The following is a 104,279-nucleotide window of genomic DNA, read 5'->3' as shown; positions in this document are numbered from 1 at the left end:
TAACATTTATTACATAACATGGGAGCATAGGAGTGGGAGAACTGCGGTTCGCCACAAGGGCAGCGCCCCTTATTTAGATGAGAAATGGGATAACAACAATGGGTAAGAAGAAGAGGTAAAAAAAAAAGGCAAAAACCAAACTAGGCCCTTGTAGAGAGGGGCAGAGTTTGGGATCATGAAAAAACTCTTCAGCAACATTGCAACAGAAACCCACAAACACAAGATTCAATTCAATACAACAGCACGTTAGCACAGGAGATGGGTCTTTAGGATGGGTAGTTCGCAGGTCAGCCACAGTGTGGCGCTGCCCTCATGGTGTGCCTCCTACTGCCCAACCGCTGGGAAGGAGGAGAGTTAGAGCCAGAGGAGATGCTGACAAAGACAGGATATGTAGTGATGTAAGAAGAGTGAAAGTGTTCGTTGAGATAAGCCTGTTTAATCAGACTCTGCTGCAGACTCTAAGAGTTCGTTGGCAAAGCTGGGTCCAGGTGTACATGAAAAGGGAGGGAAAGGTCAGAGCGTCGTATGAACATTCCATCCTTGGAGAGTTTGGAGAGAAGAAAATAGACCACAGGCTTAACATATCTGCCGGACCTACTGTTCTGTTCCTGGTCAGTTCGATAAGTAATCCAATAGTGTGGCCATTTCCACAGCGGCTTCCAATAGTGCTGCCAACATAATCCAATTTTGCGATAAATCAGAAAAATGCCAGATCCAATCAGCAGAAGACCTGATACCATAAATTCCAATCTGGTGGTGGACGTCTTCCACGTCCTCAGGACTTGTGAAATTTCCCATTGCCTGTCTTTCTCGTAGAGAGATTTGACCAAAAGAGAAGTAAGACCAGATAATCAATTTCATGATTAGATTCAGGATCGGGATGCTGATAGAGGCTCCTGTTAGATTAAAACAAGAAAAAACAAAACAAAAGAGCAGCAAGCAGGGAAATGAGGGAGAGGGAAAATAGTGTCTTTCTCCCCTGAGAGCAAGAAGGCAAAAAAAAATCCTCTATCTTGTAAACACTTAATTCCTCTTAAAGTTTATCCCGGTCGTTCTGCGCATGTGTGACTTGCTCGATGACACACCGGAGACGACATAATCCAAGATGGCGGCCCGGACTAGAGCTGAAACTATTTATTCATTAAGAGCCTTAAAAGATATAGATATAATGAAAAGAGTGAATGGACGGAGGCATAAACATGCGGACTTATTACACACTGACATCAGCAAACAAAACAGGCTTCACCGGACGAGTGATACTAAGACCGGAGATGGAATAAATGTGTCCCCTTACTGCTGCACAGGCTGTAATATCACCAAGTTTATCACTGTACTGATTGTTAGAGCTACTATCTTTACCAGGGAGAACTATTTATTCCTGGTTATTGTTTTCCGAAATTTTCCTTTGATTTATTTACCACTGATTAGTTCCCATCTCCCTTCTGCTCTGTGGACCAAAGTGTGTTAGTGTCAAGCTGCTGCTTCAAAACTACAATCAAAATAAAGGTAAAGACAGTTCTCCTGTGTGGTCTTCTGTGTTACAGCTAGGGATGGGAATCAAAATCTGGTTCTTTCTGAGAATTGTTTCGCAGTGATCCAATTCCTAGGAATCGTTTGTTTACTTGTATTTCAATTCCGCTTATCGATTCCTCTTATGTCGCAAATACGTAACGATAAACTCCTCCAGGTCTTGTATAATGTGTTTATGCTAGCACCAAGTTAAGCTCCTTCCACCATATAGTTGTTTGCTGTCCATCGCGGAGAATCCACCTCCTCCACCCGCAGCTCTGCTGTCCTCCGTGTTCTAGTAATTTTCGGGTTCTGTACACTTGCGCTAAAGTTTGTGTCCTCATAACAAGTAATCAGACACGGGAGACGGACTGGTACTGATTGTTGTCTTTAGTTTGGTCTTTCACACGTTCACACATGTACACACACACACACACACACACACACACACACACACACACACACACACACGGCTGATGACGTCACATGTAACTACGGGGACGGTGTCTCTGAAGGTCCATTTATAGAAATGCAAACTAAAGCTTTACCGTTAAATACATAACAAGTGCAGCTGTACTTTTGGTTAATATGTTCTTTTTTTACAGAAGAATTATTTGTTTTATGTCTGAATTAGTTTTGTATTAAGTTGTTCAGGTTCAAAAAGAGCACTGTAAATATTCTCAAATGTTTGTAGCCAAAATGTGCCATATGTTGTAATAATAATAATAATAATTCATCAATTTTATATAGCACTTTGTATATATTATTATCCAGTGAAAACAATCTTTACCTGGTGGATTAAAAGAGAGCTGATATCCCTTAAAGAGACAAACAAAATATAATAAAGAGTTAAAGCAAACAAATCCATTTGTATTATTTAATTGCCTCACCCAATGAGAATCGATAGAATCGATAAGGAATTGAATCGATAAGCAGTATCAATAATGGCATCGGAATCGCTAAATTCTTATCAATTCCTATCCCTAGTTACAGCCGACAATAAAAAGTTTGTTGTGTTTTTTCCCAATAGACATGAAACAGTACGTCACGTTCGCCCCCTGTCCAATCCAAGCCTTCCCAACCCCCAGACCTAAAGCGGAATTAAAAAATGCCGAATAAACCTGTTTTCCATGTAAACCTCAATTCGGATATTCTATTACCATGTAAACACGAAGCAGAACACTTTAATTCCGAATTACTTGATTGGGGAATAACTAATTCTGAATTAAAAAACATCATGTAACCGTGACTAATGATGAAGAAGCTCAGGAGCGAAACAGGCGTCAGATTAAGAAGAAAAAGAAACATAAGAAGAAAAGTAAATAACATGCAGATAAGCTCCCACCATTGATAGTGACACATAGTGTGTGATCCAGGGCAGCAGTGCTATTAATGAGAAGTGGACCACAGTGGACCCAGCAGCACCTGACCCTGTAGATTGAATAAAATGATGGAGTAATTCATCATCAGAAAAAGTAATCACCAAAAAGGGATTGGTAAAAATACCATTTCAAGTATTGATTTTCACAGAACTACATTGTTAAAGCACAGACATAAACAGGAATCATGATTTCAAAGCACCAGTATTTTAAATGTGTTAACTACACCTGTTTATGTTGCTTTTAATTTGTATTCTTCCATGTTTTATTCAACATATGTTAACAGCTAATTGTGTGTTTTATTGGTATATATTTGATTAGGTAGAGCAGAAGATTTTCCTTTAAGTTTCTGAGACATTAAATTCTGTTTAATGGCTGTAACAAATCCTAAAGCTCAAGGAGAGCATGCAACTATATATGTGGGAACATACTGTACAGATAAAGATATTGTGCAGCACTTAAATATCAAAGAGAAGTGATATAAAACTCCGAGGCAAAGAAGCATGTTAAGAAACTTTATATAATGACTATAAAATGTCATCATTGCATTGTTCTTTGTTGCTTTGAAATTCAAAATGTCCACACTGTGAGATGAAAAGAGATATCTTAGAAAAAAGGTAAATGCTATGCAAATCAAAGACGTAAAACAACAAATCTAACTTCAGATAAACAAACCGAATTAAAAATAAACAGGTATACAAAAATACTAATTTACTTGTGCAAACATTGCAAAACATTTACGCATCTTAACTACAACTGTTAAATAGTTGTGCAACTTTCGCTTACAGTTCATGTTTTCTTGAAGTCATTTATGACACGAGTTTGTACTTTTTTGTCACTTTGTGTATTTTTTAGAGTCATTTTGTGTATTTTCTTTGGGGGGCCGCACAACATTGCATCGAGGGTCGCATGTTGCCCATTGACAAATAATAGATGAAAGTCAATAATAACAATAACTAGGCAAGACCTGTATTCGCAAGACGAATACTTAATTGGCAATTTGAAAAAAAATGGCAAAGATGACAACCTGTATCTGGATTTGTTGACCAGTTAAATAATGCAGGAAAAACAGAAGACTGACCATGACCTTAAATATGACCTTGAGCAAAGGTCAAGGTCACACAATGAAAAGAAATGTTGTTCAATGATACCAGTCTGAACACTGCATCTCACTTTGTGGCCAAGTTATAGAGAAAAATGTGTTGTTTTTTTCGACGTCATGAACTTTGACCCCTACCAATCTTTTTACTGGTAGGTCGTACAGCTTCGGTCACGTTAAATACAATACTCCACTGGAGATGAGCTTTTCATAAATGTAAGCATCGAACTTGTACTATAAATATTCGTAGAAATATGGAAAATTTAGTTTTTTGACACTTGACACAACCTTGACCTTTTGGCTTGAAAAAAGGTCAACTGCACATCCTTGACATTGCCCCTATGAGATGACACATTAGTGCTGCATTAATTGCCTAGGAGGAGGTCCAGGACAAAGGAGTTACGAAAGAAAAACAAGAAGAATCTCCAATGAGAACAATGTCTTTGGCAATTGAAATTGAAAATAATAAATCAGTTTTATACAGCGCTTTTCAAATAAATAAATAAAAAAAACAAAGACGCTTTACAGGAAGCTGAAGGAAATGAGTTAGTTGAATGCTTGTGTGAACATAAGTTTTTGTTTTTTTTTAACTATGTTTTAATAGAATGTGGTGAGTTTGGGGCAATATAATATCTGTTGAGAAATATACATGGACCGTTCGTACCATTTGTTAAAATATTGCTTTTATTTTTGTAACTCATTTACATGCGTTGTTTTGGCTCTAGGGCTGGTTTTATTTTGGAGGGCCTTAGCGGAAGTGGCTGTGTCTGTGGTGGGAGTGGAAAGTTGTGTGAGTGGAATCAGGAAGTTAAGAATCTGTGTTTGCGCAGCAGCGACTAGAGCCTCCAGTGTGTGTGTGGTGATGTCCTGTGAACCTGTAGCCTTTCGGTGAGCTCTCTCTTTCTCTCTCTCTCACACACACACACACATATATACGATACACACACTTACTTGTGTCCCACTTAGAGCTGCTGTAAAGCAGAGACAACAGACTGTTTTCTTTTTCTTCTTCTTCTACGGGTTTATTTTGGCAGCTTGTACGGACTACCGCCACCTTGTGGAATGTAGCTGTCACAACGCCCGAGTTTCATATTCTTTTTTTTTAATCTGCTCTCTGGGTCTTTTTTAATTTTTTTTTTTTTTTTTTTTTTTGATCGAACATTTTTAAAAATGAAAACTCAATGAGATAATAAACTGAACTTCTAACTTCAGCAGCAAAGGAAAAAAAAAAGAAAAAGGTACAATAAAGGAAAACAAAAGACAAAATATTTCATCAAAGTGTTCTTAGTAGAGCCAGGCCTACGGTTTAAACCTGGTTTAGCTAAGTCGTCCGTGACCATGCTGGATTTTCCCATTCCATCAAACTCTTCTTGCTCCCCAGCTGAGCCGAGCCAGCTGACAGTGTTTATCATAGAAAACAACAGAAGCATGTGATCACACACTGATCATGTGAGTTTTAATTAACACCTGTCAGCATTTAATAAAAGATGATGCAGTAATCACAATTAAATAATATGTTATTTATGAGACTTGTCAGTGTTTGATAAACAGTTTGAAGAACTCAGCACTAAACATTATTCAAATGAACAGCGGGAGCAGCTCAGCGGTGCTGGGTGCGCCGTTGGATGTCACGTCCAACACTGCAGATCCCGCTGGCAGGTGCATTCACTGCGTATACCTCCCAAAAAGCAATAGTATATTTTTGTCATTGGGGAGCCTTAGTGCTCTGCCCTGTGACTGTCCCTGAACCTCTCTGTATCCACAGATTTCTCATTAATAATCTATTATTATTATTATTATTATTATTATTATTATTATTATTATTATTATTATCATCTTATCTTGTTATTTTATTTAGTCTAACTACTGTTTATATTTATGTTTATATATATATATATATATATTTTTTTTTTTTCTATTGTTATTGTTATTATTTATTTAATGTTTACACTATTAGAGAGAGCACAGTTCACCAAGTCAAATTCCTCGTGTGTATAACATACATTACATGGCCATTAAAGTTGATTCTGATTCTGATCAATGAATGGACACATTTATATCATGCAGTCAACAGAGGCGATGGATACACACGTATCCTTATAGACATTATTATTGATGGTTTAAACACATGGAGACTGTGATCATCTTACTAAAAAGTATGGGACACATTAAACACGTAATAAGATCATGATTCTATTGTCATTTGTATCGATTTAAAATCATGTTTAATTATTTACTTTATTTATTGATAAATATCTACAAAAGGAAAAACGAGTCAAAAAGACTTCTGTTATCCTTTTTTTTCATTCATTTTTTCCATTAGACTCATTACATGTTTAATGTGTACCGTATTTTTAATGAGGTATCACAGTTTTTAAACCATCAGTAATAATATATAAGGGTACGTGTGTATCCATCGCCTCCGTTTACCACACGATATAAATGTGTTTATTCATTGATCAGTGATTAATAATGAGAAAGCTGTGGATATACAGAGAGGGAGGGGCTTCAGGGACAGTCACAGGGCAGAGCACTAAGGCTCCCAATGACAAAGATAATTTTAACTGTATATAAATTAATATAATGTATTGTCTTCATTGAGAATATATTTTTTTGGCTCCAGGACTTTAATCCAGGTGAGATGAGGTTAAATGGTTCCTTGTAGAGTAAAGGTTGCAGACCCCTGACCAGGGGAAGAGGGTTAGGAGACCCCATTATAAGAACTGGACCCTCTGAATTTAATTCCATGGGGTGAAGCAATGCAGATGCTAAGTTGGTTATGCTACTGTTAAGTTAATTCAAGTACGGCATTTCTGGTTATGCTGTACACTCTCCCCACCCCCCCTCGAAAAAAAGGTGCGACCAAATTCTGTGCTGGTGCGACCACTGCCACCACTGAGAAAGTTAGTGTAGAGCCCTGTCCAAAGATTCACATCCCTATTGAGTAGCATATATCAGTACTCTTTACACCTCTGGTATTTACAGTGACAGGAGGTGTCATTGTCCTGGAGGTGGAGTAATAATTGGTTTCTGATTTCTTTGTGTTTTAATGCAGGCTGATAACTGGTCCCTGCTCTCCTCTCTTTGCTTATCCTGACCACTGACACCTGCAGAAATGTCTTACTGGTCCGTCGGCCTTCCGTTGGAGTCTGGAGAAACCAGCAGCAACATGGAGCAACAACACAGTGAGTGATCGGACTTGATGGCGCTCATGAATGCTTGGTTTCCTGGTTGCAGGTGTTCAGAGGTAGAAGTGTGAGCAGCGACTAAGTGTTTATTTAGAACAGAGAACTGAAACTGGACTAGTTTGAAAAAGTTTGTCTGTTTCTGTTTTGTTATATGAATAAAATGTGCTGTCTCAGCAAGTTTAAGGACTGAGCTGTTCAATCATTGTAAAGAAAAGATTTATTAGAAATATACAAGTTTTCTTATCTGAAGTAAAAAAAAACAAAACTGATATTGATTCACACCGATCATGGAGGTAAGCTGTATCTGTAGCCTCTGCAGTCTGGACTTTCCTCACTGAACATTCAGGTAATAAATAGATACTGCTAACTTCTTTTTCTCTTAATTTTTCTACGATAATTATATATATACAGTATTCAATTCTTTTTAATCATTCAAATGATTTGTCAGTTATTTTATTTATTTTGTAGCATTAGCATTAGCATCATACAGGCTTCTCCAAAAACATTTTTGGAGAAGTTTGCGTTCTCATCAATTGGTTCTGCATGGAATGTTTTTAGAGGCTTTTTACGGTTTTTTTTAACTCTCCTATTATCCTTAGGGTCAATTTGACCCCATTAAGGACTGTATGCTCCCACGCACGTAGGTAAAAAAAGCCACGCAGCAGCGCTGTTTCTGGCTCTGCGCTATTCTCCCCCTGTACTTAAGTCAGTCGCTGCGCGCCTTCGTCCCAGTTACACACTGTGGGTGGAGCAGCCCTGAAATGTGGGTGTTCCCATTCAAATCTGGCCTTATGCGTATTCTCCTCTCTGCTTGATTTCTTTTCCTCTAACGAGCTTCTGAACCTGGAATATGTGCAGCTAGAAATATGCACTAGAAATATGAACTTAGTTACAATTTAAGCCACACAGACTCATAATACTGCAGAAGAGACTCCCAGAAATAATTTATCCAAAGTAACACTGTAACCCTGTCACTGGCGTGGGAGGGGGGTCTCACACAAGCACGCCAAAGGATTGACCCTCAGCATTACTAATACCGTAATTTCCGTGCTATAAAGTGCACTGTTGTATTGGCTGCATTACAATAATTTATCAATTTTATCAATCAATATTGTTTGTGATTTCCTCTATAAGTTCTTATCACTGTTAGTACGTGTGATCTGTTTTTTTCTAAATCTATGTTCAAATTTGTCAAGTCTATCTGTATAAAATTTTCCTAATATTTTAGAGAATTGAGATAAATTGAAAATATCGGATAGTGGTTTTGCAATTACTTCAGTGACTTGTTTGATTATAATTATGTCCAGCTCATCGCTAACAATCAAGCCGTGTTTTTTATGCTGTTCTAACAATCATCAGCTTGGCGCTTCGGGATGATGCTGTTTGCTGGGGGCGGCACTAGCTGTTCCAGTGGTTGAGGTTGCTGTTGGCCGTCTGGTAGGTCTGTCCTGCTATCTGCAGGCCGGTGGGTGGGTCCGGGGTGCCCTTGGCTAGGGGCTGCTGTTCCACACCTGGTGTGTGCCGTTGAAGTTGCGCAAAACAAGAACACAAAAAAAGTAAACATACACAATGACAAATGACCAAAAAATACAAAAACCCTTCCCCCCCGTATTACGCTGATTATTCTAAATCCTGACATGAATGTTGATAATGTGGCCCTCGGATCAGAAACAATCCCATCCCTGTTCTATGGGGTTATTTATTATAGGCTCAGTATTTGTGATCCATTGAATTTGAACTTTATCAATTGAGAACGTAAATGTATTTGACTTTCAGGAGGAAAAGAATAATTGTAATTTTAATTGGAACAAATGGTCAGTCACCGTAATCATTACTGAGTTGTAATTGAACATGGACAATTAAAGACATAATTGTAATTGAAAAATGTAATTGACCCCAACACTGGTTTCAGATTTTCACTCGCAGTGTATTATTTTATGCATTGAGATTTGATGATGAGTCAGGAATTGTAAACGGGACAACAGGGACTCCCTCCTCCTCCTCCTCCTCCTCCTCCTCATGCTCCTCCCATCCTGCATCCATCCTTAGCCTGTCGGTGAGTAAAGGGAGATCATCCGTGCAGGACGGTAAGATGATGCTTGAGCTCTGAGCAGCTGAAGCACAGCCATGAAAAGCTCAGATTTACATGTGTTGGAGGAAGAGGAAGAGGAAGAGGATTTGCTTCTGTGAAATGAGGTTAGTAAGAGAGAGCATTTGATGGTCTGTTCTGTGATGGGATCTCACTTCACTCATTCACACATACATTGATTATGTAGCTGATTCTAGAAAATACTAAAACAGCAGCTGTTTGAAATGAACTAATGTTTGGGTGTAAATTCACAACAAAATTAACGACCATCTCATCTTACAGAGTCTGTGATAAATAATCATTGAATATAAACTCATTGATTTTACACACCTTACCCATGGGGTCAATCTGACCCCATGGGATAATTACCTCCAGAAAATTATTTTCAGAAAATTATTGACCAAGTTTTGTGTCAGGCGCTTTGTTTATTTGTTGAATACATAAATAACACCTTGATAATGAAACCGTGACATGTTCTACAGTGCCATCATCAGAACAAACTTTTAGATTAGAATGAATTTTCATCCAAATATTCTCAAAATTACTGGACATTAAACATTAAGGACCACAAGAGTGTGAACCCTATTGGTTGTGGTGATGATATGACATACACACACGCACGCACATGTAAGGTCACACATGGGTCACACACAGACAAGTTTTACACAGCTAAAACAGAGGAACACCAATGCGTGTAATATGTATCATCATGATCATTTTATGCTTAATCAATTGTACCCATCAAATCAGGAAAAAAAAGAGTTAACTATTATTTTTTGAATGGGGTCAAATTGACCCCAAGGAAAATAGGAGGGTTAAACTCATCCATTGGTCCTGGGTCATCATTAATAATATATACATTTAGTCACATTAGAGCTCAATGAAACACAACAACAAATACTCCTGGTGCACCAATATTCACATTAAAGATTTAGATAATATAGCAGTTAATATAAACATCAGCTATCTGCGTTAAAGGACTTAAAGTTCCCATGTCATGCTATTTTTCGCCATTTGTTCTAAGAACCCCAAAAACATAGTATTTGAGATTTATTTTTTCCAAACTCATCTGTTTTCCAGAGTTTTAGCCTCTGAAAAGTCACTTTCTGAGCAACTCTACACAAACAGGCTGATTTGCGGCGTACTTATGCATATTCATGAGTGGGCGTGTCTATAGACGGGACACTGACTTCCTCCTCCTCGCACGGTGACGTAAGTAAGTAAGTAAAATTTATTTATATAGCGCTTCTCACAGACCAGGGTCACAAAGTGCTTCACATTTTACAGTTTAAAACAATAACAATAACAGAGTACATATGTCAGTACAGTGCAGTGTCGGTAGAATGCGAGAAATAAAAGGGTACATACAAAGCCTACATTGGGCAGATACAAAAGTGTGGCTAGAAAGCCTCCCTAAAAAGTATGTCTTTAGTTGATTTGAGTCTAGCATGCGCAGAGTGTGTGGAAGTTCATTCCAGAAGCGAGGAGCTACCGCTTTAAACGATTGATCTCCTCGAGTTTTAAAGCGAGTGCGGGGGACCATCAGCAGATTCTGAGAAGAGGACGTCAAGTTCCTATTGGAAACATAGGGCTGGATCAGGCCTTCAATGTATCCACGCGCCTGACCATTGAGAGCCCTGAACGTCAGTACCAGGATTTTAAAATTAATCCTGTATATGACAGGGAGCCAATGTAGAGATTTTAAAATAGGAATAATATGGGCTGTCTTGTGGGTGCGGGTCAGGAGCCGCGCAGCAGAGTTTTGGACTACTTGTATGCGAGCCAAGTCCTTTTTACTAAGGCATGTAAACAGGCTGTTACAGTAGTCTAATCGTGAGGAAACAAACCCATGCACAATCATCTCAAGCTCATGACGAGAGACCATGTGTCTCAGCTTAGAGATGTTTCTCAAATGGAAAAAACACTTCCTAATAAGCTGTTTAGAATGCAGTTCTAGGGACATCCCTTCATCAAAAGTTACTCCAAGGTTCCTCAGACTACCTTTTACAGAGCTACTGTAAGGTAGTACTGAGGGCGCCAAGGTGCTGCTTAATAAGAGGCACAGGTACTGTCCGGAGCAACGACTAGGGAATCTGTTTTACAGGAATTAAGCTGGAGGCTATTTTCACTTAGCCATTGCTTTATTTTGGCCTGGCAGTTTGTGAGAAAAGCCAGTTTCTGAGGTTTCGGAGGACTTGAAAGAGCAGTACAGCTGGAGGTCATCAGCATACAGGTGATAGGAGACCTCACTAAACTGCTGGATCAGCTCGCCAAGAGGGAGTAAATAAATCAGGAACAAAAGCGGCCCAAGGACCGAACCCTGGGGTACATCCCACTTTAAGTCTGCAGTTTCTGACATCATATTGTTAGAGGACACAGAGAACGTTGTACCAGTCAGGTAAGATCTGAACCACTCTAACACAGGGCCTGACATGCTGACCACATCCTGCAGTCGCTTAAACAAGATTCCGTGATCTACCTTGTCGACGTTGGGCCAGAGGACGGCCCGCCCTCCTCCCACACACTCCATAGCTGAGCTCATGCTGCTTTATAAACATGGGACAGAGCGTGGGGGTGGGACGTTCGCCGGTACATACATAGACTGTAGAAAATACATATATAGCGCTCGGAGTGTGACGATATCTAGATACGCCGATATGTCGTGATATATTTTCTCAAGATCGATTAGCGATATGCTCTTGCTAAGTATCGATTTTTTTTTTTTTTTGTAAAAAACCTTTTCTGCTTTTTCCCAAAAATGTGCAGGTTGGTCTTCACAGAAATGTTGTCACTGTTTGTTGAAGGAGCCAATATATTGTTTACTGGAATATTGCACTATACTGGTGTTACAGAAAGCACTATTGAAGATAGTTATTTGTTTACATTGGTTTGTTGACACTTATTTACAGAAATGTTGCACTAAAATAGTGTCACTGTTCATAGGACACTTTTTCAGTTTATTGTCTTTCAGAGATATAAAATACAAATTGTATTTTTTCACATAACCTTTTTTTTTCTTGGTATGTCATAGATTTTCGTAGATTGATTTCTGACCAATATATCGATAATCTCAGTATCGTTATCGTGAGCTTTGTATCGCGAGGTACCCAGAGGTTCCTACCCCTACATAGCACTGCGCAATGGACGGTGAAATGCTCACCTTCGTGGGCATGTCTGTTTACATGTCATTCACGGCAGAGAGCTTCCTGGAGGTGTGGCTTCTCCAGCTCAGTGTCGCTTTAAATTCGGCATCAAAGTGGGAATGCGTCATTAAATTGGAGCGTGGTGTTGTGAAGTAACTAAGGAGCAAATCACCCTCTAACTAACGATTGAGGGATCAATGAAAAAAAAACACTAGGCTTGTGTATGAAGCCCTAATAGCACTTTATGATGTTTAAAACACAGAAAAGTTGATTTAGCTTAACATGGGCCCTTTAATAAGTTATACTGCATCAAGTTGCAGTAAAAAAAATGTTTTTATCTTTAATGAAGCCTGTCCCTCCAGGCTTCTCCGCACGTCGTGAATCATTTCTTGTGTTCCCTGCTTTATTCCCATATCCAAATAATGATCTTTATAATACGGATCAAGTACAGTCACGATAAAGTGCAGAGGATCTGATCATATCTCAGTGAAGCACAGGCTGACAGACTCTATTTAGTTAGTTTTAATTTGAACTTGTTTTCTTACTGTTTTATGTTAAACTGCTTGGAGAATGTCGTTCACTAGATTAGACATGTCTGTAACACTTAGAAATATGACTTAAATATAAATATGACTTGCAAACCAGAAAACATCTTTTTACTTCCATGACCTAATAGAAATACACAGTAATGCAAATATATATAAGTCTCATAATTCATTCATCTGCAGCGTTTTTTTGCCTTCTTTAACTGTTTGATTATGCTTCCATATTTGTCTACGTCTGTATGACATCTGACATCATTCAACAGAGCTTTCTCTGCATTGAGTTTTCTCATTTGTGTTTTGTGTTTCTGGAAATGTAGCCTCTTCTAGTTGTCCTTGTTTTGCTGCAGGAAGATAATGCTTCATTTTTGCTTCCGTAACCTCAGAATGTTCTCAGGTTCAAGATATTTCTTGCAATGGTTTTTAATTGGGCCCCATTGGGTGAATGGATGTGGTGAAGGAGGATATGTGTTTCTGATGGATAGAACTTTCTGTAGACAGAAGCTGAAAGAAGTGGTTTAAGGACACGTTTGGATGGGGAAGATATTGTTTGTCTCTTTTCACTGTCTTCTTTCTGCCTTTGCATACTGCTTGCACAACACTTTGTTTGACTGGTATTGATGGATGCTGGGAGCTCTGTGGGTCTAATGGTTTCACTCCCTCAGGCTTTCTCAAGTTCCCTCGGTTTCTGAATTAGACTTTGACTTTTTTCTCATTCATGAAAAGCCCAGTCGGCTTCATAAAGGTACATCAACACAGACAGTTGAAAATGTTCACCAACAGGCAGAAGATGCATTCAGTTACCCTTTAAACTGGCTGTGGTGGTCTGTTTGTTTAATTCTGGGGTCATTATTTATTTACATATATATTTTTATTTATTTAATAGGGGTGGGGCAATGCATTGAGTTTACAATATATATTATTAACCATAACGGGATTTTAATTTGACTTTAACCCTGGAAATACATACCTATTTTATGTATAACCTTTTTAAGTCAATAGGAGGATAAAAAATATTTAAAACTACAAGCAGTGATGATGGGCCCTCCCACCTACCACGCCCGTCAGGGCACGAGGCCACTCCTTTCTATCAGCCACGTTCAAAGTCAAACTTCATTCCGTACGGCACAAGGTCTGGTTGCAGAGTTGGGCGTCTGTCTCTCTTGAACGTCTGTGTGGTGCTTGTGAAAATGATTGTTTCATAAAATATCTTTAAGCTCTAGAACAGGGGTTTTCAAAGTGTGGCGCATGCCTCGGCTGGTAGTTGCCAGACTTGCGAGAAAAAAAAAAAACCCGAAGAAATTGTGGTAATCTAAAACAATAGAAATTAATCTAAATACTGTTTCATTCCACTTATTTAGAAAATGAAATTCTTTAAATTGTGTGTTAATACTCATTCATTCCATCTTATGCTCTCAAGTTATTTTTTCACAGAATTCTAAGCAAAATATTGTAGTCGGACAAAGGGGGCACTTGGATTCAAAAGTTAGAGAACGGGGGGTACTTGAGCCAGAAATGTTTGAGAACCAGTGGTGTAAATGGTGTGTATGTGGTGTGGTGGGTGTGTTACTGGGGTCAGAGGTCATGACTGTGTTTTTGTGGACAGCACCTGTTAAAGGAATGTGTTGATGGAATGCCTCTGAATGGCAAGGGTCCAGTGTGGGAGATGAGGCCACATCTTAACCACATCACCCGCATCCACCATTAATGGTGGTGGATTGTGTTTGAATGTAATGTTGTGTGTTCGATTATATAACTGATTTTTTTAGTTCCTATTTTTAGGTCCAGGGCTTTGTTTCTAGTGGTTAGATTTAAGCTTTTATACGATATACGCTTTAGTAAATAAGTAGGTTTTGAGTTTAGCCTTAAAGGTAGAGAGAGTAGCAGCCTCCCGTACTAAGACTGGGAGCTGGTTCTCAAGACGAGGGGCCTGGTAGCTGAACACTCTGCCTCCTGTTGTACTTCTAGACACGTTTGGAACTTCCATCAGGCCCCCACAATTTTACTGGTTCCCTCGATGACACGTGACGTTTTAATATCTTGATATGTTGTTGTACGATACTGTATATCGTCCCACTTTTAGTATTTAAGATGCACTCAGAACCTTTATTGTTAAACAAATAATGCTTCATCATCCTGTTTCATGATGCCTTTTTTTACTGCTCAAATCAAATATGACATGGAATATTGAACTACATGTGTATTTATTGGATTCAGTGTGTTTCAAATCTTTCCATTTATTTTTTTGATCCAGCGCAGCAGCAACTTTCAGTTCCTAAATTCCCTGAATGTAAAACTGCTTTCTCTGTCCACTTTTTAAAAATGATATGTTAATACTATTGTTGTCTGTTACTCGTTTTAAAGTTAAGACTTCCCTAATTTTGTGTTTCATTAACATGTTGTTCTGGTACTTAAGATAAACAAAGCTAAGCTAAGCTAATCTATCCCAATGCACAGCCTTTGCCAGATTTGTGTGAGCAGGGACTTGAATCACATTTTTGTTATTACACACATTATTAAAATGATGAGTTATTGAGGTAATGATGCATTGATGTGTTGAGCTCCAATTTTTTACATTTTATTAAAAAAAAAACCCCACATTATTTAATGTAACTATCAATGCAATGAAACCTTAACTCACAGTTGGACACCCTTTTACTTTGGATTTGAACGTGCCATGTTAATCCTTATCTCACTTTTCATAATAAACATTTTAAACCCATTATCACATTAAGTGCTGCACACCTACCAGCAGCATTACTTGTTTGCTATGTGCACTAATCCAGTTTGCTGCGTGCCATGAGAGGATTCCCTAATAAGATGACCTAAATCTGAGTGAATGCAAACAAGGCAACAGTGAATGTTTTCAAACTGCAGCTATTGCCACAATATGTTTAGCTGCAGTGCTGTTCATGCTATTCGTTAGCAGAATGCTTCTTCACACTTCTCATCTGACACTTTTCCCTCTTCGTCCTCTCTGCTCTCGTAGGTTCTGAGGAGGAAATGGGGGCCAAATTCTCGTTGGTGGTTGCTCCTTCTCCCACTTTGGAGAACATCCAGGAGGCTTATGTGAAGGGGGAGCAGGAGGCTGCAAGGGAGCTGATCCACCAAGCCTGCAGCTGGGAGAGCGGCTCAGGGACGCCGCACATCGACGGGGTGAGTCTGAGGTTACAGTGCAACAACAGTCCATCATCAGCAAAATGGTCCATGGTCTAAACCTAGATCAGGTTCCCTACAATAATAGATAATGAATCATCAAAAACAGTCCCTGACCAGCGAGCACTACTTCATGTAACCGGAGGGTCTTGGGCCATCATTGTGGGACGTTGAGCAAGTCCCTTAACCTTAACTGGCCAACAAGCAGGGTTGGGGTCAATTACATTTTTCAATTACAATTACATCTTCAATTATCGATGTTCAATTGCAACTCAATTTTGATTAAGGTGACCTTCATTTTTTCCAATTACAATTAAAGTTACAATTATTATTTAGCCATGACAGTCAACTACATCTATTTTCTCAATTACAATTAATACTGAATACTAAACTTTTAAAATAAAAATTCTTCCTCTTTTGTTAGCTTTCTGTTAGCATCTCTTATGATAACTGTAAATTAGCTGTAAAATACACTAAAAAATATTATTTATCATGTAATTTCTTTTCTGTCTACCTTGTTAGACTTCATATTCAATGAAAATATAGGTTTTAATATTTTTGGTGTGTGCCTCAGTATACTCCTAGATTTAAATGTATTCATTTTTAGTGGGAAAACTTGATATGAAACATATTTTAATGGTTGTTAACTACATATGTGTAGAACTGTTACATGGTTCCCCAGTTTAGCGTTAAATTATGATTGACAATTTTTATAGAATTTTCATGGCAATTACAATTACAAAGTCAATTATCTAAACATATTTAAAATGTATTTACAATTACAACAAAAACAGATTTTTAGAATTACAGTTATAAACAGACCGTTGCGACTGTGGACATTCTCCCGCTCTCTTTTGTGGTTTTCCTCTGAATACCCTGATGTTTCCTATTAATACACATGAGGAACATTGGTCATAGTAGCTCAGATGTACTGATGGGTGCTACAGCACAGGATGGACACCAGTGTCAGCTGCTCAGAACTGACTAGAACCAGTGGATCTAAGTAGACTTTTCTGTTTGGACAAACCTGGTTGGAGGTGGTCTTCTTCACAGAGTTGCAGCCAAAAATGAAAACACATAACGTAGAAATAACACAAGCCTTTATAATGTATCCGGTCATTGGATCGATAGTTTAAAGATGCTCTGGACTAATGAGGGAACTTTTTCTAAAGGGCTGGTCAATAATGAGTGTTTAGGCTGCAGTGAATCGTCGTACATGTTTTCTTCCTTTGGTTACTTATAAAATCAATAAAAACAGCTGCAGCAGAACTTTGAAGTCTATTTTAAGGCTGACTGGAAGCCTATGTAAAGACTTGGAAACTGGAAGAATGTGCTCTGACCTCTTTGTTCTGAACCAGCTGTAGATGTTTGATGAAGACCATTACAATAGTCCAGTCTGCTGGAGATAAAAGCATGGAGCAGCTTCTCCTGATCTTTCTGAGTCATGAAACCCGTCACTCTGGAGATGTTCTTTATGTGGTAGAAGATGTTTTTGTGATAGATTTGATCTGACTGCTGAATGTCAGATCTGAGTCAATCAGAACACCAAGGTTTGGGACTTGGTCTTTAGCTTTTGAAGATGGAGACTAAAGGTCCTCCCTGACAGCAGTCCTCTTTTCCCTGTAACCAAAGACAATCACCTCCATCAACCTTACAGGGTTCTCACCACTGCTGTTGAGCGTAGGGGCCCCTGACATTGTAACTTTACTCTAATGTTTATAATGTCTAATCTCACCAAACTTGCTGCAGTTGATGTCCATACGTTAGTTCAATTAGTTTTACAGCATTCCCTACGGAGAATTGGCTTTATATATTAATTCTTTTGGGGGCGGACTACAGATTTCTATATTTATAACATGATTTGTTGTGACTCAGTATCATATATTTCTAACATTTGATATCATCTGTTACCACTATGGGTCCTACTTCAATCTGAAAAAAAAACAATATCCATGTAGGTTATGTAGAAAATTAGAAAACCATTATTTGTTAGAGGTATGTGGTTTTCAGAGAAAATTGGCTGGGGCTTAAGAGGTTAATCGCTTCATAGGAGATTCAGGTGGTCCTTAAATTTATTTTGTAGTTTAAAGAGGAACACGATCTCCTGTCAGTGATTCTTTGGCCATCATCGCCTTTATCACTATCATGCAGTTAGAAGATACAGAAGATCAGTGGACTTTTCTCTGAGCTGCTATAGTCATATATTCTTTCTGCTTTGAGGTTCAGGACTTCACTCACTGTGTGTTGTTTTAAGGTACGTCTCCTGTGTGTGGCCGCTCAGCACGATGACGTTCAGAGTGTGCGTTACATCCTCAACGAAGCTCATGTCAAACTTCCTCATGAGCCTTCAAACAGCAACCCAGCTATCGTGGCAGCTTACTACGGCCAGAGCGCCGTGGCCAAAGAGCTGCTGGATTCTATACATGGTAGGAAACAAACAAACTACTGTATACTTACATAATAAAATGTTAACCCTCACAGCATCTTTGTGACCAAAAGTAACATTTTGGGTGTTTTCATTTCTTTGCCTCTCAATATTCCGGTCATTTTTAAGGCTAGTTGCATGAAATTTGGCCACTATTGTTTTTTCATTTTTGTTTGCTTAATTCCAAAAGTCATGTGTATTGGAAGTGAATAGAAAAGGAGATACATTATGCATCATACTGACACTTGGTAACCTCATGATCAAATTTGCCCCATTAACTCCCATTGTAACCACATATTTTTCATATACTGTAATCATGACATATCATAATAAGTTTTTAATTAATACCTAATAGATCAAAGCCTCTACCTTCAAAATAAAAGGAAAACAGGTTTTAGGTGTAATGACCTCCTACCAACCAAAGACCATTGCATAAAGATTTAGGGAAATTTCAGTGAAGGTCTGGATTTATTATCTTGCAAAATATACAAGGTGTACAAGTGTATTTTTTTCTTTAAAACTTACCTTGTCTGGTCTATTTATGCATGGTGGGTGAGTCAGGAGTCTGGATGGGAGAATATGCGTTATGCTGCGTTCATAGCGGACGCGACGCACTTTTTATATAGTTTCCATCTGCTTAAATGTCCTGTACGACATACCAAAGATAAACACTAAACAAATATCTGGTCCGTGACAGGTCCATGTCTGAGGAGGGACTTGTTAAACTGGATGTTGGCCACATCGTGCCAGCGAGGTCATTTGAATGTGGTTCGTCTGCTGGTCTGTAACTACAACGCTGACGTCAAGGACTGTTCCATCCACACGGATGAGTTCGCCGTCATCTCTGGGATGCCGCTCTACGCTGCTGCTCAAGCCGGTAAGTCCTCCTCTGTGGTCGCCACAGCGTAGAGCAGTGGTTCTCAACCTCACGGATTTCTGGTGACCCCAGATACATTAGTTTTTGATCATGTTTGTTATACATGATTAGTGACAATTTGCACCAGCTCAGATATTCTTATATTATTGACAAATGTTCATTATTTCTAAAATAATTAATATTTGAGAAAGTAAAAGTATAGATTGCATATGTTTGAGATTGTGTGGTAAAGAACAATAATTAAATAATGATAATAATTTAATAAATAGAAAATATATGAATATATTATTGTAGTCAGTATGTTTTTTTTTTTATCAATTATCAGACATTTCAGGCTCATTGCATTTCCAGGCGACCCCGCATGGGGTCATGACCACAAGGTTGAAAAACACTGGCATAGAGTGTCAACTGAATGTGTATAGTAGTTCTAATACAACAGTTCTGTGTAGAAGTGATGTGATGCAGTTCCAGATATGATGTTTTTTATACTTTTAATAACAATAACAATGTTTTGCACAATGCACTGATGGTTTATTCAGTCCTAAAGATCCACTGAACAACAGTGTCTCCTTTATTCAGCACAATGCAATGTGAAGACAACAACGTGTACAACAATTAAATCAAGATTGTCTTTTAAACCCAAGCACTGATCTGGTTCTTTATCTTTCTCAGAATTTTGTTGAAATGATGATGTAAAATTTACTGGAAGAAGAAAGGCTTCTCAGAAGAATTCATCACTTCCACATTGTTACACTGACAGCTTGAATCACACATTGGCAGCTAGCGGCCAATATAACTTTGTGTGGCAGCTAAAGTACATGCTCAAAGGCACTCCAAAAACACACAAAATAGCAACGTAAATATAAAAAGATCACTCCAAAATCACATAAAAGAAATTGTAAAAACACACGACAACAAAAATACACACAAAGACTGTTAGAACACACAATAACAACAAAAATACACACAAAGACTGTTAGGACACAAAACAACAAAAATACACAAAAACAGCAACAACAAAAAAATACATAGAAAACGCAGAAGGAAAGGAAAATACTCAAAAGAACAACGAAAATAAAAAATTTGTCCAAAAACACACAAACAAAAAAATAAAAAACAGACTAAGCCTTTTCTTCTTGGCTGTATTAATGCTCATTATTGTAAACGCTGGCATGAATACTGATAACGTGGCCCTCAGATCAAACTGTCACACTTAAACAGTTGCTTATCTTTGGTTTGAATAAACGTTTCGAAACACAAAAGTAATTGAAATTCTCCCGTGAAGGTGTGAAAACATTTTAATGACGTAAAATTTGAGGCCAAGACAATCATTCCAGAACATTCCTATAGTCTACCATAGACTTTATTCTGTACGAGTGGAGAAAAACATTAAATAATTCATAATAACATCTGGAAGTGACGGGGGTAAATCACCTGTTATGGTCACTTGTGTGTGTTGTGTTGCAGGTAATGAGGAGATAGCTTCCTTCCTGATGCAAAATGGAGCTGGATTTTCCTCCTACACGCTGGTGGACCATCCAGCCTTCAGCAAACATCTGCTCAGGCTCAAAGTCCAGGAAACATCTGATGTGGACAGAGACGAGGTCTCTGTTGTTCAACCTTTGAAGGGCTTCAATAGTTGGACCGAAGCTCATAGTCGCTTTGTGATACATTTCCTTAGTGTAGCCGCACACACTGGTTACTTATCACTTATCTTTAGACTTATCCCACCAAGTCTGAAAAGCTACTTTTACCAGTTTAATAGTTACTCTTCAAAGTTCATTAAGTTGGCATGAAAAGACCTAGGATACCACTTCATTATTCTATTGTCTTATTACAAATTATACATTGGTTTTTAGGCATATTTTTGTATTAGTGACAGAATTAATCAATGCATTTATAACTCAATCAATGGACGTAAGAAATTAGATGTTTACTAGCACTTGAAAGTGTAACAATATGAAGATAGGGGAAAAATATGTTGTAAATAAATAAATAAGTCTTGACGTTAACATACTTCAAAATGAAAAGAAAAAAAGTCAGCACTACTGCGTGGTTAGCTCCCAATTTTAATTTAACTTACACCAAAATGTTGGCCTTTTTGATCCAGCACACTGCTTTCAAAGGCATGTGTGTGTTTTTTTTATTGTGCATTTAACATATTTCAAAATGCCATAGTTACCCTCAGAATGGGAATATCAACACCAAACTGGAAGCTTAGATTCTATTCTTTCCACTTGATACTTGCTGGAAATCTTTAGAAATTATCATGAACCACCAAAAAAACATCACTTAAACCAGTAAAACTCTTCACATATTACATATTGAGAATTATGATCTTGATTTGGTTTTGAATAACCTTTCTTTTGGTCTATCAAATGTCAAATTATGTCAAACATTGTGTATTCTATGACTTGAAATTTTTGACATGAATTTTACAAACTTTGCAATTGAAAATTTGTTTTTTTAGGTCAACAAAAAAATGGTCGGTTTTATATAGAGCATCCCAAGTCTTTTACTGGTACCAGTTGATTTCATACTTTAGAGATCCAAGGCTTTAGAGTTCTGGGGGGGGGACCTCCACTCCCCAATCTGAAAAGTTCAGATTTTTCAACTTTGAGCGACTAGGTTGCACAGGACCTTTTGAAGTCTTGTCATTTACATTGATTTTGAATGTAATCTCAGTCACTTCAGTTGCGTTCGGTGTGAATGCACTTTTAGTGTGTGCCACCCCATGGAAAACAGGGGCTGGGAAGGGGGGGGTCTATGCAAATCCAGGGACACACACCCCAAAACAGAGCGCTATCACAGAATTTGTTTTTACAGGGTTTTAAACCTCTTCTGATGCTTAATTCATGTTATGTTTTGACCAAACACCAGCACAGATATGTCATTAGACCACAGGGAACGGTTTTAAAAGCTAGAAATATTGTATAATATCTCCCCTTTAACTGATTTCAATGACATTTACAAGTGTGAAGAAAACTCAATATTGCATGATTTCCAGACAGACAAAACAATGGCAAAGTCCGTCTCTTTTGTAAATGAATCATATCAGTCCGCCGTCATTCGCAGTGTGTTATGCATGTTGGGTCTACTTTAGGCGTGGTGGGCGTGTCAGGAGTGTGGATGGGAGAGTATGCGTAAGAAAAAAATGTGTGTAACTCCACCTGTGTAAAAAATGCTTGATTTTGATTACAATCAATGTTTTTCAGTGGTCTCTTTTCTCGTGTGTGTGTGTTTGTATGTGCGCGTGTGCGTGTGTGGACAGGCGGTCAGCTTGTGTTGGAGTGGCCTGCAGCTGCCGTGGCTGGACCTGGACTGGTTCATAGACATCTCCTCACGTGTCGTTGACCTGGATCTGTCCTCCAACAGCCTGGTTGCTCTGCCCTCGGTGGTGCCCTGGGGTCTCATCCACCTGAAGACCCTGAATCTGTCCCACAATGAGCTGAGGGACCTGCCTTCAGTCCCCAGCTCTCAGGAGGTCATCTGCACCAGGTACACAGGGTCAGAAATACAAACATCATTATTTAATATACATTCTCTATTCGTTCAAGCTTTTTTTACACTCTTTGTTCAGATTACAACAGATTAATCTGTCACACAACCAGCTCATCAGTTTACCTTCTGCACTTCTTCATTTGACCAACATTAAGAAGATCAGTGCCTCCAAGAACCAACTCAAAGTCCTGTTTGACATCCCCACAGGTTTCTTACACCACTTTACTTTACACTATTAAAAACCTTTCCTAATTATGGAGATGACTCTTCAGTGTATGCACTATTAAATTAGAATGATGAACTTTGTCCTATATTACTGACTTATTGTTTAATTGTGTATTGGGATCCCCATTAGCTTCCACCATAGTGGTTGCTAGTCTTCCTGGGGTCCGTAATTAAAAGCAAAAATACCTGTATATTTACAATAAATATACAATAGCAAAAACAGAATAAAATACAGTTACATACAATTACAAATACAATAAGAAAAATGGCAACAGAACAATGCATGTCTCAATCTCACATGTGTAACAGGGTTTTTAGTGTTTTTTTACATACATGCAAATTTGTTTAGTTTCTCACTTTTTAGGCAGTTTTTTTCATAGTTGAGATGATGTAAATAGGACAGATTTTTATAGTAAATTAGTTCATGGTCGATTAATGACTAAATCATAACTAGAAGCACGCCTTGTATAATGTGAGTGTGTTTGGTTTACATACACGTATCTAATATTTTCAAACAATGAAGCTGGTTTACTGGTCAAGCTATTCAAACTGTTGGTAACCAAACTAATACTGACCACATGTAACATTTTAAAGGGTGCCCGTTGTGTGTTTCAGTTTCAGTATCATATATGAGCGATGGGTTATTTTAAAAGTCCATTTAGAGCAGCCAGGAGTTAATGAAATCTGGTGATTCCAATGGTTGAAGTTTGCATTTACTTGTAAACTTCAGCCACCTTTTGTTGTCCACCATCAGCCACTGAAGCTGACAGTTTTATTTTTGTTGTAGTTTTTTTTTCACTTAGTCTCCACATGCTGTCAAAGGTCAACACTACAATCTTTTAAAGACAGCAATGCATCTTTTGTTATTGCAATTACTGTAAAAAAAATGAATTCATTTTATTGCATAATTATGACCATCACCAGCCCTCCCTGAAGAAGGTAAGAAACACTTTATTAAAGGTAGGATATAGGGCAGTGTGAGGGGGAAGGGAAGAGGGAAGATGGAGTCAGGGTAGGACAATGGAAGCGGTAAGGAAGAGTTGACTGTTTTAAGGTGAGAGTGAAATGTGATGTTATAGTTGTGCATATTGGGGTCTATTCTCCCATTCATGTGAATCAGAAAAGCCGTGCAGTGGTGCTGTTTCTTGCTGTGCGCTATTCTCCCCCTGTACTTAAATCAGACGCTTTGTGAAATGTAGGCGTTCCTATTCAAATCTGGCCTCACGCATATTCTCCAGTCTGCTTAAGTTCTTTTCCTCTTACGCACTTCTGAACCTGGAATAAATGCAGCGCCCCAATAAGGTGAAACATTATATGACATTAGAAATATGGACTCAGTTACAGTTTAAGCCTCACAGACTCATAATATTGCATAAAAGACTCCCAGAATGAATCTATCCAAACTGATGCTGTCACGGGGTTCATTATGTTCACATTGAACAGTTCTAGACGGGACAAAATGTGTTACATTTTATTACATTTTATCCACGTTGTGGAGCTGATAGCTGTGGACACCCGAGTTGCGCCTCGGCTGTTGCTGCTGCTGCTCGATAAATGAAACTCTGACAGACGTCAGACTTCTGTCCACGTTGGTCATAGTGATGACCAACTATTTTCACTATGTCCAACGTAAGGCCACAGTTTGATCCACTACAAAGTAAATAATAAGTGAAGCGGTCATATGTGGAGGTTGGTCAAATGCAAAAGAGAGGATGGACCAGAAACTGTTCTCACTCATAATTAAATGATGCTCAGCTTCAGTTCTGACTCTTTCACATCAGCTCCACAAGATATTAAACAATTAATATTCAAAACTGTGTATTATGTAAGAAGCCAATGGTTGTGTTTCACTGCAAACACCTCTGGATTAAAGCAGGACGCTCTGCGGGATTATTTCCTCAAACCTGCAGCGCCTCACACTAGGTCACGTTTAGAGCTACAGTATAGGTACCGTATTGATGATGATGATGATGATGATGATACGCTGATCATTTCTGATGCAGGAATGGAAGAAGTTAATAAAATCAGGCTTTCCACACAAACAAACGTGAATCTGTTGTTAATATGTGGGGATAAAAGAGAGATTTAAACTGTGACTCGGACAGAAGAATGCGGCCTCACACTGCAGTAATCTGATCAATAATCTGATCAAATCAACCTGTGATATTGTTTATCACCAAAGGCGTTTCAAATTAAAAGTGCGCTTTGTCATTTTCACAAATTTCAATGACATTTACAAGCGTTGGGAAAACTCCATGTTCCGTGATTTCTAGACATCATGGCTCAGTCCGCCTCCTTTGCTCCAGACCGCCTTCATTCACAGACAACACACTTTTGGTCAATTTACGTGCAGGGGGCATGTCAGGAGCCTGGACCGGAGAATACGCTCAGGAGAGAGGCGTGTAACTGCAGGCGCGTAAAAAAGAGCTTTAGTTTAGACCGTAGATTAGGGCCTAATGTGTTTACTGTGCTGTGTTACTGAAGCTGACCGTTGATGGTGGCTCCACGAAAGTGTCACAACTCCTACAACACGGCGGTGAACATGTCTGACGAAATGCCTGGTTTCATTAACTACTGGCTGCTCTGAAACTTGTTTAAACAAAGATAACCCAAAATAACCTAGAGTATTATATACAGTATGTTGATCTTTTTAAAGAGTTTGTAATTGAAACTCATGACAGCTAACCTGTAATTTATTATACAGACACATGATCCGTTCAAAGCAAGGAAAAAGACCACAGACTGTGGAGCAATATACAGGATGCTTAATGTAAACTAACTTATAACTGACATTTATTTATTTATTATCCTTATACCAGCTCTCTCATTTTAAATAATCTTTCTTTCAAAAAAATACAATGAATAGGGGCCACTGGCTTTCTCTACGTTTTACTGCATTTGTTCCCATTGCATGTCAGTAAATGCTGAAGCTCAAACTGCCAAAGCACTGCAAGCAGCCTCATACTACCAGGTTTAGCAGCTGATTGAAAGTGATTGTGATGGGAAGCATTTCTCTGAGTTACTGATGTTTACATTCTGTCGTCAGACACAAACTGGATTGGTCTTCGTAAACTGGAGGAACTGGACGTGTCTGAGAACTGTTTGAGCGCTCTGCCCACGGCTGTGACGCACTGCCTCAAATCTCTGAGCGTGCTCAATGTGAGCAGGAACCAGCTCAGCACCTTCCCTGACCCATGGGCCTGTCCCCTGGTGAGAATTCAACCTGTCACTAGCTTTCAATAGCTTTCTGCTCCCCTTTCCTGATTGGTCCATCAGTTATTATCTTCTAAATGGATGAATGGTTGGTTTGCTTTATGTCGGAGCTGATATATCCTACTCAAGTAGAACTACTGTTACTTGATTGAAATTGTACTCAACTATAAATACAAGTAAGTCATACATAAAATACTCCAGTACAAATAAAAAGTAGATCAATTTATTAGCACTCAAAGTAAAAAATGACTCGTAACTTTTGCCCCCCGTGTATATTGTTCTCTATTTATATCACTGGATCAAACCTTTTCCAGCATTCCTCTCTTCAAAATAAGCAATAAACGTATGTTTGAATAATGCTGATATATCAGAGTATTATTGGTATGAGGCACCACACAAGGGTGAGATATTGGTTTTGTACTGGAAGTGAAAAACTTGTGTTGTGACACCACTAAGGTCATACAAGCTTTTAGCTTTATATATGATTTCTAAAATGAGTCGACATGCTGGTCAAAAATGTTTACTGTTTGCAGTTAAATGTTTAATTATTTTCCCATTGTTAATATCCAATTATATCGAATTTAACAGGGAAAAATAAAGTTTCACATTAGGACACAATTAGTGAGCCAGTAAGAGTAAAATAACCGTCTGCAGAGATGTAAAGAGTAGTGATATATATTACGCAAGTAGAAGTACTGTTACTTGATAGAAATTGTACTCCCAATACAAGTACAAGTAAGTCATACATTAAATAATCAAGTAAAAGTACAAAGTAGCTGAATTAAATAGTACTCAAAGTAACTTTCACCCCTCTCGTTTATTTTTGGTAATAAATCTTGCCACGGTTCCCTTACATACAGTAAACATCTCATGTATTAACGTGAGATGTTGACATCTCTTTGTCAAAATATACGATTATTTTTTAAATGAAATGACACCAATTCATTCAATTCAAAATGTAAACAATTCCCAGGCTCTAAGTATAGCTACTTTATGAACTGTAAAACAATGGTAAATGTACCATGAGGATAACAACATAATAGGTAGAAACCACAACCAGAACCCTAGAAAATGGCACGACTAAGAACATACAGTATGGATTATGTTCAATGTCCGTGAAACGGAAATAAAAAAAATTATCACCAAAAATTATAATTTACTCGTTAACGGTTGGGTGTAGAGCTGTAACAAATTACTTTACTTCTTTTAAAATATACTTAAGTACAAGTAAAATCACTGATTTAGAAATAAACTCAAAGAAGTAAAAGTACTCATAAAAGCAACTCAATTACAGTAACGTGAGTACTTGTAATCCATTACTTTCACCTCTGGGTTTCTTGTAATAACACAATGATGATATTTTCTTGCTTCCATCCCAGAGGCAGTTAAAAGCTTCCTCCAACATGATCGAAAGTCTTCCAAACACCATCTCCATCTTCTGGAAATCTCAGCTGCAGGAGGTGGACTTCTCAGAGAACAGCCTGAAGGAGCTGCCCTCGTATATCTTTGAATTAGAGGTAGGAGACATCACATTGATCCTTTACTACCAGTGAAATACTGGGAAACAATCATGCAGTTTGATCTCAAGTGGGCCACAGGTCGTATGTTGGGGAAAATAAATAATTGTGCCCTAGTTTGCACTTCTACGTGTACATAAAATACAAAATATGTAAGAAACCAACAATATCCAAGCAGTAAGTGACAAATATCAGTTCCAACTGGATATTCACTCTAAATATTCTAGATTTTTTGACAAATTTGTATTTACTGTAAATAAAGGGAAATATTATGTAATAATTTGAGGAAAAATTGAATAATTTTGTTTGAATTTTGAGTCAATATTCAAAGGTTTATTAGCATGTGCACAGTAAGGAAACTGTACAAAGAAAAACAAACACATTTGAAACAAAGAACAAAAACAAAATAAAGAAAAGAAAAGTATAATAACAATAGTAAAAAGTAAAATAACAATAATAATAATAATTTAAAAAGTAATAAAGGTATTACTGTACAACTGTTTAACAATAAAAATGACTGCAATCATGCAATATAAGCACTGGGAAAAGTGAAAAGTGAGTTTCATTCTTGTTTTCTCTGTCATTTTTATTTTCTCCTGCGGGCCGATTTGGATGCTCCAAAGGGCCGGATTTGGCCCCTGGGCCATGAGTTTGACTCATGCGTCTTAGAGAATGCTCCTCTAAATCAGTGTACCCCGTTTCTCTAACTTTTGAATCCAAGTATGTCCAAGTATGTCTGACTATAACATTTTGCTCAGAATACTGTGAAAAAACAACTATAATAACACACATTTTAAAGAATCTCATTTTGTAAATAATAGGAATAAAACAGTATTTAATAGATTTATTTCTATAGTGTTTATCATTTCCAGTCATCTTCCTCCTGATGTGGGACCAAGACTGACCTTTGTGTTTTCAGTTCATTTTCTAATCAAGATCATTTCTACCATCATTTTGTGTGTTTTTGTGTCATTTTGTGTATTTTGTTGTTTGTCTGTTCTTTTTATTTTACAGTACATTTGTCTCTTATTTTGTTTGTTTTTGTTGTGTTGTTGTCGGTAACAGGACATATTTTTAGTGTGTGTGTGTTTCTGGTGTCATTTTGTGTAATTTGTCGTTGTTTGTTTGTTCTTTTTATTATTCAGGATATTTTTCTCTTATTTTGTGTGTTTTTGTTGTTGTTTTGTGAGTTGCTGGTATTATTCAGTGTAATTATCATTTTTAACTAAAAGTGTGCCATCATGTAGCCTAGGGGTACACATACCCCCATTTGAGAAACACTGTTCTAAAGTGCGTGCGTGCGTTTGCCGCTGAGGAGCCACCAAGTGGCAGCGCTGCGTTTTTTATCCACTGTCTGCAGCTGAGACTAAATAATCAATGAATATTAGACTCTGCAGTTCAGTCTACACTAAATCAATCATTATGCCCACACAGAGAAATCAATTATCGACTTTAACACAAAGGAGTAATTCTAGAGTTAGAAGGAGTCACGTGCACAGATGATGCTATGAAGGACCCTCACACTGAAATGTTAAGATGTGGGACAAAAACTGACCAAATTGGATATTTATTAAAGCGTGGGTTTATTATTTAGTTTCAGAGAGTTCTGGTGCTGCATCAAATATTTTCATTTTAGAGATTCAACACTGTTCATTTGACAGCAAAAGTTTATTTAGTTTTAGTCGTGGTCTTTTGATGAAAATGCAACTCAGGTTTAGAAAAGTTTTGATGATGACTATTTCATTTAGTTTTAGTCAAATAACATTTCATAGTTGCCTCACATACACCGTACAAGAGTTTATGCATTTTAAAAAGTTTTATTAGCATTGATCAACCTGATATTGGATAGTTTGAATGTTTGTAACCACACACAAACAGATTAGATGTGATCAATATGTAAGACCACATGAGTTCTGACATGTGACAATATCATTAGTTCACAAAAATATTAATATATTTTTCAAATCAAATCAAACTTTGTTTATGTTGCGCATTTCATATATAGAATATAATTCAAAGTGCTTTACATTAATAAAACCTTACAGTGATTTAAAAAAAAAGCCCATGCAAACTATCCACAAGAAACCCCAACATCACACCAACCTACAGACACATACAGTATAGGAGGTTAAATTAATATGATCACTGTTGATATCACTGAGTGGTTAAAAGACTGTGTGATTTGCCTGTTCTCTCTCTCTCTCTCTCTCTCTCTCATCAGACACTGGTGTCGTTGAGGTTGTGTGGTAATCACATTGCAACCCTCCCAGCTCCCAATAAGTGGAGGTGCTCTCATCTCAGGACCCTCGATCTCTCCAGGAATCATCTGGGCAAGTATGTCCACACTGTGTGTCGTCTAAACTCTGCCTGTGAAGAAAGTGGTCGACTTTGAATGTTAAAATCTATTTGATAGATATAACTCAGCTTTTCTGCTCATTATTTATACCTAATTTAGAACAAATAACTCGTTTTACTCAAGGTCAAAGTTTACAGTATCTACAAAATAAAAATACATTTTAAAAACTCGAAAAAATGGTTTGTAACAATGTTAACAATAACTTTCTGTTTAAATAACTACACCAATTATTAGTTGTTGAGTATTAACGAACAAATTATACAGATTGGTGAATTCAAATCTTGTCTTTTCTTATAATTTCTATTTGTGTTGTACACTACCCATCTGAAATTAGTTAACATGTTTTAATGTATGTGAATGGTTCATATGGAGATACTGGACCACAGTCTGTACTTTATGTCACTGCAGAGAAAAAGTATTTATCTGCATGATGTGGGTTCTCTGTTCAGCTTGTTTGGTCTGAATATTCATTTTTATTTTATTTATTTATTTTATTTATTCAGTTTATTTCCGACATGGTTGCATTCACAGAAGTTTTTTTTCTGTACATGCCGAAAAAGGAGACGAGAGAAGCAGTTTGCTTATCCAAGTCCCGTCCCCTGTTTTGAACACAGTCAAACAGGTCAAACAGTCTTAGGTTGTTCTGAACACAATTTCATTTTTTTTTTTTTTGTCCTTTTTTATGTAGGATTTATTCTCATCTGTAGTCAGTGTTGTCTTTTTTCATTTCTCCTCCTCTCCATCGTTGTTCGTGTCGGCCTTGTTCCCTGCAGATTTCATTCCCAGACGTTGTTTGCGTTCCTCCAGTTCAAAATAGAAGTTCATCTTCTTTCGAAGTTCCTTGTTATCTTCAGCATACGAAGGATTAGAAAGGCACATACCCCCATCATTAGCAGGCCAATGATCACGACCCCTAACAGGTAGAGGTCCTCCACATCTTCCACTGAGAGGATTGAGAGGCACAGCATTTAGGTTTTTCCCTTTCCATCCATGACGTAACCACCTGGGAATGTCTCTTTTGGACACACCGGTTCGTGTTGTGATCTTCTGTTCGTCATTCAAAATAGATTAAGATTAATCCATGTACTGTTCGTTCTTTGGTTATTCCGTTTTTAAACCAAATTAAAATAACAAATAAATGGTGTGGTTATTTTGTTTGACTGACTTAAAACCAAAACAGAAACACAGAAACAACAAAACCAGAAAAGCAGCGTTTTTCTGTTTCAAAATCTTGTTTTTTGTGAGAAATCGGGATATTTACAGGGAAATTATAGTCATATTCTGTCAGATCAAACTCAACATTAACTGAAGTCCGCTGCACCTGGTTTCGCTCCCCAGATCCAGGACCAGGTCTCCTCACACAATAGGACTGTTTAGGATTTATTTCACCTGGGGGGTATTTCATCAAAGTGTTCTCAGTAGAGCCAGGCTTATGGTTAAAGAAGATGTTATTTAGTCAATTTATCATAGAAAACAACTGATCATGTGATCACACACTGATCGCGTGCGTTTGATACGTTTTTTAACACCTGTCAGCATTTAATAAAAGAGATGATGTAACTCACGATTAAATAATATGTAATTTATGAGACTAGTGAGTGTTTGATGAATAGTTTGTTGAACTCAGCACTAGTTTAGTATATTTTTGTCTTTGGGAGCCTTAGTGCTCTGCCCTGTGACTGTCCCTGAAGCCCCTCCCTCTCTGTATATCCACAGCTTTCTCATTAATAATCTCTGATCAATGAATGAACACATTTATATCGTGTGGTAAACGGAGGCGATGGATACACACGTGTCCTTATATATTATTACTGATGGTTTAAACACTGTGATACCTCATTAAAAATACGATACACATTAAACATGTAATAAGATCATGATTCTATCATCGTTTGCATGGATTTAAAATCATATTAAAACATTTACCGTGATATTCTGTTTAATTTCCTTTTAAAATACCGTATTAAAGTGGTATTTGAAAAAAAAAAAGGATTACAAAAGTCTTTCTGACTTCTTTTTCCTTTTGTGGATCTTTATTGAGTGTTTTAAAGCATCACTAAATGACTTCTTTAATAATGATGGTTTCATTAGAGTGAGTCTGCAGCGTAAGCCAAGCCTGCTGCTTAAACCTGGTCAGGAGCAGGTTTGACCCAAGACTTAATGAAGTAAAACAGAAAAAGGCTGCTTGTCTGGTTTTTGATATTTCTGTTTTGGTTTTAAGTCAGTAAAACAAAATAACCACACTGTTTATTTATTTCATTTTTTTTTATTTGGTTTTAAAACAGAATAACCAAAGAACAAACGGTACACAGATTTAAATGAAATGCTATTAAATATGTCATTATCATCATTTTTAAAATGAATGTGACGGATAAAAAAGTTGAAAAAAAGATAACGGACAACATTAAAGTCTGTTGCGACCTGTGGCTCGGACCAATGTAGTAATTTTGTCACCAACTGTCTGTTCTCTTCTTAGTTAAACTCCTCCCTTTATTTCATATTCTCCAATAGAACAGAAGAGGGTCCCAAATCCAGGAGACTGTTGTTTTTAACCACATGGAACAAGAGGGACCCAGACCCAGGTATGTAAACCATTGGAACTGTGACACATGAGTTTTAGGCAAACTAATAGTACGTGGTTCTGCATATGTTTTTTTTTTGGTTTTTTTTGCGCTGATATATACCGTCCCAAGCATCCTCCTGACTGTATTTTCTGTCTAATGGTTTGCACTGGAAGTTTTTATTTCTTACTCTAATCCTGTGGTTGTTGGCTTGTTGTGAGGATTCTGTATAATTGTTTTGTTTTTTAGTAGAAATCCTACAAATCATTGATTCTAATTCAAATAGAATGTAACTAATTGTGATGCAATCAACCGATCTAACGTTTCAACTATGCTTGTGTGAGATGTAGTGGGTGAAAGGTCACACAAAACACAAAATAAAAGACACACTCTTCAGTGTTGTGTTGACTTTGTGACAAAAGCTTTTTTTAGTCCTTAAAACACCCTAAATAACTGTGCCCAACGCACATTGGCCCTCATTTATTTACCTTGCGTCGAAATGGGTGAAAATCTAAGTTTGCATTTGGTCGTACGACCGGACCAACGTGTGATCAGTGGAACCCTCGAATTTGACCAATCCCAGTTTACAAATAATCAGGTGTTGATAAATGTGATACGCGCTTAAATCTTCCTGGTTTGGAGACCCCGCCCACTGAGATAAAACAAACAGATCTTCACATCTGAGGTGGAGCAAAACAAATATGTGCTTTTTGACAGTGTGAAAACTGGACTTAAAGGTACAGTTTTTCAGCATTCCTGTGTTTGCCACGTTTTGCTGTTTGCTGAGCATTTGTCCCTGTCAGCCACCGTATAATGGCCCTCAGAAAAGCAGGTAACGTCTGCCCCCCTGTGTGCGCTACGTATACCTTCATAACAGAGATCCTGGAGAGACACACGGAAATATGACATTTATATCGCTCTTACACTTTAGGCAATAAATAACACGTTAAAATAAATAACCAGTGACGTGCCGTGACCACTAGGATTGGGGAGGCAGGGTGTAGCAAATCGAGACCACCACCAATGACAATTTCATATGTTTCTGCTGGCAAGTGTTAATTCAATTCAATTCAACTTTATTTGTATAGTGCAATTTACAACAAAGTTATCTCAATGCGCTTATCAAAATATAAAATTCATAATAAGAAAGAAAAAACCCAACAAGATCCTCATGAACAAGCATTTAGCCATCTAACAAAATCAACATCATAAACACCATTAAAGAAACATAAACAATTATTTAATATAGCCTCCATACTCTCCCAACAAGATATATCTCATGACACGGCAGTACATCTGTTGTTTGTGTTGGAAACACAGAAACACAGAGAAAATGACAACAACAACAACTCAGAACAGCCTCAGTGAGGAGCATCTACAAAGTCAATCCTTCCTATTCACTGTAGAAAATATGAAACATGTTCTGACCTTTCCTTTGCTGAAGGTCTGGTAGCTCAAGTGTTGGTCTCCCATCTTTTAAAAGCTGTCGTTTTTCCTCAAAAAAAAGTTTCTCTAGCGCTGTCATCCTGACTGTAGTGTTATCCCACCCACTAGCTAGAGAACATAGCAGCAGCGGTCACGTGATATCAATTCACTAATGCACTGTGAACTTATGACAGCTGAGGCTTGTTTAATACTTTATTTTTAGTCATATATTCAGATTTTGCTGTGCTGCAGCACAAATCCACACACAGACATGGGATCTGATCGTAGCGTACGATCACGTCAGAATTGATAAATACTGAAACTTGCCTGAAGTAGGTCGAAGGCATGTTGACTCAGATCTGAGCGTACGGACGGTTGATAAATGAAGGCCATTGTTCCCTTACGGACGACAGAAAGCGTAATTCTGCTCTTGGAAACAAGAGAAATGCTATGTTGTACACAGCTGTAATAACGATACTTATGAGATACATCAGTGATCCATCCTGAAAAATGTTAAATGTGGCCATAAAAGGTAAATGCATGTATGATGATGTGATGTGTACTAGGCAGAGACTCTGTGTACATGACTCCACCCCTTACCTGCTCAACACTCTGCTACAGATGGATCTGTTATTAGACTTAACAACTGTTTATGTTCCACCATAGCAGAGTTTGTTTGATATTGACATTCAACAGATATTCAGATAAAAACCAAAGTTATTCAAACACTTTTAATACTCTTTTGTTAGGGGTTTAACGATTCATTTTAACAACGATTCAGTTGGAATCACGATTTGTTGTTGCCGATTCGATTCATGGATGATATTGGTTCATTTAGAACTATTCGAGCTGAATCGATTCAGTAACTTTTTATTTAAAATAATATTTCAACCAGTGTGACTGAAATGAATCCCTGAATACTGGACAGTACACGTGAGCTTTCATAGATTCCGGATGTTTCTTGTAAGGTAATCATCTATAAATTAATTATGGACATAAATAGACACGTAAATAACATTTAATGGCAAATACTTCAATTCTTTTTCTATAAAAATACATATTAATATTTCCTGACTCTTCTACTTGGTTTTCAAAAGACCAACAACACCTGTTCATGTTCAATGAGTCGTCATTGAAACATATAAAGTCTGATGTTGATTAAAGCAATTAAAGCATTATTTCTTTGTATCGATACAATCGATTGATTCATTTTAAACAATTTTAGATCGATTAATGTCATCTGGAAGGACAGATTGATGTAGTTGGATCGTTTATACCCTTATCTTTTGTGGAATTAGACTGTTAAAAAACATTTAAACCACTTTGGTCAAAAATATGGAAGCCATTAAGCATTTTCAGCTGAATCTCTGTGGAGTAGTCCCAATATCAACCTAACTTCAGCACGGTTCAGTTTCCATGTCGGTGCGTTGCTTTCACCCTTTGGTGTTGATCTACATTTATCATTTCTACCACGCAAGAGGAACGGGAAGTTTTAGGTCTAAAACCAGGAAGTTGTTTGTTTCCTTTTTTAGCAGCTAACATCTGCTCTTACGTTGAAGGAACAATCAACGTTGGCAGCACAACGAAGTGCTGAGATTTCATCCTTTCGCCATTCAGTAACTAACATCAACCAACCCTCGTTCTTTACACATTTCTTTTAACTGCTGCGCTTTTAAGTGTTAAAAATCATCCACATTCCGTATATTTCTAGTGTTGATCCATGTGCCAATCCATACTGTATATGGGTGGTTGTCCTTTCCACAGTGCAGCTGAGATGTCTGATTGTTCTATTGATTGTTGTATTGTTATGTTGTTGAAATGCATTGTTGCTAATGAGCTTTATAGATGTCTGATGGTAAAAAGGCAGCCAGCGGACAGGAGCAGTAAATAGGGATGATGATGATGATGATGATGAAATCCAGCTCAGTTACTGTAGATGTATAACAATGTGGGCTGAGGCTGAACCCACACTGTAAATTATCTTCTGCATAATGGAACTGATGGGAAGTCAGCTCCATATTGCAGCTACATGTGATCCTTCAGCTGTTTGAGAGGAACGTGTGCTGTTCATCTCAGTGGTTATTCAGTTTTAGAGCTTTTTTAAAATCAGATTTACTGATTGGATTCAAATCTATCTTTATCATTTTTTCTTCTTTTCAAACACTGAATATATTCAGAGTAATAATCATACTGTACATGCAGTGATGCTTTGCCTTCTTCTGTTTGACCAGTTTGTCCGTTAGAGTTTCCCATAATTCTACGGGATTCCCTGGAAGTTCTGTTCCTGAATGACAACCACCTGGAGTGTGTTCCTCAGTCAGTGTGTGCACTCCACAGCCTCACTGAGCTCTACCTCTCTAAGTGAGTCCCTCTGCTCTCTGACCAGGGTTGGGGTCAATCACATTTCTCATTAACATTTACGTTTTCATTTTTCCATATTCAATTACAATTTAACGATGATTACGGTGACCGTATTTTTTCCCGATTACAATGATTATTTCTCAATTACAATTATTTTCTCAATTACTAAGGTTCAATTACAATTTCACTAACTTTTATTTATGTAGCGCTAAAAAATAGCAAACATGCAGTGTGTATTTTGGTGTACCGTGTACGCTCATCATTTATAGGCCTGTTGTGATGATTGTATGTCATAGAGTTAGCATCATTACATTTACATTTTAGTGCATTAATTACAGTATAATGTCTAATGTAAAAGCCCAAATATGGACAAGAGATGGAATTTAGCAATGTAAACTATTTGTACAAAACATCAGTACAGTATTGTTACTCTTGGTATCGTCTCTATTTAAATAAATAAATATTATATCCTAACTCTATCCTTTACCACCTGTATGGGTGCAAATATTCACTCACAGGTAGTAGGAAACTTCATATGAAATATATTTTAATAATTGTTAACCACATGTGTATAAGCCATGGAACTACATGATTCCCCAGTTTTATGCCGATTACAAAGTCAATTATCTAAACTAACCTATAATTAAATTAACATTACAATGGCAAAATGCATTTTGCAATCACGATTACAATTATATTTGTGCCGTAATTGTAATTGTTATTGTAAAGACATTTAAATTAGGTTATTGACTTATTAATTACTTAAAATAATTCATGAAGTAATGTAATGATCAAATATGATTAATATTACAGTACACCACTTAGTAAAACCTGGAGTTTATCAATAACAAAAACTTAGATCAAACTAATTTACTTTGATGTTATAAACTTTGTGTTTTAACATAATAAATATACATTTAAGGAAGGTGTAAATCAGTCAGCTGTTACACAAAACTATGTACAGATTAGTTCATGTGTCAAATTTAAGGCCCAGGGGCGAAATCCAGCCCTTTAGAACAGTGTTTCTCACATTAGGTATAGCACTACAGGGGCCACTAAAGAGAGAGTGGAAAACTAATGAATCAAATTATGAAAAAATGGGGATTTTAAAAGGTGTGTTTTTAGTTTAACTTAATTATCATAATAATGAAGATGGAAATGATCTTGATTAGAACATGAACTGAAAATACAAACGTCAGTTCTGGTCCAACACAAGGTGGGAGATGACCAGATATTATAAAAACTGTAGAAATAAATCTATTCAGAAAGCACTAAATACTGTTTCATTCCACCTTTTTACAAAATGAGATTCTTTTGAATGTGTGTTTACACTCAATCATTCTATCATTATGATCCATAGTTGGTTTTTTTCACAGAATTCTAAGCAAAACAAAGTTGGACGAAGGGGGCACATGGATTCAGAAATAAGAGAAAGGGGGACTTGGGCCAAAAATGTTTGAGAACCACTGCTTTAGACCAAAATGACTAAATAATTCAGTTGTTCAGTATTTTAGCCCTCGAAATACACAAGCTCACAATTTTCCCCATCACATGATTTAAAAAAAAAAAAAATCTGAAATTGTTCAAAGAACTCTTTATTCTTCCAAATATCCTGCAATTTTCTGTAATTTATCTTAAAACTTTTTTTTTTATAAGGGAAGATTCAAAAGTGAGGGGAAAAATTCTTTTTAAGACCAAACATGAAAACACACAAATGGATCGACTCTTTGCTAATCTATGACAAGGAAGTCATTGCAGTTAAATGATCCTGTTCATTATTATAATTTCCAGTATTGCTAATAAACACCAGAGCTCAGATGGTACAATTTACTCTGAATATTCATTATTTGCTCTAAGGCTTTAGAAAATTGTTTTGTGTATTAGACTATTCATTATAATCGTGGGTTCAAATTAGCATCATAAAATGTGATCAACTGCTGTACGAAAGATGAATCTAAATATGTTAAAAGAGACGAAAAAGAGAGAGAATAAACGCAACTTTATCATTGTACAGTACAATCCTAATTTATTATTGCGTTCTGGTCCAGAATCTTTATTATTGTGTCCACAATGACCAGATGGTTTTTCACTTTTCACTGAGCTTTTACTTTTTGACATGCTGCACTTCAAAAACCTAAAACAGACAAAGAGTTGACCCACGCTACAAAACTACAGCACCCGCCTGTGAGCTCAGCTAACATTTTCATTCAGGTAATTTACACTTTAGAGAATATCTTAAGGATTCACAACTCTTGTGTTTCTCATGTTTCCAGTAATCCTGGAATCCGTGAACTTCCAGCAGAACTCGGGCAGCTCTCAAACCTCTGGCAACTGGACATTGAAGATCTCACCATCACTAATATTCCCCAGGAAGTAAGGAAAGAAGGTACAGCACAAAGGCAGGAACAGCCAACATTCCAAAAAGCACCTGAGATGAAATTGGCCACAATAAAGACTAACACCGGATTTCCACTGGATCCGTAACTTCTCCGCTGCAAAACTGCAGAGCAATTTGCAGTCCTTCAGTTCCCACTGCCTCCGTTTCTGCTGCGTAACTGTTGCAGCAATGACTCAGGAGATCCCACTAGTTCACATGTGATTGTGCGATATAGTGAGTTGTAGTGAATACAAAGAGAACCACAGTCATACAAACACTTCATTGTGTCCTTAGAGAGGAGCAAAAGGAAATTGACTTGGTCCTTCCCTGTAGATCTTCAGCTTTTGTAGAGATTATTGTGATCCAACCAGAGATAAGGTCCATATTTATATGAGAAATAGGATCCAATCCCGTTTTGCCCCTGAAGAAAACTGTTTATAGACACCAGCAGACCCCTGTGACCCTGAAGGAGTAAGCAGGTCAATAAATGGATGGAATTATGATCCGCCTTGAACACAGAGTATTTTATTCTGTGTCTATGCACTACTTCCTGTCCTGCACGGGATTATCTTTGTTGAACTGCTGTAGCACAGCTCTAGCGTAGAAGGTCTGAGTATTTGGTGCAGAGGTCTGCAGCATGATGGAGCAGTTACGGAGCAGATTAGGATACGATGGCAATTGGTGGTTAGATCCCTACTCTCCTGTTTGCGCTTAAAACGCATTGAGTTATGCACGTTCCTCTTACCCATATTCTCCCATCTTTACTCCTGACACGCCCACAGGACTCTGTGAATAAAGGTGGTCTGATGTGATTCATTTACAACAAAGGCAGACATGTTTTACTGCTGTCTGGAAATCACAGAACATGGAGTTTTTCTAACAATTGTAAATGTCATTGAAATCCATGAAAAAGAGCACACTTTTAATTTGAAAAGCCTTATTTTTAGATAATTCAAACAGCGCTGTTGCAGATAAACATTGATAATAATATGAATTGATTCATGCAAGGCTGTGGTCCACATTTACTACACAGCAGAAGTCCTCAACGCTGATGTCTTTCATTCACTTTCTTGTAAGGACAAAACGTAACACTTCATTTGAAGTTTTATACATAAAGCTGACATTACGCTGTCATTATCTGTCACGAATAAGGTGTCATGAAGGCTGTCATTAAGTGTCTTTGCTAAATTATGACACCTTTGGAGCTATGTTGGCATTTTTTGTGTTAGGTGGAGGGATCTAGTGGGGTTAGGTATGGTTAAGGGTTAGGGTAACTAAGGGTTAGGGTAACGAACACTTAATGACAGCCTTCATGGCACCTTATTAATGCTAATGACAGGTATCATGTCATAATAATGACAGCGCAATGTGTTCCTGTAAAGAAGCTGTTTTAACTCTCCTTTATCGTATCTTTGTATTACTTAGTTGAAATAGTTCCTGTCTTCTGTTTGGCAGTAATGTGTGTTTCCTCATTTGAATTGAAAAAATGTCCCTTAAAAATCCCTTAAAGCACTTGTTGATTTCTGCTCTACCAGGCCCAGTGGCTACTCTAGCTTACCTCCGAGCTCATCTTCGCCACGCGGAGCCTTGTAAACTCTTAAAGATGCTTGTGATTGGTCCAGCACGGCAAGGAAAGACGGCCCTCCTGGAGGCTCTACAGACGGGCAGATCATCTCCCTCCACTCCATCAGAACGCACCATCTCCACCTCCTCCTGGCAGCTGGACAAACCTGGTGGAGGCAAAAACAATGTGAGGTCAAAGGTTGCACCTGTACACTCAGAGCACGCACAAGCACAGCTATTCATGCCGTTTTCCACAGTTTTTCTTTTCTGAGTCACTTGAAGGAAACCTTAAGAAGCCTTTATTAAATGTTGGGCTGTAGAAGCATTAAAAAGGAGTTACACGTGTTTCAGCCATTATGGCCTTGTTTTGGTCAGAGCACGTACAGTATATACTGAGACTTCACGACCAGGGGCGTAGCACCACATTTTGAGCCCTGGGTATAAACCATGTTGTTGGGCCCCACCTGTAAGTTTTAATATGTTCACATTTTTTTCCGCCCAGAAACTACACTAATATTCTTATACAAGCTTTCTTTTTTCTTCACATTAACCCAGAGGTTCCCAAACTTTTTTGGGTCGTGACCCCATTTTGAATATCACAAATGTCCTGCGACCCTGCATTTTATTTGAACTAGATTTATTTTTGAGAAAGTTAAAGTATCGGTTACAGTTATTTGATATTTATTGTGTGAACATTTTTTAAATAGAATTTTAATCAGTTTTTACCCATGTTTTTTTTTTTTCTTTTACCAATTACTAGACATTTAAACCCCATTTTAATTCCAGGCTGACCCCACATGGGGACCTGACCCCACATGGGGACCTGACCCCACATGGGGACCTGACCCCAAGGTTGAAAAAAAACTGCAATAGCCTAATAACTCCATATCTATTGCTTGTATTTTATAAATATTTTCTATTATATTTTAGTAGTTTATTGAATATTGTGTTTGTGACATAATTTTGCTACAATTTAAGAGGCGGCTGGTAGTGGTTTTTTATTCATTTATTTATTTTATTTTATTTTTTGGGGGGGGCGGGGGGGTAAAAGGTAAATATAGAATAATTAGAATCATGGGGACACTCTGGCCACCTACTTAATTTTATTTACAGTTAAGATTTGACGTGCAAAAGGAATGTTCCACATTTAAATACACGAGAGTGCACGTAGTTAATTTCTAATATAATAATATATTGCCTAAAAAAGAAGTGTTTTAAAGTAAGCAGCAGCATTTCCTCATTTCACCTTCTCTCCCTCTCCTTTCTTTATTTCTTTCTTTCTTTGTTTTTTTTTTCTTTGTGTTTTTGACCTGGTTTTCCTTTCTTGAGGAAAAACATGCTGCTGTGTATCTCCCGCTTCATGTCATATCCACATCCACAGTTCAGACGACCTGCCGCAGCGCAGCAGCAGCAAATGTGGGTCGAACCATTTGCACTGTTTTAAAGGGGGGTAGCTGAGTAATTGTTTTTAGTGCAAAACTGTGCTTAACAACCAGTTTATGTTCACACAGGGACCTTTTCCTTCCAATATAAATAATCTAAGGATGATTAATATGCATTTTTGTACATATACAGTACATAAAACAGATTTCTGAGGCCCCCCCTGCCTTGGGCCCTGGGTATTCAGTACATTTGTATATTATGAAAGAGCAAGTAGAGCTGTATTACTATTCCAAATTTCAGTTTCTTATATGTTGTAGTTCCTGAGATATTGGAAGCTGAAAATGGAAGAAAAATAAGGATATGGAAAATTGATACCCCCCCCCTCACTAAATTGGCAATATCTAAAAAAAAATTGATCCTATCAACCAAAGAATGTATAGTGTGCCTTTTGAAAATTCACGGAACAATTGTTAAAAATATCAGAATTTTTTGAGACATCTGTGAAAATGACGTGAAATGACCCAATTACAGATGGTGGAGACAGAGCTTCCTCAGTAGCACAAAACACCGTTTATGAACATGATAAAAAATGTGAATTGTGCAAGGCAAATTTATTTTTATAGCGCATTTCATACACAAGGCAACTTGATGTGCTTTACATGATCAAAAAGTACAACAGAAAACATTCAACATCTTTAAATCAATAAGAACATTAAATTTGGCAGCAAAAAACATTTAAAATAATCAACAATCACATTACATCATGTGCAGTTGTCGTAACATGCTGAAGTTTCTGCAACAGTACAAACTTCCTTTGGTACCAGGAGCGCCCGACTACATTTGCATCTGTACCTGAGGACTGTAAACACCTGTCTGAATTCATATCTACTGTTTGATTTTGGTCTCATGACAACTTTTATGGATGCCTTTTATGTTCCTTGATCAACTGAAATCTCTCCCTTTTGCCACAGAAAGACTCGGTGGTTTTCAACGTGTGGGATATTGGCGGCCAGGCCAACATGTCCACAGTAAACCAGTGCTTCTTCACTGATAAAGCCATCTATGTGGTGGTCTGGAACCTTGCCCTGGGAGAGGAAGCTGTGGCCAACCTGCAAACATGGCTGCTCAACATAGAGGTGATGTTTATAGAGATTCGACCGTTTAATTCATCCACATAATAGTTTTAAAACTGTTGCACGGCGCTCTCAGTTTAATTTTATACATCCCCCAAAAGTTAACAATTAATTACAATTACTGAACCTGAAATTGATAACCCCATAAAATGTAACCTTCCTGTGTTAGCTTTCTGTTAGCATCTCTTATGAGAGGGATGGGCAACTGTATCACAGCGGGGGCCACAAAAACGTGATTGTATCTGATCTGAGGGCAACAACATTTTTGTCGTCAGCATTAGAATAATGATTGATCTGAGCATTAATACAGGGGGAAAGGTTGTTTTTGTTTTTTGTCTTTGTTGTTTTGTCAGATTTTAGTCATTTTGCGTGTTTTTGTTATTTATTTGTGTTCTTAGTGTAATTTTGTGTATTTTACTCTCATTTACTACATTTATGTTGTCGATTTGTGTGTTTTTGGAGTCAATTTTTTGTGGTTTCTATATTTTTCTGTCATTTTGTGTATCTTAGTTAACAGTGTGTGTGTCTTTAGTGCGGAGCTATTCCGTAATGTGTTGATGTTTTTTGTGTTTTTGTAGTTTTTTTGTTGACAGGTTGTTGTGTCTGTCTTTGTTGTCATTTTGTGTGTTTCTGTGCACTTTGTGCAATTTTCTGTCAATTTGAGTGTTTTAGGAGTTATTTTGTATAATATGTTGGGCTTTATATTCTTTATAACTTCTTGAAATACAGTTTTTGGGGATTTTTTGAGGGGGGCACAAATATAGACTGAGGCCCCCGGGCCACCAGTTGCCTATGTCTGTCTTATAACATGTCCATTTTTGACCTATGTCTAAAATCAGCTTTAAAATACAATAAAAACATTGTCATCTAATTAATTTCTCATCTCTTGGTTACCTTGTTAGGCTTCTTAATCAATGAAAATATTGGTATTAATATTTTTGGTGTAGGCATCTGAGCCTTTTTTGTGTCAGTATACCTCTCAATTATTGATTTTTTCAAATGGTAAAATGATCATCAAGAGAAATGACAGGTAAACTTCATAGTTTACGTTGAATTGAACTGTAAAATAAATGCTAATTACAATTACAAAGTCAATTATCTGATCTCAATTACACTTCAATTATAATTACAACAGCAACAGATTTTTTTTTTCATTTACGATTAATGATATGTCATATTGTAATTGATTATCAATTACGTGATTACAATTATAATTGACCCATCCCTGATTTGAACAGTTAAATAAAGGAACCACCATGAATTATTACATAATAACATGTTAAGGATTAAGCTTCCAGCTGTAAAAAACAAAAACAAAACCCTAACTCTAAAAAAATGAAGGTCAATCTCAAAACAATCAAATCTTTTAATGTCTGGTTGTTTTCTTTTATAACCAATGATAAAACAATTGTTTCTTTTAAATGTATGATAAAGCTGTCAAAGTTGGAGCCAGATCAGGTCATAATCAATGCTATCCCTAACCGTGTACTTATTTATAATAATCAACTATAAACCATTTTATCTTGCGTTAATGATGATTGTGCTGTTGTGTTCTGTAGGCACGGGCTCCAAATTCCTCTGTGGTGGTTGTGGGGACACATCTGGATCTCATCGACTCCAAGTTTCGTATTGAGAGACTGGCAACACTACGGGCCTATGTTTTAGCAATGTGTCGGTCACCGTCAGGGGCCCGAGCCACAGGTTTCCCTGATATCACTTGGAAACACCTCTAGTAAGAAAACATCTTGGACTAATGTAGTTTAATCAAACTCAGTTTCTAAGTGTTACAAAGAAGTAGAGCAAACAGCCAGCAGAGCTAAAGTTAAAGGCTCATTTTTTCCTCATGACTGAGAGGGAGATTTTTAATGTTTTACTGCTGATTTAATGTTCTTATTGATTTTAACAACATTAAATGTTTTCTGTTGCACTTTTTAATCATGGAAAGCACATTTAATTGCTTCGTGTATGAAATGTGCTTTACAAATACATTTGCCCTGCCTGCTTTGCCTTAATATTATACAGATATTGAATAATGATTGAATATTTATAATAATAATTGTAATAGTGTAAATATTAAAATATGATTATTTAAAATTATAACCCTCCCCACCCCACCATAGTAGATTATAAAAAGCTGCCTGTGTAAGAAGTAGCTCGTGAGCTGAAAAAGTGTGTGTGCAGTCTGTGCACCCCTGCCCTACGCTGTGAACGATTCCTGGTTAAAACCATGCTTGTGTTTAAAATAGAATCAGAGTAAGAACTGAACAGCGTGTGTGTGTGTGTGTGCGTGCGTGTGTGTGTTCCATGCCTGATGTGCCAGTGTGGTTAGTTTTAATCGTGTGTGTGTTTGTCTTTTCCCAGTGAGGTGTCCATGAAGACCCTGGAGGGTTTGGATGGACTGAAGAGGCTAATCTATAATTTGGCTCTCACCATGAAAGACACTAGGGTCTCAGCTTGTGGCAGTAAAGTGCTGGGAAGACTGGTGAGTGAAGCACTGGGAGCTGTGGGTCAGTACCTGCTGACCGGGGCAGTCAGAAATGTGAAGGGGGCATCATTTGTACACATCATGCTCCAGCACTTTGTTTCCCCTGTGTGCAGCCTGCCGATTCAAACAGACGCAGTTGTATTTGTTTCATTCTCCACCAGCCAAAATGGCTATTAACACTACCCGCCAAAGTTAATTTAAAGCCGTGGTCGTGGCTGAAAAATCTCAGCTGCTTCTTCAAAGTCTATTGTTCCGTGGCCGCGCTGAAACCTAACCCCACCCAGTTCAGCTACGTCTTGGCTCATTTACATACTAACAGTGATGGAACATTTACTGAGGGCTGGGGGGAGGCGTGTCTATGTGCACTCACAGCGAAGATACAGAGAGATGGGAGGAAGCTGATACTATATCGTCTTCGTGTCCCCTTTTCGGTGGATTTTACTGCTACTTCTAAAATTTTGAATTGAGGGGTAAAGACATTTATTTGAGGGGGCACTGCCCCCTCTTGCCCCTGCGTAGAGCCGGCCTCGCCCGAGAAACTGTTGTTGCCTTTTTTCCCTCTCATTTCATTGACAATCAGGCACTAACACAGTTGTTCCTAAACTGTCAAGACCCCATAATTGCAACAAAATGCATAAAAATGTGTTAAAAAAAAAAGTGTTACCTTTTTTGAAATTTTTTTTTTTTCTCCACATTTTTCCCCTTTCAAGATATTTTGGGCACGTATAAGTGCCCAAAATATCTTAACCCTTTTTTAATAATATCTAATATCTTAACCCTTTCTACCACTTTTATCACCCTATGTTGATTTATTATTGTCACTTTTAACCTCTTTTCCCCACATTTCCTGCTTCTTTTTTTTGCCATTTTAACCACATTAGCCATTTGTCATGCCCATTTTTTGCCAGTTTAAACTAATTGTTCATACTTTTTTGAATTACAGAGCATTACCCCCAAAAAATCTCTCCCCTTTATTCCCCCTTATAGATGGTTCTTTCTCCACGACTGTTCTTCAGTGTTCATGTCTGTGTTCAAACACCTTCGGGTTCGGTGGGGGTCCCCGGTCTTTGGCACCTTTTTTGGGTGAAAAGGTTGAGAACCACTGATATAAAACACACACCTTCACAACATCACCAAGTGCAGTGGTTAACTCGGCCAAACCCAACAACCATATTTCTGACTTAAAAAATCTTTATTGGTGCTCACAGGTTCATGGCAGAGAAACAAAGACCTATATTTATCCACATGTTTGTTTTTTTAAGCTAAAGGTCAACAGTTAACAGTACATTAGGCCGTAGACTGTAGTGGTTTCATATGTAGGTTTAGAACCATCAGAGAGCTCTTTGTAGTTAATGCTCCGCTAATGGATCTTTAACTTGGCAACGACCACAGATTCCTTTTTTTTCTTTTACTTCCTTCAGATTCCGAAAAGCTACCTGATACTCCAGGATGCAGTGTTGGCAGAGAAACAGCGACGAGAAGTTGAAGGAGAGGTTCAGTATCTAACAGATGCTCAGCTTAATGGCATCGTTGAACAGAACCCAGAAAATGACATCAGAGACTACGAGGACCTGCAGGCTGGTACAGGAACTCTGTGTGAAAATGACTCACTGACTAGCTATAAGTGACTGAAATCTATATAAGAATGTAACTTCAACCTTTGTAACTACTGAACATGACGATGCTGTAGATAGTTGGACAACTCAGTGCCATGCAGGCTTTCCCTTTTTTTCATGGTGGGATTCTGACCAAATCCAGCACCCTGATTCTTTGTAATATTTTTTAAAGTCAATGACAGGCCTCGTTTTGCTTTTTCCTGCTCTCTTATGAGCATAAACCTAGTCTACGAGCATCTCTAAACCAACTTATAGAGCTTTAAAATGGTCAGAGAGGTTTGAAGATAGGCTCTTAATGCGTCTCTTTAAGGACAACCGCAGTTATAACAACACCACAATGTTTACTTCCTTTAAATTATTTACAAACGGATGTAATGGAACAACCTGCCACTGTGCAACAGTCAAACACTGCTTAAGGCAACGTTATTGATTATTAAATATGAATTGTATTAAAGCAGGACATTAGGAGAATGTTTAGGAGTGAACGGACATAAGAATATCAGAGTTTAGCTGGCTATTTTCTGAGCACAGTAGTGTAGTGTTGTAGTACTCGATACTGTTCTTCATCTTGATTTCTACATTTTAAAGGTCTATGGTCTCAGACTGCCCAGACTCTGGATTTTCCAAGATTTTAAAGACCAGCACATTCATGTTAATCTTGCCTGTAAGATGGATTCTCCTAGTGTTCACAAACACCAGAATCCATCTTGTGCTGCTCCAGCCCTTACCCTTCGTAAGCGAATCAAACGGGTTCGAACCAATCTTGAAGCAGTGTTGTGGTTTAGGGCGGAATATCCGGGTGTGACGAAGGCACAAGCGTCGAAGCAAAACTGGCGCATGCGCAGTTGCGGGGAGATGAACTAGCTGGGCTACCGCTATTAACATAGTTCCGAATCAAAATAGAAAGATGTCAACGTAGGAGGATGAACATGTGGAAGCTGCTATAAACTCAGTTTTAGAAGAATCCAGCATTTCCTTTTTGAAAGAGCAACAGCGAGAGGTGCTTTGTGCGTTTTTGGACGGTAAAGCGGAGCCTTGTTTTTGTTATAGCCATAGCAGCGTCTCTGTCGTGTGATTGGCTAAAACAAATCATGGTGGACAGGAGCCTCGCCCAATCAGCCTCAAGCATTCTGTTCATGTCCCTCCCTGGTTCCAAAAGGATTCACCTGACACAGACCCAGATCGATGTGGAGAACTTGAGTTAGAGGGAGGGGCTACACGTCAATCTGACTCTTGCCAGGTTGCATTAAAGGGGACATATCATGGTTTTAAATCCTTCCTTTTTACATATAAATCATACAGTTGTGGTCTATATAAAGCGCAACTGCAATGCTTGGGTCTGAATTCCTCATTATTATAGCTCCACCCCTGGGGTGGTGTTTAGCTCAGTGGGTAGAGCGCCCGCCCCATGTACAGAGGCTATAGTTCCTCACCTGCAGCGGGTCCAGGTTCGATTCCCGGCCTGGCACCCTTTCCTGCGTGTCATTCCCTGCTCTCTCTGACCCCCTTCCTGTCAAGCAACTGTCATATAAAGGCCACTAGAGCCAAAAAAATCCTTTAAAAAAAAAAAAAAAATTATAGCTCCACCCCTTTTCTGATGTGCTTCTAAGAGCAACTCGTTTTGGTGCGGTCTCTTTAAATGCAAATGAGACACTTCATACCCCGCCCCCTCTCCAGGTTCAACTCCACCCTGCTCGGCCATTTTTGTAGTTTGATAGAAGAGATATGGCTATGTAGCGGTGCAGAAAAAGTTTATTCACATGTTATTTACACAATGTCAACAACAGAAGACTTGTCCATCCAGCTTTACATGTTTGAGCCAGAGTCTGACCCGGCGGAGCGAGATGAAAATGAAGATGATGAACCTGCAATTAAATTACAATTTAATTTTGCTATTTTCTGAGATGGATTCTTTAGATTCCCCTGCGTCATCACTTTCACTGTTGGCCCTGGCCATATTGGGGCCCTAAGCAGAATTTTTACATTTTGTATTTAGGTTATATATTCCTACACTGCTGTTTGCTTCTGCAACACTTTAAAATTCTCCATCATGGGTAAAATAAAGGTTCTTTTTTATTTTATTTAATCTCGTATGACTGTTATGAATTAAATTCACCAAAAGACATTTTACCTCCATAGAAATAGCCTGAATGATAGCATAGATTGATAAACTATAAACCTGAGCCAACAATTAACCACTCCTTTTTTCAACAGAGGTTAATGTACTGTATATACAGTTAACAAGACATTCAATAAATTATAATCAGGGCCTCTTAAAATGGTAATCTCCAGTCCACATCTTGACAGAATTATGCTCTCTTCTGTCTCATGATTAGCATTAGCAGGCTAGCGGCTGGGGCGTTTGTCACAACGTTTTTTTTTAAATTATTTCTACAACACACCAACCTTCGAGTGAAGCACGAGCCTCCTCTTTTTTGGACTTTTTCTTTCTTTTGCTAGCTCCCGATTCGTATTGACGTTTGGAAGCCATCTTTTTAAGTGCAAGCAACTTCCTGTCGGCGCATCGACCGCTGATTGGTCAGATGCTTTGCGCTGTCAATCATTGCTCGTCTCTTTTTTTTCTCTTCTGCCTTGGGCTGCTCTCCGCGCGCCTCACAACAGTGATGCATGTCCGCATGCACAAACCCCATGGATTGTGGGGCCCTACACACAGCGTGTGTGCTGTGTGTAGGGAGGGACGACGCTGGGTCGTAGTAACACATTTTGGGTGTAAACTCACTGTGTGTGTGTGTGTGTGTGTGTGTATGTATACAGACACATCATTGCGTGTGTTACCGTCCATCTCTGCACACAGCACTGACCGGCTGCATGACTGGGCGTGTCTTACTGCTACAACAGAAACGCCCATAATCAAGGCATTTTTTTAAATTTTTCTCCTAGTGGCAGGTCAGCAGAAAGCAGAGGTTTAGTTACTCTATAAACCACACTTCATTTTAAGATCGAGAATCCAATAATGTGAACGCTTCATTAAACTGTGTGAGCACCAGGCAGTAAAAAAATATCCCTCTGTTAATGTGAAACTAGGTCTGTTTGTCTCTGTTATCTGATCCAACAATGTCACATTTCACCAAGTTTACCAAACCAAGAGGGCAGGGCATGTTGTTTATCATCTATTCCTGTGTTTTTCTTCTTCACATGCAGCCATCAGTTTTTTAATCGAAACAGGGACTTTACTTCATTTCTCTGACACCAGCCATGGCCTGTGCACCCTCTACTTCCTGTCTCCCGTGTGGCTGTCAGAATGCCTGCATAAAATCGTGCACCTCAAGTCCTCTCGTTCTGTGGCCAGAAACGGGGTGATTCGAGCTGAAGACCTCAGGGTGAGCTTTGAGTCCAGATGTTCACTGCAGCTGCTTCGTTCATGCTTTGCAGTAACGTCGCTGTTTTGTGAGCAGATGCTGTTGGTGGGAACCGGGTTCACCCAGCGGACAGAAGAACAGTACTTCCAGTTTCTGGCCAAGTTTGAGATTGCTCTGCCAGTCACCAATAACAGGTAGATTTATAGCATTCATATGGAAACAGAAATGACAATCTCCATGTGATCTGATAACGGACACCCACGTAACCGTTAGTGTGTGTGTGTGTGTGTGTGTGTGTGTGTGTGTGTGTGTGTGTGTGTGTGCGCCAAAGACCCATATCACACCATGCTGCTACTGGAATAAATAAACAATAATTCATATTGAAAAAAATCAAAGTATGACCATACTGTATTAACCCTAGAATACTATTGCTATAATTATTAACACCATCACTATTGTCAGGTGATTTTTACCAGGTATAATATACCCTATAAAAAGTACTTGTCAATCAAAGTAAAATACATGACACATTAGAATAGTACCTGTCATGGTATGGTGTGGGCCCAAATGCAGAGGCAGAATTTGGCAGCTGTAAAGTTCAAAGGTGTTCATGTTTAATCACAAAAAAACTAAATCCAACAAGGCGCAGGGAACAACCGCAGCGGAACACGAGGAGGGTCGACAATACAATGATCCCGCAGTCATACAGTGTCCAAGCACTCAGCTAAATAGTGAGGGAAGCTTGATTGGGAATGGGCCACACCTGGGTGAAAACATGAGCGAGCTAATCAGTCACCAACCAAGCACACAGACATCACTGGGAGGTGGAGCCACAAGCAGGAATACCTGAAACACAGACAAGAGTTAAACTAGAACACAGAATAAACAAAGACTCAGAACAAAAGTGCTAAACTGTCAATTTTTTTTCAAAATCCTGCAATTTTCTGCATAATGATTAAGAAAATGAAGGAAGTGTAAGTGTGCTGCAAGTACTGATATCTGTCACTTATTGCTTGGAGATTGTCTGTGACTTACATACTTTGTATATCATTTAAACGTGTTAGTGTAAACTAGGGTACATTAATGTTGAAAGTGCTTGCTTTCCCGCCAAAATTCCTTGGCCCACTTGAGATGAAATTGCTTTGTATTTGGCCCCTGAAATAAAATAAGTTTGGTACTCCTGCTTTAGAGGCTTGGATCCCCATTAATAATTATACATAACCAAATTTATGGACACCCCCAATCGAGATAAAATGCGCAATATGGATCCGATCCAGATGGAACTGTACTCTGTACGGTAATTAAAGCTGCTATCCAGAGTTTCTGAGAGGACGTCTCAATGTCCCGCCCTCAACAGCCTCACATCCTCCCCCTGCCTCTCCCAATCTACCAGAAGCCACGCCTCTACTTTTCTGCACGCGCATCGCGGAACATAACGAGGTCGTATCGGGTCGCATTGATATAGGTCTATGGGTCAGGTCAGAGCCAGAATCATATTTGCATGTTTGCTGTCGTGACGCGCGGCCTTGTTTCTGTGCACAGTTTCGCATTCACTTTGATTGACAGTCTCAAAAACAGGAAGTTGAAGCCTATTGGCTGGGAGCACTCGGCGGTCATTTACATTTGTATAGGGGTCTATAGGACAAAGGAGGGACTTTTATACATTAATGTATATGAATGACCACCGGCAGTAGACCATAGTAAAAGACTAGTTAGATATTTTTATGAATTTCAAAAGAATGATACATAAACATAGATTTCTCAGAAACTCCGGATATCAGCTTTAAGAAACAAGCAGAACCAACTAAGTCAAGTTTTTTAAACATTTGACAATTAAAGGTAGGGTAGGCGATTTTCAAAAGCTAGCATGATTTTGAATGTAGCCTCCCTGACGGCTCCGCCTTTACCCCCTCCCCCTCCCTTCTGTACTCCGTCTCACTCACATGCATGCACACAGCTGCTGCAGAAGAGGTGCTCAGCTCATCGCTTGTATTGTGTAGAAATTACATTGTCTCATGTCTCATTCAGCAGTAAGTAATCAATAAACTTTATCATTATATATGTTAAAAAAATGTGACCAAAAACTGTTTTAACTCAGTGGTGACGCGCTTTCAGTGTGAGCTCGTGTATGCGAGGGATCGAGAACAAGCAGGGAAACAGGGAGACGTGATTGGTTATAAAAAATGGTTCATTTTTTTCCATTGGTTGAATTTTTTACAGAGTTACAGCTGCTACAGTTGATGGACTTTCTTCGTTCCTTTTTCAGAGCACATAAGATCTTAATTTCTGTCAGAACATAAAGACAATTTCAACCAAAAACTTAAAAAGTGTATCTGGATAAAATCACCTACCCTAGCTTTAAGAACCGAGATATACATTTTTGAAATCTCGCCAATGATGAGTGAATTATTAGATTTTTTAAATTGATCCAGAATCAGAATATTTATCTAGATGGAATCTTCCATTGTGAAGGTCTATCTTTGGTTAAGATTTTGTCACAATCTGTGAAGAACTTTTGATGTAGTCCTGCTAACAAACAAACAAACATCAGTAAAAATATTTCTTCCTTGGCAAAGATAACAAAAGTACCATTTTGTGATGACCAGTACTTTTTATTGGGTACATTATATTGGGTAAAAATCTCTGACATTAGTGATGGTGTTACTAGTTTTAGTCATTGATCTTTGACATTTATGACCTGTCCATCTTTGTGATGTGGTTGATATTTTCCAACAGCTATCTGCTGCCACACCTCCTTCCCTCTAAACCAGCCATGGACATCCACAACTTCTGTCTTCAGTCAGAAAACACCCTTCAACGCCTTTTCAAAATGAGCTTCGTCCCAGCGGGATTCTGGGAGCGCTTCATTGCCAGGATGCTCGTCAGCCTCAAGGAAATGGATCTACAGGTACTCAAACCATATATTCTCATACTTTCTCACGTTGAGCTTTATTTTACATGTCTTACCAGAAACAAAACTGTGTGTTTAGTTGTTCGATCCCAAAATCAACAACCGCAGAATCGCCAACAGCAGGAACTCTGTGATGTACAGCTTTGCTGGAAGTCAGCAGCCGAGGAACCGCTGCAGCACCTTCAGAGTGCGACGCAACCAAACTATCTACTGGAAGGAGGGGCTGCTGGTCACCTTTGCTGGAGGTTACCTCAGGTCAGAATCAAGCCCTCAAACCAGTGGGTAGAACTTAATAAAACACAGCAACACATTATCAAAAAGCTTTACCGAGGAAGAAACATTTTCAGTTCACTTCTGATATTTTTGGCCTCGTTTTTAGGGCTGAAGTAATAACATCATCATGTATAAACATAAATCATGAATGCTGTAGTTTGTTCCCCAAAACCAAGGATTGCTAAGTTTGCTCTTTCAGTGGTTTTGCTGCTTTGTGCTTCACTCCATAAGTTGTGCTGAACCGCTCAGATGACATTCTTTAAACTGTTTATCATTCAGAAGTTGTTCTGCTCCCAGTGTGACCCCAAAAAACTGAACGATTGAAGTAGAAACTTTTCCACTTTGGTGCCATCCTTCCATTCCTCCACAGCAGTGGTTCTCAAACTTTTCAGCCTGCGACCCTTAAAATAAAGGTTCCAGAGACTGGGGGACCCCCACTGTAGCTGAAGGTGGTTGAACACAGACATGAACATTGAAGAACGGTCATGTGGAGACAGGACCATCTATAAAGGGGAGAGATTTTTGCCCTTTTGTTCTATGAATCTGTGATAACCACAGGTATTTAAGTATCTGAATAATATCCACTGTTATCCAGGAAGTTTAATCAGAAATAAAATGAGTTAAAAATGTCCAAAAGTGGTTGAAAAGGATGTGAAATGGGCTTTTTTGAAAAATGTAATTTGACATTTTTTGATAAACATACCACTTGTTTTTGATATTGGTACTTGAATTACAGTTAGTTACCATTTACTTGAATTAAATACATTTTGTAAATTTTAAATATTGATATTCCGGTATATATCATATTTTTTAATATTGGGATATATATCGTGAATCGTATCGTATCCCTAATTGCAGTAGAAGTTTGGACACAGTTACAATTTACGTCACACGGTCTAATAATACTATTGCAAAAGAAAGTCCCAAAAATAATTTATTCAAACTGACACTGTCACACTTTCTTTCTTCTTTTCTTATTTAATGGACATTATTATTCATTATTATATTATCATTAACCTGCAACATTTTCCTTTTTTTTCTACTGAAACTTGCAGCACTCATTTCTGTTTGTAGGAAGTTCCCACATTAGTTAATTATTAATACATGAGTTAAAATCAGGCTTTCTACACAAACAAACATAAATGTGTTGATAGTACGAGGGAAAAAAAGAGACTTTAACTGTGGCTCAGACAGAAAACTGCGGCTGATCCTCACACTGCAATAATCTGATCAAATCAACCTGTTACATTGTTTTTCAATGAATAATGCTTTTGAAATTAAAAGTGTGCTTTATCATTTTCATGTATTTCAATGACATTTACAAGTGTGAGGAAACTTTGTTCCATGAATTCCAGACAGGCTGGAGTAAAATGACATCATGGCAGTCTGCCTAATGAAATAAATAAATGATTCATTTACACATTTACGCACTTTAGTTTGATTTACGCGCAGTGGGCGTGTCAGGAGTGTGGATGGGAGAATACGCACAGGAGATACGCGTGTAATACGCGCATGTTCATGTGGATTTTTTGGTTTTTTTAAGCATTTTATATTTTGATATCACTTTGAGATGTCTATTGTTATAATGTACACTATATAAATTATAGAAATTTTCTTTATGTCCTGACAAAAATTAAGATGTTATGTGCTCTGAAAAAAAATATGTCATCTGTAGCAGCTGTAAACCTGTAAAAACTTTGACCAATGAAAAAAGGCGGTTCGTTTTTTTTTATTAACCAATCACGTCTCCCTGCTGTCGACCCCTCGCGTGCACAAGCCCACACTCAAAGCACGTCACCGGTGACAGAGTTAAAACTGAGTTTTTAGTAACATATATAATGATAAAGTTTAGTGTTTACTTACCTCTGAGACAACGTAGTTTCTACACAATACAAGCGATAAGCTGAGGTCTGCTTCTGGAGCACTGGCGCTCGTGCATGTGAGTGAGGGGTGTGGCTTTAGAGGGAGCACAGGTGGGGGGACCACTACAGGCGGAGCCCTCAGAGGATGCTACATTCAAAATCATGCTCGCTTTGGAAAATTACCTACCCTCCCATCTAATGTGTGTGTGTGTGTGTGTGTGTGTGTGTGTGTGTGTGTGTGTGTGTGTGTGTGTGTGTGTGTGTGTGTGTGTGTGTGTGTGTGTGTGTGTGTGTGTGTGTGTGTGTGTGTGTGTGTGTGTGTGTGTGTGTGTGTGTGTGTGTGTGTGTGCGCGTGCGTGTGTGTGCGCGCGCAGTGTGGAGTCCTCAGACGTCAACTGGAAGAGAAAAAAGAGCGGCGGCATTAAAATCGTCTGTCAGTCAGACACCAGGGATTTTTCTGCCATGGCTTTCATCACCGACCACTTCAACACTCTGATCGAGCAGTGGTTCCCAGGTTAGTGCATGAGCTGCTCTCTCACTCTGTGGACACAGCTCACCTTTTAGTTACATTTAACTCTTTATTTGGACATTCTGGAGTTCCTTAATTTAAATGAACTGAGTCAAACAAGACAACAATAGTGTAGGAGGATACGGGTAGTTAATTAATATTCTCATTCATATAATCCATTATTATGATTATTAATATTAGCTCAACGAATAACTGGGTGCCACCTCTTAAAAAGAGGAAGTAGTTTTTCTTTAGACTAAACAAAGTATTAAATCAGGGAAGTGGATTCGTACAGCACATCTACACCTAAAATACACAGCTTTAATAAATCAGAGGAATCAACGATTACAGTTTAACCTTTTATTTGCATAATTCAGTAAGAAACGAGAACAATGTGGTGATTAAACCATGATGAAATGCCTTTCTAAGCCAATGAAAGTGAGGATTACATGCAGTAAAGTGAATCACTATTCTAAACTAATCTAGACTAACTATTGTAAAATCAAAGAATATAATCATAAAGCGAGCTCATGAAACAAAGAGGGAAAGACAGACCGGGGAGACGGACAAACATAAATGTGGTGAATTGTGAGTGGAGTGTAAGTATGAGGATGTATTGAATGTAGTTTACAGTAGTGAGTCAGTTCTACTTGTCCATTGTTCACTGGTCCATACCTTGAGATGCGGTCTGGTTGGACCTGGAGACGTTCTGGGTTTTGCAGGAACAATGTCCACGTGGCAGTATAGCTGCGCTGGCGTGCCGCCGTTGAGTTCTGTTTCGTTAAACAGCGAGGTTTCTATTGGCCGATCCACAACCCCTTCTTGGTTGATCGCAGCCGGTTTCAGACTAAGAGGGACCACGGTTTTGTCCGCAATTCAGATGTTGGCAGGTCGGCTTTCAGGCACGCTCTTTTGCGTTTTACGCTTTTGCTGTGAGCAAGGTTCTTAAAAAGTCTAACTGATGCAAATGCAAATAAAAGAAAAATGAAATGAAAGACTGGAAACATGGGAACACGTGTGAGCTTGAACGCCCGCGTCCAAAACTAAAGTTTTTGGAGCTGAGTGTCTTTTTTTAAAAGAATTTGGAGACCCCTTTTGGAGGAGGTGTCTTGGTTGATCATTGTGAGATCATATCGTTGATTGGGCAATGTCTCTGCTTTCAGCTTTAAGTTAGACATTAACATTTTATTTTCATTCCCCCAACCCTTGGGGGCTGCTCGGCCGGGGGGGTTGCCTGGGCTCCCTGGCCCCCGCTCTTTCTGCTATTCTGGCTGCGTCCTCGAGTCCGGGGCAGCGCTTGGGTTTACAGTGGCAGTATCTTGCACATACATCTATCTACGATGCACTAGCATGTCTTGGACTGTGGGATAAAACTTGTAGTGGGCTTAACTTTAGACACGTTACCTGTTTCAGGTATTACCACTCACTCCTTCCCTCTGCCCACAGCCACCACCATTATAGTTAAGCCTCACAACTTCACATCTCACTCTCACTTTACAGTAATCAACTCCTCCCATACCCTTCCATTTCTCTACCTTGAATCGCTCCTCCCTGCTCTCTTCCCCCTCCACCTCCCCCCGACCCCCTCACCTAGGTGTAACACTGCCCTCTCTTTTTATATTCTCCCTTTAATAAAGTGTTTCTTACCCTTCCTTAGGGAGGGCTGGTGATGGTCACAATTATGCAATAAAACAATGCAATTTTTTTAATTGCAATAACAAAAAAAACAACAAAAAAATGCATTGCTGTCTAAAAAAGATTGCACTTCTTGTAGTGATGACCTTTGCCAGCATGTGCAGACAAAAAAAATAAATAAATAAATATTTTCATTATAAATTTTATTCGAATTTCTCATGCTCACTCATGTGGTTCTCTGTTATTCACTAATGACTTATTAGACACATTTGTTACAGACTTTACATCATTTAACACTTTTTAAAGCAGTTTATGCAATATGCTGGCACAGTATTATGTTAATACTGATATGAGTGTGTGAACTTTTTTTAAATCTATTTATATTGTATTCTTATTATTATTCTTATGTTTGTATTTTTATGGGGAGCTCTATCTCATTACATGTTATGTAATGATAATAAAAGGCTATTCTATTCTATATTTGTGGCGCTTGTGATTGGCTGATTTTTCATGGTGACTTACGTGGTTCCTTCCGCTGTGGGAGACGTTAAAGGGGACATATCATGCTAAATCCACTTTTTTAGCCCTTAAATGCATTTTGTTGTATATTTAGAGTGCTTAGAAGTACAGAAAAAATCAAATGAGTCTCTTCAGGTGCTCCGTTGATATCTTTATATTCTGTTTTGCTCATATTTTTCAATCTGTTTCGATTTTTCTATTCTCAATTACGTTTTTTGAACTATTACATCACAGTATTTGCAGCGGAACTGCCAAATTAGTACATCAACTCCAGGTCCAACACTTCGAGCAATCCACCATTTTTATTTCTCCCTTTTATTTTGTAGTCCAAGCTCAAGGATGCAGAAGTTACGAGAGGATAAGTCAAAATGTTTGGTTGTTGGATGTAGTAACCCACAGGCTTCATTACACCGTCTCCCAGCATCAGAACCTTTTCAAAGTGTCTGGTTGAGTTTTATTTTTCACAGAAATGTACCCACATCTGTGGGTAAGGTCATTTTTGTGTGCGTGAAGCACTTCAAGGATGACTGCTTCATCAACCTCCGCCAGTATAAAGAAGGATTTACAGAAAGACTTTGTCTGATTGAGGGTTCAATTCCTTCTGTCTTTGGAGACGACGAACAGAGCACTTCGGTAAACTGTAAATAACGCTAAAAAGTGTGATGATAAGACGTCCCTGTCATTGTTTTGTTAGCATTAGCAGTTGCACCGTCTTCATATGTTAGCGCTGTGTGCTCATTTTATATCCTTGATGATATGGCCTACGTGATTTAATTTAAGTCTAAAGTTTTCATTTTGCCGTTTTTGTCTTTGAAAAGACAGTATTAAAATGCATTTCGTGACGTTAGCTTGGCGCTAGCATTAGCTCGGTGCTTGTGTTAGCTCACTTGTTAGGGTTCTGCAGGTTCATCATCTTCATTTTCATCTCGCTCCGCTGGGTCAGACTCTGGCTCAAACATGTTGTTGACATTTTGTAAATAACCTCTGAATAAAAAGTTTATGCGCCGCTACATAGCCATATCTCTTCTATCAAACTACAAAAATGGCCGAGGAGGGTGGAGTTGAACTGAGTGTCACCTGAAGAGGGGGCGGGGAATGAAGTGTCTCATTTGCATTTAAAGAGACCACACCAAAACGAGTTGCTCTCAGAAGCACATCAGAAAAGGGGTAGAAAAGGGGTGGAGCTATAATAATGAGGAATTCGGACCCAAGCATTGCAGTTCTGCTTTATATAGACCACAACTGTATGATTTATATGTAAAAAGGAAGGATTTAAAACCATGATATGTCCCCTTTAAAATCTCAGTTATTAATCTAACAGAACGTGTAAATGTGTCCCATCCTGATGGTCTTTATGAAGATAAACTCTCTGTCACATTTTACAACGTATTTACACCAGTTCTTTGTTTTTTTCGCCGGAACGTCTTCATTCATTCATCCCTTTTCTGAGTTGTTTCCGGGTTTGTTGCCGCTGTCAGCACTAATCTCGCGAGAACTGTTGCTCAGGCCATTTCAGATGGCAGTTCTCACGAGGCTAGTGACGGCGTTCAGTTTAGTAAGGCATCTTTTATTTATTATTACATTAAAATACGGGATATTTACGGGAAAATACTAATACGGGAAGATGGCGGGAAAGAGGGGTGAAATACGGGAGTTTCCCGGCCAAAATTGGATACTTGACAGGTATGCATTAGCAATAAATAAAAATTATTTAGGACAATGTGCAATTCATAATAGTACCATAGGGCATGTGGAAAAACAGCACTTGGATAATTTAGACACACTGTATTTAATGTAATTGTACCATTGTTTAGCAACCGTTCGATGTTTAAGGTCAGTTGTGAATCTGTTGTGGCTAAAAAAAGAATAAATTAAGCTTTGATGATTCAATTTGGAAGTCACGGTCTTATTTTACAATAATCTAAAATATAATTAAGTGCTTTAATTTGTGTTTTCATTAATGTACAGTAAGTAATTGTTATATTTAAAGGAATCTGTAGTGTTTTTCCAGTAAACATCCTGTGCTTCCAGCTCTGACAGCCAGTGAGAGCGATGGCAGCCTGGTGATGGAGCAGTACGCTCCCTGCCCTCTGTGTGCTTCACTGGGACAACACGAGGCTGAAGAAGCAGCCGTTCATTTCTTCAACATGGAGGATTGTGTGTTAGCTGCAATGCAGGAGGAACACATCATCTGTCCTCTGCACCCTGAGGAACCAGTGCCCCTACAAGAACTGGTCCCAGAACTCTTCATGACCGACTTCCCAGCACGGTAACGTAGCCTACCTTTATTGTACAATAAGTAATAGCACAAACAGCGTCTTGTTTACATTTTTTATACCTCTTGACCTATGACCCCCGCTGGTCACGCATGGGCATTTTCAGAGTGTGAAAAGGCTTCGAGAAACATGTGATTGTAATAGCAGGTTTACACCCATAGAAGGCAGTCATTCTCACATTTGTTTAACAAAATAGATGAAATCAAAAATATTTTTACTAAAATGTTAAGAGAATCGTTTACGAACACAACATCATGCCAAATAGATTTGTTTTATGCAGAACAAAGAATGGTTTTGGGTTTTGGTTACTCATTAAGTTTGTGTCTTTGTGTTGCATATAATGTATATTGTAGCCAAATATCATCTTGAATCTTCAATACATGCACAGCAGGATTCAAATCTGCACAAAGAAACTAAACTAACAGCAAGGGCTAAAGAAAGCTAATCTAATCTGGTTTAATGCTGGTCCATCTGATCATGGAACCGACAACAATTTGCACAAAATCTTTGTTTTATAACGGAAATTAAAGGCGTTGTCCCTCTTAAAGGTATATAGTGTACACTTATTTGTATTTGACCAAAATCAGCTCATAAATGTTTACAGCAGACAGAATATCAACAGCCTTATTTTCCTAACATTACCTGCTAGATTAATTCTCCTGGTGTTCACAAACACCAGAAACCATCTTGTGCTGTTCCCACCTTTGCCTTTCGAAACCTAACCTATACGAACCAATCATGAGGCAGTGTTGTGGTTTAGGGCGGGATATCCGGGTGTAAGTAAGTAAGTAAGTAAAGTTTATATATATATATATATATATATATATAAGTTTATATAGCGCTTTTTTCAGACCAGGGTCACAAAGTGCTTCACAATTTACAGTTTAAAAAGGGCACAATGCATATAAAAGTCCACTACAATGATGCTACAATGTATAAAAGAGTCCATTCACAAACAGGAGTGTGTCAAGAAAGCCTCCATAAAAAAGTGAGTCTTTAGATGACTTTTAAAAACATCCACAGAGTCCAGCATCCGCAGAGTGTGTGGAAGAGCATTCCAGAGACGAGGAGCTACCGCCTTAAAAGAGTGATCACCTCGTGTTTTAAAGCGGGTGCGGGGGACCATCAGCAGGTTTTGAGAAGAAGACCTCAAGCTCCTGTTTGAAACATAGGGCTGGATCAGACCCTCAATGTATTCAGGCGCCTGGCCATGAAGGGCCCTGAAAGTCAGCACGGATCAAAGCAAAACTGGCATATGTGCAGTAGCGGGGAGAGGAACTAGCTGGGCTACTAATATTAGCATAGCTCTGAATCAAAATGGAAAGATGCAACTCACATACTCGTGTTGCAAAAACGGCAAAAGTCACTCAACGACATAATGACATTACTATCCCAAAAGAAAGTTTTCACCAGCGGAGCCTTGTTGTTGTTGTAGCAGTGTCTCAGCGGCGCATGCCGATGACGACATGATTGGCTAAAACAAATCATGGTGGACAGGCGCTTTGCCCAATCAGCTTCAAGCATTCTCTTCATGCCCCTCCCTGGTTCTGAAAGGATTCACCAGACACAGACCCAGATCGATGTGGAGAACTTGAGTTAAAGGGAGGGGCTACACATCAATCTGGCTCTTGCTAGGTTACCAATTTCCTATTTCGGCTCAACTTTTGACACCTCACAGCACCTTCAATATTGTTTATTGTCAATGAAATAGGACGAGTCACCTGGATTATACTGCAATTTAAAAGAATTTAGATAATCACTTTTTTGAAAATTTAAGAATCAATTACTGTACCTATCATCAATAATAATGAATCATCGATTGGTTTTCCACCGTCACTAGTTAATATACTGCAGTGCATTGTTAATGCTATTGGTTTAGTTCAGTGCTTTTCAACCTTGTGGTCGTGACCCCATGTGTGGTCACCTGGAAATGTAAAAGGGTTGCATGAAAGGTCTAGTAATTAAAAAAAAAAAAATCTCAAATATAAATTCAAGATTCAAGATTCAAGGTTCTTTAATGTCAAATATGCCCCATGTTAAACATACAGCACAGATGAAATAGCAATCCCCCCCAACCCCCAGTGCAAACCTGCAGTGCATAAAAAGAGCACTTAAAACACACAACAAACACACAAAAAAAAAAACAACTAGCAATACTATACAACAAATAACTTAACTAAAGACATAACAAATAACAAATAACGAACAACAATGAGGTAGAATGTGGATAAATTACTATGAGGTAGAATATAAATAAATTACAGTATTAATAATATAAACAGAGTGCAGATGAAGTTAAAAAGTGAGGTAGTGTGCAAATAGCATAACAATACAATGACGGCTGTGCAGAGTTTAGGGTGCGTGAATTAGTGGAGCACGCAGGGGGTGGAGGTGGAGGGGGGTGATGCCAGGTCCTGTAGGGGCAGACTGTGGCAGGATGAAGGGGGGGGGGTGGAGGGCAGAGGGGGCAGAGGGGTGAAGGAGGGTAGACAACTGAGGGCAGAGGGTGGAAGGAGGCGGAGGGGGGATGGAGGCAGGGGCAGGAAAGGGAAAGGGGATGAGTGGACGAATGGGAGGGAGAGCAGGGAGGGAGTTGAGTCTCCTGACAGCCTGGTGGAATAAACTGTTCTTGAGGCTGCTCGTTCGAGCACGGAGACTCTGCAGTCTCCTCCCAGATAGCAGCAGGCTGAAGAGGCTGTAGGACGGGTGGGTGGGGTCACCTGCAATCCTGGTGGCTTTGCGGGTGAGACGTGAATTGTAAATGTCCAGAAGGGGGGGAAGAGAGACACCAATGATCTTCTCAGCTGTTCTCACGATGCGCTGCAGAGACTTACGGCAGGACACGGTGCAAGCGCCGTACCACACGGTGATGCAGCTGGACATGATGCTCTCAATGGTGCCACTGTAGAATGTGTGTATAAATGTAGTTCAAATGAAACACAGATTAAAAAAAAAGAAGAAAAAGAAAACCATATGATAATAACTAAATAAAATACTAAATAAACTACTCTTCGTACATTAATTCTGGCTTCTCTGTATTTGTAACACAAACAACAAACATGAGCAAAAACTAATTACTTACTAACAATCCACAAAAGGCTGGAACCACTGGTTTAATTTCTCGTGTGTGTGTGTGTGTATGCGTGTGCGTGTGCGCGTGTGTGTGTGTGTTTGTGTGTGTGTGTGCGTGTGTGTCCTACTTTAGGCTGTTTTTGGAAAAGCCGTGCTTGGACTATTGTGAGGATGAAAACAACATCCTTGGCCAAGGCGGCAGTGGTACCATCATCTACAGAGCTCAGTACAACAAGCGGCCGGTCGCTGTTAAACGCTTTCACTTCAAGAAGTGTCAACAGCAGACCTTCAGCAGTGACACAGGTACAAAGGCTAGATTACGGATAAGAAACACTAGCTTAAATTACACTCTCCTGTTTTGTTTTTTTTTCACATTTTTTTTCTACAGACAGATTAGCTAAAGGCAAGTATGAACAGATAGACCTTCAGCTGCTTTTTATAAATGTCCACAGAGGTCAGGGCTCTCATTTGGTTTTTAACCTTGTACGAGGAACAACCAGCAGACCCTGGTCAGAGGACCTCAGGGACCTGCTGGTGTTATAAGGTCTCAGCAGCTCAGTGACATCAGCTGGAGCTTGACCATGCAGGGCTCTAAACACAATAAGAAGAACTTTGTACTGGATATGAAAAGTGACGAGGAGCCAGTGTAAAGATTTAAGAATACGTGTCACATGAGACCGTCTGGATGATCCAGTCAAAGACTGTTGCAGGATCTTGCAAAACGGGGCCCCAGCGGTAATGAATTCAATCAGTAGGCTTTACAATGACGGTGTCCCATTGAACTAAGTTGCAATCCTCTTGACTACTGATCAAATCCTTAATATATTTATATTTTAACTCTTAAAAATCAATAAACGGATGAATATTTTATCCATCCATCCATTTTCTACCGCTTTTATCCGGGGGGCCGAGTCGCGAAGGCAGCAGTCTCAGCAGAGATGCCCAGACCTCCCGATCCACGCACACCTCCTCCAGCCGTTCTGGGGGAACCCCAAGGCGACACCAGGCCAGCTCAGAGCATACTTTAATTTTTTATTTTATTTTTTGCATTTTCCTTTATGGAAGGGGCTCTTTAGAAATTTACTGAACATTGGGATTTTAAATAACTTTATCATATCAAACATAAATATTAGCATTCATGCAAAATAATACAATAAAAAAACACAAAATTCTAACTAGGGTTGCTAAATATTATTATTATTATTATTATTATTATTATTATTATTATTATTATTATTATTATTTATATTATTATGACCCTAGTTGAAAGAAAGTGTATTTATTTTTTTTTCAAATATTTTATTCGTACCTGTAGTGTAAACCATTAATGGATAAAGTGTTTTGATATTTTTATGTGAAGAAACTCAAAAACACAAATATTGTCAGAGATGTAAAGAGTACTGATGTATCGTACTCAGAAGTACCGTAACAAATGACTTTACTTTTTTTGAAACATACTGAAGTACAAGTAAAATGACTGATATAGAAATATACTCAAAGAAGTTCAAGTACTCATAAAAGCAACTCAATCACAGTAACGAGAGTACTTTCACCTCTGGCTACTGTTAATGTAAGTGTCTTTAAAATGTAAGTGGTGAATTTATTCATAAAGGTGTGTTAAAAAACAGAACAGAGTAACAAAGTCTTCTACGTGTGTTTCTGTGTTCTTCTGCTATAGACACCATGGTGAAACACATCCAGTCTGTCAACGCCTGCAGGAACTTCTCTGAGTTCCGTCTGGAGGCGAGCATGTTGCACTCTCTGCAGCACCCGTGCATCGTGTCCCTGGTGGGCATCAGCATCCACCCGCTGTGCTTGGCCCTGCAGCTGGCCCCCCTGGGCAGCCTCAACACCCTGCTGGAGGAGAAACACAAAAACCAAGGTACCCATGTTCATGTTCCACTGGAAGCCACGCCTCCTCCTTTGTGTTAGCCAATCGTCTGCTCTGTGTGAACAGGTACAAAGTACATGCCTCTGGGTCACATGATGACCTTCAAAGTAGCCTATCAGATCGCAGCTGGACTGGCGTACCTTCACAGGAAAAGCATCATCTTCTGTGACCTGAAATCAGACAACATCCTGGTGTGGTCGCTGAAGGTGTGTGAGGTGTCCTGACAGCCCCACCCCCACCCCCCACCCCATCTCAATCTGTTCTCTTTGATGTTTTTACTCCAGGAACACGATCCAGTCAACGTGAAACTGTCTGACTATGGCATCTCTCGACAATCCTTCCACGAGGGGGCGTTGGGTGTGGAAGGAACACCTGGTTACCAGGCTCCTGAGGTCAAACCTGGAATTGTGTATGATGAGAAAGTACGTTCTGCTTTTTTTAGCCTTCATCAGCAACACATTTGTTGTTTTTATCAATTTGGATTCAGCTGGTGACGGTTTGCAGAGAGCTTTCAGCTTGTTTGGCAACTCAGTGGGATGGATGGATGGATGGATGGATATATGGATGGATGGATGGATGGATGGATGGATAAATGGCAGCCAGGCATTGTGACAACACACTATACAAATAGAATATTGAATTGGTATCTTAGATTCTTTTTTTTAATTATTATTATTATTCTTTTTTTTCTCCTTTGTATTTTTCATTTTCTCTACATTTTTTTTCTTTTATCTCTCTTTTTCCTATTTTTTTCTTTTCCCCTTCCTTTTTTGTCTTATTCTCCTTTTTTCCCTTTTTGTTTCTTTTTCTTTCTTTTTCTTTTTCGTCTTTTAACTTTTTTCCCTCTCTTTTTTCCTTTTTTATTCTTTTTTTTTCTCCTTTGTATTTTTTTTCTCTTTTTTTTGTCTCTCTTTTTTTCTCTTTTTGCTTTTTTTTTCTTTTAACTATTTTTTCTTTCCCCATTTTTTCCTCCTCTTTTTTATTTCTCTTTTTTTCACACAACTGCAATAATAATCCTTAAAGCTGCTGGAGGTGATAATGTTTTATCACATAAAGCCACATTGTATGTGTGTATGTAGTGTAGGCCTCATAGATCAATGAATCTAAGGTCATTTGCCCAAATAAAAGTCAGAAAAGGTGAAAATTGCTGCTTGAAAGTTTGTTTTCTTATTGAAATTGTCAGAAAAGTTTCTCAAATTGCATTGTGGGAAGTGGAGTCCCTTAGACTGATCCATAGAAGTGTTTTTCCTTCATTCTTACTGTGATTTCTTGTGTTTCTTTGCCAGTCAACAGTGATGTTTTTGTTCTGGTTTGTTCCCAGTTTACTTTACTCTGTGAGACGTTACATTTTGGCTGCATTCAGATCTTTGTGTCTAAGCCTCAAAATAAACATCTGTCATTGTTTTGCTGTAACATTTATGAAAAGAAACACCAGAAATTTGTTGGGAAGAATGAAATAAAAACACTTCTATGCATATGTCAACAGGACTCCACATCCCACAATGCAATGCACCGAACTTTACTGACAATGTCAATAAACCGAGTATTTACTGAGGAGATCTGAGCAAATGATCTTTGATTTATTGTTATGAGTTTTTATTTGAGGATGAAGAGCTTTAAGCTGGAAAGTGTTGGAACATTAGGTGAGGTTTTATCATTGACTACTAAAGTCCAGCAGGGTCATGTGATCCTAACATGTGCAGGTTCAGAACCACAGCAGGAGCTGGAGATCACAGCGATGTTCTGCCCTCTGCTCTCCTGCTTTAGCTGTATTTATTTGAGCTGTCATCAGTGGATTTGCAGTCAGAGGACTGATTGTTCTGATGGTTACGTCCTCTGTAGCCTTGCTGTCTGATTACTACCACATGTCCATTTAAATAGAGACAGACCCAAAATGGCCCATAAAAGCCTTCCTGTAGCTCTGCAGTGCCTGCCTCCCTCTTTGGGACTTTACCAAGAACTCACCCTGTTGAAATAAAAGAGCTGGGTGATATGGAGCTAAATTCATATCTTAATATACAATAGAAATCTAGATCACTTTAATGCAAATAAAGTCTGCCAAAGAGGCAATTCAGGGTTAAATTTACACATTTATTTACAATTTGGTTGATCAATTATGGATACATTGATCTTGGATGTCAGGCTTCTATGTTGTAAAATAAAGACATTTTGGATTTTCAAATATGGCGATACCAGTCACAGTTACTGTCAAATAGGCATCATATTTAGAATCCCTGAGGTCCAGAACCTTAGAAATGTGGTTTTAATTTTCATTATGTGACTTTTGTTTGGCTAGTAGCAGAAAAACCTGTTTTTGGCTCTCAGCAGATTTCAATTCCGCAGGTCAAAAACTGCACATATGCCAAATGTCATGCTTCTTCCCCTAACAGACCAGACAGAAGAGACAGCACGTGTGAGTGAGTTCTGTAATGTGGCTTGTTTAGGTGAAGATCTGGGTTAGAACACAGAAATCCATCTAACTGTGCCTTTGATTCTGTTCTGAGAAGTAATGAAAGCAACGACTCCTAAAGCAAATATTTTAAAACAAAATAAGCTATAAAATTATACATATATATATATATCAATATAGGCAATAATATAATTTTCTACATCACCAAAATAGAAAACTTGATATACTGTATCTTGAATCTTGATATATCACTCAGCCCTATTAAATAAGTTTCATTTTCTTTACAACACACTGTGGATTATTAATGATTGGAATATTAATAATCCCAAACTGTTCTGTGTATGCGTCAGAAACTAGATCACTAATATGATGCGACACAGAATGAATGATTGGATGAAGGTTTAATGTGAACTGTCCTGGAATTAGAATCAGTGAATTACAGCACGTTTTATTTTATCCACTCATTTTTCTTTATTAATTCCATAGGCGGAGTTTGAGATTCTTACCAGGAAGCAAAAGAAAAACTAGAATTAAATATTTAGACCATTAGACCAAGATTCTCGCCAATAACAATGCATGTAACATATACAATAATGCAAAAAGGATTAGTAGCGTAATTGATGATGTTGACTATAAAAATGTGCATTGACGCATCATTTAATGTTGTAAATTCATGATAAAATCAGGCCGGCGGCCGCTTTCTGCTTCATTTTTGCCGCAGTACCATACATGAACTGCCGGGTGCAGTGTCGCATCACCATTTATGTTGTCAAGAAGATCTGCACAACAGAAGAAGAACCAACCTAAAGTCTCAAAAGTTTGGTACCATTTCACTGAAAAATGATGCTACACACCTGAGGAAGAACTAACATCTGTGACATGAAACGAACAATAATGTGTTAGAATCAAAGCAGCAGAAAAGTATTTTACAAAATAATAATCTTAATAACATTTCAACATCAAATCAATCTTTATCTATAAAAAGCACTTTTCATGCAAAACAGGTTAAAATAAAGACAAGGGCTCATGACTGGGTACAGAGGATCTAGATAAGAAGCCGTCTGCACCAGGAGCAGGACACAGACCGTGGCCACAGGGCGCTGAGACAGAGCCCCCAGCACAGCAAAATAGCAAAAACCATTTACCATCAATGAGGGCCACGAGACAGACAGCAGCACTGCAGCCATCACAGCCCCCAGTGCAGAGGGTTCCATCTGAGGAAACACTGGGATAGTTATAATAACACATAAAAGATAACAGTCCTAAAACTATAGAAACATAAAAGATAAAAATCTTAAAATGAATGAATAATTAGTTAAACGCTGAGTTGAAAAGGTGGGTCTTGAGCCAGTTCTTAAAAATATGAACGTTCTCCGCAGCCCTGAGGTTCTCCGGCAGACTGTTCCACAGACGGGGGCCGTTAAACTGGAACAACTCCTCACCGTGCGTGTGTGTGTGTGTCCTGACTTTGGGGATTGTTAAAAGGCCAGTGCCGGAGAACCAATAAGAGAACCTTAAAATTGATCCTGAAACACAAAACATAGTCTTGAAAGGAAGATGATGGTCACATTACTCGAGCGGCAAAAAATAACTTCTATTTTCAAAAGAACAGATGAATTCATATATATTTTGTACAATCACTGTGTTTTATGGCTCTGTGTTTTATGCCACCTTCAGTGGCAGACTGAGACACCCTCAGTGCAAGAAGGAGCGTTACCGCAAGGCCTTCATCCCCATTGCTGTCAGACTGTACAAAAAGACCCTAAAGTAACATGTGCAATAACCCCCCTTTGCAAAACTATGTGCAATAATCTCTGTATCAGCGCCACTTTATTCCCTGTACCAGCGTCACTTACTGACAACCTGCACTAGAACTGTAAACTTTGCACCGAGATATTCTCGGTTTTATAGTCTGTTCTAACTTTTATTCTATTTGTATTTATTCTTATTTCCTAATTGTTATAACTCCATCCCCTTATGATGTTTGCTTTTACTTATTGTACATAAGATACCTCTTTCTACTATTTAACTGTCTGCACATTTCTTGTCTATTCTGCACACCCTGAGTGATCTTACTGAATGCCAAATGTAACGAGTAAATTTCTCCATTGTGAGATCAATAAAGGATTATCTTATCTTAAAATATTTAATGTACATTATATTAAGAATTGTGTTTTTTTGAATGAATTTGGCAAAACTTTAATGAAAACTGCGCTGCCCTGATACCACACCCCCCCCACCCCACCCCCAAACTCTGCATATGAATACTTACTTTTTTTCCTGCTCATAGTTAGGATAGACATGATCAAAGTTACACAATTATTTACATGTTGACGTTGAAACAGGCTCCTGATGTTGCAGCAGAAAATATGAGCGTGTGTGTGTGTGTATGTGTGTGTGTGTGCGTGCGCGTGCTGTAGGCATCCCAGCAGGGAGTCTGTGTTTATTAGGACTGACTGTTTCACTGCTTCTCCTTCTGTCAAGGACACGTTTACAGAGCAGAGAGAATGTGCTGAGCTCATCACACACTCTCCTCTTCTCAGGTGTTAACGTCCCTTTCTGATGAGGTGCAAACGTTACAATTAACAGCAACGGGAATGAGACGTGTCAGGGAAAGAATCAGACAAAGGGAAACGATTAACGCACAGCTCCATACGCGTCACTGTGTCTAAGTAAATGTTAGCTGAGTTGGCAAAGCTCATGCTCAGACCTCATAGTTGTAACATTCACATATTTTCACTTCTCAGCTCCAAGCTTTAGACTTTCTTTAACTATTAATCCAATCACGTCAATCATTTCAATTCAATGCTCAGCAGTGTGTGGATGAGAGCCAATTCAGATTATAATATAAAAAATAACCATCATTTTTTTTTTTTTAATTAAACAAAGATAAGAGCATAAAAATCAATCTTAAAAACCATGACAAGGTTGAACAGTAACATTTTAGTTTTCTTTTAAATATATTTGACAGACAAAAACTGTCAGATGTCTGATTTCAAAGCGCACCATGCAAAAATCTAAAATCTTGACAATTTTTTTCAACTCAATTCTCAACAAAAATGAATCCTTGCATGTATGTAAAGTCACTGATCAGTTCAGAATTATCTTAAATATTTAAAAATCAGATGTTTATTTGTCAGATGAATGAGGCCTAAAGTAAATGTTCAAAGGAATTTGTGACTAGAAATATGATGGACTGATGTCCTAGTTTTTGCAAACGTCTGACACATAAAAAAATGGAAAAGATTTCCATTCAGTAAGCTAACGCTAAAGCTAACGCTAGCGTGTGGTCTCGAGACAAGTTAATCCAGTGCAATTTTTAAATCCTCATATCCTGTGTGTAGCCTATGTATTATATTCTTAGATTAATGTCAACAATCTCTATTATTATGGAATAAACACGAGCAGATTCCAATAAACTGTAAAGGATAAGCACAAAGAGAAGAAGAATAAACCAGTGATTTTTAGAGCTGGACAATTTGGACCAAAACTCATATCTCAATATATTTTTCTCAAAATGACGATTTATGATTAAAATATTGGTATTTTTAACCTTAATAAAGTCTAACCAGAAATACAATTGTTTTAAATTTGCTGATGCAAAATGCCACATAGGCACATTTATTAACAAACAGCTGCACAATATTTACCACTTTTGTCCGTTTCTCCTCTAATGCAGGGGTTCTCAATCTTGGGGTTGCGAGACACTGGGAGGGGGCCACCTTTAAGAAACTAAAATTATATCTTGAACAATTTGAGCTCATTTTTGCTTATTTTTACTCTTTTTCTGCAACTACACCAAACTTGCCATGTGTTCAACCACCTTTATAGTTGGGGGTATTCAATCACTGGAACCTTTATTTTGGGGGTCGCGGGGTGAAAAGGTTGAGAACCACTGCTCTATGGCACAGCACGTGTGAGTGAGTTGTGGAGTAGTATCCAGCTGCAGCCCCGGAGCGGAAGCCCCTGACGGGACAACAAGCCCCTGGCTGGGCGGAAATGACGTACAATACCAGTAACCATATTCACTGTTCTGGCAACTTTGCTATACTTACCTAAATTTTTACTAACCCTAACTGCTACCGCCTCCACTTCCTGGCTAAATTCGAGGTTTGTCGCATCGTCAGAGGCACTTCCGCCCAGCCAGAGGCTTGTTGTCCCATCAGGGGCTTCCGCTCCGGGGCTGCAGCTGGACACTATTGGAGTTGTGACTTGTTTAGGGGAAGGTCTGGGTTAGAATGTATTTCAATACAAAATAAGCTATAAAATAAAATACATTGATACAGGCAATATTGTAATTTTCTATATCGCCAAAATATAAATCTTGATATATCTTGAATCTCAATATATTTCCCAGGCTTAGTGATTTGTTTTTGCCTTCAGTGTGATTACTAACAAAGCAACATGGTTTATTTTAAGCTAGCACATTAGCGATCCTAAACAGAGCTGGTTGAGGAATTGTCGGTTTCAGACGTTGGAAAGTGTGAGAGAAGGAATTATAGACTTGTCAAACTGAGGTCAGGGTGCCAGTCGAGGTGACGCCGTCGCATATCTCTGACCTTAATGATATCTGGAGTCACCAACAAGTGATGTCACCACAGAGGCAGTTAGTGCTTTTGGCTACGTGCTAATGTTTGCTTCAGAAGCTATTCCTGGAATTCCCCCAGAGCTTTATTATTCCCACACTTACTATCTGTGAGTCAGCTCAGAGACACAAACCGAACAGTTGTTTTTCTTCACACTATAAACAGCTCGAGCTTTTTCGAAGTTTAACTTTGTCCACCAAACACATCCATTTAAATGTGGAAGCATTGCTTAACAATTAATAAAGTAATAAACCACAACAAGTAAAACGTTTGCTGCGAGGACAGATTCCAATAATGCAGAGATGTAATTTATCTAGTAAAAAAGTACCGGTAAGTAAACTTTATTGATATAGAGCTTTACACAGAAAAATACAACAAAAGACGTGTAATTTATCTATTAAATAAGTAAGTAAACTTTATTTAAATAGTGTTTTTAGAAGACAAATAGTCACAATTCTCCACGAAGATAAAAGACACTTTTGCCCATAGGAGTGAATGTGAGTGTGAATGGTGGTCTATGTGTGGCCTTGCGATGGACTGGTGCTTTGTCCAGGGTGTACCCCCCCTGCCTAACACCCAATGAGAGCTGGAGATAGTCACTAGAAGACCCCTGTGACCTGAAAACAGGAACAAGTGGGTCAGAAATGGATAGATGGAAATTTGAGCTTAGAGATGTTGCCGTTTTTACTTATCACATTATATTTCTTTTTTCCTCACCACCACCTCTTCATCATCATCAGGTGGACATGTTCTCCTATGGGATGGTGGTGTATGAGCTCCTGACTGGACTGAGGCCAGCACTGGGACATCATCAGCTTCAGATCGCTAGAAAGCTCTCCAGAGGCGTTCGGCCGTCGTTGGGCGATCCAGAGGAGATCCAGTTCTGCTGCCTCCAGAACCTTCTGACTCAGTGCTGGGACACCAAGCCAGAGAAGGTACGCCTCTGCCGTCCTGCTGTTTTCTCTCATCTATATTAGCTCTTTTCTTTTTAAATCCTCGTGTTCTGATGGACTCAGATCTGACATTCAGCTTCTACCACCTAAAGAACATCTCCAGAGTCAAAGGTTTCATGACTCAGAAAGATCACAACCAGGTGGTAACTGGCAAAGCTTTTTGCGTAGTGATGACAGCAGTGATATTTATGAGGAGGAAAGACGACCGAGGGACGGCATTTTCAGACCTCGAGTCACAATTTTAAGAACGTGTTGAAACATTTCCTGTTTCGTCTCCACACCCACACACACACACAGACACACACACACACACACACACACACACACACACACACACACACACACACACACACACACACACACACACACACACACACACAAGATAGAGAAACACCACATCACAATGCTTTTGAAAAGGTAAGTGGGGTTCATCATTCCTTTTCCTGGAGAGTGTCTGTCCTGCATGTTGTGCCAGTTTCCTGTTTCCAACATGAGTCTAATGAATCTACTGAAGACCTCATTAAAGCTTTTCATCACATTCAGGAGTTTTAAATCAGTGAGACAAATGCCACAAGCAGGACAATGTCTGAGTGTGAACAGTCCCCCCTATCTCCTTTCCTATCCACTTTTCCTTAACCCCATGACATCATCCACAAAAGGTGTTCCCAAAGGAGTTAGGTAAAGGCCATCACGTTGTTTTGACAATCAGACGCACTTCCACTAGGTAACGTAATAATCCAACGGCAGCGAGGGTTAGTGACGTCTGCCGTGGTGAAAAAATTACACATTTACAAAAACGGACTACTAAAACACTTTCCACTGATATAATCTAAAATCAAAAGGTTTGAATGTAAATCAAAGGAAAAGAGGCTAACAGAACTAAACTAAAAGAACGTCACATTGAAAATGGTTAATCACACTCACATTCCACTCAATCAACATTAATCCAAAATTTGTATGATTTTATGAAATTATTGCATTTTGCAAGATATAGGCCTATCATTGTAGGTGTACACATGTACAACAGCACAAATTATTCCTAGGTGAATGGAATATGTTGAATAAAACATAATGTGGCTAAAAATGTCTGAATGAATGATTCCTTTTAGATTATTTAAAGTTACTCAAGTCATATTATTGCATTGTTAATTTAGATGATCTTTTCAGTCATTGTGAGTTTCCGTGAACACACTGATGAGCGGGTCCCTTTAAATGTTGTCGTTGCATGGAGTTGTGGGTCAGCATTATGTTGTCTCCTTTGGTAATTTCTTGGATGCATCAGTGTTTCCTAGGCTAAAGGAGGTTTGAGGCTCTTTTCCTTAGCTTTTAGAGAATTGGAATGCTACTTAGGCCGCCACTTAAACACTTCCTGGAGTTAAGGAAAAGTGGATAGGAAAGGAGATAGGAGGGAATATTCAGACACAGCTCATGTGTATCTCCAGGTACATGAATGAAGGCTGGGATCATCCTGAGACCTTTCTCCCACTCATCCCAAACATCATACACAAGGCCATTCAATGTGCTTTACATCAGTGTTTCTCAAATGGGGCTAAGCAATAGCAGTACTGGGCTATTTGTGGATGAGTGGAAAATTGTCATTGAATACTGTGGGAATTCTGAAATGTGTACTTTTGGTTAAAAATTATAATCATCAACATGAACTGAAAATACAGTGGTCATTCTCATTTCTGGCCAAGAAACGACTTCCACAATGACATAACCAGTTACATAGAGTTTTAAAATAGAGTGTAACATACAAAGACTGAATATCACTATCACCCAAGTTGTAGAGAGAAGAAAAGTTTAATGTGTTAAATAACCTTAAAATGTATGAAAATGTTACATAACTCAGTAGTAGATTTATCAAATTAGGGGCTATCCTCATTAAATTATCAGATTAGTCTAGGGGCGAATTTACTAATATCTGAACTAAAGGGTGGTAAACCAGTTGGTTCCCTAAATCCTTTGGTGACGCACTTTCCTCACCTGCTGCGAGGAATTGCAGCAATGATTAGTGCACGTGCAGAAGTAGTGTAGACCGCCCTATTTAAATGAGCATTTAGTACGTGTTATGTTGAACATGGAGCGTGAAGGAAAGCTGAGTGTGCGGAAGCAAATACATGAGTTGGAAGCAGCAGAATTTGAGGTGTTGGTAGAGGAAGCTAATAAAAAAAATGAATGAATTACAGCAGATTAGATAGATCGATAGATAGATAGATAGATAGATAGATAGATCGATCGATAGATAGATAGATAGATAGATAGATAGATAGATAGATAGATAGATAGTTAGATAGATAGATAGATAGATAGATAGATAGATAGATAGATAGATAGATAGATAGATAGATAGATAGATAGATAGATAGATAGAGAGATTCTTCATTCATCTCGCAGTGGGGAAATGTGTGTGGATGTGAGTGATGGGGGTATATGCCATAATTATGATTAATTGTAATTGAACTTTAGTAATTGAGAATGTAATTGTAATTGACTTTCAGAGGATAAAGAATAATTGTAATTGTAAAAAATATTCGTCACTGTAATCGTAATTAAATTGTAATTGAACATGGGTAATTAAAAACGTAATTGTAACTGAAAAACTTAATTGTAACTGAAAAAAGAAATTGACCCCAACCCTGCATAAAACTGTAACATGGTTCCTAAGTGTTGCGTTAAATTGTAATTGATCAATTTTTGTAGAATTTTCATGGAAATTACAAAGTCAATTATCTAAACTCAATTACAACTGAATTACGATTCCGACAGCAACATATTTTAAAAATTATAATTATGCCATAATTGTAATTTGTGTGTGTGTGTGTGTTTGTTCAGAGGCCTCTGGCCCTGCAGTGTGTGCGTCAGATGCAGGAGCCCAGCTTCCCCTGCCTCAGGTACGTGTTGACCTGTGACAGCCAATCACAGCTCTTCCTGTCCCAGCTGCAGGGACACAGTGCTGTGTTCTGGAGTGGACTCAATGAGGAGAGGTCAGTGTCTGCACAAACATGGCCTCATCTGCTCTTGTGAGACTGTGATCCCATGTTTTTCATGTATTCAGGGTCTTGTATCATTTGGTTTTACTTGTAGTTCTGATCCGGGGGGGGGGGGGGGGATCCCCCCTAGTAACTTTTAAAAGTTAAAATACAAACAACAAACTGCTGAGAATTTTCCTTGACGGGCGAACCTTTCTTTAACCTCCTAATATTTTTGTCTTTTGTATTTTATGTTGGTTGGTGTTTTTTTTTTTATCATAAAGTAGGCAACGTGCTCTCTCTGAGTGCGAGTGGGCGTGTCGGTACCGATGTTGTGAGTGGTGCAAGCGGGAAGCCCCTCCTATTCAGAGGAGGGGAGAAACATTAGCGACGTATTACACTCTGAAATTGTGCAAATTAGAGTTGGCTTTTTTATTTGATAAAATCACTGTTATTGGCCCCTATAACTACAAAATATACTATAGGGAGAAGGTATGGAGTGGGACTTCCTGGTTAGGTCACCAGTCCATCACAGGGCTGACAGACAGATAGACAGACAGATAATCACAGCAATATGCTCCTTCACTTGGTTCATTTAAGGACTTCTGTTTTTATGTTTTTGGTCTGTGAGACTAAACTGGAGTATTTGGGTAAAAGTGTTCAGAAATACCTGGGCATCGCCATCATTTTCCCTACGACTACGACCCTCCTACAGTTAAACATACTCGTTATATTTTCCAATGTGTAGTTCAGGTTCATTCATACATTACAGCAATGGTAGTGCTGCCCTTTGTTCTGTGCTGCATGACTATTTAAACCTTTATTACTTAAAGCTTCTCCAGTAGTCAGACCCTAGGGATTGTTTTTAGTTGACTGTGCGTGCGTCGTGTGTTCTACAGGAACTACAGCGTGGTGAACGTGCAGAAAGGCCTGGTGGAGGTGAAGAAGATCTCTTGTCCAGGAAGTATCATCAACTGCCAGCTCAAGATGTCCAAGACTCTGTGGATGGCCACTGAGGTAACACAACAGCCAATCAGAACCCTCCTTACATAAAGCACCAACATGCCTGAACATCTGCTCCTCTAACAGTTTTCACTTCAGTTCAACACAAAAATGTAATTAAACTCCTCCAAAGGTGTGGAAGCCATAATAACTTTAACATTTAACATCAACTTGTGTTTTTTTTCTTTGTTGTTTTTTGTGTTATGATGTGAGGCTTTATGGAAAATATTTAGATTCATTTAAAGCTGCTACGGGCGATACATTTTTAATCAGATGAAGACTGTCATAGATCAATAAATTAAAGATAATTTGCTCAAAAAAAAGATGTAAAATAGGATTGAAATTACTGCTCAAAAGTCTGTTTTGATCTCCACCGTTTTTGATTAATAAAGCTGTTCTAATTAGTGGTGGGACTCGATTAAAAAGAATAATCTAATTAATTAGAGACTTTGTAAGTAAATAATCCAGACGTTCATACTCCAAACTGATTGAGACGCATTTAATATGCAGGGGTGGAAAGTAATGAATTACATTTTCACTCGTTTCTGTAAGTGAGTAGCTTTTTTGTGTACTTCTACTTTTTTGAGTACTTTTTAAAATCTGTAATTTTACTTTTACTTAAGTAAATTTTATTTCAAGTAACAGTACTTCATTACATTGGAAATAGATTCCGTTGCAGAGTAAAATAAATCCTGCACACTCGTCCCGCGCCTTTTTCCGTTACATAAATTACAATATTTAATGTCAAGTACAACCATGTTTTTCATCAGTCCACGGGTGTTTACTGGTGAGTGCAGGACGGTGGCACCTCATCCTCCCTCCCACCGCAGCCTAATCCACCCTCCCGCAGCACTGGTTCCTCACGGGAGGGTCCTGGTCCTGCCTTTAGGTCTCGCTGGTCTCTGTAGATCCTCTCTCTCCAGAGTCTCCCGTGCACCTCGTCCTCCAGCAGTGCCTGATCAGCCACTGTGCATCATTACGCATTGTGTGCGCATTCCTTTTTATAACAGCTACAGGTGTTGCAGCCAATTGATCGGCAGTTTTTCGCAATGATCATATGATTTTAATTTCATCTATTATTATTAATATATTTCATGTTTATTTGTAGGCGTGTGCACATCACTCTGGGGCGTCAGTATCATTTTTTTCCTCCTTTGTTTTTGGCAAATACATCCTTATTTGATGTGTGTTGTGAAATGTGCAATGTTCTATTATTTCACACAAATGTATCTATTTCACAGAGCTGTCATTAATTTCATCTTTTCCTGTTGGGGCGGAGTTTCCCGTTTCTAATGATTTTGTGCGTACAGCAGGGTCAGAGCTGCCTTGGAGGTGCGCACATTATTGCGCCAGGTTTTTTTTTAATAATTCCCAAACGTTGCTAATGAGTGGCGTACGCTTTCTTTTTTACATATGCAGCGTTTATAAATGAAGCCCCTGAAGAATGGTTTTGTTAGTTGTAAATGTCTGCACTGACACTATTATCTCTCATAACTTCATTAAGCATTTTTTTAAATGTTTTCTTTGACGTTTATGCACAATTTATGCATAATCAATGTAATCTGTTAAGTAGACAGTTTGTTTTAAATGCATAGATGCATACAAAGTTTTTGACATTCCACCTAGAATGTTTTATAGACTTTATATAACATACTGTACACGTTTCTTGCTTTCAGAGATATTTTATTGAATGTATTAAGCACTTACCTCATCAAATTGATGTCCTTGACATTTATTTTATTTTATTAATCCAGATTAGCAACACCATGTCTTGTTCTCATGTATGTTATTTTGAAATGGTGTTCTTTAATAATAGTTAAAAAAAGAACCTAGTTTGACCTTTATACACGTTTTTGTACTTTTTCATCGCATGAGAGAGATACCCCCCAAAGAAACGTAACTAAGTAACTTTTACTCGAGTAGATTTTTACACCAGTAACTTTAATTTCATCAAAGTAACAGTACTTCTACTGAAGTAGATTTTTGACTTGCAGTGTAAATATAGCTTTATTCATTTTGGCTCTGAATCCAGTCATCTTGTCTAGTGTGGATTGGAGACACTGTCAGTGCTAGCTGTCCTTGCTAGCCACAACATGTTTAGCATTGAGGTGCTAGCTGAGGCTAGAGGTGCTCCGGTGATCTGCAATCTCTGTCTTGCACAATTTGCACAAATATCGGCTTTTGTTTTCAACTAAAATGAACTCCCAGGAAGCACAGCAACGACTTCTCCTCAGGTTCTACCGTAGTCTGTGCATCAGTGTTATGGGTATACTGGGAATTTGTGAAATAAAAAAGGTTCTATGCTGTTGGGAGCACAAAAAAAGTGATTTTTTTTTTTTTCTTTAGTGCGTTATTTTTTTTGTAATTAAATATTGTGTTAAAGTCCCAGCCTGAGTTCTAAATGTGTTTGTGTGTTTTTGTTGTGACAGGATCAGCAGGTGTTCGTCTACAGTTTGAAGGACATGTGTCCTCTGAGTCAGCCACAGAAACACATTTCCTGCCCCGCCGTCATTACCTGCCTGTTTCCTGTTCCAGCCAGAGAGCAGGTCTGCTCACACCCGACACGTTCACCTGCTCTGTTTATGTTTGTCATTACACACAAAAAGCACCGGGAAATTCCCCTGGTTTTTGTTTTGTTTTAATGGAGAAGGAGGGAGGAACCCGCTCTGTATGTAAATGTATGTACTGTAGGTCCTAGGTTCCCAAAGTGGGGTACGGAATGGGTACCCCCAGGGGAATACAAATTGTCATAGGGAGAATGTGAAAAAAAAAAAAAAGAGCATGACAACATTGTAAACTGTGATATAAATAGAGCAGCAGTCAGGAGCCTACATGCATTACCACAAACTACACATTGGCCTCTGTTAGACTGCCCTCTAGTGGTCATCAAAAAAGTGAAAATATGATGAGCTACATTGCTTTGTGCTAGCAAAACGTGCTTTTTGCCACCACGTACTAGTGTGAAAGTGGATTTTCAGTTTTGACAAACAGGAAAACCAAATACAGAAAAAGTCTTTACATGGAGAACTATTTAAGACTCTAAAATTCATCCAAACATTAGAGTTCTGTTGATCCTTTGAACCTCAAAAAAATCTATGCTAATTAAATAAATACATGCAGTAATAAATAATGTTTTATTGTGTGCTAATGGATTATTACAGTATAGCTAAAATTCTGACACTAATTTCCCTTTTGGGCTACATTGTATATGGCGTTACATTATGATGTTTTTTAAGTGTACAGGAGTAGGGGGTACATGGCTTCAGGTTAAATGTCTGATGGGGTACAGGACGGTGGATAGTTTGGAAACCACTGCAGTAGGTGATTTAATGAAGAAGCTCTGTTTATCTGCTCAGGGTTTGGCCAAAGTGTTCGCTGGCATGTCTGATGGTCTGGTGGCCGTGTACGGCCTGGTGGATGATGTTCCTCTGGATGGGGAGACGTACCTGTGCTCACACTCCCTGAACAAGACCGTGTTTGGTCTGAAGGATTCTGACCCGAGGCAGAGGCCGTACCCTGTGAGGAGCATGGTTCTGGTCAGCAGCGGCTCCCAGGTAGAGTCAGCTGGAGGGGGTACCATCACCACTAGCAGGGTTAGGGTCAATTACGTTTTTAATTACCCAACTACAATTCAATACAATTACAATTAAATTGTTATTTTTTTTATCCTCAGAAAGTCAATTACAATTAAGTTCTCAATTACTACATATTAATTACAATTACTGAGCCTGAAATAAATAACCTAATAAAAGTTAACCTTCTTCTTCTTGTGTTAGCTTTCTGTTAGCATCTCTTATGCTAACGGGTCCTAAATCAGCTGTAAAATACACTAAAAACTAATATCTATGAAAATGTATGTTTTAATACTTTTGGTGTAATTATAATTGTATTTGTAATTTAAAAAAGCTGTTGGTGTTGTAATTGTAATTGACTTTGTAATTGTAATTACCATGAAAAATCTACAGAACTTGTCAATTATAATTTAATGCAAAAACTGTGCAACCGTGTTACAGTTCTATGTACAGTTCTACACATATGTAGTTAACATTTATTAAAATATGTTTCATATCAAGCTTTCCCACATTTTATCATTTTAAAAAAATCTAATCTAGGGCTATACTGACAAAAAAAAGGCTCAGACGCCCACACCAAAAATATGAAGTTATATTTTCATTGATTAGGAAGCTTAATAAGGTAACGAATAGAAAGGAAATAAATTAGATGATAGACATTTGTTCTTAGTGTATTTTACAGCTGAGTTAGAACTCGTTAGCATAAGAGATGCTAACAGAAAGCTAACACAAGAGGAAGGTAAGCTTTCATTAGGTTATTTATTTCAGGCTCAATAATTGTGATTAGTTGTAATTGAACTTTAGTAATTGAGAATGTAATTGTAATTGACTTTCAGAGGATAAAAAATAATTGTAATTGTAAAAAATCTTGGTCGCTGTAATCGTAATTGAGTTGTAATTGAACATGGGTAATTAAAAACTAATTGTAACTGAAAAACATAATTGACCCCAACGCTGTATATTGTACATGGTTCACAAGTGTAGCGTTAAATTATAAATGATCAATTTTTGTAGAATTTTCATAGAAATTACAAAGTCAATTATCTAAACTCAATTACAATTGAATTACGATTCCAACAGCAACACATTTAAAAATTATAATTATGCCATATGCGTAATTTGTGTGTGTGTGTGTGTGTGTGTGTGTGTGTGTGTGTGTGTGTGTGTGTGTGTGTGTGTGTGTGTGTGTGTGTGTGTGTGTGTGTGTGTGTGTGTGTGTGTGTGTGTGTGTGTGCGTGTGTGTGCGTGCGTGCGTGCGTGCGTGTGTGTGTGTGTGTGTGTGTGTGTGTGTGTGTGTGTGTGTGTGTGTGTGTGTGTGTCAGCTGTGGTTCTCCAACGGTCCAGGCGTGCTGGTCATTGACTCTCTACATCTACGAGCCATCCAAAGGCTGGAGGCCTACAGCCCACCTTCCTGCATCGTATCCATGACGACCAGCTTCAGTCTGCTGGGGGAGGAAGCTGTTTGGATCCTGGACGACCACACCAACACACTGCTCCTCTATCACGCCGCCTCCTTTGGGCTCTGTGCTAAGTACTGGTGAGTGCAGTGATAAAGTAGTGTTGATGTGAGCAGTGATGAGCACTAGTCCACCTCCTACATGTTTAACAGCAGACAACCGTTACCTTGTACCTCAGGGCGTGGGAGAAAAATGTGTAAACTTTAACTTTCATTCATTTCAAACTTGGGCAGAGAAGTGTGAGAATTGTGATCCAGGCAGTGATATTATGACTTAAAGTTTCTACTATTAAATTAAACAAGGTTCAGTTCAGTTCCTGATGTGTTATTTAGACAGTGTCAATCTCCAGGGCCCAGTTTTTCAAAAGTAATCATCTAGAATTCTGGATAATGGATTGGATCAAATCTTGAAAATGGGTTTTTCAAAAGAAAAAAACGGATTACACTGTCGGATTAGAACACTTAGTTTGGGGTTTTCATAACTTTTTAGTGGGGTTGGGAGCACTGGATTAAACTGATCCCATCAGAAGGAAAGGCAAATGTATTTGTATAGCACAATTTATACACAAGGCAATGTGCTTTTCATGATCAAAAAGTGCAACAGAAAACATCTTTAAAGCTAGGGTAGATTATTTTCTTCAGATACACTTTTTATGTCCTGACAGAAATTAAGATTTTATCTGCTCTGAAAAAGGAAGGAAGAAGATCCATCCACTGTAGCAGCTGTTAATCTGTCATAACTTCGACCAAAGAAAAAAACAAACCGTTTTTTTTAAACCATTTTTTTCATCTTTCAAATTTGGCTCAGTGGTCAATGACACATGTTTCTGTAAAAAGCTGTAAAAACATTAAAATCTGGAAATCCAGTGTTACACGTCACAAAATGTTGTGGAGCTTCCTTGTTTCATAATGATGCATTTTAATGAGTTTAGCCATAACCCAAACCCTGAATGAAGTGTTGTATTAACATGAAATACGTTCCAATCCAAACACATTGAGTTTCAGAGTCGTGTCGTGCAGCACAAAAAAACACAAAAAGTGAAACTAATATTTTTGTGACACTGTCACGTTTCCCTGTGAGATAGAGTAGGAAACGCTGCAGCTTAGACTTGGTGTGAAAGCACGAAAAAAAGAGTTTTTTTAAAAATTGGCAGGACTGTGTTGTGAAACCGCTCTTCAAGCACCAGCATGTAAACACACACACACACACACAGAGTAGTGATCACACTGCCACACTTACCCACACCCCTGTGATCAGATCACTTAGACACCTTCAACCAACACTCCATCCAACCACTCCATCCATCCTCACGCCCTGCAGCCACAGGCTGAAGAGCAGAGACTACATTCACACCATGACATAGTGTTAAAACCAGGGCGATGAAGAAGCTGAGCTTTATTACTCTCTAAACTCTTCCCCTCGTCCTATTTGAAGACTGATGAGTCCATTCATCACCAAGGGGACTGTAAACATGTGGGCCCGGCCTGATGGACGCTTATGTGGCGGCCTCGGGCGCTAACCGCTAACTTCCTCAGGTCTCCTCATGACCTCGAGGTTGCTGAGTTACCAGCAAAGACTCCAGGAAGCAGCTGTTGTTTTTAAAGCTGGGTGAAGCTCTTGTTAAAATGTTTTCCTTAAATTGAACCAGATCTGCTTTTCTTCATGAAGAGTATTGAGTTTCCATTTTGGATTGGGTTTACAGATAAAAGGTTTGTTCTCTAGTTCTGTCACAGAAATGTTAGAATTGTGAGATGCAGTTACTAAAAATGGGTAACTAGCAACCATTACTAGTTACGTCACCAAAAAATAACTAAGTAACTTAACTTTATTTATTAGTTACTGTTAAAAGTCATGTTTCCATTGCTCCACTGCCGTTATAGCAGAGATGGGCAACTTTCATCACAGCATGGCCACAAAAAACTGTTCCAGGGCCACGTTTCACACAGAATAATGACCAATCTGAACATTAACACTGGAAAAGACAAAGGCTTATCTGTGTTTTCATTGTCATTGTTCTCTTTATTTCACTTATTTTTTGTGTTTGTGTGGTCACATATTTTTGTTAATTTGTTTTTGTTGCTATTTTGTGTGTTTTTAGGGTCATTCCATGAAGGGCCCACGCACTTTGGTCTCTAGTTTATATTTTCCAATTGTTCCGTGATTAATCAATAGTCACACTGTAAATTTTAAGTTTGATAAAATGAATGCTTTTTGAGATATGGACAATTTAGTGACAATTTCTTCCATTTTCAGCTTCACACATGAAATTTGGTATCCTAATACAGCTCCACCTACTCTCTCAGATTATACAAATAGATCTGCTATACATCCTATCTGGTGGACATGCCAGCCCCTCATAATTGGAAAAAGTTTGTTGGGGTTTGGGTCTGGAACATGTTTGGGCCTTCAGTAAACTACTTAGCGTATGCCTCAGTTCCCTGTAATTAAATCATCTTTGAGCTATGAATGATTTGTCACATATATGCATTGGTTCTTGAGTGACACGCTCTGGAAATCCAAATAAATACTTTTTTTTTTTACTATTTTCATCGGCTCATAACTACATGTGTGAATGTAAGAAAAAAGTCTGATCTCTGTTTTAATTTATAGTATAAAGGTTACTTTTTTTGGGATCTAAAACCATTTTTCTTTATGCAAATTCTTCATTTTTAATTTGGACCCCAACTCTGGGTTATGTCACTACTCGCTGATATAAAAAAAAATCCTTTACATGAGGCCATTGTAGTTTGTCTCTGTGTCTTATGAAATCTGGCCCTTTAAAGCAACTGATTTGCCAACAGCAGAGAGGAATGAAGACAAATGAAACATGAGTCATTGTGTAAATAACCATTTATTTCAGTTGTAGATATCTCAGTCCCTGCAAATACACAAATTCAAATCATTTTGAAAAATATCCCCAAATTAAATGAAAAAAAATTGTCCTAATATCAAGTAAATGTATATGAGGATCTTGCAGGGACTGGTATTTGTCACTTATTGATTTGGACATGTTGGTGCTTTTATATTATATATTTATTTATGTTTAATGAATTTGAAACCAATGATGTTCTGTGTCTTAGGGGAAGCTAGAGCCTGTTCCAGCAGACATAGTGTAAACCAGCATGAATAGGACCTGATTTATGCTTTTAAATGTAAATAGTTCCTTAAACTTTTACAAATGTGCTGCAGAATTGAATCAGTAATGTGATGAATTATAGGTGAAATTAGCTGAGGGCATAATAAATAAATAAGGAAGGGATAACATTTAGTAATTTTAAGTTTTTTTCAAGGGTTATTGCTTCAAACATGCAGACAACTGAGGTCGATACAAATGTCACATTCGTGTGTCTCTCCAGGATCTCTGCTGTAAAGTTCTCAGCGCACACAGGGGGGCAGATGTCACCTTCTCAGTAGATGATCCTCTTCCACAGAGTTTAAAGTCCAATTTTCACATCTTTGTTTTTCTCCACTATAAATGTGAGGATGACGATTTTCATCTTGGAAAAAGTTAATTTTATTGTTTGACCAAAACAGGAGGGTGTAACAAGTTAATGACGATCGAATTCAATCAACACCCGATTATTTGTACCCTGGGATTAGTCAAATACCACTGTTTCAAGTTGGTCCTGTTGTACGACCAAATGTGAATTCAGATTTGCACCTGTTTTCACACATGGATGATAAATGAGGGCCAATGTGTTCCACTGTTCCTGAGGATACAAGAGGACTTTAATACACAAGGACTGTAAAAGTGTTTGTTGGACTTTGTTCTCTCTTGACTTCTGCTTTTCTTGTTGTTCTCCTGATAGCTGTGGAGACAGCAATCCTCTACGGGACGTCTTTGTTGTGCAGCGTCCTGCAGGGGTCACCACAGGGGTCACCACAGGGGTCACCACAGGGGTCACCACAGGGGTCACCACAGGGGTCACCGCAGAGGTCACCGCAGAGGTCACCACCACTGATCCCAACACCTGCTGGAATGAGAAGGTGCAAACATGTGAAGAAGTTGGATGGATCCACAGTGAGGTTTCAAACCCTCAACAGGAGTACTGCTCCATGGACTCAGTCTGTCCAAAGTCCTCAGACCTCAGCCCCCCACAGAGCACAGAACTAGACCTCAGCCCCCCACAGAACACAGAACCAGACCTCAGCCCCCCACAGAACACAGAACCAGACCTCAGCCCCCCACAGAACACAGAACCAGACCTCAGCCCCCCACAGAACACAGAACCAGACCTCAGCCCCCCACAGAACACAGAACCAGGCCTCAGCCCCCCACAGAACACAGAACCAGACCAGGATCAGAGAGCAGAGCCTCCAACGGGCTCTAGAGAAACCAGTGCTCCCACTGCGCCCCAGTTTCAAGCCTTCACTGTGCTGTCAGTTAATGGAACCGTTTGGATTCCAAGGTAGTGTCACACTTTACCTCAGCCTAATTACTGAAAATAATCTGCTTTCAGAGTGAAACTAGTAACAGGTTTAATATAAAACGTGTGTGTGTGTGTGTGTGTGTGTGTGTGTGTGTGTGTGTGTGCGCGTGTGCGTGTGCGTGTGTGCGTGTGTGTGTGTGTGTGTGTGTGTGTCAGGCGTGGAGGTGACGTGATGGTGATTGAAATCCAGTCTCATGGTGATCAGCTGAGGGGGCGTGTCATTGCTGATCTTTGTCCTCCTGGATGTTCTTCTTTAGGGTGAGTGGATTGTCCAGTGCTCACATGTATTTATTTTAACTCCTATGTTTACATATTATACTGTAGCCTTAAATCTTAATTTACCTTTCAACAACTTGAATTCTTAAATGTTGCAGATTATACTATGTGAACAATATTCTACTTTTCATTTTAAAGGAATCCTCCACTGTTTGTAAAAATGTGGCCTTAAATGTACGTATTAGAAGATCTATGTCTAACAAAACACATTTTAATGCACCATATTAATTTTATTGCCTTTTAAAAATGGGACGACTTTACATTTTAGAGCCTATGTTCCACCATCTTGGATCATGTGTTTGAAAACAAAGAAGGGGGCGACAGTTCCCATTGTGTACTCACTTTGGTAGTAGACAATGAAGCAGAGAAGAAAAGCTTTCCTAAGGAACCTTTACTCTCCCTTAAACAGTGCACTGACACGCTCTGATGGCTGAAGTTGTCGAGGGTTTTGATCCACTTTTGGTAAACAAAAGTGGGTTACATTGACATCTTAAACCTTTCCTGTGATTTTAGATCAACCAAAAGCAGCAGCAGTTGTTATTTTGACTGAAAAAGCTGCTAATTAATCTAAAAATGAGGCTGAATGTTTCACTCCAATCAAAAACAAAGTGATGTTTACAGGCAGTGGGGCCTTGTGACATCATCAATCATGTGATTTCAACATGGTGGAACACAGACTCTTAAATGGTAAAGTAGTCCTATTTTTATAAGTTAATATAACTTAAAAAAGTATTAAAGGGTGTCCAGCTTTTTCTCTCCCTCACACACACTTACTTTACTCTGCATTTTCTTATTCAGTGGCTGATAATATTGACTATTGTTTTATTTCAATTATTTTATTATACTAGAAAGGTTAATAGGAGCATTTTTTTCTCAGCTGTGTTTTGTGTCAACATTCAGTTCAGCTATGATCTCTGTGTGTGAGTTAACACCTGCATGTGGATCCTACTATTTTCGGCACATAAAACAGTCATCGCAAACAGTTCCTGGTATGATGAATTGCATTGCGTCCACTGCATTAATTTATTTGCATGTCCTCCTCCCATTTTTTTGCTCCCCTTGTGAGATTAGGTGACTTTACATATTCATCAGAGGGAAACGCGCTCATTGGATTGTAGGCGCATTGTGACACGCAGTTCTGATTCCCTAGGGTTTGTACCCTTTATGAGCGCGTAGAGTAACGTTTGCACACGTTTTAATACCCCTAAACTTTTAGTGACTCTGCCCCAAAGTGTTTGCCTCATAGATCCATAAATCAAAGAGAATTTGTTTGAAAAAAGATGTAAAAGGTTTAAATTGCTGCTCCAAACTTTGTTTTGATATCCACTGTAAACACCTGGTTTATTGATATTGTTGGAAAAGTTTGGCCTATTGCATTGTGGGATGTGGAGTCGTGTAGACGGATGGATTGAAGTGTTTTTTCTTTCATTCTTTCTGTGATTTCTTGTGTTTCTTTACCAGACAATAAGGACAGTGATTACCTTGAATCCATTTTTCTTCTGCTTTGTTCCCAGTGACATCACCTCAGTCTTTGTGTAAACCCCAAAATAAACATCCAAATGTGGTGGGAAGTCACTTAGTCAGTGATTTTTGGGGAAAACACAAGAAATCACGTAAAGAATGGAGTAAAAACACTTCTATGCCTCCGTCTACAGGACTCAACATCCCAATATTTTTCAATCATTAGCCTTTATTTAGTCACGAGAACCACATTGAGACTAATAATCTATTGTATAAGTGTGTCCTGATTAAGTTAAGCAGCAGTACATTAAACAAGTTACAGTGTCAAAATAATGCAACAACAAATAAATAGCACAGAGACAAGTACACAAAAAAAGTACAGTCACAGAATAAGAGCATATGAAAGATAAAACTGTAAAAACCACCAAATAGTCAAAAAGAAATGAGTTAAACAAGAATAAGGTGATGTTTTTGTGACAAAGTGCTGTAAAAGGATCCTAAACGCTTCCATTGAGACCAACTCTGAGAGTTTAAAGTGCAATGGACAAAACTTTTCCACCAACATTAACTCATTCACTGCCAGCCCTTTTCAGAACAGCCAACCCCATATTGCCTGGCATTTTAGATGATTTTTTAAGACCCACAGAATATTTTGTTCTCAGACAACCTGAAATCTGAAACCAGATTCTGAAAGATTAATCTCTAGTTTCATCAGAAAAAAAAAATTAGCAGCGTCTTATAAACTCCTCTCCTCTCCCTCTGAGCTCTGCCCATCACAGGTGATTTCTCATCCAAAGGTGCTCTACTGCCACCTACATGTCACCAGTTGGTCACTACATCATGGTAAAAGCTCGATATTCACAGGAGAGCTTCGTCACACTGTCTCCTAGCAACCCCAGCTGAAAAACACAATTAACGTCTATAGATGTCTTTGGCAGTCAATGAGTTAATAAACCGAGTGTTTACAGTGGAGATCAAGACAAACTTTTGAGCGACAATTTCAACTTTTTACATCTTTCTTCAATCAAACAATCATCGATGTGTTGATATCTGAGGCCAACGCTGTGTCTTTATCTGATTAAAAACGCTGGTTTCCAGCAGCTTCCAACGTCTGTGACACAGAGCCGAGATTCTCCTTCTGTTCATCCAGCTTTAAATAATCAGTCTTTCAGCTCACCTGCTCTCCATCAATATCTGCATCTGAACCATTGGAGCTCAGCAAAGCCTCAGAGCCGTAACAGATCCTTCATCATGTACTTATGGGGCTTCTCTAACTCTGTCATTATTTCAGCAGCAGCTGCGTCTGTACAAAGATGTTTGTGTGTGTGTGTGTGTGTGTGTGTGTGTGTGTGTGTGTGTGTGCGTGTGCGTGTGTGTGGCCGGCCTTTTAGCAACAGGCAATACAAAGAGCTCCCCTCTGCTGAGTCGTGAAAGGCCGTTATTACTCCGTGCACCTGTAACTCAGGTGGAGGGGGCGGAGTCATGAGATCTGCACTGAGGAAACCACAATGGAACTGAATGAACACGTCTTCCTTCTTCACTTCTATCATTAATTACTTTGACTTTTCCATCATTTGGAATTCAATCACTTTTAAAAAATAGAAGTCCTGAATCAGAGGGTGTCAAACTCGAGGTCTGTGGGCCAAATCCAGCCCACCAGAGCATCCAAGTCGGCCCGCGTGATGTTTTTGCTTAAAGTGAAAAGTACAATTAAACATTAGTTCTAAAGTGTGAATGCATTTTATTTCTGGGCTAACTGAACATTTTCATAAAATACTGTATTTTCCGTGTAAAGGACGCTCCGTTTCTCATTTAAAGTGGAGGATACGGTCAATGGGGCGGAGTGCTCTACGTGGAAGTAGGAAGAACATTACATGAATGAACTGTAACATCACAGTGAACTGAATGATCAGAAACAAGCTTGGGATAATGTGGGAAAAGGTCAAGTTCTCACAGCGTTAATAACAGGACGGATGTGTTGTTCTCTGTATGCAGGACTGTGTCTGAGTGACAGCAGAAGCCATACATCTGTTCAATATTTGTTTTTATTTCTGTGCCTAAATTAAGATGTTTGCTTATAAATAAAAAGCAAATACCGGTAATAAAGTGACGTTTGTGGACCAGGGCGCGCTGCTGGCTCGTATGCATTTACGGTGGAAAGAACGTATAAAAAGTACATTAAGGTTTAAAATGTAAGATATCTCAGCCAGTTTTTAATAGGAGGAAACAATAAACAGCAGAAAGTTGCCAAATCACCACATTGGGTTTGTTCAGGAGTGATCACATGATCACACAAAGCGCTTTATCAGTCTGGTTCCAGTAAGAAGTGACCATAAAAAGCTGTAAATGAACTCATATGACTTTATGTGGAAATAAAAACTTATCAGTTGCAACTGATCATAAGACACTGAAATACACAGAAATGTCTGTTAAACCAAACGTGAGTATAGCAGCCCGCCTACATGCCCGTTCTGATTGGCCGAGTCGTTTGAAGGACAATAGGGTGTGGCCTATGTGACAATGCAGCTTTTACGTGGATTTGTTTTCAAAAATTGCTAAATTATTGGAATGCAGCCAATACAGTGGTGCATTCAATAGCCCAGAAAATACAGCTCTGCCCTTTGTTGACATTTTTCATTAAAAATGACTTCTGAATCAAAAAGAAGCAAAGCAGTGACGCACAAATATCTGAGACATTATTATACAGGTTTTTACAGTCATTTTCCCTCTTAAATCAGCAAACAAGGATATGATGGCTCAAATAAGGGCTGCAGTCATTTGGTTCATTACTATATAGCAGGGTTGGGGTTAATTACATTTTTCAGTTACAGTTACATTTTCAATTATCCATGTTCCTATTTATTGGTTTCCTTATTAAGCTTCCTAATCAATGAAAATATTGCTTTTAATATTTTTGGTGTCAGTATAGCCTTTGATTCTTTTTAAATGGTAAAATATGGGAAATCTTTATATGAAACATAATTTAAAAATTGTTAACTACATATATGTAGAATTGTAACATGGTTCCCCAGTTTTTGCGTTAAATTATAATTGACAATTTTTATAGAATTTTCATGGTAATTATAATTACAGTATTTTAGTGGTTGGTCCCAGTTTAGTCTGAACTGGAACGTTTGTGGCCCCTGAAGTGGAATGAGTTTGAGATTCTGTCTCAGATTCAGGTCTACGGTGCCACTGTCCACAGCTTCAATAGGCTCCGCCCACTGATGGACTCCTCTATGTGATGTGTCCTCTGTGTGTTTGTGTCAGGACGCTGGAGGAGGCAGAGCTAGTGGCCAAGGACACGGTTGTGTGTGGTTTTCGTAATGAAAACATGGAGTGGTGCCTGTGTGTCTGGAGGGGCTGGGGCTGCAGAGAGCTGGACGTCTTCTACCAGTCCTACGAGGAACTGGCCCGCCTGGAGACCAGGATGAGGAAAAGAAGGTAGCTGTTGTGCAACGCTGACAGACCGCCAGTGTTCAGAGCGGGAGGCACTGACATCAGGGAGAGGCCCTCAGGGGGCGGAGCCTCTGCAGCGCCTATCACTCATCCTGCAACGCCATGTCGGGACAAGACCCTGCAGCCCTGGGTCAGGTTCACAGCACAGAAGATCATGTTCAGGCTAAATAACAATCCCTCCACGTGTCACATGTCAGTGACAGACAGAAAAAACAGAGAATCCTCTTCATCAACATATTCTTATTTAACCATCAACACTTCTACAGCTGATCCTTTGTTCACAGATGGAAAGAATTCATCATCACCACCTAACGTCAGGGGTGGACTGACCATCTGGCACACTGGGCGTCGACCCAAAGTGGGCTGGGTTACGTTTTTTTTTTTTTTTAAGAGCGAGTGGAGGTCGACATGGTAACAGGTGGCCAAAAATAGTCCAAAAGTGGCAAAAACGTGGCAAGATAAAAGTGAAGTAATTCAAATGAGCCAAAAGCAGTCAAGAGTGGCCAAGTATGTAATGACAAAGGATAGGATGGGCAAAATGTGGCAAACAATAGAGAAAAAGGGCAAAATGTGGCAAATAATAGAGAAAAAGGGCAAAATGTGGAACAAATAGAGGCCAAATGTAGGGAAAAAAGGAAACAAGTGGTATATATTAGGTAAAAGTTTGCTTATTTGGATGAAAAGTCACCAAAAAAATGAAAGAAAGGATAAAAATTGGATAAAAATGTCACAAAAAAAACTTGCAAAAATGGACCAAAAATTGGGACAAAATGATATTTATTGTCAAACTGTAGCTAAAGTTTTGAAAAGGGGCAAAAATGGGACAAAGGTAAAAATGGTTTAAAGTTCCCTCCTTTTTAAGACATAAAGAGCCACATGTTGAGAATCACTGACTTAATAACAGCTTTTACATATAGTCACTGATAATGTAGTGGACTGGTCTGGACGTCTAATCCAGGATTTAAACCAGTGGAATCTGTGTTTTCAACCACGTGAACACGACACATTTAACCAACTTTAAACTTTAAACCAGGGGTTCTCAACTGGTCTCACTGGGACCCACATGTTCCCGAGATTATTAAACTGTGACCCACTTTATATATATATATATATATATATATATATATATATATATATATATATATATATATATATATATATATATATATATATACCAAAATAAGTGTCTTTGAAAAGAAAAGACATTAAGTATTTATTTATTTATCAACTGTCCGCGACCCACCCAGTACAGGTCTGTGACCCACTTTTGGATCCCGACTCACCAGTTGAGAATCACTTACTATAAACGACCCTAACTCCAACTGTTACATTATCTTCTGCCTCTTGGTTATCAATGAGTTACCAGGAAAATAAATAAATGTGTTATTTAAGTCATTTTATACTAAAGGTCTGACACAGAAATGTAAATAAAACTTTGTGAAAATAGAATGGTGTTATTTTTCAGTTTGAAATGTTCCGACTGGATCCCAAAGATCAGCGTGTATGTATGTTTTATACTGTAGTATAAAATGGGGGTACGTGTTCCGTTAGGGGTACGCAATGGCACAACATTATCCATTACTTGAAAGAGAGAGAGAGAGAGTGGAAGATTAACAAAAGCACTGAAATATGTGGCTTATAATGTTTATTTTTAGTTAAAAAGGCTAATCGTAATAATAATGATGATTAGAACATGAACTAAAACTATAAAGTCCCACACTAGACGGGATATGACCAGAAATTTAAAAAAAACTATAAAAATAAATCCAATTAAGAGGCACTAAATCAGTGTTTTCCAACCTTGGGGCCATGACCCCATGTGGGTTCGGCTGAAATTTTAGTTTTACTGTATTCTATACTTTCTCAAATATAAATCTAGTTCAAATAAAATGTAGCATAAAGAAAAGAAGAAAGAGAAAAAGTAAGACAAGACAAAAAAATACATCTGAGCTGGTGCATCTTGTCACTTTGTGCACTAATCCTGGCTGCTCCGTGTTTGTTATACAGTATAACAAACATGATAAAGAAAGAATGATATAAAACAAGAATTTATTTGGGGGGTCAACCAGAAAATTGTGGTATAAAAATGGGGTCACGATCCAAAAAAGGTTGGGAACCACTGCCCTAAATACTGTAAGATTATTTAAAATGTGTGTTATCACTCTTTATATATATATATATATATATATTTACCTTTCTAATTAACCATCTGGAATAAATGAAGTTTTTTCTGATTCTGATTTTTCCATCGTTTTGCTCTATAGTTGTTTTTTAGTATTAAGGGCAAAATCTTGTAGTCTGACACAAGTGGGTACTTGAATTCAAAGGTAAGAGAGTTTGACAGCTACTGCTCTAGATTGCACCAAAATGTAAAATATCAACATTACCTGAGGGAGCCCCTCCCCCTGGTTGAAGCCCCTCCCACTGGGGCCCATTGTCCATCTTCTCTTTTTCTTAACCGAATACTTTGAAATCTGATCCTGCATCTCTCCATCCACTCTGTTAGTCATTCTGTGTTTGTGATGTCATTTTTTGTATATTTTTCACTTATTTATTAAAATGATGCCTTACTATAGCCTTACATCTGATTTTGGGTGATTTTTGTGCCTTACTGCATTCTTGGCACATTTTAAGTACTGTATGTGCATTATATTTACAGTCGTTTTTAGGGTCTTAATTTTTTATTTTTTGAAAAATATGCCTTACTATAGCTTTACTTCCATTATGAGGCGTTTTTATGCCTTACTGTACAGCAATTTTGGGTGATTTTTCATTTTTTGTTCCTTACTGCATTCTTAGCCCTGTTTAAGTATGTGCATTATATTTACAGTAGATTTTAGGGTCCATTGGTGGTCTTACCTCAATTTTTTTGAATATTTGAGAAATATGTCTTATTAAAGCCTTACCTCCGTCTCGAGGCGTGTGAAAGTTTTTTTTTTTTTTTTTTTTTTTTTTGTTTTTATGCCGTACTATAGCCTTACCTCTGTTTCGAGGAATTTGAAATTTTTTCACTCGTTTTCATGCCTTTGAAATGTTTTCTTACTTTTTCATGTCTTACCTGTATGTGGTCACACCAGCCTGTCACTACCTGATCTGGTTAGATCTCTGAAGCTAAGCAGGTCTGGTCCTGGTTAGTAGTTGGATGGAAACCACTGAGAATTCCAGGTGCCACAGTGGGGGACAGTCACCTCAGTGGTATCTGTCATTGTGTCCTTCACCCACATTGCCTAGTATGAATGTAGTGTGTGAGTGGTGGTGGTGGTGGTCGGAGGGGTCAATGGCGCATTATGGCAGCCTCACCTCCATCAGTCTGCCCCAGGGCAGCTGTGGCTACAATAGTAGCTTACCACCACTAAATGTAGAGTGAAAGAATAATGCCTTAATTCTGTAAAGCGACTTTGAGTGTCTATGATAAAGGGCTATATAAAATCCAATGCATTATTATTATTTATTATTACCTCCGTTTCACCAGCGTTTGAATTTTTTTTGCCCATTTTTATGCGTTTGAAATTTCTCGTTTTTATGCCTAACTACAGTAGACTGGTATATAGCCTTACCTTTGTTATGAGGCTTTTTCAGGTGGTTTTTATGCCTTTGAATTTTTTTGTCCTTTTTCATGCTTTTCCTGGTATGATTTTTTAATCAAATATTATAGAACTGTAGATTTTGCCAAATTTCTGCAATTTTTCACAAAAAATCCCACAAGATTCAACTAAAGATGACACAAAAATTTGTCACGAATTTAAGGAATTTAGAAGTGAAGATCCTGCAGAAACTTTAAATATCATGTACAGTTGTTGAATTATTGAAACGGCACATAATAAATGCTGACTTCAGACTTTCCCAGAAGTAAAAGAGTTTTGCATCAGATTCACTCAGTACTTCATTCCAAAGCTGACACAGCTGAGTTGTTCCTCCTGTTGCTCATTGCCTAATATTAGTTGCAGCTTTATGCTGACTGTTGCCTTTTGGGAAGCACTTGATTCGTCCCATCTCTGATCACATGACCTCCTTCAACAAACCAGCACAAGGAGCTGGACTCCATGTGAGAACATCTGGACCTGAAAAACCTCCCACCACCTTGTAGGTGAATGATGGGAACAATGACACATTATCTCTATATCCTTATTGTTTCTAATCTACATTATGTCTATCTGTGTTTCACACACGTCTGTCTTTGGTTGTAATAAATCAGACACTTTAAATGTCTCGTCATAAAATGTGGTTTAAAAAGCCTTAAAGGCAGTGGTTTCCAACCTTTTTTGGATTATGACTTTATTTTGAAACCACACATTTTTGGCAAACCCAAAGACTTTTTTCTTCTTCTATTATTTGTTATACTGTGTAACACATACAGAGTGGCCAGGATTCAAAATGAAATGATATGCAAGCTCAGATATTTTTACACTGTATTTTATATATTAATGTTTCTGTTTCTTTTCTTTAAAACGCATTTCATTTGAACTAGATTCTTATTTGAGAAAGTGAAAGTATTGCATTGTGTTTTAACATGACAAGGAATAATAATTACACATTTTAAAACATTTTTAATCAGTAAGTATTTCTTATCAATTACTAGACATTTCAGGAGACCCCATTTCAATTTCAGGTGACCCCACATTTAGTCACAACCCCAAGTTTGAAAAACACTGCCTAAAGGTGTTTTTGTTTTTTTTAACAGAAAACCTGCTTTTTTTTTAACCTTGTGTGTGTGTGTGTGTGTGTGTGTGTGTGTGTGTGTGTGTGTGTGTGTGTGTGTGTGTGTAATGAAGTGTTTGTAACTCCAACTGTACCTCACTGTTTATTCTTCGTCATCTATTTCTGTCTCGGTTGTTGTAACTTTTCCAATCTGGAGCCGACACTGGACAGAAATATTCTTATACGGGCAAAGAGCTGCTCTGTGTGTGTGTGTGTGTGTGTGTGTGTGTGTGTGTGTGTGTGTGTGTGTGTGTGTGTGTGTGTGTGTGTGTGTGTGTGTCTGATAGCACGCTGCCACAGAAAAAGAAACAAACTGTGTTCACTTTGGGCATTGAACATTGTCATCAAGGTAAAGAAAAGTGTTCATAAATGAGTAATAATAATAATAATAATAATGAGGATGAGTGAGGATGTGGTGCTGGGCCACGTAAGTAAATTCAGAAGATCCATCCATCTTTTTTGCAACCCGATTGCTCAAAACAATAATATTTTAGCATAAGTTAGCATTAGCATTAGCTAGCATTAACATTAGCATTAGCTAGTTTTTGCATTAGCATACATTAGCATTAGCATGAACATTAGCCTAGCATTAATGTTAGCATAAGCTAGCATTATTCCCGCATTAAAATTAGCCTAGCGTCAGCATTAACCTAGCAATAGCATTAATCAATCTTTAGCATTAGCATAGCATTAGCATAGCATTAGCATAGCATTAGCATAGCATTAGCATAGCGGTAGCATTAGCCTATTATTAGCATTAGTATTAACCCAGCATTAGCTGAACATCAGTAATAAGGTTAAAAAGGTGAAAAAAGAAATGGGTTGAAAAGGTTAAAAAACGTTTTACATTCATCGCTGTCTTCATCTCGGCCGGTTCTCTGGTTCCAGTGCAGCGCTGCAGTTGTGATCGTTGGGATGCATTGCCATGTTTACACCAGTCAACAATCATCTGACTTCCCGACACAGCTGGAGACCACATGACCTTCGACCAATGCCGCTGTGTCCAGCTGACACAAAGATCGAGACGTCCCCCTTGATTCGGCTTGGTCTACTGAATGCTTGTTCTATAGAGATGTCCTCACTCCAACTGGAGCAGCCATTTTGACGGTCTAGAAAATGTTAAACTGCCTGTGATACGACAGCTCGTCGTGAAATAATTCTATTATGCTGGTCCTCCAAGAACGGTGCGGTGGCTCGACCTCGCTAATCTTTCTGACGGGGAAAGAAGCGACATCCTGGACATGCCCATAGTCCCGGAGGGAGTCTTTGGCTCCGCGCTGGCCTCCGTGTGGCAACAATGTGACGATGAAGCCCATCTCCACCCATGCGACGTAAGGCATTACAACAAACTGCTCCTCAGGGCGCCGGGCCGGCACAGTGGATCAGCGCACACTGGCTGGAAAAAGAGGAGGACAGCATGGTCGCTGGCAAAATCTGCCAAAATAAACATCGCAATGACGGCACCTGCAGTCCCCCCTCAGCGGCAGGCTGAGTTGCTGACTGTCAAAATGGCGGACACCCGGCTAGGGGTCACGTGACTGGGAGATCCCTATAGCAAATAAATCTTTCACCCTGAATGAACTTTTTACCAGGAAAAATTTGGATTTGATGTTTTTCACTGAGACATGGCAGAGAAAAGAGGAGTTTATCCAAATGACTCGGTTTTTGGGAAGAGGAGGAGATCGTTCCCACCGACGTCACAAATTCCCATGATCTGATCCTTTCTGATTCGCTAGTTTCCGCCATTTTTATGACAACTTATATTTACAACACAACGGTAGCTGTTCAGAAAAGCACAAAACGGGAGTTATATGCGCAGTTGTCGGGTGTTCTAACAAATCTGCTCGCAACAATTTTTCATGTTTTAGTTTACCTACTGTTAAACAGCGTAAAGAGCCTGAAATCGAAGGATTAACTCACAGACGTCAAAGTCAGTGGCTCGCAAATCTGCACAGATCGGACATCAAACCTACAAATACACACGAGTATGTGAAAAGCATTTTGTGAAGGGTACGTTTTTTGGCCATTACTACCCTGACTTAAGTGTTTTTAAAATAAAAGGATCTTCCATTTCATACTACCAGGCGTGTGTGTGTGTGTGTGTGTGTGTGTGTGTGTGTGTGTGTGTGTGTGTGTGTGTGTGTGTGTGTGTGTGTGTGTGTGTGTGTGCACATTTGTTTCTGCCTTTGCATTGTTTTTAATCGTGTTAAGCACTTTGTATTACATTTGACTGTTTAAAGAGTGCTATATAAATAAAGTTTTCTTTGTAGGAACACCTGCAGATGAGATAAGGCAGATGTAGACTGAGCCCCCACGCTGAAACTTGGACACTCCAAAATCAAAAGTGCATTTGTTGCTCGATCAGTCGAACGTGGCGAACGTTTGAAGAGAAGAAAAGCAAGAGGTGAGGCCTTCCAAAGACAGTGAAGATGTTACAGGTACAGTAAGTTACGTGTCCTGAAATGTTCAACATTTTTGTGAATGAATATGTTAAAATACAAATTATTTGTTCACACAGAATCATTGATTTATTCATTATATCACTCAGTGATATTTTACCGTCTGTGAAATACCTTTTGACCCTGGCATAATTATGTGACAGTTTTATTGTAGTAAAAGTCTATTAAGAAAAAAAAAATCATGATACAATTATAGAACTATGAATATTACTTTTAAGACTATTTTGTTATTGACCTGGTGCCAGTTAGAAGATTGCAGTGAAGACATAATATCTGTTGGCGCAGAACCGATCCATGGTCAGCCCATGAACCTGGATCATGAGATGCCAGCTTCTGAAATAAATGACCTTGAGGAAGGTCTGAACGATGCCAATGAACAAATACATGAACTTCGAAAGAAAGTAGATGACCTTTTTATCCTGGCTTATCCAGGTTCAGTGTTCTTATGTGTGTATTTCACTTTGTTGCACCTCAATCAACTTGGCCTATAGAGACTGTCACGTGTACGGAGGGACAAGAAGACACACCACGACATGATTGTTAAAGTTTGCTGAACCCTGACCAACTTGTGTCCTTCAGTTGTGCCTTTTGAATGAACAATTCCACCATGAATGTAGAAAAAATCAAGAACTGTATGTATTCTTTACAGAATTTAGTATTGGAATGTTTTTAGAATATTTAGTGTGATTTCGAATAAATGGAAGTACACAGTTTCCACTTAAAATTTATCAGAGATCAATTGTTACAATTTTAATGTACTCGACACACATCTATGATGCACCTGTAAATTAATAAAATACCTTGTGTACTTTGCAGATGTTAGATTTATACTAGGGATGTAACGATTCACTCAACTCCCGATACGATTCGATTCACGATACTGTGTTCACGATACGATTCTCTCACGATTTATTTTACAAAATGGGACTGTAGACAAATTTTTTTTTTGGGAAAAAAAAACTAGAAAATACTGTACTATTTTCCTTTTATTTTTCATTGTCAAAATAATTCCTTGATAAACTATTCAAAACAATGCAATTTAACTAAAAATAAATCTTGAATGAAATAAATAAAGCAATAATACAAATGAAAATGAAGCCTATTAATTTAAATTCTGGTTCTATAATAAACAATGCAAAACTGCATAATAGTTATTTTTCTTTTAAAAGTGCAACTGAAAATGTATTTTGTGCCTTTAAAAAAAAAAAAAAAACGATTGCACTGATTTACGTCATATTTGTTTGGACCAGCAGAGGGCGCTGGTAACACAGTGGTCGGTTGGCATGCAGATATCTTGCAGTGAAGAAGAGAAGCTATGCTAGCAGACAGAGCTAATAGAAAAACGTGACTTTTACAGATATTCAAGTAATATTACAGATTTTCTTTCGGTGCTAAAGGGGTAATGAATCATTTATTAACATATTTAAGAGTAGAAGGCAGCCAGACAGAAACTATTAGCAGACTCCGCCCGCCGCCTACACTTGTGGAAAAAAAGTACTGCGATTCAATTTTCAGAAAATCGATATCAACCGTGATACCTATGAATCGATTTTTAACTGCCTTACGATTAATCGTTACATCCCTATACTTAAGACTATGCGCATTTAGATTTAGATAATGTGAGGACTGTCTATTGTTATGACAAATGTATAATTTCATAAATGCAGCAGTGTAATTTCATAAATGATTCCCCTTTGTGTACTTATTTCTCACATTCAGCTTCACTAGAGACTTGGTGACTAGAACACATTTACACACTCTTTAGTAATGCATCAAATCATTTACTTTGTAAAACTGAGCACCTGTCCCTGGATTAATGATGATATCCATGATATGAAGAGAAAACTGAGCGTCTATGGAAGTCTACCAAACTTGAGGTCCATAGGTTGCACCTTAGGGAACTTATGTCTTTTTTAAATGAAATGATAAAAAACGCCAGATCTGACTTCTTCTGTAAACTGATCACCTTGAATAAGAAAAAACCTCAAGTGCTGTTTGATATCATCAACTCTATCATTTGTCCTGCTGTTCCTCTTACACCTGTATTTTGTTAAGCTGACAGCAATGATTATCGATAAAATCCAGGAACTTCCAATGCTCTCGTCCTGCACACCTGGTGGTCCTCTTTTAGCAATGTAACACAGGCCGATGTCTCACCTCTGGTCACCAGAATGAAGCCTTATTTTTGTGTGTCTGATGTTCTGCCCTGTGTCATTGGCCCCTGGGTTACCAATTTCATCAACCTCTCACTTTCAACTGGTGTTTTTTCCAGTTCTTTTAAGCACGCAATTGTGGAACTTCTTGTCCAAAGTGTTGGAGAAGGTGGTCTCTGATCAGTTGGTACCCTTCTTGGAGAAATACAACATTTTTGACACTTTACAGTCCGGTTTTTGTAAGCCTCACTCCACGGAAACCGCCCTGCTTAAAGTATCTATTGATATTATAATGTCTGCGCACTCTGTCCTGGTCCTGTTAGATCTCTCGTCAGCATTTGACACTGTCAAAACTTTGTGACCTGGTCAGAATGTCAAGAGCAGTCTTTGCATGGTTCTCCTCTTACTTATCGGGGAGGAGCTTTAGTGTCTCTGCAAATCAGATCCTGTCTAACTCTGCCGATTTGTTGTGCGGGGTTCCCCAGGGCTCTGTTTTGGGCCCGATTTAGTTTTTACTCTATGTCCTTCCATTAGGAAAAATTATCCAGAGCTTTGATGATGTTTCATATCATTTGTTTGCTGATGATATTCAGTTTTACTGCTCTTTTAAGACCGTTGAGATCCAGAAATTAAGCTCGCTGCTGAAATGTCTTGCGCAAGTTAAACAATGGCTCGCCACAAATTTCCTGCAAAAAAACTCAGACAAAACGGAGAAGCTGTTGTTGCCCCTGAGGATGCCATCCCAGAGATTCACCAGTATCTGAGCAACCTGAGTTTGTCCGCTAAAACAAGCCTGAGAAATCTAGGCGTTATCTTTGACTAAACAATGTCCTTAGAGCATCACTCAACGAGGAACTGTTTTTACCAACTGAGGAAAATCTCTAAACTTAGAACAATTGTGTCCAGAGATGATCTTGAAATGATTATCAGCGCCTTTGTGTCTTCTCGTTTAGACTACTGTAACAGTTTATTTTCTTGTCTAAAGAGCTGTCTCGTCTTCAGCAGGTACAAAACTCTGCGGCGAGGTTTCTGACTCGCACAAACAGAAGGACTCATATTACTCCCATTCTAAAAGCCCTTCATTGGCTCCCAGTCAAACCCTGGTGCTAACCTTCAGAGTGTTGCGTGGTCAGGCTCCTCCCTCCTACATTAGAGACTTGTTGTGTCCTTGTACCCCCTCTCGGAGGCTGAGGTCTCTGGATCAGAACCTGCTCATGGTTCCTCGTACTCGTTTCAGGACCAGAGGATGCCGACGCTCTGGAACGATCTTCCACCTTCCGTACGCTCACTTGATTCTGTTTTTAAGGGCAAACTGAAAACTTACTTGTTTCAGAAAGCGTTTTAATTCCAGTGGATTAAGGGTTGTTTTATGACCATCATGTTTTGTGATTGTAAATGTACTTTCTATTTCTATAATTCTGTGAAGCACCTTGTGAATTCTCTGTCTGTGAAAGGTGCAATACAAATAAATATATAAATATTACTTACTTACAAAAGCATTTACAGTCAAACATTTTCATTAGCTTTACTTAGTCTGGAGAACCACGTTGACAGTACATGAAACAAGTTACCGTGTCAAAATAATACCAAAATGTTCATAAAACAAATCAATAGAACAGACGACAAGTACATGAAAAACAGTAAAAAGTACATAAATCAAAGCGCTGTGTGGATATTTTATGTAGGACAGTGTGAAGATGAAAACAGAGCAACAGACTTCATCATTTGCAATAAGTTTAAATGCAGTTTTGTGTGTTTCAGTGTCTGGGCTACATTTTGGTTCCAATCTGTAACACATATAATTGATTTATTGTGAAATTTCAACATTTTTCATTTTTTTTTTTTAATTTAGAGACTTGCTCATGCCACGTTTGCTGATTGATCAAATTACTTCATGTTAAGTTTTTTTTTTTTTTCCACAGTTTTTCTTATTTTCAATCCATCAGCTTTTTGTCACAATTCATAATCAGATGTGTTTGATGTCTTTGAAACAGGCTGGAGACAATATTTCAGTAATGATAAATGAAGAATGATGTGATGATAAACAGTAACATTTTTTAATGGGTTCACATTGTGTGTGTGTGTGTGTGTGTGTGTGTGTGTGTGTGTGTGTGTGTGTGTGTGTGTGTGTGTGTGTGTGTGTGTGTGTGTGTGTGTGTGTGTGTGTGTGTGTGTGTGTGTGTGTGTGCGTGCGCGCGCGCGCGTGCGTGTGTGTGTGTGTGTGAGGAAGATGATAACAGGGCTCCTGCTGCTTCCTGCTCACAAAGCTGAAGTGACTGGTTGGAAAGTCCCATTTCAACCAGTTCCTGATGTGAAGCTTGACTGAGGAGCTGCTTTTCAGCTGTGAGTCTGTGATGTTTCCAACACTTCTATCACATTGATTAGTGCTGAGTAAATCTCTGTCACAGCTCAAAGAGAAACATTGAAGCTCTTTGTTAAAACAATAATGGAATCTGTAAAACTGACATCAGTCAGGAACCGTATTTAATAATCAACGTTAAACTGCAATAAACACCACATTTATCTGAGCCTCGATCCCATTTGTTCCTACTTTACAGCCATCGTTTGGAAACGATTCCCGATTCTTTTAAGATGCATGGTCTGAACCTTTCTTTTCACGAGAGCTTTATTTTTGAAAACCTCATAAAAACATTTCCACATATAAGAAGGAGTGGACTGGCTATCTGGTACTGGGCATTGTATGCCTCACATGCCCAATATGCCGGTGACCCAAAGTGGGCCCCAGTCCGGTCCGCTTTTTTTGTTTTCTTGACAAGTGAGTAGAGGCAGACATGGTAACAGGTGGCTAAAAAAGGTCCAAATGTGGCAAAAAAAAAAGGATATTTATTGGCAAACGGTAGATAAAGTCTGAAAAAAGTTTTAAAAAGGAGTAAAAATGGGACAAAGGAAGTTGCAGAATGGGCAAAAGAAAAAGGTCAAAATGGGTTAAAGTTTTCCTCTTTGAATGTTTCTTGGGGGAATAATAATTGAAACATAAAGA

The 104,279-nt window shown here is 38.5% G+C and overlaps 1 protein-coding gene across 3 annotated transcripts; it reads left to right on the top strand.

The window, feature by feature from the left end:
* The first annotated feature begins 4,759 nt into the window (after positions 1–4,759).
* Positions 4,760–92,623, top strand: lrrk1 (leucine-rich repeat kinase 1). 3 transcript variants are annotated; one of them, XM_028477265.1, is made up of 38 exons: positions 4,760–4,875; positions 7,043–7,172; positions 15,939–16,105; positions 18,360–18,531; positions 19,228–19,407; positions 20,875–21,011; positions 22,679–22,905; positions 22,988–23,115; positions 26,180–26,343; positions 27,726–27,863; positions 30,085–30,197; positions 32,731–32,801; positions 36,437–36,566; positions 38,840–38,952; positions 40,479–40,693; positions 42,861–43,025; positions 44,582–44,754; positions 45,384–45,504; positions 46,929–47,088; positions 50,286–50,464; positions 50,540–50,637; positions 53,180–53,351; positions 53,434–53,609; positions 55,864–56,003; positions 60,183–60,420; positions 63,633–63,802; positions 65,178–65,381; positions 65,457–65,596; positions 65,675–65,812; positions 73,127–73,321; positions 76,175–76,326; positions 77,211–77,328; positions 79,743–79,859; positions 80,670–80,867; positions 82,208–82,422; positions 86,152–86,751; positions 86,929–87,030; positions 91,780–92,623. In XM_028477265.1, the coding sequence occupies exons 2-38, from the start codon at positions 7,103–7,105 to the stop codon at positions 91,955–91,957; spliced, it is 6,174 nt and encodes a 2,057-aa protein (XP_028333066.1). In that variant the 5' UTR covers positions 4,760–4,875; positions 7,043–7,102; the 3' UTR covers positions 91,958–92,623. The 3 variants fall into 3 exon arrangements, with proteins under 3 accessions (XP_028333066.1, XP_028333065.1, XP_028333067.1); XM_028477264.1 differs by having other exon boundaries at positions 80,670–80,906; XM_028477266.1 differs by lacking the exons at positions 4,760–4,875; positions 7,043–7,172 and adding an exon at positions 9,249–9,371 and having other exon boundaries at positions 80,670–80,906.
* The last annotated feature ends 11,656 nt before the right edge of the window (positions 92,624–104,279 follow it).

The sequence above is a fragment of the Gouania willdenowi genome, chromosome 3 (assembly GCF_900634775.1).
Source record: "Gouania willdenowi chromosome 3, fGouWil2.1, whole genome shotgun sequence".
Taxonomy (NCBI): domain Eukaryota; kingdom Metazoa; phylum Chordata; class Actinopteri; order Blenniiformes; family Gobiesocidae; genus Gouania; species Gouania willdenowi.
The sequence above is the reverse complement of the archived record's forward strand: the minus strand, read 5'-3'. Positions and strand labels throughout refer to the sequence as shown.

Excerpts from the sequence above, each read along its gene's own strand:
- lrrk1 (XM_028477264.1), top strand. The coding sequence starts at position 7,103 with ATGTCTTACTGGTCCGTCGGCCTTCCGTTGGAGTCTGGAGAAACCAGC. Across the intron at positions 82,423-86,151 it reads GGGCTCTGTGCTAAGTACTG|CTGTGGAGACAGCAATCCTC; the intron begins GTGAGTGCAGTG and ends TTCTCCTGATAG. Across the intron at positions 86,752-86,928 it reads GGAACCGTTTGGATTCCAAG|GCGTGGAGGTGACGTGATGG; the intron begins GTAGTGTCACAC and ends TGTGTGTGTCAG.